The following is a 121,896-nucleotide window of genomic DNA, read 5'->3' on the forward strand; positions in this document are numbered from 1 at the left end:
AAGCCGACACCGAAAACTAACCTGAGCCGTGTTTACGCTCAGGTTGATGATAACCTGATAAAGACAACGCAGCCGGTTGCTACTGTCGTCTCAGTCTCAGCAAACACTCTCAGGTTCACCTTTCATTAGTGGTGCGAGTTGGGGTTTGATCCCAGGCTGATCTGAACACAGATTCCTGCAGATCAAATAATCGGACTACAGGCACAAACAGGTCTTCCATCTCTCCTTCCATCTGTCTAAGCAGCTGACTTGAGCACATTTTAATCAGAGACGTTGACTTTTTACCTGCCAACACAGCATTTCTCCTGCCATCACATATTTTCCTGGAGAGTTTTCCAAAATGAAATGTAAAACACATAGTTGACCTTGTTTTCTCGTTTTGTTTTGCTCACACAGGAAGCACGCCTCTCACTGTGATGTTAAATGAATGCCGGCGTAACATGTCACATATGGTCGACTTTGAAGCCTCCGAGGAGGGTTCAGCTATGCGGTGGATCATCTGTGATCCATTTTGAGCTCGTATTTTCCATGTGAAGCACCTTTTAAATCTTAAGAGCTGCGTGACGGCCGTATCATCCGCCTCTCACGTCTCCCTCTGACCCGCATTTTGATGAATGAATGTTAAGCGTTTGGCTGCGCATCTGGGAGGAGGTGCGGAAGATGTCAGCCAAACATACCAACAACAAGCAAGAGGTATAAGATATCTACATTAGAACAAGGGTCAGAGGTCACTGCAATACTGTGATGGAAGAAGTGTTCAAATACTTTACAAGAATGAAGTATCCAGGTACGAACTCAGACATTATTTAGGCCAAGAAGACAAGATTTAGCAGTAAAAAGAAAGAAACAAACAGAGGCAGAAACTCTCCTTAAAAACAGCTGTGGGTTCAATTAAGTCACTCTGCACAAGCAAATGTGATGCCTGAATAACCTGAGGTGACCTTTTCTATCCAAACCTACAGGGTTGGTAGTAGAAAGGAGCGAGCACAGCTGAGATCAGCCTGATCCTTTCTGTCACCGCCTCGTCTCGTGACATGTTCACTGCAGCGGCGGGGGTACAGAACATTTGTACTTCCTCTTGCGGTCACACCTGATCTCCGAACAAAATGTTCTTTAAACAGTTTTTTTTTTTATTCTGTTAAAACTGCACGTCTGAGTCTGTTAATGCGAGTCACAGCCAGGTCACAAAATGCAGATCCTCTGTTCACCAACGCCTAAAATAGTCTACGTGTTGGGCACCATGACAAACACATGACATATTTGATTTCAGGGCTCGAGACTGTTGAAGTTGTTTTATTTCTCTTTCCTTATCTACCTCTCCCTGCCCAGGCTACTTAGATATCACAAGCTTTCCCAAGCGCACGGAACAGCTGAGTTTATATTCACAGAACCTGAGATAGAGCTCATAAACACAAAGGTCGCTCAATGAGGCTTCACAGAAAATATACAGCTGAGTGAAAATGTACAAAGGTCCACAAGAGGCCTTCAAATGATCTATCTATCTATCTACCCATCCATCTATCTATGCTGACCTTGCTAACATTGTTAAGATGCGTTCACTTACTCATAAGCAAACTTGACACTGGAATCAGGTGAGGGGGTTTCTGTGACTGATCTACACAGTGTACAGTAGGTGCCAAGGAATAAAGAGGAGAAGGAAATGCAGTCAAATTAGAGTGTTCAACCGGACATTATGTATTCAGTTTGATTATTATGTTATTGAGACATTTAGAGTGTTAAACATTACCCAATGTAATCACTGACAGGGACATTATCACTGGCTGTGGTTCATCCTTTGCCATCTCCACATCTTTTCTTCTTTGTTATCCTCTGATTTTCTCCGGGTACTTCAGCTCTGACAGCAGCAGACTGGGGAAACATTTGATTACTGAGTGAATGAAGCGGTAGCAGCTTTGTCAGCAGTGTGAACAGGCCGACACGTGAATACGCTGAACTTCCCATAACTTCTCTGCGCACTGTAAACAGTCAGAGTGGCTAGACTGACGTTTACTCAGGCGCCCTTTCTGGCCAGCGCTCTGCTCCACGTGCAGACGTAAGTAGTCAGCCGTGAGTCAGGGATACAAGAGATCCTCCCATCTCACCCCACACAGGGTCCAGCCTCCTGAAGCTCCAGTCTGTGGTCAGATAGCACTTCTTTTCTACATACCTTATGATTATGAATAAGCGATATTTTGTATTTGAGGTTTAGGAGGTTCATGCGATATTTACATTTTGCCTCATCAGATGCTGCAATGGCTTCAGGTCCGATTCCGAATATTTAAAGCTTCTTCTTCTAGATACTCAGATTTCTACAGCTGCTTTATCAAAACTGAAGAAATCTGCTTTGTCGTGTCAGCAAAACACACAACTGTCCGTGTCAGCTATGATTTTGAGGTGTGTTTCACTGGGTTGTGACTCATATGTTTGCCTGACTAAACCAAAAAGTTTCAAGGTTTCAACATCCTTTAATACAAGGTAACGCAGCCTTAAGACGAGAGGAGACCAGGTCTCTCTGAAAAGTGGAGAGACAAATGGACAAGTAAGTCCTCTCGTAGGAAGAAATTATAGGAATTATTCACTCCTTAAGCACAGATTTGGGGGGAAACAAGAGTGGGCAGCAGAGGCCACATTTAACATCAGCCTGCATGTCAAAGTCAAATAAATCACCCACTTGTAGCAAAGAGCAAAGAGCCAAGACCATCAATGGAGTGGGAGACAATTTGCCTCCAATTTGGGGGTTTGGTGCATAATATTTTAAAAAGATAGTGGAAAAATCTAGACTAAATTGAACTGAACTATAATAATAATAGATGTTCAGATTTGACCAGTTTCTTTAAGCTTTTAGACGCCGCTGTCCCAAATAGGGTTTCTGTGGGAAAGGACACAGTAAGAAGACACAGGGGACGACTGCACTTGAGATTATAACTACTGTGTAGAAGCCACATATTATGATACACTTGGGGCCAACACATTTGTTTACACTTCTCTTGATCGGCTCATCTTGGTGTAAATGTGTGACGTGAAACATTCATTAAATTTAATGAAAAATCATCCCCGTCTCCGAGTATTTGTTGGTTTGTCTGCATGACAGAGGAGCTTAGGCTGTCATATGATAACACTCCAACTCATTTATTCATCTGTTATAAATGTTACAGATTAACTTCAGATTACTTCATTGTTCAATCATTGTTATCAGGCTGCTTAAACTCAACTGAACCAGGAAGAAGAATAAACACAGGGGATCAGTTCCAGTACAGTTGATTCAAGATAGAGATTTTAATGGATTAACCTGTAAAGTGATTAACAGGTGTAATAGTCAGATCCAAAAGTTGTGCTTGTTATGGCACGTTTGCAGTTGCATGATGTCATCCACAATGACGAATGTGATGTTTTTATCTAAGTCACAAAACTATATTTTGTTGGGCCGTTTAAGTCTTTAATGTAACTTCTGACGGGGAATAAAGCTGTGCTAATGGGAGAAATACAATACAACACTGTCATTACATTTAATTTTCTCACATTCCCATCCCTCTTACTTTCCCAAAGTGGCACACTTGACCTAAGTCCGCTTTTGTCTCTGCGTCTAAATCTTATAGACGTTGACAACAACTCTGTTTATATGGTGCTCTTCCCTCGATTAGCGTGTGTTTACTTACCCATAATGCCTGACGTCAGAACCCCGGATAGCTTTTCCTCCCCTGGGACGACAGTAGGAGGCAGAGTTCTGAGAACTGAACATTATTAAAAACACACAGAGATACACATTTGTTAGATGTGTTACATAAGTCTGTAAGACTGACACGATAACAAAACAAAGGTGACCATATATTGACCCCTGTGGGACACCATTGTTGTTCTGATCAACATGATGATCTGATAGTCTGCCAAAGTCCATGTGATAAAAGAAAAACAGACAGACAGACACAGACAGACAGAGATACACACACCCTTTGTTGTTTGCCTCTCCTGAGGCATGACAGCCCCTCACAGCCAGTAAACAAAACATAAAGTGAAATCTTACATCAGAGACTTTCCCATCACATAGTTTTTCTCAGAGAAAAGTCAGCTGATTGTTTGTGTTGCTGTCCCTCTAACAAACAGAAATCAGCTGTTTAACTCGTTTGCAGTAAATAATAGAAACCGTGTGTTATTGCACACTGTGGTTTTTTTCCTTCCTTGTTGACTGTCTCGCAGGGCAGCTTAACACCGACCTCTAATGTCTCCACCACCCCCCCATCCAGCTTCTTTCCCTGCAGGGAGTTCCAGCTCCCCTCAGCAGATCTGATCGCTCCAAACAAGGAGTCTCTCATGTCAGGGCAACAACAAGCCGTAGACAGGCCCAATCCAATTACTCTCACAATAACATTTACATTTTAGGCATTTAACCGACACTCTTATCCAGAGCTGTCAACACTGGGTGCAGTAAGCCCATCAAAACTACAACAAACCAACAGAAAGAGATCAAAGGTCGGAGAGATAATCTGATGATGAGGATCTGGGAAATGGATTTGAAGAGGGAATTTCTGTAAAAAATAATAGTTCAGGTGCATGGGGACAGATTTTCAGCCTCCAAGGCAACTGCACTGCTTCAAGTTTGTATCAGTATACTATCAGTGTAGGACGCCGCTTGTTTTCATCTGCTTTACTCTTTGTAAATGGGCAGAATTTCATTTTAATTTCAGTGTTTGTTCATTGTGTTTTTTCTCTATTTTAGCTTGAACTTTTCCCGACTTCTTGCATTTCCCTGCCTGTCGTACCTAATGTTCCGCAGACTGCTCTGACCATAGCAGCAAGGAAGCGTGACAATAAAGACCAAATCCATATGTTTTGTGTGATTATGTAACAGTTACATACAGAAACTTTGCTGATCCAGTTTTCGGGTTTTGTTTTTCTGCAGAATCAGAAATAAACCCTCAAGTACTGCACAGTAGTTTTCATAGAGAATTCAACAAGCTGATACAAGCGCTGCAAAATCCCAATGCTCGTGTCTGACACACAAAAATAACTGGATCCTTTACTGCAATCTGGCTGATCCTGATCCTGATCCAGTAGAAAAAATCATAAAAAATGTGTCGGTAAAACTCCTTTATTAAACTCCTGCCCTGTTCCATCACTACTGATGAGAGATGATAGTGTTTTAGTGAACAACAGGTCCTCTGTGAGTGTAGTCACGCCTGACTTTGTCTCCCTTCTCCTGCGTCAGTACATTACAGCAGCGTCATCCAGGTTATCCGACACCCCTCTGCACTGCGCCTCCTCTTTCTGGTTTGTGGGGTTCCTTTACATCTGAGTTGTTGACTTCTTATGCCTGTGTGTAGTCATGGGACATACTGTTCTTTTTCCCTGCGAGGCAAGATTATTGGGCAATACATTGGGAGTAAAAACGTGCGTGTCTCTTCTTTGCTCTCACTATTGTTTTTGTCCTCTGCAGCTCTGAGAAAGCCGTGTGTGCTAATCTCACCTTCATTCCACGAAAAATACATTCCTCACTGCTGCTTTCAAGTTTGTCACATTCTGCAGGAGAGAGTTTCTCCCTGCAGACCTGGAGGGCAGCCAGCTCTCCCGACCAAACAGCCCGGCCACGTGCATGGGAGGGGAAATAACTTGCATATGCCGTCTGCGCATTTAACACAGGGGGAATACATTTGCACTATTTGGCCAACCACACTGTACGTTTAACAAGCAGCCACAGCCTGAGTCGACCCACTTTGTCCTGGGCCACGGAAAAGAGTTCTGAATTCACTGGAAGGCCAACTGTGAAAGCTGAAAATTAGTATGAGGGTTGATTGATAAATTCCTAGCCTGACACTAAATGTTGACAACATTTGTTCTGTTGCAGATTATTTTTTTCACTGTGAAGTTGGATGGTGAGAATTTATAAATATCAGGATACAACAAGAAATTTGGGTTAGGGTTTTTCTATACTGCGACCAAAGTTTATCAATCAACCCCTGTGAGGAGTAATGTTTTCCCCGGACACTCAACATATATGGGCACTCCTAATGATTAATCAATTTAATTAAAACGTCAAAGTTTTGTTCTATGGACTTTGTTTCTATCACTGTTGGCTTGCCTCTCCTTTGTCAAGACACTCCTCACAGGTGTAGCCAATCAAGATGCTGATCACCACACAGGTGTTCCTTATTAATGGGGTGATCATCAAGCAATTAGAGAACATTTTGATCTCTGATGGGCCACTATTAAAGTTGATTATAAAGGCTGTATATAATCAATAAACGAGTATGATATCTCCTGACAACAACGAACATGACAGCCCTGTAAAGAATCTAAACTGTATTAAAAAAATGTAAAATGTGTAAATTAAACAAATACAAGGCAAATACAAGATAATCAAATTAAAACTTCACTAACTGTTCTCCTCAGACAGAGTGAGAGTGCTACAATTTTAAAATCTACACAACACAGAGTCAAAAATAAAGACCTTAACTAAGAGAGATGTCTTTTCTATCTTCTTAAATCAATCAGTGCGTTGTGGTGATGGCACCCTGAGACACTTTTGTTATATTTGTTAAAATTCATCGTCCGTCTCTGATGTCATGTGTTTTGGTCTGTGTGTGTGGAGCCTCCATTGTACTGAGGAAGATTCATGGACAAAGAGCGTCGCAGAACCCCAAAACAAAGAGAGGCAGCTGATAAGCAGCACAAAACAACAAGCTGTTTTGATGCCCTGACACAAACGGGTGAAACAAAACTGCTCTCTTCATTTGGGGGGTGTTGCCGTTTCTCCCTTCCAGAATATTCCGGGTATTGAGCCGCGCGAAGTTACACAGAATTCCATGAAATCCTCGGACAGGGAGAGGAGACTCAAATGGATCTCCCCCCACCCACTCTGTCCCAAGTCTTTAAGTCAACCAGCGCCGGTCTGAGTGTGGGCCGGCATCTTTGCGTCATGATGCCCACATTGGGACAGGACGGCGAAGGCATGCGGGCGTGACGGCCAATAGAAACGCTCCATTGGTTATAGAGCAGCTCTGTCACCACATCAAAGGATTAATTAATGATACACAGACTTATGAATGCTCTGATTTAGCACTTTGTGAGGACATTTGTTGTGATATTACACAGCACTGTTACCGTAACCATGACGGCACAGGAAAAACAAGGCACGTCTTGATCAACTATGTATAAATTGACAACTGCCTTTAGGAAAACATCTCTGTCTACGACCCAAGAACAAAGTTGATATCTAACAGACCAGAATACAGGGAAGTATTTAGAGCACACACACACACACACACACACACACACACACACACACACACACACACACACACACACACACACACACACACACACACACAAACACACAGTCTAATGAACTGAAATTGGTGTGCAAAATGTGTTGGGTCTCACTTTTTTCTCATCTAAGCATTCCTGTAATGCACAAACAAGATCAAGGCTGCATCCAAACAGAAACCCTTTTGGAACAATATGTCATCATCACTCTGCACTTGAGGAGGAGTCCAGCCATTCTGTCACTGCAGCTTTGACCTTTAATTAGCTGGATCGTTCACTTTTAACAACACAAAGCTGCTTTGTTTTCACTGGGTCCATTTTTTTGTTGTTGCTCCGTCTGATGCGAGGCGAAACCCTCAGACAGGCAAAGACAGGACAGAGCCGGAGGTCTGCTCTCCCACCCTGAAGCCAAAACATTTTTTTGGCCATGGATGAATCTGAACACTCAAAAAGTCCCAGCAACCTCCCAGCATTCCGCATTCAACACAACACATAACAAAGACTTGTGATGTCTTTCAAAACGTCCTCCCAGACACCTCAGAGGTGGATGACAAACGGCTTTGGTTTGTCTTCCCGTCAGTATTGTTGTGATCTAATTGGAATGCAGGTCAGCGCTGATTTTTAAACGTGAAAAAGGAAGAAAAAAAAACAGACGACTGACTTCCTCCCAGCAACCTTGACTGGTTTGGCGAGCGACGTGTGCCCAGACATGTCCTGATTGGCTGTGTTTTGTGTCCATTTTATTAATCTACAGGAGATACAGGCCGCGGCGACGCCAAACATCCTGATAAGTCTGACTGGTGCCGCTTCAACACATTGTGGGCAGCTAAAACAGGAAGTCTTGCACAAAGAGTCCTCGGTGTGGACTGGTGGATATTTGCCAACACTGTCTCAACAAAAACTCTCATGCTACATCTAATAAACAGGACGAGCAAAGAACATTGGAGACACTCTGGGGTTTAATTATAAGCATAGAAAAACAGCTGGTCTAACAGATTAATCTTTCACGTTCTGTGCCTTTTGAAGAGTTATTCTGCAAATGTTGTCTCTTCAAAACAAAAGCTTCTTGCCTGTCATTGTGTTTCAGATTTATGCTCTCTCACCTGTCACTGCTCTTTAAATAATAACATTTCTAAGACTGATTTTTCACTTGCTGACGCAGGTGAGGTGAGCAACTGTGAGGAAATGGATTGGTTGACAATGCTGGTGCTGCTGCCGTGTGATCGGACGGTGTTTAGGAGGGTGGAGTCAGAACTGGCCATGAGGTTTTGACAGCCAGAGCCAGCAAACAATTATCCAAAGCTCAAACAACTGCACGCATTTAGTGTCTTTGTTTGTATAAAGTTAGTACCAGACAACCACCTCTCAATTTGATGCTACTCACTGTACCTATTCTAACTTGTCCAGAACATTTTGTGAAGAAAAAGCTTTGTCTGTATTTGAATCAGTTCCTCCAATTATTCTTAATGCAGTTCGACAAACAGGGGGAAGATTTCTGGGATCTAAGTTCTCTCAGCTGTATTTTTCTTTTCTTTGTATATTTTCTCTATATTTTAATTAGATTCTTTAAACTCCTTTGTGGCATGTTCCGTGTACTTTATCTGCTCTGACGTCATTCAGAAAAACTTGCGTGTTCTCATCCCAAAATGAAATTCCCCTCTCTCTCCCCCTCTTACTTACAAAAACAACTTATTGCTTAATCTGACGACAATGTGCAACCAGTTGTTCGTGCCCAACTTCAATCTGGGCCCCCAAACACCCAGAGGCAAGACTGCAGGGTTGTTATGCAGGTCACACTGTGCTGCAGAGTGTCAGCACTTAAAGAGTTTCCCTCCAAAATAACCTCGACCCACTGAGCACTGTGACAATACCTAAACCTCACCTCTGCTTTATGACCTCTGCTCCATGACCTCTGTGCATAACTACAGTCTGTGACGCATGAAAACGTCAGACTGTAATTCGTTTTTTGCGTCAGAGTTCTTTGACTGAACTCAGCCTGTGGCACTTATATTTTTGACTCACTTGGACATGATGTTCCATTCCAGTGGCACACAGTGTGCTGAACTGCATACTCCACGTTTTCCCTTGCAAAGCCCCTCGGTTAGAAACCAGTTTGTCAAGGTTGGAGGGAAAACACGGACACAAGCATTCATTTTGATTCTTTTATTACAAAAACCATTACAAAAAACTTTGGCAGGTTTGGTAAATCAACAATTGCATTTGTATAAAAATACATTCATTTGTTTCAGTGCGGGCCATCAAAGTCTCACCTCTGACCCTGAAGGCTTCTTTCATAGTCCTTAAGTTTTGTGGAAGTGAGGAGAAAACATAATCCTCCAGTCCATTTTTGGAATGTTCTTTGTCCATACATATCTAAGTGGCATCTCCAGCTCGAAGCCCGACTTAAACACTGAGCAGTGTGTTCTCCCTAAGCACCCTGCACCACCGAGGCATCTGGGTCCCATCAAAAGCTCAGACCACATGGCTCAGAGGTCTCCTCCTCCTTTTGTTTTAGCAGCGTGGAGAGCTAATCTACCATCGTTTTGTATCTCCGTGCACAAACTGCTCGTCCTACTTTAATCACTGTGCAACAGCCAACAACCGGAGCTATCTGACACTTTGGTGCCATCGGCCTTGCATTAACACAAAATCAACCACTTCTCTTGGAATTCGTCCACATCCAAACAATCCAACAGGTTTTGTATTGTTTCACTTTTCAGGATCCTTTCAGCTCCACTCTGAGGAGAGAACGCTTCCCTGAATCTCTCATGCAATCAACTCTTCAACTGCAGATAATTAAGGCAGATAATTAAGGCGTAGGTATTTTCCCTTTTACATATTGTTTACCTGCATGCATAAAATATCTACATTTGATCACTTGACATGTCTGCTCATGATCATTGACAGCTCAGATACAGTATGTGCTTGAGTAACAGTAGAAATCATCATTGGCATAAAACAAAGCAAGGTAGCTTTTGTCAAATCTACTGTGTTTCCCAGGCAGAGGCGTGTGGGGCACTAGACAATCGGGCATTTCTCTCTTTAACCCATTGAAACATGACCACGTGCTCACTGGCACACCAGTCAGCTTTTCCAAACATCTGAAGTCCAAGTGTAAGTCCAAGTCCTCACCCGATTAAAAAGAAAATCAAGTGACCTGCGCCCCCGGACTCCTTTACACTCAAAAATCACTTTGCAGGAGGGACTAAGTTGATTGGGAGGTATCTGAGGCTCGTCCCGTCACCAGCCAGAATCACTTGAGGACAGGAAGTGATGGGGGAACGTGACTTCCTTCACATCTTTGAACACGAAGTCCCTCTTTATTTAATAGATTTTTGAAAAAAATAGTTAAGGGGCCTCCACCAGCATCGCGCTCCTGTGAGCTCCTCCGTCTCCTCCTCCCACCTCTCAGTGGCGCTCCAGTCTCTCTCCACTACACTGGGTGGGACCGGGGGCCGTTTGGCAGAGAGGAGTAATCCAGGAGAAGACAAATCTCTTGATAAGACAAATCGCTTGATTTGTTTCATTCATTGAAGTTGACACTCAGGCAGGATTCATGGTTCAACACGTCATGCAGCGAGGTCTCATGTTGATGGGCTGAGGGTTGGGATCAATCTGGAAGAGAAGAAAAGGACGATGAGGATTGAGACAAAAGCAGGTAGATTATCTGACATATTCTCAGCTAAACAAACAGAGCTCCTGATTGTCGTTCTACATTTTTAATGCAATGCAAGGAATCGGCAGGCGTCTGCTCACCTCGCTGTAAACAGGCGGCGGTCGGAAGCGAAACTCCTGGACGAAAGCCATGAGGGGTCGCTCCAGGATCCCACTCAGGTCGTCCGCGGGTTGTGGAACCACGGCGTTTTGCTGCTCGGCCTCCTCCTCGGTCACAACAGAGCTGTAGTCTGGAGGAGCTGCAGGGGGAAAGCACAGGTGCCATTAGTCAACCAGCCTGACTCAGGTGGAGAACAGGTGCAATAACTCAAACTGCTGAGTCATCACTTCAATGAAATGTCCTTAAAAAACCACAGAACAAGGCAATCTGTTTGTTTGGTTGGTTGTGTTTGCAGCTCATAGGGCAGCAGATTGGCCCCAATTCAGAACCACACCAGCAATTTAGTCACCTAACAAACTATAATCATTGACGTAGAGTGGAATGGAACGCTCTGGTGCTGCAGCCATTGTCAGCATTCACTTTAGTGTGTTGGATCTATTATGTGACACATTTCTTCCCATCTGTTCCTTTAGGCGTGAGACACTTACGCTCAGGCTGCTCGGGGATGGCCATGCGCAGCCACTCCAGGTTGACGCTGTACTGGCTGCTGACGCTGGAGGTGCGGCTGCCGAAGGGATGAAGGGGGATGGTGCCTATGACCAGCGGGAGCTCCAGACACAACTTAGATGTCCCAGGGACATCAACACAAACCTGGCGTGAGGGGAAAAGGTCAGCTGTTAGTGACTTCTTAACAAACTAGTTTCCTTTAAGAGTAACTACATGTTGCTGTGTCATTGCCACTTTGCAGAGACTGGACTCACCTTGAGCAAGTATTCTACTTTGATGATGCGGCACTGCAGGATGGAGGGACCCACGGGTGGGATCTTGATGGCGCGGCCGTGCCAGGTCTCGCGGCATCTGGCGCCAACGAAGTCGCCGCTCAGCGTGGCCACCACCGATCGCTTCTGCTTCATGGTGCCGCGAGCGATGAAGGTCTGCGTCTGCGTGATGTAAGCTTTGGGCACAATCGATCGGTTGGTAGAGTTGTCAAACTCCGCAAAGACGGGTATCACCTCGCCTGGGGGGAAGAGGAAGAGGAAGAAGTGTTACCCACTGCAGATAGTCAACAGGGCCTTTCAACGATCTAATAATGTATCTGCACAATTGTAAAATAAAAGTGCACTAAACTCTCACCTGGTGTGTAGCCTTTGCGGTCAATCTTTGCAGTGACAGACACCTGTCCAAAGTTGCGGTACCACGCCCGTGCCATCTTATCCTTTGTTCCAGCCTGTGGCGCCTGGATGAATGAAGAAAGCAAACGCTAAGTACACACAGTCATAAGATGAGATGCGTGCAAAATGTGTGAATCCTGGGCCGACATGCTCACCAGCAGGGTTGGCGTGTTGATATCAATGGGCTCAATGACTGTAAACTCCTTTTTGATCTTCTTGACGGTAGCCCAAGGCCGGTGCAGCTTCACTTTCACCCAGTAGCGGATGCTGCCATGTTTCCCTTCAAAGGAGGTGACCAGCGTCTCCTCGGGGAGCTGGAAGCTGAAGGGAAACTCGTGTCTGCCAGCAGGAAGGACGGTCACTTCACCATTGTCTGAAGGGGAGAAAAAAAACAAACAAAAACACTTTTTAACTCATAGTTTATTCCGTTGTTCCTTTGTTTGTGGATTTAGTCGAGCACAACTCCAGAATTGACTTCTTGGAAGATCGGCAACTACACAGCCAACACACAGTGACTGTAAACTCGGTGCGCGGTGCCTTCATGTCTGCGACCAGTCTCTCTGCTGAAGTTGCTTTGTTGGAGCCGACATCTTTACAATGAATACTACAGAGATGATCTGAAATGTCTCTCCCTCCAATCACAAGCCTGCTGCAGGCTCAGAGGGGAGGTTCCTGCTCCACTCTGCTAACTGAGAACATGTTTTCCTCCAGCTGCATCACACAGGCTGCCCCAACTTTTCTTCTCTTTTTTTCCTCCCTCTCTCTCTCTCTTCAGCCTCTTAGCACACATGTCCACGTGTTTGCGTTGAACAGCCTCATGCCTTTCTGTAATTTCAATAACAATACTGCCAAAGCCTCTTAACCGCTCAAGAGGTCTGAGTTGTTTTGTTTCAAGCACACCTGTAAACAAATCAACGTGCACACGAGTCTAGACTCATTCAACATAAGGCGTGGTTTGTATTTATAAAAGGATATTGTCGTAAAAGACATTTATTGGGAAAAGCTACAAGTTCAAGACGACAACAAATTGCTTAGAAACTACAAAACAATTCAGGATGTCACTGCTTGCTCCTTCACCGGATGTGTTCGCAGCGAGGAAGGCGTAAGAAGACAGCTGCTGCGTGGATGTTTTTCAATCGCCACTGACCATATTAGGCTGCTTCAAACTTCTACAAATCTAAATTCCACGTCTACACATTAAGATACACAGAAGGACTGAATGAGAATTGACAACATGACATCTTAAAACAATACATAAGAGCTAGATGTGACCATACTTGAACAAAGAAAGGCTGTGCATGTACGGAAGCCTGGAAATATCATTTAGTAATGGCAGAGGAGCAGGAACACGTTGATCACTATGTTGATTTGTTCGATAAAACTAATAGTTTGAGCCTTTCGACCTTAAGATGCACAACTCCTTCTAGTTAACTAGAATTTCGCTACGTTTATAAGACCTTGAGATGATTATTTATATGATTTTTGTTATAATTATCCAGGGAGCACATGGATCGATATTGCGCGTCCTTCACATGTTCGAATGACATTTGAATGAAAGTTAAACTAAAACCAAAGTCTGATCATCCATCTGTGAGTTGATCGAGTTTGTCTTTAATTTTGTTTCATTCGCTTAGCAGGAGTAGAATGTTCACCATCACTCTGCACCCACAGTACTAATGATTAAATGAAAGAAAAATTTAACTAAATCGAAAACACTTTCAAGTTACGCTTTCATTTCAGGTACGTAGAAAACACACTGTTCCTAAATTGACCTCAAATTCAAAATAAATTGAGTATAATTTCAATTCTGGACAGCTGAACTTTCCTCGGTTCCGTTCAGAGAAATTGAAAAGTGAAGTTTGGATTAAAGTAATAAGGCGTGTTTCCTCGGGTCTATTTGTAGCAGCCAGAGGCGCATTCATGCTCTTATAAGTCCCCTCTCTGCCCCTCACTGACCTGCCTGCAGCAGCACCTCTCTCCGGTTCAGGTACTCCACCTCGTCGCTGTAGTTCTGCGTGTACGCGGTGCTGGAGCCCGCGGACCGGGACTCGGTCCAGTGCACTTTGGCGAAGCCCTCGGCGTGCAGCTTCACGGAGTCCACCCGGCTCTCCGTCGCCAGCTCCAGCACCACCCGGCCCGACACTACGTCCCCGCTGCTGAACACCGGAGGACTGTCCACCTCCGGAGAGTCGAAGACGATGTCAAACTTTTTCAACTTGTCGAAAATCATGGCGTAGTTTGTGGCGCTGCTTTCCCTTAGAAACAAATAAACTCGAAGTGCGTCCTCCACTCAAGTGATGTTCGTACAAGTGTTCCTCCGAGATCTTTGGTCGTCTTGTTATAGCTCAGACTGTTGTTGTTCGCGGAGGCTGCAGCGCTTTTTGCAGGCTCATGAAGTGGGCGGCCGCTCGACATTTATTATGTAAGGCCTCAGGAGAGGGCTAGTGCTGCCTTCAGGACCTCCTCCTTGGCACGGACTTCCCACAACTCCGCTTGTAAAGATGACATCTCGGTGCTACTGAGCGATTTAGGTCGAAACCGACTTTGCCTCTCTTATTCACTTTCGCACAAAGTAGGCGAACTGTTTTATTTACAATTTTGTTTAACGTAAATTTGTGCTTGATTCAGACTCACACACTTTTCTTTGTGATCGGAAGACTGGCCATAATTGAAATTATAGGTCTATCTGACATGTGTAAATTCACCAAAGGCGTCATTACATCTTTAATATCTTAGATTTAGTTTTCGTGTAGTGTCACTAGGTTTATATTAAACTACTTGTATATCCTTTTATGAATGATATCATATGGCAGTCCAGTGTTTTTGAATGGGGGAGCGATACGATTGGATTTAGATCTCTTGCTTCAATTGTACCATTTAACACATTTGTGTGTCTACATAGGTACTCCATCTGCACAACTTAAATGTCGCATAAAATTGCAATTTCCTTTGTCCCATTTCACACCTCGTTGTGTTGGTGTTGCTCAGTCCTGCTCACAGGAATCATATTTCCGTGCAGACAATGAACGCAGCATAATAAACATGTGGCCTGTATGGGTGTGGAAGCAGCAGAGAGGAAAACAGGGCCTGGTGATTGATGGTTACAGGTTCTTAGACAAAAACAGGCTTACTGAGCATGCCTCAGTCTGGCAGAGAGCCTCCCTGCCCTGCTCAGAGAAAAACAGATTCCCTCAGAACTAAAGCTGTTTACTCCACTACACACATGTCGCTTTGAACATTTTGTCTCGCTGACCGTCGTGCACATGAAAAGACACAACTTCTCACAAAAGCATGAAACTTGTGTCACCAAATCCCCCTATGCAACAAAACTACAGTTACTATAAATGCAAAAATAGATACTGATCAGGGAAGATTCAAGTTCATGTGTAGAAATAACCAGAATGCCATAAAGATCCTAACACACACAGTTTTTGCAGCAGCTTGATCGTTTGTGTGAAGCATTCCCCTCTCTGCATTTTGATCATATCAAACTCACTCCATCCTATGCAAACAAAGCCAACTCTGAGCAGATTGGATTTTCCTCCGCTCTGGTCAACACACTAATCAAACACTACTTTATACCAAAGCATCATTAGTGAACTTTTTTTTTTGCTTCATCAATCCTTTCACTGCAAAAAGACAACCACCAAGTTTGCTCTGAGAAAAACAAAGTTGTTTACTCCTTTGTTCCCTAGGATGAGGAAGTAACCCTCTACTGCCACCATTGGACGGTCTAGAGGAATTGTGCAGAGCTGCAAAACTACCAGGATGCTTTTAGGCAGCCTGACAGAATAAGACAGCCAGGCGCTACAGTGTGTGTGTGTGTGAGCCTTGGGCAGTGTAAACACATTGACAGCTATGAAACTCTCAGTAGACTGTCTGCTTAGATCAGTAGAAAAGTATGAGCATAAGTGTATCATTCAGTCCTTAACGAGCCTGCACAGCCTCTACTGACTGATGTTATCGGCTTAATGTCAACTTAATTCATTTATTTATGTATTTTTCTCCCTGTCAGTTATCACAAAGCAGGCATGCACAGAGGATTTCACTCTGTACAACAACTGTTTTTTTCTTGGAATACACTCTTCTAAGAAACTCTGGGAATAAATGCAGCTCAGCACGCCACCTGCTGGTGACCAGGAGCATAGGTTATTACTCAATGTGAAACCTAAACTATAACAAACTAAACTAAAAGTGCAAGTTAGAGACAAATTAAACTGAAATGAAAATAACACACTCCTAAAATAACTGAAATAAAATAAAAGAGTGGAAATGACAAGTATAATGTCAAGAGACTATGAAATTAAGGAATTGATTAAGAAATTTAAATTTAAATGTATTGTTATGGCTGTACGTTGTTAAAATTAAACTGCTGTTAGTGTCTTTATGTGCATTTCTTCCTTTCCTCTTCTTCATAGCTTGAAACTTAATACTTGGTAGTAAATAGACAAACACGATAAAATGATGGAAGTCACCAAACTAAAATACAAACAGTCAAACATTCATCAAAACAAACTGAAGCTAAAATGATCTTGGACTCCTGATCAGATGAACATGTGGCCTCGGCACGGAATGATCCGCCTGATTCAAACTGCAGCTCTGTAAATGAACCTGCATGATAATGATCCAAAGCACTGGTTACTGTTGCTAAGTCGTAAACAATTTTTTTCCAAACATTTTAGTCATACTTGGCTCTTTTAAAACACCCATGGGTACAAAGTCAAACCAGCACTAACATTGACGCCCTCTGTATAGCAGCCTACTTCGTTCTTCTGTAAAACTGAACTGAAGGATAATCAGTCTCTTACCTAAATTTTCACTTTATGGGATTTAAGCAATGAAGCAGCGTTATGGGAGGTTGAACCAGGGATAAACGGCCAGTTGGACACAAAAAAGTATTATTTCTTATCAATGCAGGAACAGCACAGTCCACAAATCTCTACACTGAAAATGGACTAGGTGACATTCCTGCCCTAAGAAGTCAAATTCAATTCAAACCCTCTAAAGACAGAAGTGCCATGCAAACCCAAAATGCACATAACAAAGTTTGAAAAAGCATGAAGGAGAAGAGTCACGGTGCTGCTCAGAGCACGTTGAAGGAACCGGCTGCACGGTGGAGGAGGAGGGGCGGAGCTACAGTGGGCACGTGTTGTTTTCGTGGTAGCCACAGCAACAGAGGCTGCATTTTTTAACATGCCCCCCCCTCCACCCCTTCCTCCTTCCTTCTTTCCCCCTGTCTTTCACTTTATCCTTGTCCCTTGCTGCTGTTTACTCAAGTTGATACAACGGCAACAGCTGGACTTTGAAATAATGAATCTCACCGTCTGGCAGAAGAATATGAGAATGGCTTTGCTTCCTCGTTTCTATTTATCAATAATAACCTCCTACAAAATCCCTCTATTTGATAACTTATTTAGACATTAAAAAAATGACTATGACCCTGAAAAAATGTGCAGGTTTGGAAATGATTGAAACAAAAGTTGCAAAAGGAATCAGCACTGGAATCTCTTAGGGCAGACTTTGCAGATTTGGTCACACTGGTCTGTACCAAAAGCAGCAGACAAAGTAATCTACACTTCGGATCAGTCGAGGGTTTACTGGAGCTCGGCCTGTCTAATTACCAGTTTAGAAGAAAGGGGAAGAAGAAGTTACGTGCATTTCATGATCCAGAATCTGTCAGTGTATGAGAATGACAGGTGCTCTCACTTCCTTTCATGCTGCGTCTTTATCACCGCTGTATTCTCTCACGACAGGACAAACATGCTCCGTGTCCCTCTTTGCCTCGTAACACATTGGTGTTGTTGTTGCCAATACAATGATGCAATTTTCATGACTGCACCATTACATCATACTGTGACTTCAAGAAACAACTCCCATCATTTCCAACAAACTTCCCAAATTAAACGTGGAATATTAACTAACCTTTACAAAATAGAATCTGTGTTTTCTTTCCTTTCCTGCCTCCTCCCATTGCCCAAAATGACACACAAGTAAGACGGGCGCAGTTAACTGCGCGAGGTGAAAGGAGCCGAGTGTGTGTGTGTGTGTGTGTGTGTGTGTGTGTGTGTGTGTCCTGGGAGAGGAAACAGCTTGAATCACTATTATTAAGACATCCTGTGCAGTGGCATCAGTCGCACAACCCATGATGCTTGAAAAAAGGCAAAACTCATCTCAACGCATCTTTCTATCTCTTATCCTCCTCTCTCTCTCTCTCTCTCTGTGCTGCCCAGGTTTAGTTTACCACTGTGGGTTCCACACTTTTCCTCAGTCACTTCCCTTGTGGAGGATTTCCCACCAGGGGCCAAACCAAAACCTATTGTGTAACAAAACAAGGCTGAAACAACTTGTTGATGAAGAGAAAATAGCTTCCTCGTCTCCATCTCATGTCAGTGAATCGATATTTTGGGTTTGTTTGACTGCTGATTAGACTATTTTGCTTTTTTAAAGAACTCAACTTTGCCTCTGGTAAACTGTGACGGTTCAAATTGTGACCTCAATCTGGCATCTTGGTCAAAAAGTAGATAAGCACATAAACCTAGTCAGTGACAGATGCTCTATATTCTTCTATGGTTGTGGGTTTAATATTTCAACAAGTCAGTTTAGGAAAAGAGGTCAGCAAGCCACAGAGGCCCTGAATCTCAAAATGGGTCAGTGAGCAGATTGAACCTCATGATCCTAAGATCACGAAATGTCAACTGATGACTAAATTGATAATGTGAGCAGTGGCCCTAAGGCACCACAGCACAGTTAATAGGTAATGTGACAGATGGAGCCCAGGTTCATGATTTAATGTATAGCCTAACTGGCCTCTAACCACAAACTGTGAAGCTGCAGAGCAAATCAATGACAAATGAGTCGCTGCAGAAAAACACACCGATATTTCAGATTAAACTCATTTGTAGTCTGTCTGGGTGTTGTGTTAAGTGTCAAATGACAAATAAAACATCTCTGATTTCATCTAAGTCTGTGGCGCCGGTGCAGCTTAACTGTACTCTGCCTGTTTGCTCCCTCCATTTCTACCCAATCATGCCCGTCCTCTCACTGACTGACTTTGGAGAGTCAAACAGTGATTCCAATGAAACATTAACCACTGGCAACTATTTATTTACCCTCGCCTCGTATGGCCTGTATTTCTCCCTGTCTGACTGTAAAAAAGAAAAAAGATCTGGGGTCGTGCACTTCATGTTCTGCACAACACATCACTTGGTAAATCAGTGCTGTTTATTTGGACTGAGCCCTAATGGATTTGTGTTTAATGTTAGGGTTATGTTATCTGGCTGACGTATCTGAACTGGCCCCCGTCTCGCCCCGTCTCGCCTCCTCTCCCAGGTTTCCATGCAACCCCTTTGGCCCACGTGGCTTCATTTTGCAAACTGCAGGGACTTACAGACGGAGCAGCTACCAGCTGGCACACAACACGGCAGTTCAGCAGTTTTTAGAGGAGAGAACGTTTTCATCCACCAGCTGCAATACACGGCGTCATACATTTTAGTGTTACTATACTTAATGCAGCAAACCTAGAGAGCCCAAATGATATCTTATGAGAATATTGTGTGAAAGAAATAAACCACAGAAAGGTACAAGAGCCGTTTTTACTATTTTACCTGCATATTTCTTGAAACTAACATGTTGAATTGTGATGGCGGCGAAAATACAATGACCTGATACAGAGGCAGCTTCGTTGTCCTTGCAGGGCAAAGGTCAATTAGCAACTTTTAGGCCAATAGATGATCCATGTTTCAACGGAAACCCTGCAACTATTCGATAGTTCTCTTATTGTAGTTTATAGGCATCAATTAAATCATTAAAAGCCTCTTCACTTTTATGACAAGGATAATTAGTAAGCTTGTTTGTCTGGGTGTATATGAGGAAATTAAAGCTACAGAATGTACTGTAGCTTTTAGGCACAGGCTTGACTAACATGGACTGGCACAGCTGGTGTTACTGACCTCGGATCAAATGCTGCCTCTTCCTGAAGTATGTGATCTTGGAGGTGTAGTCGTTGTAGACGGAGTTCATGCCACGGTTCTCCAGCCAGTGTGCCGTGGCGACACCCCTGCCCTGCACCTTCATGGAGTGGACTCTAGTGTCCCTGCGGAGCTCCAGGACCACCAGGCCCGACACCACCTCCCCTCCTGTGAATGCTGCGTCCACCGGCCTGTCCAGCTCCAGCCTGAAGCTCTTTATGGTGCTCAGAGTCATTTCTGGTGGGGATAATGAATTGACTGGTTATTATGGGTAAGATTCTGTAGTTTCCTAAAATATTCCTAGCCACTGCAAACACAACAAATACCTCAATTTGTATTAAAATACAATTTACACTTATAAATCTCATAGATGTTGTTTATCATATCTATTCAATGCAAAGATACACTAGCCCTTGGATACAACTAAGCAGAACAAAAATGAAAAAGATCACTGTTGCTTATATTTGCACAATACAGAAACGATTTCATTCAATAAACGCTATAGAACTTTATATTTTTCAGTGTATTAATATTCAAACTTAAATAGCAGTAAACAACAGCACGTTGAGTCCCTACCAAACATCAATGATTTAATATTACTGTAATAATAACTTACTGTGATGATTCCTCCACGGGTTCAAGTAGTTCTCTTACAGCAGTGCCGTGTTATTGTAGTAATATTGAAATACTCCGAAATGCAGCTGGCGTGTTTGTGTGACTTTCTGTTTCTGTTATACAGCGCGTCTGAGCCAATCAGCGTTGGAAACCGGGACTATGTTTGATCAAATCGTCAAGAAACGCTTGAAAAATATTCTAATCTGCTAACCTACTGTGAGGCGATCATGTTGTGTTGTTAACAAAGACCGAAGACAAAGTGTTTATCTGATCTTCGCTGTGACATCTAAATGATCACGTCTTGTTTGTAAGCGCTGCTGCTTTTATAAACGCCCCGAACACAGCGGCTCCGCTCTCCGCCAATGGGCGCGTGCACATGCGCGTCGCCCCGCCCACTTTAGCACGCGGGGGGTTGGAGGAGGACAGGAGAGACTGCATTGCAGCCTCAAAGACTAATGGATGGTTTCCGGTTTAGATTTCAACATAAAAGCCGATTTTGTTTACCTGCCCCCCATAAACAGGCGCCATTGAAGGAAGAGGTGATCGAACCTATACATATACACGTATACAAGCTCAGTGAAAATGGCTAAACAATTTCTACATAAAATCACATGACCTGTTTACCATATATTATAAAGTAGCATGTGACTTATCCTCCTAAGCAGTAATAGATGAATACTGGAGATTGCAGTTGGTCTTCTCAGTGGCAAATAATAGAGAATGTGGTTGTACTGGTCGTCATCAGCCGTGAAGGTCTTTAAGCATAACCAGAATGTAGCAATGTTTCAAACTGCTGACACGGTGAACCACCAGATCCTTCTCTCTACCCTGGAGGGAATGGGTGTCTCTGACTGTGGGCTCTCCATGTTCCCATCCTACCTGACAGGTCGCTCCTACCAGGTAACACTGAGAGGTTCTGTCCGTCCTACCTGACAGGTCGCTCCTACCAGGTAACACTGAGAGGTTCTGTTTCGAAGCCACGTAGGCTCACCACTGGGGTTCCGCAAGGTTTGGTCTTGGGCCCTCTTCTTTTCTCCCTCTATACAACATCTCTTGGTTCTGTTATCCACTCCCATAACTTCTCCTACCACTGCTATGCTGATGACACCCAGCTGATTCTGTCATTTCCTCCTTCTGACACCCAAATGGAGACGCGCATCGCTGCTTGCCTGGCAGACATCTCGGGGTGGATGTCAAGGCACCACCTGAAGCTCAACCTGGACAAGACAGAGATGGTGTATCTCCTAGGGAAGGGCTGCCCGCACCAAACCTGGCCATCACCATAGATGACTCCGTGGTGACGTCTACTCGGACTGCGAGGAATCTGGGTGTGACCCTGGACGACCAACTGTCGTTCTCGGCAAACATCGCTTCGGTGACGCGTTCCTGCAGATTCCTCCTCCACAGTATCCTGAGGATTCGTCCCTTCCTCACCGACAAGGCAGCGCAGGTGCTGATCCAGGCTCTTGTCATCTCCCGCCTGGACTACTGCAACTCCCTCCTTGCTGGCGCCCCGGCTTCCGCCATCAGACCTCTGGAGCTCGTCCAGAAAGCTGCTGCTCGTCTGGTGTTCAACCTCCCCAAGTTCTCCCACACAACTTGCCTTCTCCGTTCTCTACACTGGCTCCCTGTAGCTGCTCGCATCCAGTTTAAGACTCTGGTGCTAGCCTACAGGGCAGTGAAAGGAACAGCTCCTTCAAACCTCCAGGCTATGGTCGAGCCCTACACCCCCGGCCGACCACTTCGCTCTGCTGCCTCCAGGCGGCTGGCTGCCCCGGCACTCAGCGGCCCCTGCGCCTGATCGACGCGGTCACGGCTTTTCACTGTTCTGGCACCTCAGTGGTGGAATGATCTCCCGACTGATGTCAGGACAGCGGAGTCGCTGCCCATCTTTCGCCGCAGGCTGAAACCCCATCTCTTCAGGAAACACTACCCGGATCATCCTTCTTAGGACATCATTCTGTCCTAGCTCTTCTGATGCTCTTGTCTTCTAATCCGTCATTTCTAATTTGTCCTTTTTTCTCATTCATCAGAGTACCTAACTTATTGCACTTCTACTCTAGCTCTAGTTATGCTCTTAGCTGTTGGTTTTGGAAGGAAATGCGCTTACGATTTCTTGTGACCTGAAGTTCTTTTATCTACCTTTGTTGAACGCACTTATTGTAAGTCGCTTTGGATAAAAGCGTCTGCTAAATGACCGTAATGTAATGTAATGTAATGTAGCAATTAAGTCAAAACAACTCATCGTAAGCGCACGTGTTTGTGCTTTTATTTAGAAATCAATGTCCTTTCAGTTAAGGCATTGCCATGCTTAATTTTGTCTAGCTTACTGTTGCTGTCATGGCAGCCAGAAATGAAAAACACTGAGGTCATGACCTGAAGCCCCCCACCCCCCAAAAAAACCCAAAAACAAAAACAAACCACAAACACACACACACACACACACACAGTTGATTTTAAAAAATGTGTTCTCTTTCTGCATTCTAACACAACAATAATCAATGATGAGGCTAAAAATGTTTATATCAGCTAAAAAACAACTTGCACTGTGTAACTTTGACACAAATACCCAAAGGAAACACAAAGGACATGACCTCATTCTCCTTAATGGCTGGTGTAGCCCAGGAAACAGGAGGCCACTATTTTTTTTAATCACACTTTCCACAGTTGGTGTTAATGAGATCACCTCACAGTTAACATTGTTTTTCTGCTCAAGCCTTTGTCATCACGTGCCTCAGCTGTTGAAAGGGTAAATCGTGTGATCAGCCTGTGACATTCAGACAGGAACCTCAGTGGCGTGACTGCATAAAAGAAGAAGTAGTATTGAACTAAAGACTGAGCTGTGAGTTTTTTCTGTGTATTCTGCTCATATTTCTCCCTTAAGTAAGCCTGAAGCTGAACAAGGAACCCACTAACTTCTCCAGTCTTCGGGTGCATTACACAGACATGGAGTTGGATGTCAATTTAATGTAGTTCTCATCTATTCTTTTGGGCAATTAAATAACATTTTCTTTCTCAAAATTAACTTATTCTTGGTGTCTGATATAGTACAACACGTATAAAATCAAACTAAAGCTTTAAAAAGCTGTCTAAGTGTTACTATTATTAGCCTGACATTTATTTTAGGATTAAAATGTAATGCAACAGAACCTGGGCTCTCAGGTCAGCTGACAGCCACCGGCATGCCAGGCTGATGAACTCTGCGTTCAGTTTATTTACATCTGCTCGCGTGCCAACTTCATAATCAGCTGCAGCATGACCTACATCTGAGGGTCAAGGCCATGTTATTGCTAAAACACAGATTGGCTTGTTCTTACGCAGCTATGGGCTTGTTCCTGCTGCTTGAAGGAGGCGAGAGAGTCGGGTAATCATGCGTCAAATTCAATGCCAACATTCTTCTGAGGGTTTAGCAACGACAGTGTGAAAAGGTTGAAGTGCGACAGTAAAAATGAAGTCTGCTTTCCCCACATGGCCTAAATATGAAAGGCCAGGATCTGGGTTTATGTTTAAGCCACCTAACTGCTAAGGTTGCACTTGCACATTACTTCAACATTTCACACCATAGTGTTTTCTGCAGCCATCTTTTACACAGTTTTTTTATTCAAAAGCACAGAATATTATCAGCATGGCTCTACAGTGAGTGTAAAATTTGGCTTAAAAAATAAACTCCACCCTGAAGTCATTGTAAGGGTATTTTTCTCTGGCTTCATGTAATTGTTTGGTGTAATTTTGTTGTTCTGGCAGCTTGACTTGCCAAGTGGGGCACTGATGACGTGACTTCACATCCAGGTATTTGCAGTAGCAACAATGGATGTCTGATAACGAAAATGTTAAAAACAGTAAAAAACATCACCAATAAATGTGAACTAGGTTTGAGGGTCAGCTTGTCAGAACTGTTTTAAAGGGGAAATGCGTTCGAGACTCACTTTTTACAACAGAGTTAATAAAAACTAGACCAGAATGCAAAGCAGCTACAGGTTAAGTATGCCTCTGCTCATTTGCAACGAAAGAATGGAACAACGTCGTCCAGTTTACCAGGGGTTGTCATGTTCTTGGCCATTAGGAAATATTTAAGATTAAGATTAAGATACTTTATTAATAGTCATTTTGCATGCAATTCACAGCAAATCGCATGCAATTGAAATTTATCTTGCACCCCCTCATATCACACACAAACACATGCATCACAGAGGGGGTGCAGGGCAGCCATTATACGGCGCCCGTGGAGCAGTGTTAGGGGTGCGGTGCCTTGCTCAAGGGCACCTCGGCAGTGCCCTGGAGGCAAACTAGCAACTCTCCAGCTGTCAGTCCACTTTCTTGGTCCATACGGGACTTGAACCGGCGACCCTCCGCTTCCCAAGCTGAATCCCCTATGGACTGAGCCACTGTTATATGTAACCATAACATAAATTGTTACCTTTAAAAAATTTAATTTCAACACCTCATTCGTCACTCATAACTTGTGCTTTGAGTTGAATTGTAGAGACACAGGAGCATGAGCAGAGGGATCAAAGCAGAGGGAGAGAATTTAGAATATGTGCAGATTGTACTGAAAACACACTGAAGATACAGGAAGTCATCGCACAGAGATTCCAGTTTGCGCTCATCATTCAGAGCATCAACATAAAACTCTTTTTCCACATAGCTGCCAGGTTTCCAATGAAATGTGAAAGGCTGGGTTTTTGTTTGTTTTTTTATGCACTTGCAAGAGCTAAAATAGAGCATTGTGACAAAGCCAACAGTCCAAACAAACAAACAGGAGCAGAGGAATAACACTTGTGTTGAGCATATTTAGCAGAGAAAGGCTGTTATCTTCAGATTTCTGATCTTATTTAGAGGTCTTGTAATAATAATCTACAGCTATGAAAAAAATAATCAGCAGCAAATTGAGTTTTAAAAGCCAGAAATGTAAGCAGCAGATAACAGATGAAACGCTGTCCTTTCCTGCTTCAGGCCAGAGAAATGTGATTTGTTGCTCCTTTCGTTTACAAAGCCCACACCGCTTTAGAGTTCAAGTTCTGGTGGAATCTGAAAAACATTAAGCACCTGCGTCACTGCAAAGTAATCTGTAAATGATTGTCTCACAGTGGTGTGTTAATGTCTTTTAATGTGTAATATGTAAGTGACTGAGTAATATCCAGAGCAATCATCTCAATTAAACAAAGGTAAGACAAAATGTAATAATATTCAGCACACATTCTTACTTATTAAAAGTCCTCTGTTAAGCTAAGGTAAGCTAAGCTTTCCTACTTGGGCCTTAGCTCACATGTGACTCAGGCCAGTGGTAAACTGTACTTCAGAATTCCCTATTGGCTGTTTGTTCAGTGTTGGAAAATTCAAGGATCAAATCTCAGTGGAAAACTGTCACCAACTGACATAGACATGAAAACAACATACCCATCTCTGCTACAGGACGCCACTCAGTGTTGGGCAGAGGCAATATTGTCTCTGTGGTAAGTAAATCTACAATATAATAGAATTAATATCCTTCCCTCACTGAAGGAAATTATGGGCAATATCAATTTTCAGATAGTGGTGCTGCATATATTTGAACACAAAGCAAATCAAATGTACTTACACATATTACGTTTAAAGAAATTGTACTGAGGGTGATGAACATGGCATCTGTCACCTAATAAAGTGAACATTTAGAGCTCATAAGGAGTGAACGGAGGATACCACTGTTTGATTTTACTTTACTTTTGTACAGTATATATAGACTAATTCTTATCATAATCTGTTGTTGAGCTGTGTGTTGAGCTCACAAAAGGACCGTTATGATTTACGTTCACTTCCATTATTTGACCAGAGGGTGGCACTCAATCGTTACTTCGGCGTAGGAGTTAAGAACCAGACAACTATCAAAATATGGACATTTACCCGCATGTTAACCCACGTCTCGGCATCTTTTCAGAGTTTTTGGAAAATCTTAATGCGGCGTGTAAATTGTCTCTGAAGCGGAAAACATTTTAATAATTTGTCAAGTTTAAAATGGTTTAGCTGCAATGCTGTCTGAGATAATTGTATAATTAAAAAAATAATAAGTTAAAACTGCATAGCATGTACGGTTGCATCAAACTCTCAAATGAACTTAATTCAAACAACAATATTGTGCCAGTCCCGTTTGTTTTCCAACCATGTCAGAATAATTCAGTCAGTAATATTTGATTAAAATAACGTTAAAACAAAGTAATTACATTCCATTGATATATATACCCTTTTCGAACAAATAATTAGTGAGTTTCGATCAATGATATGAAGTTAAAATTAATCAATTAGTTAAAAACACCAAGTAGCTCTGGGCAGGAAGTGATGTAACTGGACTCCGTCTTCTTCCGTCCTCTTTTCGTTGAGGCTCAGCTAGCGGCCGGGTGGGTACACGCTTCGTTCTTTAGTTAGTTATCGGTTTCTAAGTGAATTCCTGAACATTTGACTCGATCGAAACAACATTTTATTACTCTTTAGTAGGTTATAACACGGGTTTGAGAGCTATAAGTGCAGCTATCAGGCGGAAAGTACTTATAAACGTGATAAATATCCACGCTAACGTTGCACATGTGGCCAGGCCCCGCATAGCCCAAGCCGTTGCTAACACAAGCTAAGTCGGTAACGCCACAAAACATGTTAGTTAATATATTGGTACACAAACGGAGGATACATCGTTTCAAATGTCCAATAAATTATCACCTTTTAATACTAGGAAATGAGCGGACTTGAGAGTGAATTATTGACCGGTCGCCGTTTGGTCAGCGAGTTAGCCCACTTAGCCACATTTGAGCGACACATCAGCTAACGCGAGTTTTCTCCCTACAGCCTGCAAACATGCAGATCTTCGTGAAGACGTTGACGGGGAAGACCATCACCCTTGAGGTTGAGCCCAGCGACACCATCGAAAATGTCAAAGCAAAGATCCAGGATAAGGAAGGTGAGCTGTCATGTTAGTCTGTGCTCAGCTTGGCAGGAACTCAAATCTGTTCTGACATTTTGTTATCATTTCCCCGGAGTTCTCTGCTAAAATTATCCAGAGGTCTTGGTAGAGAATAACACCAGGCAACTATGCTGACTTGTAGACTAAAGCAGGCTGTACCCCCTCCCCCTGCTCATCAGTGTAGTTATTAAACAAGTATGTAAATGCACATTTGGCTGATTGTAAGTGTTGCTTGCAGGAATCCCTCCTGATCAGCAGCGTCTGATCTTCGCTGGAAAGCAGCTGGAGGATGGACGCACACTGTCCGACTACAACATCCAGAAAGGTAATCTATTCAAATGTCTTTAGAATTCAGGCTCTTCTAACTTCTTCCCACCCTAAGGCAGAGAAACCATTCAAACATTTTTTTGCCTCTGACGCCCATTCTGTGTTTCCATTTTCAAGATTGTTCAGATAATGCGAGTTTAAGCCTGCCGTGTGTGTATTACGTCAATTTCTAAAATGTTTTCAGCCTTTAGCTGTCAGAATTTATGACACTTCACTAACAATACAAACATAGACGTGTAGGTATATTTGTCCTCTTTTAGCATACGACACCTGTTTAACTATAAAGCTGAGAAAATGATAAAGTAAGTATGTATGAGTCGGTTGTTATGCTGTTGGTTTTGGTTTGTTGTGATTTTAGAGGGGCATTGTGTCGAGCAACATAGTACATGTTCAATGCTTAGATTGGAAGAACACTCCTAGTTGTGTAAGATGACATTTTGGAGAGAAGGCTGTGCTCTGTTAGTGTGTGAGCGATCCTGTGACTCACATTGTGTTTCTTCACCAGAGTCCACTCTGCATCTGGTCCTGCGTCTGCGTGGTGGCATCATCGAGCCTTCTCTCAGACAACTGGCCCAGAAGTACAACTGCGACAAAATGATCTGCCGCAAGTAAGAATACAACTGAAATCCATCTATTAAATTTAGTTAAGTAACAGCTCTAGTGTTGCCATTGGCTCAGGTGAAGTGGTGGGTTTGTACCTTTTGAATAGTTCTACAGGCAGTTGGGGTCTGAGATGCTTTGGGGTTGTTGTTTAACTGTATTATAATTTGTGTTGAGGAAAGTGACTTAAAAATCTTCTGGTGTCATAAAGACCAAATTAAACAGTTTCAATAAAACACGTTGCTTATGGTTGACCTGTAATCTCGTGTTTTAGGTGCTACGCCCGTCTGCACCCCCGTGCCGTCAATTGCCGCAAGAAGAAGTGTGGACACACCAACAACCTTCGCCCCAAGAAGAAGCTGAAGTAGACATTCAGACTGATGGTTTATGCCATTTTGTGTTCAAATAAATGGAAGAAAAGTTCACTTTGTCTCTTTTGCATTATTCACTTCAACTCTGACCAGATGAATGAATCATTTAAGTTCAAAGTGACCCCTTAGTCAACACTTGAACTGTAGAGTGAGCTTATCACACACATTCCATTATGTCATCCTGTTAAGGTGTGTGAGCCTGTGCTGTTGACACCCAAATAAGACCTAATTACATACAGTATGTATGTTACAAGCAACATTGTTGTAACAAAGGAAATGTGAAGCGTTCTTGGATGACATGCAACTATATAACACAAGAACAGGGACACGGGTTTGCATGACAGTTTTAATGTTAAACAGTTGTATATAAATATAAGGAACTTGTCTTCCGTTTGTCAAAGCCTGTACAAATACTTCTCCAATCCAGGGAGTCTTCATTTAAAATCAAACATGACCTTGAAATGAACAAACACTCCCACTGCTCTACAGATTCTCTTTTCTATCGCTGCAGCGCTTCAATAATCAGCCATACTTAAGGGAAAACATGTTTTAAAACAAATCTGAACTGTTGTAAGGTTTTCTCTGAGGTACCGGCAGTTCCAAACAATACCGATGATCGATGGAGAGAATGAACTGCATCGTACAAAAGCTGTGTGTGCTTGTTCCAGGCGAGGTGAGCTCAGCGTTAAGTGGTGCATCTTTGGTACATGTGCATGCTGTTTTATCTTGCAACGGATACTTTGCAGAGGCCTTATTCAAGTATATTAAAGAGGAGCAGATCCAATTAAGGTGATATCCCATATTTCCCCAAATGCATTATTCTGTCCTGAAATAAACATTTTCATAAAAGTGATCGGTTGTAACTGGCTTTGTTTTTTACTCAAATGCAATAACAGGCATTTTCAAATACTTTCAAATGTGACCTCATATAATCTATGAGTGGGCAGAAAGAACACAAAGAGCTGTGAGAGAAACACAACCACAAACAAGGTAGAGATCTCCATTAATCCATATCAAGTCATAAACAACACAGCAAGCCTCTCTTTGTACACAGAAGCTAAGCAGTCAGCATTAACATCATGTCTGTATAATATACTGGAACAAGGCCGTCAGTTTAACATGAACCGTGAGAAATCAGCGCCGTCAGTCTGCTGCCTCTCTGCTTTCTCCTTGCCACTGTTCTTAAAATGGACGGCAGACTTTGGAGAGATCTCACAAATGATCTTACATCTCACCTTTACCATGTTCAGACATCCACGATAGTGATTTAGTTTATTGCTGATTGGATACGGCTCGCTTGTAGCGGCTGGTGTCAGAGTTGCAAGATGATGTAATCTCACTGAACTGAAAATGTATTCAAACCTCCAAACAGATCATGTAACCGCATCACAACAATATTACACATTACAGGATTTGAGTTAACCCTTTCATGGTCAAATGGACTAATAAGAAGGAGTAATTGAAGCTATAACATTGATTAGTACAACAATTCCACCATATTCATCTGGGATTTGACCTATTTCTGTTATATTTTGGAAGTTGCTGCACCATTCCTTCCTATTCTACAATTGCACCTAAGTTACTGTCATGAGAATAAATCAATAACTCGTCAGGCAAAAACAAAAAGGGAAATGAAGTACCTATTTACTAAAACTACCGCAGTTGTGCTTTTTAACTGGAGCAGTGCGAGGACGTATGCTGCTTAGTATTGCGCACACACACACACACATACACAATCACACACACACGCACGCACACACACAGATTCCCATTCCTTGGCAGGTATGGAGTCTGCAGAGCTCATGCAGGGCTCTCTCTACTCTCCGTTGAGCCTCTCTATACACTTTATTATTAATACGGTGGTAAATGTAGTGTTGCGTAACACAAAGAAAGAACACAAAAGTATATAACTTGACCATTTTTGTTAACACTCACAAAACGTAAACAATGTCATAAATTGGCACATCAACAGCTGTAATCCTCCGCACACATCTGGCACAGCAGCAGCAGCAGCAGCAGCAGATGGGAGATACCAAAGTGGCTGAGGTGGCGTGGACGCACTCACAACCAACCAACCGCCGCTGGTATTCAGCAACATTTTTGGCAGGGAGTTGATTTCCCATCCTGACTGTAAGTAAGAGTAGAGATGAATAATAGAGTATGTGGTGAAAAGAGTAAGAGCGTTCCTCATGAAACATGGATTCCAGTCTAGTACGGCGAGGATCCTCAGAGCAGAGCCTAGAGCGGGGCAGGCTGCTGATCTCCTGGCTGGTGTGAGGCTGCTGATGGTGAACTCAAAGTGTAATTGCCTCCGTTTGCCCTTTCGACCCTGAACAAACTCCCACTGGGTGCATCTCTCCGGGGTTACACTCAGGGTGCCACCTAATCTGACACAAAGGTTCCTTGGTGCAAAAGCAGGAAGCGGGAATTATTAGGTGAGGACTTTGGAACACTAATAACAACGAATCGTCAGTTGTTATGAACGAAGCAGAGTTCTGTTGGGACAAATCGAGCCAGAGGCCTCAACACTGTCCAAGAATTACCTCTGTAATCTCTCTTTATCTCAGTAAGGAGAATAATAAATAAATTGGAGAGATAATAAAGAGAGAGGATGAGAGGATTAGAAAGAAGCAGAGAAATGGAACGCATCTGTTGGACGAGTCTATTTTTAAAGATCAGCAAGCTAAGAACTCATTTACTGAGACTGCTCCCGTAAAAAGCAAGAATCAACAAATTAATCATAAAAACAAATGCACTTGGATCCTAATCTACCGGCTTTTGGGGGAAATCTGCTGGACTGCTTTAAGACAGGAAAACAGACAGGGGGCGCTGTTCCCTCAAAGTGAGCAAATGGTGGTCAAGGTGTGAAAAACGACTTTGTGGTGGTGAGTGTGGTTCACACTGTGGATTATTTGTGATGATTTCACAAACGTGTAATAACCTCACAGAGATTCTTTGTGCGACATTTCACTTCTACTCCCTCCTGCGTGGATCTGAGAGGCAGATCCGTCGAGCTAAACTCTGCTGTTACATCTGTAAAAAGACAAATCTAAGCCAAATGGAAGAAACCGCCGGTGACTGTGGAGATGCGAACCTTTTTGACGCAGCGGCGGTTATTTGTCTATGAGCTTTGCCAGGCTGAGTCTCAGGTCGTTCAGGTCCCCGATTTTGACGTCCAGGACTTCGATTATTTGACGGACCTCGACAACCGCCTGCTCCCGCTCATCCTGGCTGGAGGCCAGTGTCTTCTCAGCATTCTGAACCCGATCCTCCAGCTCGGTGTTCCGCGTCTCCAACTCCTGCAGACGCACACAAAAACAGTTTTCTGATCTGATTAGAATTTGGTCTTACCTGTTTTAATAGATTAACCTCAGTAATGTAATTGTGCTTTCCAACTGATATATTTCTCAGTTTTTGGCAAGAAAGATCCCAGGTAGATATTGGATATTGGATATTACTGAGATATTGTATACAAATGTTCACTACATCGTCTGCAAACTGAATTAACTGACCAGAACAGCAGCAGATTATTGCAGGTTGTGTACAGGCCTAAAATATTTATGGTATTCTGTGTTATTGTCAACACGAACACACTGCAGCAGCTCTGGAGCAGAACAGGCAACTACAAACCATTCAGCTCTTTGTGAATGCTTGTAAATTCTCTCTTCTTCTGCGTGCGGCAGCTACTGAGAGGCTTCTCTAATGGTTATCTACTTGAAATCAATTACCCACTGGTTTAAATGTGCCCCCCGAGGTCATTGTGTCTAGCCGGTGCACCGATAAACAGTTGTTGATCACCAGGACACCAAAGGTCAAATACTAATATACATAATTCATAACTCCAATGCATGATAAATTGCTTAGTAATGCATCAGGTCGCCTGCATTAGCATGGATATGCAATACAAATTGTTTTCTCCTTCAAGTTCTCCTGTTGTGCTCCTGTTGTGCTCCTGCTGCTGTTACAGAGAGAGAGAGAGAGAGAGAGAGAGAGAGAGAGAGAGAGAGAGAGAGAGAGAGAATCTGCTTACCTGGAGCCTCTCTATGGCCTCCTCCCTCTCCTTCTCCAGCTCTCCCACGTCTGTTTTCTTGCTCTGCAGATTGTGAATTTCCTACAAACGCCGGGGGAAAATAAGCCTGTCACAATCATTTTGCCTCAACCGCACCGACACAGTGTCAGAAAATGAGAGCGTCGTCGCCAATGCTGCCAACGCTCTCTGACGGTTCCTCCCGTCCCAGTCCCCACACTCCTACAAGAAGCCCGCGTCACGTATCAAACGCTGAGACGCTGCGGCTCCACAGGTCATTGATAAGACGTGGGACGCCACTGACTTTGGCGCAGTGGAAGAGGGGGTGAGGGGGGAACGGGGGGGGGTGGGAGATGGGCCCACAGGGAGAATGTGGTCGTGACCTTGCGCGGCTGCTGTTTGCCAAAAGTGGAGCTGTTGGTTATGATAATGAGGCGAGGAGCTGCTATCAAGGAATATTTCACTTTTAATATCCTTCCGATTCACTGAGGAGAAAATGGCTTTTGCCGAGCGTGTCCAGCATACATTAGACGGATGGCAACTCTCCCCTGAAAATATGATATTACAGCACTGGAAGAGTTCATACTACAACAGGTTTGGAATCAGTCCTAAACGTAGATCAGAGAGATATGCAGATGGCTACACACACATATTTTGGTGCAGTTTGTGAGGCTGTGTCTTATCAAAGCCCCCCTCCAGCCACGGCTAAAGAAATGAATCAAAGAGGAAACTAGAGGAGCAATCATTATGTGCCATCTGCTGGGGGAGCAGCACTCCAGCCAAGGATAAAGACGGACTGAACAGAGCCCTCGGGAAACCTGGGCTACATGGAGACATTCTGGACGGCGGAGAAGGAATTTGCCTTTGAAAATTAGACACATCTTCACTTCTCCACCGGCTGAACCATCCACTAGTTTAGGTTGTGGGTGTGTACTTGATATTAACTCCACAAACTGGACCAAATCATTGCAGTTAACAGTCTGGAGGACATAAATATTATTTCCACCAGATGGCACTAAACACCTTAAACACTACATCTGATTTCACACAAAGATGGGGACAAACGAACAAGATCTTATTTAACATTTCCATCTTTTACAGCAGGAATCAGCCTCTTAAAGGTTCCATGTAGGTTCTATTCAACAATCTGTCAGTGGAAGGAGACGTGACAGTCACACACACGTTGTGAGCTAGGCTGGGTGTCTCACCTGGTCTTTGACGTTCAGCAGAGCCTCCAGCTCCTCCAGTGACTTACTCAGCTCCTCTCCACCTGTTTGAGCAGCAGCAGGATGTCCAAGCTGGGTCTCTAGCTCTGCCACCTGGAACACACACACACACACACACACACAAAAAATGATTTTTCAGTTTAAATCGAGAACTTTCCTCAGGAACGTTGTCTCAGGTTTGTGCGTAGAGCGGCAAATGTCAAAGAATAATTGGATGAGGTAAAAAATCTAATATATCGTTTTATAATTAGAATTGCAGACTGGGATTCCATTTAATCCAATTAGTTTTGAAAGCTTTTCATACACAGATCAGCTGGATGAAATACATAGTGGAACTAATTAACAAATGTGATCACACATCTAGACACTGTGCACACACACACAGACACACACACACACACACACAGACATTTACCCACACATGTTAGCAATACTACTGATGGAAAAGCAGAACTCACAAAGAGTCGCTGTCTAGCAACCCACCCACATCGCTTATCCATTCACACACACACACAAGCACACACACACACACACAGGCAGAGCTAGTGAAGTGATTATCACAGTTGATAAAAGCCCATTTAGTCAGAGCTCAACCAGAGTGTTTTTTATCAGCATCCATCGCTGCTGCTGATGCTGCTGCTGCTGCTGCGCAATCTGAGACCGACTCAAGGACGTCTACTTTCCTGGAGTGTTTCCCTCCAACGCATACACACATACACACACTCTTACCAAATACGACTTTGATCCCAGAGGTCACAGCAGCAGCAGCAGCTCCCAACTTGTAAACTCCCTTTTAATTGAAGGAACCTTTTGTGAAAAACTACGAAAGAATGTATTTTTTCCTGATGCGACCCCTTTTATGTGTTCAGCACATCAATGGAGAAGCTAAACACGGGCAGGAGCAAACAGAATATTCAGCCTTTGAAACTCGAGCTTCAGTTCAATCAGCTCTGCTATCTGAGGTTTCACAGCGAAGCAGCAACTGTGACAGGATCATAGGTTCAGTTCCCATGCATGGTATATGTGTGTGTTTATATGCATTGAGAGTAATCAGTTTGAGACAATCTGATTAAGTCCCAAGCCTTTCTTAATACCTGTGTCTTTACATTGAAACATTAATATAGGCACTGACTGCACTTTTCTATTTATGATAGAGATTCAACATCGGCTCTGACATGATTATATAACTAATGATCAGAAATCTGTGTGGTAATCAAGTTGGGATTAATCAGTGTGTATTACCCACATTAGGTCAGTGTGAGCAGCTGGATCTGTGCCTTAATCGAGTTTAATCAAATCAGCCTGATGCTGCGAAATGTGATACAAATGTGAATGTGAACAACAACAACAACAACAACAACAACACAACTCTGTCAACTTCTACAAGAGCCACTTCTGTCTCTACACAGCATGATCACAGTCTGGTACAGTCCCTCAGACACACACGGGACAGAAACTACAGAGTGTAGGTGTTTACCTCTCTCTGTTGTTCTTGTGCCGTGTTAATGGTTGGAAGTGAACCTGTAACTGCTACTAAGTATCTGTGTCTGATTGTTCATTATTTAACATTTTACTGCTATAGTCTCTGTATCCTCTTTACTGCACAAGAGATTGCAGTTCATCCTGTGTAACCGTGTCTGCTGTGGTTATGAAATATTAGTGTAAGTGTGTGTGTGTGAGCAAGGCATTCCCTCCTCCTCCTCCTCACATCTTTACATATCCCTTTCCCCCACTTTCACATTGCCTCTTCATTTTCACAGGCAATTTTCAAAGTGGGTTCTTCAGAATCAACACTAAGCTACACCGCACGACATCCAAGTCGAGGCTCAGAACGCTACCGGCTGGAAAGAAGAGAGGGGGGGCGGGGGGGAATGGAGTCCACACGCTCCCACAGGACTCAACCCCATCCTATCCGCTCGGCAATGTGACAGCTCGTGTCCCCAGAGGCTGGAAGATACCACTAACACTCCAACTCTGTGAACTCTACACAAAAGTATACACCAGGAAGAAAAAAGGTCTGAATCTTCATATTGACAGCAGATGACTTATTAATGGTTCGACACATACTGTACATCTACAAGCAGAGAGATGAAGATGATGTTATCCATGCAGAAAAACAGAGCTCCGTTGTGTCTGATCACTTCTATATTCTCTCTGTTCTTCTCACGGAACCCTCAGAAGTTGAGAGTTTTAATGATTTTTAGCGTTATTCCTTGCTCACAACATGTGGAGATATGTGGACAAAAGTCTTCCTCACTTAAAAAACAGAGACACGGCTGCAATTCTTCAGATTCTTGACTTTAAATTGGGTTCTGGCATCCTACAATGGCAAAGATGAGAGATCGATGAGCAAACCTAGTTTTTGTATAGATTGAAAAAGCTGTTTAAAGTCTTAACACACACTCCAGAATATCTAATATATCTCCCGATGCCTTTTAACAGCACAACGGTCTTTTGCATTGTGGCGTTGAACAATGACTTCAGAAAGATCAAGATGTACAAGCAGACCAAAGCTAAACAACAGAAATCCAATATGCTGCATCCACCCTGAGTAACCGGCAACAACAACAAATGTATAGTGTTGCCTGCCAGGTCTCGTTTAAAAAAAATGAAACAAGAATCAGCACCAGCCCAGGAAACAAAAGTCTTTTTTTTCTTCTTGTGTGGACTAACACAATAACAAGATTGTGACAAGAGAGAAAATGCCAGCCAACCTCTGTCCTTCTCCTCCTGCGGTGATTTATCTTTCTCACTAACTGGGTCAGACTCAGGGAGGAGGGTGGGCAGTATAGGGTGTCCTTTCCCCTGGAAAAAAAGGAAAGAAAAACCTCCCTGCCCCTCAATACGTCGCTGCCAAACCCTGGGGGCCTGCTCTACTTCCAGCCACCTGGTTGACTTTGCTGTGGTGTGTGTGTATGTGAGTGTGTGTATGTAAAAGACATTAACCTTTACCTTTACCTCTAGAAATGGATGAAATGATAATGGATCATGGTTTCACTGTATGCTGCTCTTAACTGTGTGGCATTCAGAGAAGAAGCCTCATTAAGATTGACCAAAGGCGTCATTTTGTCCGCCTAAATTAAAGATGAAGATGTTTGTGTTTGGGCCCTGCGATCACCACGGGAGCCTGTCAACAGAAATATCCCAGGGAGGCCAGGATGAAAAATGTATCTGCAGTTTGGAGCGTACCAAGTCTGTGCGGGGGACTTTGGCGTGACATTTCCGGGACGAATTAATAAAACAAAACATTGTCTAGTTGTTGTGCGTAGTCAGGGAACGTCCTGAAAAGGTTGCCAAAGCATTTCTGTGACATCTGAGAGGACAGACATGAGTTGGTGTTTTTCCTTCGAGGTCATCAGTTTAAATTAACAAAATCCTGCAAAAACTAACCTGAGATTAGTGATGTAATGTTTTTGTATTTTCAATGTCAAGATTATTTTTTTTCACGATTATTTTTCCTATTTATACATTTACATTTTCTGGAGGAGTAAAGTCTAAAATAGCTCAACAGTGCCCCCTAAAGGCGAGACAGACCAGAACATTCAAACAAAAAGCTGGCAAACAAAAAGACAAAATGCACAGTTACTATATTTTGTCCCACTTCGACTTTTTTTAAAAAAGTATTTGGTAATTGTGGTTGTCGTGGTTAGAATCAGGGAGTAAACGAGAAACGTCAGACTCTAATGCGCCCCTAGTGGTGACTGTGCTTACAGGTGATTTACAGGAGGCCGACCATAGCTTAATACTGCACTTACATAAAAACACTCAACATTCAACTCTCCATGTGGAGTGTTATTACGGGTTATATGGGATCTCTAATAAAGCACAAATGCTCTCATGAGTCACTTATTGAGCCGTCTCTGTCTTTGCTGGTTGATTTACAGCAGTCTGAACAGCTGGGGCACTGCGCGCAAACACAGCTTATGAGATGAGAGAGGACGGCAGAATCAAACATCCAGATTTTTTCCTTTTTTTAGATCCCTGCGTGACATAAATGGGCCGTTTAGACACTAAACCATCAGTAGCTTTACGAGCATGTAAACATCCATGCTGCCGTCGTTCACCTGGTCTCGCAGGCGGTCGGTCTCCTCCTGGTACTCGGCCAGCTGTTTCTTCCACTGCTCCACGCTGCCGTTGGCCTCCTGCAGCGCCGCCACCAGCTTGGCATTGCTGTCCTGCAGAGTGAAGAGCTCGGCCTCCAAGTTCATCTCACACACTGACCTGACACACACAGAGAGAGAGAGAGAGAGGGGGGGATGATTCAGAGCAGCGTATGTTGGTCACAGACTTAAATAATCACACCAGACTAAAATGATTATACAGTAGCCGGTTGATTGATGGAGGAGCGCGGAACTAAGCGACGTCCCATCAGATTATGAGGTAAACATTTATATTCTGAGGTGATTTACTGTCAAAAAACCTAAAACAGGGCAAAGTGGTTGCATCAGACGCTCATCATCGTCAAATGACTGGGATGCTGTTGGTTGCAGTCGGATGTGTAAAGAGTGTCAGCTGTGAGGTGTGAGGGGAGGCAGCTGTACGGGTGAGAACGCGCCTACTGCTGTCATGATAGAGAGCTTTGGCAGAAAAGAAAGCAAACATTGTAATTAAGTGTCAGCGGCCCGAACCGACTAAAATCATATTTTCTTTGCCGAATTGAAGAGTTTACAAAAATAGACATCACATAAGAGAAGTAAGACAACACAAACAGTGATGTACAGCGTGATTGACATTTCCTGGAGTGCACAATAACAAATATTGCTGTTTCCTTGCAATTAAATTGTGTAGTGATGGACTGATAGAAACATGTATGACTGTGTAAAGGAAGTGAGCGACAGATAAGCACAAAAGAGATCAATGCAGCGGAGTCAAAAGTACAATATGAAGGAAGAAGTACACACAGAAATAGAAAACACTCAAGTGAAGTACCACTACCTCCTAAAAACACACACTTGTGTAAACGTATTTAGTTACCTTCCACCTCTGCCTGTCACTATGAGTCAGGAGGAAGGATGTTTGCCGGAGCCTTGTGCCGTCATTTTCGAGATCTTGAGTGTGATTGAGCTCAGCATCCTGCCTGTTCTAATCAGCCTGATTTCTGAACAAGATCCGGAGCTCTAACACCACTGCAACATAACACTTCCCACATGACAAACACTCCAGAACAGCACTAATACCCCGTCAAACCTGTGGAAGTGGAGAGTCTGACTGCGAATTGGAAATGTGTGCCGCTCGCTTTATTTGGGAAAATGCATCCCAGGCACAAGCAGGCGTGCAAAAAAAAAAAACATGTTTCGTTTTGATCCAAGCCTTACACCGGGAAAGACAGCAAGCACTCGTGAGGGAAAATGGTGAAATGTCCTTTAATAATAACGCCTGGGACAGTGGAGATCAGGTCTGCTTGTAAATGTCAGGATTCAGGAGTGATATTTAATAAACCGCAGAGCTTTCAACACACAGGAGAGAGTTTAGGAAGGGGTGTCTTTCCCATGGCAACCAAATCAACAGCTTGGCAACCGTAAACCCACTCACCATGGCAACGGGAGGGAAAAAGAACTCACATTGACTTTTAATAATCATAAAACAAATCCAGTGAAATAATCGGTCGTAAAAGCAACTGGAGATGTTTTCCTGCTTCCTGCTCGTTGACAGAGGGCTGCCTGATCTATAACGGCCGCCAAAAAGACGGTAATTACAAGCTGAGAGGCGGTGGGAGACGGTATGGACACACACAAACCCCCCCCCCCACACACACACACACACACACTGAGTGAAAGAGGGAGAGATTAAAACAGCAAGAAGATATAAAGCCTTGGGTTATGAATATGATTTTTTTGTTGTGTACTCTAGACAGATCTCTCTCACACACTCACACTTACACACACACACACACACACACACACACACTGAGGTAAAGACTGAGCTTCTCCTGCTGTCTGCCTTTAGAACACAGCACATATAACTACAGTATATGCAGTCGATAAATAAGCCATAAGTCAAATCCGAGTACGCCTCCCACAAACGGAGCAGCACTCTGTAATCATTCAAATAAAAAGTAATTCATTGCAAACTCTCAGAGAAGGCAATTATTCATACATCAACTCGCATCTGCTACTAACACTGGTAGGGGTCAAGGTCTAGCAGAGAGTATTGATTGCATTCAATATTGGCTTGATTTCTACTTGTATAGTATCTTTACTTTGTCAGTACAAAACTTTTCTTTCTGTAAGCTCAGGATGCGAATTAAACAGAATTCACTACAGCTAACATCTGACAACATCTTCCCCAAAACACCCAAAAACATCAGAAGGCAGACCGGCGGCAGATTGGTTTGTTTACACCCTTATTTATTTCAGTGGATGTGCACCTTCATACACAATTCTGCCTCTTTCTTGTTGTAGCATATTTCTTTTCAAATCAATTCTAAGTTCGCCACTGCATTTCTAACAGGCCATGTTAGGACCTTGCTGTTGTGTGTATCAAATAAGGATTCCAAAATAAATGATTGACTGTAGAAAGTTCTCCATCTTACATTTGATTCTGCAAAATTGTGATTACGCCTCATACGTGGACATCAAAAGGACGCCCTGCTCTCCTCGCATACGTGACATGGTGTGCAGTATGAGGCCAGCCTGCCCAATGAGCTAACGCGTGTGCAGGCGGCACACATGCCTGAATAAATCGATTTTACAATTGCATAATCTAGGTCTGTTACTCGGGCGCATACTTCAATTTGTGCCCATTTCCATCCCATTACAGCGGCCCTGGGATCACAGTGTAACCAAAGTTACAAAGTGCACGTCAAACTACTGATTAAAACAGAAAGAGTGAGTTTCATTCCAAGAAGATGAAATACTGCATCAAACTGAGGGTCGATGATGAAGGGCGAAATGAGGAGCGCCTGCAATGAAACTCTGAGTCATACATTCAAAATGAGATTTATAGGGAATTTATAGAGATTCGGAATATCTCATAACAGCTTGTATAACGATAGTGGAGGAAAGCTCTGAGGGAATCATATTCAGGGCACATCTAGGCAACCTCGCTCCTAATTTAGGTTGTGAAGACCCCCTTGTGGGTGCGAACCCTGGACCCTCAAACTGTGTCCGGCTGTTATACTAGAATGCTAAGAATGGCACAAGACATCAGCTGGAAGGAGCAAAACACCCATGCTGCTCTCTGACGCGCCCCGGGCCAGCGGCGGCCTGAACTCTGCCCCAACAACGACGTGTTGAGGGAGACGAAACCTGGGAGGCTTCATGAAGGAAGCGGTCACATGATGAGGCTGAAGCTGGGATTATTCATGCGGGGGTTCGGAGGAGCGGAGGACTCGCCGTGCAGCTGTCAAAAAAACCTGAATCCATCAGCATGAGGAGAAATGAACAGCGTGATGAATTTGGCCTTCCATGGGTGCGGCGCTTGTTCACATTTTTTTTTCCAAAGTAAAGTTTTATGTCTATGCTGTGCGTCTGTTCTTTCTACTTTTAAAAACAGAGAGAAAAATGCATTTTTCATTTTCTACTGCCAGACGTCATTTCAGAGAGAAGACCCTCAGCTGTGTGTGTGTGTGTGTGTGTGTGTGTGTGTGTGTGTGTGTGTGTGTGTGTGAGAGAGTGTGAGTGTGCCAGCTCGGCTGCCTGGTTTGATGACAGGTGGAATTGTTTGTATACCAAAGCCGGCCTGCAGTCTCGTGTTCTGAGCTAATCCCAAGCGCTCGTGGAGCGGCCGGGCAATTTGGGGTTCAGCGGCCTGCTTCAGGTTCATCAGCACATTGTTGCAGTATAACAAAGTGCTGCGGGCGTTTGCTGCTGCTCATCCTCTGCCGAGCTGGGAGTCGAGTCTGGATCACGACCCAAAGCGGTAAATCTTCAAAACGGTCATGGATAGAAATTTCCATCAATTCATTTTTTCTCCGTCCGCTCTCGCAGCTCGACCAGATGCAGTGACACAATAAAAATAGCAGCAGAGTGTTGAGAGTGATAATGGGTGTAGATCTAAAAGTAACAAAACTCATTTACTCAAGGACTCTACTCCCGTTTCTGGCCATTTAACGCTCCCTGTGCTTTACTTGAGCATTGTGTGTGTGTTTGTGCGTTCACTCCACTGCAGTTTAGACGCTGCAGGTCACTCTTTAATCTGCTGCATTCATCTGATAACCGCAGTTACTTTGCAGATAACGATTTAAAAATTCAAACTCAAGGCAGCTTCAGCGGAACACTGCGACGATATCTACAGATAGATGTCGAGAACGTGAAACTTCTCCCCTGGCTGCAGGAAATGAAAGCGTGTGTAGAATGTACGGCGAAAGAAACAGCGACCTTACCCCTCTGACAACATCTTCTTGACCCTCTCCTTCTCCACCGTCAGCTCCACGTCGGCACTTTTACTGCGGAACAGCTTTTCATCCCCCGGGCCGTTGACGGTCAGCAGCGGCGGCGGCGAATGACGCTCCTCTGACAGCTCCTGGATCGGACGACACAGGCGGAACAACAGGAACAACAACACAATTACTCAACAACACAAGTTCTCCTTTTGATTTCGGCAGCAGCTTTATTATACGCTGACTGGCTCAACTCTAAAATCCTGGAGGAGTGCAACAACTCAGGTTTTTTCCAATTTAAACAGTCTAATTCTTTTCCTCTGCACTGCTTTCTTGATTGTACCACTACAGAGGAAAAGTCAGATAAGCTTTTTATCATCCCAACAATCAGTGTAAACACGTTCCTGAGCAGGGAATACTTAGACTTATTACAGATATGTCAGTACTGTTACAGTCAATATCACATCACAGGGATTTCTCAAAGGCCGCTCAGGTCTTGAGTCTGGGCTCCCCAAGAACAAACTCATCCTCAACTGATGATTGGTTATATTGATCTAAGAGGAGGAGTAAGTTCTGATACCAAGCTGTCTCTCTCTTGGCAGTGTTGGGCTGCAGCCTAATCAAACACCTTCAGTTTCCTGAGTCCACTGCAGAGGATGGACTACTGCAAGATGGGAAATCTGTTATTAGGACATGGAGCTACAAGTGGCTACATGTAACGCTAATTTCCTTATTAATTCTATATGTTTCTTTCTTTCAAATTCTTTGACTTCCTGTGACCCCGCGTCCTCATATGTGGACATTACATTTCTCCTTCCCTTCACCTTATACGTCATTGTGCTTAACGCAGACCTAATGTCCTCATGTCTGGACATTTTCCGCTGCATATACAGTACATAAACATATACATATACATATTTATTAGGTCCCACTAATCCCAAACAGCGAGGGGAAATCAAAAATGCATACAAAATAAATGTCTGGGTCTCAGGAGGTTAATTAAAGCAGACTTGCCAGTTTCTGCAGTTTTCTTGCACCATGTGTTCCAAAACAACATCAAATCCTCCAATATATTATTATTAATTTTGAAACTGCAGATACAAGGCTCTGCACTAATTAAATAAAAGGGGCCAGGACTGAAACTGCTGACAGACCTGCCCTTACACCCAGAGTCCTCTCTGTGACCAAACACGAGTCAGAGGTCAACCCGCCACACCTGTAATGTTCCGTCTGAGCGGGGAGGGCGGCCATGAGAGGAGCCCCGGCTGACAGCGAGAGCGACGGGAGTGAACTCAGCGGGAGACGGCTGGGGTTCTACCCGTCGCTGCAGTGAGTAGTTTTGTGATGGCTTCATGAAGACATTTACCTGCAGTGTATTCGTATTAAAACATGGCATTAATAGAATTCCATCTTTGTCTCCGTCAAGGTCTGTTACTCCTCGTGCACCAGCCTCTCTTTATGTTGCTTTCAATGACCTTTAGGATGTTACTTAGTGAGCAGATGTAGTTGCTTTGTGCTGCAGTTTTTGCTATTGTCCAGTCGGCTACTTTATAATGACATTACCTTCCCGGGCAGATTCTTTTTTTGCTCCTCATTAAGTGCACCGTGTAAAATAAAGGTTAAAAAGCTCGGATGCTGATACAATTCATTTAATCTCATGTAGAGAATGTGAAAGTTAAATTTCACCTTGACATACAACTTGCTTTCCTCCGTGCCGTCTTCTCTTCTACGCCCTCAAAGGAGCTCAGGCTTGTTTTTGACTGTTTTGCGAACCAGTCGACACAATCTGACTCTCCCTTTTAAGTGTGTAGATATGAGTTGGCATATCTCTGCACCCCCTTTCATCTTTCTGTAAGAGAAAATCCTTTAAATCTGATCCTGTCGAGCACCAACTGCCTCACTGAAGCTCAACAACCCTGCGTTTACTATAGGAGAACCTCGCATTGTTCATTTGAGCCAGCTTGTCCGTGTTTCCCTGAGGTCCATGATTTATTCACTATTGCTCAGCCGCTCTCTCTCTGCTTGTCCTTGCGTGGAAAACTGGGAATAAAACGTGCAGCCGACTCCATGTGCGAAAGCATTAAGGACGCACGGGGAAGGGACCCAAGAGGAGATGAGAAAATCAAAGCTAAGACAACTTCAGTCCAGCCCTGAAGTCGACGCCTTCGCTGAATAATTCAAACTGCGGATCATGTTTAAGTCATCAATAGGATTACAGTAGTTTCCCCTTAACTTGTTAACCAGCAGAACAAGCCTGCAAATAACCAACAACTAATTAATCTTTAATTATCTGCAAGGAGTTCCTGCGTTTAAAGGGCATGTGTGTGTGTGTGTGTGTGTGTGTGTTTCATGATGCTGCAAACACACGCTGAGCTCTGAAGTCAACTTTGATCGCACTGCTGACAAACTATCGAGTGCAACAGTCCATGCAACAATACAATGGCAAGAGTTGGGTGGAATGTGTGTGTGTGTGTGTGTAGAGGGAGGGTTCACACACCTGAGAGAGCTGATAGATGTCCCACGATACAGCAGGAGGAGGGAGAGTAAAAGGGATAAAGAAGAGAAAGAGGAGGAAATAGTTATTACCACATTAAATCATCATTTAATCACATTAAACATCAAATTGTTCGAAAATGTCCTCACACTGATTTTGTCTTTTTTCTTCAATACATTTCTGTGATTTTGGAGATGCTGTCAGTTCTGTTAACACTGTTTGATTGACAGGTAAACTCAGGGAAGTGCAGCGCAGGAACGCAACGGAGACGCAACAAAGACGACGACGGAATTAGAGACGCTGCTTTAATTACCAAGGGGAAACGCTCACACACACACATTACAATCTGTCAAATCCACTGTATGTGTGTGTGTGTGCGTGTGTGTGATTCAACCATTTCCATTAAATGCAGAAAAATACCAAAGAAGCAACATAAAATAAATGTTATGACCTCCTGAGAAGAGCTGCACTTTGTAATCAAATCAAATTCCAAAAACACCCACTTTAAATATTAAAACTGGTTTCTCTGCACCGTCGTTCATCCACACTGTTTACTTATTTATCAGAGCGTCGGTCCATTTGCTCTCAGCTTGGTAAAGCTTCTGTTTCTACGCACAGAGATCCAAAACTGCGTCATTTATTCATGTCTCCACGCAGCAGAGGAACACGCTCAGGCTTCCGCTGATGCACTCACACCACCTCAGCTTGTTGTTCACTCGGCTTTAAAAAAAGGTGACCGGCGGTATGAAATATTGACGGTACAGATCGCTGTTGTACAAGTTTGAAGGGATTTTCCCAAAAAGTATTCAGAACAAAGATAGGAAGTGGTTTTGTTACCATTAAGTAAAGAGATTTAGAGGATTGGATGAATGAATTTGCCTCCTCTGTTCTCACACACACACACACACACACACACACACACACACACACACACACACACACACACACACACACACACACACACACACACACACACACACACACACACACACACACACACACACACACACACACACACACACACACGACGTGGATCAGTTAGAGATGAAGGTCACTGTTAATGGAAAAAAATCCATTCCTGTCCGGTTTTATTCAATATTTTTATCAATAATTTCCGCTTCAGTCAAGGATAAAGACTTTTTTCCTGCAATGTAAGATTTCTATTTCAGAAGAGTATGGCTTTTCCACTTAAATATAAAGATGAGTGTTTACATAAAGAATTCATCGCACAGGCCTCAGATGTTTTCACGCTCTATTTATTGTCCTATTTATTATTTGTCATTTTTAGCTCACTAAATTTCACTATCACCTCCCCCTCCTCTTCCTCCTCCTCCTTCTCCTCTTCCTCCTCATCCTCCTCCTCCTAGCCTGGAGCTCTGCAAATAAGCCTGGAAGCTGGAGCTTAGCATCCAGATCCCCTGCTGCCTTCTGCATATGCGGGCAGCAGAATCAGCCTGCAGAGCCTCGGGTTACTAAAGCCAGAACTCTCTGCTCTCTACTGACCGGTGCCGAGCCCCGACTCGCTGCGGCGGCGGCGGCGATGTAAACCCCCTTAGATACACAGAGACGAGTGCAAAACAGAACACAACATTTCATCACAGCGTCCCTTTTCGAAAGAACTCCATTTTGGACTCGTGTGTGTAAAAGCAAATCTACAGCAAACAGCTTGTGCGGTGCCTGTCAGCCTGTTGACGTTGTGGCGGCTCAGCTGTCTCCGCTGCTGCTGCACGTTCTCAGCTTGATGCTTCATTATAGCTTCCTCTCCTCATACTTTTTGACTTCCTCTCTGGGCTTAAATCCAACATTTGTGCGCCTGAAACACTCTGTTGTCCTTTGGTTCTGCTCAGTAGGTTTTCACTGAAGCACTGCAGATATCTGTGCTTTCAGAGCGATGTTTGTAGAGGAAGTTGTTTGTACACGTAAAGATCCAGCATCCTGGACTAGTTTAGAGTCATTCTTGTTATTGTTAACCTCAGCCTGTGACTAATGATTATTGTTGAGCCGTACAAGCAGACAGCGTACGTTATGGCCGCACTTCACACGGCTCCATCATGCGCCGCGGTCGTGAAAGCCTCCTCCTCTCAGGTCACATCAACGTCACACAGGTTCTACCGCCTCATTTCAAAGAGCGCAGCCGCGGCTTTACAGATCAAAGAGGCGATAATGACGACAAAACTCTTCAACGGCTCTGTGTCCAAACTCTTTACCGCGAAAATCAATGGCTGCTGTCTTATCTGAAATCTGCCTGCCTGCATCTGACAGCAGCTTTAACCAGGTGATGCTGCTCTATGTGTGTGTGTGTGTGTGTGTGTATAACAGTGCTGGCAAACCGATTGATTTAGTATGAGTATGCATGGCCATGAGTACAAGTGGATCGATGTGTCTCTATGTATGTGTGTGTGTGTGTGTGTGTGTGGACAAAGGATGTTTTTCGCAGATCTGTGCTGTCAGGGCTCCAGTTGCCATGGTGACACTGCAACACCTCCTGCTGTGGTGTAGCTGACCCTGACCTCAGACCTCTGAGTGGAGTTGGACCACAGTTGATAGCGACTCACAGTATCATTCATTGTTTTTGTCATTTCGTCACTCATTGTTTGTCCAAGACGTGTGCAGAATAAAATACAATGAAAACGTGAACGAAAACGATCAATGGCACTGATTGAGCTTCATTTCTGCAGTCTTTACTACTAACACAGAGAGGACACGTCTCAAACTCTCTCATGTTGTTGTTGTTCTATGCAGATTAGATACACTGCATATGAATTCAATGAGTAAAATTAAGATCCCTGCTTTAATTCCAGCATTAGGAAATGTAGCTACGTTTGGCGGTAAAGGAAGCATAATTGAATACGCCGACCTTTGACCTTTCAGTCGCAGACCTGCTTCTTCAATCCATCGCCACTATTCAACAAATACATCGACTTCTTTTATCTTTTCCGTTCTTCTTTCATTATTCAGTATAAAATGTCAGCTTGATGAAATATTATTGGACCTGCGCCTGGAGTTTATTGAGCCTTTGGTATTCACGCTCTCTTGTTGCGTTTCCTCTAAATCTCATGGATTAACTGGACAGCAAACACAGTAACCGTCAGACGGCGGCGTCGGAGCTGAGGTCCGGGCTGACAGCGTGACTCACGACTGCAGACCTGTAGAATGCCTCTTTGTTCTGGTCTATGCAGAAACAAACACACACACACACACACACACACACACACACACACACACACACACACACACACACACACACACACACACACACACACACACACACACACACACACACACACACACACACACACACACACACCTTATTCTGTTTGCAATCCATGTTGCTACAACAACCAAACAGACTCTTGTTGCTACCCGTTGGCAGGATCCACTGTCATACGCGTCCAGCTGAGCATCGCACCGCTTCCTTAACTCCTCCCTTGGCCTTGAGTCTTAACGCGTGCGGCGCGGCCATGTAGCTCCCGCCGAAGCCAATAGCACATAAACCTCATCTGTTATGTCACTGTTAGATAGAAGTAGCCAAAGCAGCTTATGTGAGGGGAGAAAAACTTCCTCAGCTGAACCTGCGAGTCAACACGTTTGCCAAGGAATCCCAGATGCTGGCAGGATAAAAGCCGGCCCCCCTGCAGCCCCCCGACCGCTTCAATTATACATGATCCAGCTTCCCTCCATACGTCTCATCCCTCTTTCTTCTCTCTCCCGGTCCCGGCCATTACCCGCCTCACACCGAACACCTTCAGAGCCACCCGTCTCCATTTTTCATGCGTGAAATATTTTAATGGAGTTAAGTAATGGGGGGAAATAATGGAGTGGCCAGATGAGGATCCGTCCAATCCTGCAGGGTTCTATATATTTTTTAAAGCAGGAGTGACAGGTGATGCTGCTGCTGCTGTGTAAAGCTTCTCTCCAGGCTTACAGGGAGCATCCTGTCATGTGGAGGTCACAGGGTTTTTAATTATATAGCAGAAAACACATACTATCACAACACAACCTCTGAAACACACTCTGTCCTATCCTGAACTTTCACCACAGGAAAGAAAAGGAGGATATCGGTCATCGAATGAGACAAAATCTCCTGAGCTTATTTTCTATCCGTGCTGGGATGAATGATAAACCAGGGATACACACACACACAGGGGCCTTATTGTCAGTTGCGATGAAATGTCAGTCTTGCTGTGTGTGAACCAGACGGACTGAGATGTGAGACAGGCAGTGCCTTCGGTCAATAGGAGCTCAAGCCAGAGACAAATGAAAGACAGACGTTGTTTGTCTTAAAGCTCTCCGAAGATTAAACCTCACAAAACACATTTTAGAGTGTAAGAGGGATTGTCACATCTCTTCTTTAACATGGAGAGATGAAATCCTCAGTGGTCACACAGTGTGAAGCGAGGTCTTCGGTGAGTGTGTGCCGACGTGCCTTTGAGCAAAATGCTGTAAGTAAACGCCGATGTTTGTTGGCATCCACAAGTAAATATTGTGTTTCAATTAATCATGTTGTGTGTGATGCTGTCTTCAGATACCTAATAATATGCTGATATGTGTGTGTGTGTGTGTGTGATTCCTGATTACACTTAATGAAACCACAATCACTTGGTTTAAGTGGGTGTTTCTGCTGTTAAACACACATTAAAGTGCTAATCCGTGTCATCCTCGCTCCTTTTTTGTCTCCGTTCATTGATCGTTCTTTGCCGTCACGTCACGAGCCATCGCCTGTCAATCACCAAGCGCATCTTGTGTGGTTTAGGGTTGAATGGTGACTCTTCAGTCTTCCTCCATTTAGTGCAAAGTGTGTAGCCTAAGGACGTTCAGATCACGCTGACAATGAAGTGACTATGTTGGATCCACCAAGTGATCCACCAAGAACACGCGTGTGCTTTACCTGAGGGGCGGCGATGTTGAGCGCAGGATTGGACAGCTCAAACCTCTCCTGGGATTTCTCCCGGGCCAGACGAGCCGCCTCCCTCACCTCCTTAAACTGATCCGCAAACTGCAGGAGAGGGGGAGAAGAAACAGCAGAGTCACGCATCTTCACCTTCACCTGCAGATTCATTCACGGTGTCAGAGGAAGTATTTGTCCTATCTAATCAATCTGATGCCGTGACCTCCGAGACCTTTCTATTGTTTACATCTAATGTCAGACATGCAGAGAGTGCAGTCGCTCTCCTCCCTCTGGATAAACGCTTCGGCTGACTGGGGAGAAATTGAAGAAATGTGTGACACAGATGTTCCCTCACAGCAGAACAATGAGAGAAATAAATACCACAAGACGTGAGCCAACATCTGCGTCATGGAAAAGATGAATGAGATGTCACATCAGGGTGTGTGAGGGGGAGATTTGTTCTTACAGACCAGCTGCATCACATCCAGACACAAAACATATCCTGTAACAATCGATAGTCCCTCTTCATCCTCCTCTCTCCCCAGGCTCTTTGATTTGATTTTAACAGCCTTTTCCCACAAATCAACCATTTGAAAACGGATTATGAAGCCGCTTTCTCGTTTTATATCTGCAAGCACACAAACGCTTTTGAGTTTTGAACTGCGAGACGCTACATCCACTGAGGCCTGATTTAAATATGATCCTAAAGGCAAGGAAAGCTCAGAAAACGCTTCCATTAATAGAAAATGTACAGATAAGTGATTTATAATTCAATATTCAACTCTGTTAACGCTGCTTTACACAAAAATATACACACAAACTAATTGGAAAATAATTGGCTCCAATTGTATCCAACAAATGATGATGACACCTTCATCTCTAGGTGTGTGTGTGTGTCTGTGTGTGTGAGCGCTGCTGACCTGCTGCAGTTGCAGTTCTGTGGAGAAGCCCAGGCCGTACACGGTGTTGGCCCGGCTGTCGGCCCACTGGCCAAACTTCTGGGAGGTTTTGGTGAAGCTCATGTTGGGGGTGACGGTGCTGTTGATGATGGCCTGAGAGAACAGAGAGTTGGGTCAAGGAGAGAGATGAAGGAGAAGGAGAAGGTAAGATAAATGATGGCAGGGAGCAGACTGGGGAGCCGCTGTGGTGCGTAACAGGATTCAGAATAGAAGTAAAGGGCATGAATAACAACGGAGGATATTAAATATGAAGTAAGGGATTAAAGATCAAGCAAAATCTAGGGGAGGAATCCATCATAACGCAGACAATTTCGCATTTCCTAAAGGTAATACAGCACAGAATTACATCCAACAAAAACAAGGAAGAACATGAAGAATCCCTGTCTGAATGCATTACAAAGCTCAATCTCAATTCCATTTCCTTCACAACATATTTGGCGAGTACGTGCGCCCCGACGTTCCTCGGATCATTATCTGCCCCGTCACTGTTCCCCACCTTAGTCCCGCCCACGCTGATGATGCGGTACACGCTGCGGCTGACATCGTAGAAGAAGGACACGGTGACGGCATGTTTGCTGGCCGGCAGCCAGTTGCGTTTGGTGTCCGGGTCGATCTGGAAGACGTGAGCTCTGGCACTGAAGATGGGCTGCTCCCTGCAAAAGAAACACACATTTTCCCACATTCAACCAAAGCAGTTCAAGTACTTGTCAAGTGTCTGATGTGGGCCTTACACTGAACTTGACACACGATTGATCTGGACCAATAGAACCTAAACGAAAATCACTACCGCGGCACCGTGCGATCAATGGTTTGATGGTAACAGGAGTGGCTCGCCTCGCCTCGGGTCAATATGTCACTCCTCAGGAAGTCGCTCAGCCGTGTTTTGCTGAGAGCGAGGCGGGCGTGAGCGAGGTCAGGTGCTTCAGGAGACACCAATCTGTCTGCAGCCAACACACACTCACTCACTGAGCCTGAACCTGGGCCAGGAAACCAAACCCAGAAGACAACTTTGGACCCTTATACCAAGCTGAACGCAGACCCTACACATCACCATAACACAAACACCCCCATGATGTTACACAACCTTCTGTTTGATATTGCTTAATTTCTTTATTAAATTTTAACGAGCTGGCTGCCTTTAATCTTTAATGGAGCCGGTGGATTCTTCCCATTATCCCAGCTGACGCTTGCTTTGTTCCTGTTTACTGTACATTATGCATATGAATCTACAGTGGGTATTATTTCTGGATGCAATCTCTCTGGAACACCGATACGATTGCGGCGATGAATTGCATTGGCTCTGATGTTTGTGTTTTCTTTATGGACTATCAGTGTTTAGGGAAGCCCTTCCTGCCTCTGAATGTACAGTGATGATGAATAAAGCCATTAGCGTCCACATAGATAACAACAGATTAGATTGTTCAAGGACCTCTGGGTCATTGGGGGAATCTGCGTGTGTGTGATGAGCCCGTTGATGGAAATGAAACTCAAAATGAGAAACGATACACAAAATACGGACACAGAGGATCAGCAGCATTTGTCGATAAGGAAGGATTCCATAGGCGTCCCATGAACGCAGCATTACACCGCCAATATAGAGAGAGCACAGGGTTAACGTGAGCACGGCGTCGTTCCCATTACAGGTCAATTAGATATACTGACACTAATGATGTTAATATGTGCTGGGAGGAGGCGTCGCTCTTTATTTGTATAAGAGGAAATAATATAGGTCAGCGCCGCCTGTATGTGTTGTTGTTGGTGAATTCGTTAGCCATTATATCTGCATGTGAACAATAGTCCTTATTGTTTGGGCAGAGATTACTGGAGCCTGCAGGAGACAATGGAGCAGAGGCAGCAGCAGCCCGGCCAAGAGAGCCGCTTTAGGTGCAGTTTGGCGTGAGGCGACAGCTTCGAGATGCACGGAGATCATTAACGGCGAGTACAAGTACTGATGTGACTCATTACTTTGCCTGAGACATGTGGAGTCACACGCCATTAAGTTGAGACGAAAGCCATTTAACAAAGGAGCGACCTCACACTCGTCTGTTCCATAGAGAGGAGCACATCCAGACATTGATTTCCATTTCACCACTTTGGTCCTCGTCCGTGTCGTCTGTAGTTTCCCTTTTAGTTTTGCTTTCTCAAACGTTTCTCTAAGCCCAAAATTGCCCAGCAAGCAAAAAGTAACTAATTGGATGTTAAACTTCAATAAGTGGCGCCGAAGAATCGTTTTGCTTCAATTCCCCTGCCAAAACTGTCAAACACCAACGGCCCCGAGGCAAACTCTCACCAAGTGCAAAACAAGCCTTACCCCAGGAGACGCAACCGGGTCCTGAGACAACCGGCAATTAATGCATGAAGATAAGAGGACTGAGCCTGAGCCGCCTTAGGACCAGCAGGACCACTGGCAAAGAAAGAGGAAGACTTCCCAGCATAGTGGCTGCTTCCCCAAAACTGGCAGATACAGGTCGATTAAGACCAGCAGCAAAGGGGGTCGCAAACAATCTGGGGCTGGACCTGATCGTGTGGTGAACCTCGCATGGGATGGGGCGGCGTTGGGAGGCAGCAGGTTGGTTGAAAGCGCACGAAGGAGCAAGAAGGAGGTGAACTGCAGAGAAGGGAGCTAACACATATCTCAGACTTCTTCAAATTAAGTCTTCCCACCGATTGCAACCCCAAGCTGTGCAGATTTGTTTGCCAAATGCTGTGGGACTCCCCGTATTAATGTGCTCTCTAGATTTGTTGCCAGTCTCCGCTGTGAAATAATATGAGGTCGGTAAATCACTAAATCTAACAACAAAGATGTGAAGTGGGCAACAAATTGGGACTTGGCCGGAAAAACCCTGCGGGTGATTGGTTCAGCTCGTTTTGGCTTCGGCTCGAGCATTTAGATGATTTCTGCCGTCAATGCAGCTGCGCCTCCGAGGGCCGTTTGTCAAACTAGTCCCACCCGCCTCCTGACGTTAAAGGCTGCTTGCACGTGAAGAGAGATCTGCGTGTCGGGCGGCCTCAGGTGTTTTGTCACATTTTGCACCGATGTATCCGAGTCGCAGGAGGAGGAGCTTCTCTGTTCTCACATTGCCGTGAAACATGGCGACCCATCCTTGTGGAAACATCAGAAAATCAATGGAACACATGGAGCACGCTGCAAAGTAAATACATTTCACCAAAACCTATTATCTGCCTGCACAATTTCACAACTAGACCCATAGAGGCAAAGTTCCAAAATAAATATGATTTAACAGCAAAGGCAACTGAGCTTCTGTCATGATTATGTCACACGCTGAGTCTAACGAGAAGAAATGAGCGATTCCTCATCAGCGGCAGCCGTCACGCCGGATCACACACTAATTAATGTCCCATCATTCATTTGGAAGGCCTGTCGAGACGATCGGCTCACAGACAGGACGGATTTCGTCAAACCTAACAGGGATAGATTCCTCCCGAGGTGAGGAAGACTGGCAGAAGGAAGCGAGGCAGCTTAACGAGCCCGGTGTTTCTAGACAACAGTGGCGTAGTTGAGTCCTGTACTGTGTACTGTAGTGCAGTGCTCGTCTCTTGCTTCGGCTTCTACCTCCCTAATCACAGCGCTGCATATTTCCCATCTGTCCCTGCTCTCGTCACGCCGGATGAGCTAAATCAGGAGTGTTTCGCTGACGAAGAGTTGGTGCCTCTCCAGATCTGGATTGGTTAAACACACCTGATTTAGCTCGTTACTTGCACGAGTCGAGGAGAGAGACGAAAGCGAGGGCCGGGATGGAGAACTATTAGTAAGTTATACCTGTGCTCGTCCTCGTACTACACCTATTAGGCCAAGCAGGTACTGTGTAATGGAACCAGCGCGTGATAAGCTGCATTCCCCACATGACAAATGTGTTTTCGAAGCCTTTAGCAGCTCATCTTTACCCGGTCAAAGGAAGGTAAACAGAGCTCGTCGGCCCTCAGGCTTGGAAGCGCTCGTTGTACAAAAAGCAGCGACTGCGCTTCATTAAGTAAGAAGCCAAACACTGTGTTTTAAGCCAAATATCAGAGTGATAATTTGGCCAAATCCTCCATACTTGAAGCCTTAGGTAATACACGTGCAAAATGCCAGGTGTAATGGAGCAGAACGTGTCGCAATCAGTGTTTACAGCTGCACATAGGGCTGTAACGCTGCTGTTTCCCCAGGCAGCTGTTCACAATCTAAACACTGTGATGAGTTGACTGTACGCCGTTATTCGCGCAGGGGACGATCGCCACCACCACAGAGCATCAAACCAGCTAAACACACTGATATTTTGTGTTGTTTGAGTATTGATATATATTAATATCTGCTCACATGTTCATATTCAACTAAACCGGATTTATTCAAAGCTTTTCCTCTGAGTTAGTGCTTTGGTGCTGCTGTCAAATGTTTAGGACTGAGGATAACGGCTTCCTTTTACAATTTAAAAGCTTCATTTAAAAGCCTTGTTTAAAGCTTCGATTTCAGCGAGGTCATTAAGTCCTTCACACCCCGAAAGGAGCCTCCACTCAGTATGAATGTGGACGCTTTGTTGGACATTTGGTGCATAAATTGATCAAATCTTTAAGGGGTTAAAGAGACCAGATCCTCTCAACAGAATATCAAATCAATTTAAATGAACACTACAGTCAAATCAAAGTCAATGAGAGCCAAAATGTAATATAAGCTCCTTTCATTTCCCTGCTGGTCAACATAGGTGTGCATGCATTTGTGTGTGTGTCTGTGTGTGTGTGTCGGTTCGGGGTTTAATGACACAGCTGTCAGAGCTCAAACAAGTCTCCAGCGGTGATGGGATGGATGCCCACGCTTGAGAGGGGCCGTCCGTCCGCCCAGACAGCAGGCTGGACCTCCACAACACAACAGCGGGACCTCCATCCAGCCGGGGGTCCACTTGATTGATTATTATTCTATCTATTCCAGGTCATGCACACATCCGCCCATCCCCCCCCCCTCCCTTCCTGCACACACAATTAGCCACGCATGACATGTTGGAGAACTCTGCTCCACATACAGTTCATTAAATCACAAGGCCAGCGACGCAATACTACTTCCTGCTTTCGCTACAATTCGCTCTCTTTTTCTTGGGGCGAATGTTTGGGGATCTGTGCAGCAGCAAAGAGGAAGTGGTTCCACTGGGCGGTGACATGCCAGCACTTACAAGGCGGTGATGGCAGGAAGGGTGAGAGGAACATGTCATGGTTGATTCATCAGTGCAGACTACGTGTTAAATCTGGTTCACTGATTTAAAGTCAAAGCTACTGGAGAGTGTAGATCAGAACAAAGCCTATAGAAGTCTCTTTTCATCTGAAGGAGTTGGTGGAATCAACACGAGACGTTCTTCCATTCGTATTCAGGGTCAGTGTGGAGAAGACGACGGCAGAAAGACACGTGAGCGAGAGGAAACTCTTGCTGGGTTCTCGACCCATGTCAGCGGGGAAACAGCGCGGGGGCCTTTCTTTCTTTGTGTTTCTGGCATATCCCTGTATTTGTATTCCACTGTGGCAGTCTGTCGCATGGTGCTGCTGCCACCACTGAGATGATTTTCAAGCTCAGAGTATTCTTAAAAAGTCTGTCCAAAAACACACAGTTTGATATTCTGTCTTTGTCTGAGGAGGAGAGAGTCTAAACTAATGACTGAAGCTTCGAATTCATAATAAAGCATCATCTAACCGTCCTCTGCGTTCACCATGAAAGCACCGCAGACAGAGGGAAACACAGTGGTGATGAATTCATTCCGAGAAGCATTCAGATTTGAAGCTACGGGGCTGAATATGGGATGAGAGAGCAGATGAAATGCAAAGCGAAGGAAGCCGGGTCTGAAGCCAAACAAACCGTTTCCCTACGACGTTTTTTGTCTCTCACGGGAAGGATTTTGCTGAGTATGCAGCATATCTCGGCTCCGCCCGGACTCACGTTCACGCAGCTGAAATAATTCCTCTCAGGGGCGGTAAAATATTACAACAGGGGTTTGGCTGCCGGCTGCAGTTTGGACCATAAAAATCAGGAGTGCTAAGATCGCTCCATTTAGAAGAGCTGGAAGACACGAAGAAGTCTGAGTTTACTACGCAGGCCGTAACTGCACAAAGAGCCTTCAGAGCATTAGAGCCTCTGACCATCAACGTGGCTGCACACACACACACAACCTGCTGCTCATAGCTCTTTAATAATGATCTGTTAACTCCTCCAATGGTGATCATCCCCTGAAGTTATGTGGAAAAGGACACGAGCAGAATGTGACAGGAACAACACAAGCAGGGCTGCAGCTCTTTCTCTTATTTTTTCAATTAATTTCTTAACCTCAGACAGTCAGTGTTTAAAGTGAGTTACTAACAAAGAAAAGCAGCAAACTGGAACCATTTTCACTTGATAAATGACTAAAGTGATTGTTTGTATTTGTTTGTCAGTGTTACTTTAACTACAATTAACCTTGAGACGATGATTCATTGGTCGATGTTTTCATCCTGTTTGAGTATAAAATGATAAACATCTCATTACTAATAAAAGTGTGTTGCATTCAGTCACGTGGGGGGAATCCATATTTGTCAGAATATATATTCAGTTAAATGTGAGTTAAAATATTCCTGGAGCTCTAAAGTCATACTGTATGTGCATTTCAATGGCTGGAACCAATATGCAGTGAGCGTCCTGTCATTTCCTCTTCCTTTCAAAGCACACACACACACACACACACACACACACACACACACACACACACACACACACACACACACACACACACACACACACACACACACACACACACACACACACACACACAAAGCCTGAATAAAATCTGAAGGAAGTGTGGCCGGGGGGTCAAAGGTCAAAACAAAAAGCAATTGAACCTATTGTATGACACTTTCTTGTATTTTCAAATCCAGGCACTGACTCCAAAATCAAACACTTTTCTGCTACAATGACAGTATCCAGTTGTAAAATACCTGCAATATTCTCTCAGCAGATTAAAGCACAAACATACGGACATGATGGAACTAAGGGGGTCTAAAACTCTCTAAATTCAAACATTGTGTAAATATGAATCACCAGAACATCGATCTGCACCATGTGGGGAATAAGATGCTGCACAGCTGGAACTCTGCCGTGATCTTACAGACGCAGGCTTTTAGGTGAATTGTTGTTTCACCCATTTTTGCTCTGGAGAATTCTACGTTTTTCTCCTTTAAGACTCCGGTTTCTTTGACCTCTGAGCCCACAGCCTCGCGTCCGCATTCCCCAGCCGTCGAAAGTGTCTGGTCAGAGCAGCAACATGACACTGCACAACTAAATACCAAAATAGCACACAGTAAGGGGAAACACCAAGCCGTAGCTGCACGACAAGTCAACGCAACACTGCGCACTCTCCGACATTCTGAACTGGAGGATTTGTCGTCCAGCTCATCAAACATCTCTTTGCCTATAAGAATAAACAAAAACGGTTTAGCCCACGAGTCTTTAACCTGTAGAGACGGCACCGGTGCCCAAAACTCGGGGCCTCGGCGTGTGTCCAATGAGTCACTCATGTGAAGGTCAGGCCTCTGAAGTGTTACACTGATAAGCTCCTGCTGTCAGGAACTGTGAGGGTGACACAGATTGAGAAAGTCTGTGCAAGTTAGGAATGAAGATCATGGAGCCAGACAAAAGCAAAAAACAGAAACGCTGCTACTTAACGCTTATTCTCCAAAACAGCAGTAAAGATCTTTAACACGCCGACCAGCCGAGGCCCCAAACACACCGAGGGGACGAAAGCTGAAGTTCCCTCTGCGGCCCAGTTTACCCAGCAGCCTCTTTGCTGAGCTGCGATCACACGTTTCTTAAGATTTCCACAGGAACTGAAGAGGATAGGGTGAGAACATCATCCTCCTTGCATATGACTTCACGGTAATTAAGTTGCTTCACAAGGACGACACAGATACTTTGCAGTTTTCACACTTTAAAGAGTGAGGACGTCTGATCTTTACGTCTGCGGCGCCAGGATTTTAATCAAGTTTTTCTTTCAGTTGTCAAATTGCATCTTGGCTGAAGAAAATGAGGACGTTCAATTTCCACGGACATTTTTCATGGAGGAAACGAGGCGGCGGGCATGTGGAGCCTCGGTCTGAGTGGAGATGTAAAGCTGCAGGGGGGAGGAGGGGAGGAGGGGTTGAGCTGCGACGGAGCGACTGACAGGACGGCGGTTTTGACGGGAGAGACACGGGACTGACAGCCAGAGGACGAGACGGAGACGGAGACGAGCATGAGATGGAGATGAGTGTGGCGAACGGTTTGTGGAGAGGTGGATAAAGGCTCAGGATGGGCTGATCAATCCCCAAAGAATCAATACTACTCATCCATTTTTAGGAGTATTAACACAAATATCAGAGGTATTGATACATAAAAAGGCTTTTCTCAGTTATGGGATGTTTGGTTGACTTTTCCATTCAAAGTTGCCTTGCATTCATTTGACTAAATCTCCTTTATTAACATTACTGGCCTTGTGAAGCTTGTTTTGTATCAATCGTGCCAATTAAAGTATGAAGGGCAACGGTCCCATGCAGGCCCTGTAGCAGCTTCTAATGGTGCCATCAGACTTTGCGGTATCTAACCCATCCCTGCCTCACAGAGCCATGATACACGAAAGGCGGCGTGTTTGTGTGTTTGTGTGTTTGTACCTCTCTCGGTGTAGCGGGTACATTTTACAGCTGGCAGTAAACTCCTCTGCAGCAGGGAAAGAAGGAGGGGGAGGGATCCAAGTTATAAAGTAAAACAGGTATTATTCAGGGACACCTCATCAAGATTTCATCGCCTTTCCATGAGAATATGTGCTGGTTTGAAGGTTTGAAGGTTTCTCCAAAAAAAGCAGCGGAGAAGTGACATAATAATCACTTTGCATTTGGTGCGTTCAAGTGCTTCCCGTTCACACCATAAGTCATAAAAAACATTTTAATCTAGCATGTTGTTGGCCCGATGTTTGTTTGTTTAACATCACAACTCTCTCTCATACAGATCACGAAGCTGCCAAGACTAGAAGGCAACATGAGCTCTGGTCCCTGTGTGCTTCATCTCCATCTCTTCTCTGAGCAGCTTTAGTCTCTTCAGGCCTTCACAAGCTCAAGGCCACAATGCAAAGGTACAACATGGCTTCAAAAATATGTGCTTCTTTTTGGGTGTTTGTGCAAGAAGGGAGACACAAAAAGAGAGAACAGCAAAACACAAATATATCTCAGTATATTTCAAAATCAAACCTTCATCATAATAACAGAGAGACACTGATTAACAAGTCATCATACACCTGTAAAGTTTTAAGGGAAACGTCACACCTGTGGTCAATATTTAGTGAGTGGAGGAGGATGAAAGTGTGTTTGAACAGAGCTGGAGGCTTGTATCTAACAATCCAATACACACACAAACACACACAGCTAATGATTCTGTCTGAGCACAGTGTGACACCACCAGCTTCTAGAGGCAAACACACCCAGGATCCACTGCACAACACAGTCTGGAGGTGGCCCAAGCAGCTGTGTGTGTGTGTGTGTGTGTGTGTGTGTGTGTGTGTGTGTGTGTGTGTGTGTGTGTGTGTGTGTGTGTGTGTGTGTGTGTGTGATCAGCTCTGCAACAACGCAGCCAGCCTCCATGAATTTGCATTCGACCTTCTTGCGGTCACAAATGTCATTAAAGTGTAAATGGAGCTGATAACTGCGGCTGATGAAAGTGGGTCAAGCGCTGCAGCTGACAAACAAATGAAACAGCACAGTGTGACCCGTCAACTCCCATTAATAACAACCATCGACTCCTCCTAATGGGTTTATGGGACAGATACGGCGCTGCTCAACACGATCGGACAGAAGTCTGCTCTGGAAAAGCACCTAACTCACTGCAAAGTTCACTTTTGCAACATTTCGTCATCTGCGGAAATCGTCCCCAGACATCGGGAGTGTGTCTGTGTGTGTGTGTGTGTAACTTACCCCATGCTCCGAGTATATTTGGGACAGATTCCACTCAGTAACTCCACGGACTCTTACTCCTCCAAAACGCGTTCAAATCCCCGATATCCTGGGCAGAAGTCACATTTCTGTGGGGGGGAAACACTGACAAACCACTTCCGACTCCAGATTCCCCAGTTCCCCCTCCAACAGCACTCCTCTCCTCCCCTCAGTTGTTGGACTCCAGTCTCTTCTTTCTTTGTCCGCGGCTTCCACAGCAAACCACGCCGGGGGGGGGGGGGTTGATCTGTCGTCTCCGTGCGTAATTACGCACCGGTAACACTTTGGCTCCGCGCTGCGGGACGGACGCAGAAGAATGTCGATAAGAGCCTGGACGACAGAGTGCTTTAGCCGAGCAGTGAGCACCTCCTCCGGGACATGCGCCGAGCTCCCTCCCTCCCTGCCCACACTGGGATCCCCTCGCTCGACGGGACTGTGGAGGTGTTTGGCGCCATCTGGTGGTCGCATTATGCCAGAATGTGAAATATGATATGTTTGGAATTTCTTTGCTTTGAGGGACAGTATCGAGAGTTAAACCACCATCTTCCTTCCTTATGACATGTAAACACAATGTACCATCATATCGCACACAGCAGACCTCAGTTATAATATTAAAGATAAGGTTATTATAGTAAATTAACTAGTAAGTTAGTGTTCTTAGGATAAGGGTGATGTAAGTAAGGTTAGTAAACATTATAGACGGTTGACAGGTGGGGGTCAGTAACATTAGTTAATAAGTAAGTATATGTAAGTCTATTCTTTCTTATTAATTTGTTGTGTCAATTCTGAAGCCTGCTGTATCTTTTGTCGTAATAGAACATAACATAACGATCATTTGGCAGACGCTTTTATCCAAAGTGACTTACATTGCATTACACTACCACCCTTCACAGAGGGGGGCGCAATTGAGGGTTCGGTGCCTTGCTCAGGGGCACCTCGGCAGGGACTCGAACCGGTGACCCTCCGGTTCCCAAGCGGAAGCTCTACAGACTGAGCTACTGCCTCCCCCTACACAAATAAACTAAATTTGATTGATTGAATCCTTAACTTAAATCATTTTCTTATCTCTTCGTAAACCTTTCTTTACACATGCTAATCTCAGTGGGAGCAAAATTGACGATATATGATTGTGATGCTTTATTACAATAACGCAGTCTGAAGATGGGGTTTAGGCAATTCAAAACTCTACATTTGTTCTTCTTACAAAATTTAAATATTCCTTCAAAAAGGCCAAAAGTGCTGCTGTAACATAGTTGGAAGGAAACTGCCCCCACTTGTCAGTCAGCAGTCACTGCAGATTTACACTAAACCGTTTATTTTTATGATTACGGGCTTAACATCGTACAAAAATATCGGAGTTGCTCCCTGTGCACCAATCATGCAGTTCAGTGACCTGTTACAGTGATCCAGCTGACTGCTCCTCTGTGCTGCAGGGATGCAGCAGGACTTCAGATCTCTGCCTCACATTCATTCGTTCGTGTAGAAAGATGCTTGTCAGCTGGTCTGAGGCAGTTTGCTGCACAGCTGGACAGCCTGAGCTGGATGGAGCAGAATTTCCAGGTCTCTGTCTCAACACAGAGGGGCTTAATCACCTCCGGCAGCACACACAGATGAGTGTCCTTACTGAACGCGTCTTTCTTCCAAGTCAAACAGCAGCAGTGCCAAACTCACAGCTTCTTCTTCACACTTTGGTAAAGACACAATCCCACGGCAAATATTTCTGCTGTCAAGATTTCCATGATGGCAGCAGCTGTCACGTTCTGACTCAATTTCAGTCCTTCTGGAAGTGAATAAATCTTTAACAGAGTGAGAGTTTGAATGTTTTCATTGCCTTATCTTTGTTTATGGGATTTTAGCTGTATAGGCAACTTGATGGCCAGAAAATACAAATCATTTAAAAAAAGCTGTGGCCTGTGCATCCTCTATTTGTGGGGGGTTAGAGTCTTGCATGTAAAGAGAAATGTCAGTGCTAGAATCTAGACATTAATCACTGGTGTGGCACAGTGGTAATTACCTTGGGAGACGTGATGGAGTTCTGAGCATTTACATTTCATCATCATTCCTCGGATCTGTCATGTAGGCCAGGTAGAATTTCTGACGTTTTCTTGTATCTCCTCATACAAATGTAGAATGTCTGGACCAATCCGGACAAATGTGTACCTGTGCTTTTCTGATGAATGAATTAGTCTTGGTAGGTATTATGCAAAAATCGTCATCAATCAAATAGCAATCGACTTGATGGTGGCACTGTAGCAAAAGTTTAATTTTGTCGGTAACTTTGGAAACGGTAGAATGAAACGTTTGTTGATTTGTCAGCGGGGGGAGGATCGTTGCAATACGTCATAACTGGAGTTTCTAGTTCCCTCTTAGTATACAAGCAGAGCTACTGTCCGTGTCGTTAATATAAATGACCACTAGAGGGAGCTAAGTCATTGTGCCGTTATCAGGAAGTGACATACGCTCATTGCCCTACGTCATCACGTCTTACGCACGGGGCAGCAAAGAGGAGCGATTGTATTTGTGTCTGGCAGGCAGAAGGAGCCGTCAGCTGCTGAACTCTAAATCCCCCCCTCAGAAGTCGGAATAAAGACCAAATAAAGTGACGGACCTTTTTGCAACAGGACCGAAGATGGATAACAGTAAACGGACTGTTATTGTGACAGGTTTGTCTCATTTCTTCAGCTTTTTTCGTCTCCGTGGACAGACTGAATGTCGGGGTTGAAGTGGACGAAAACTTGTGGAGGTGACAGCTCCTCTAATGGCGATTTAGGCTGCTGCCGCTTCACCCTACAGCGGCTTTCTGGGGGAGTTTTGACAGTTGGACGACTCGTTTTGAACTGTTTCCGTCAGTAACAATACACCAGTAGTACTCGCGTATCTCTTGTGTAACTAAAGCCAAGTGACAGGCTAGCTGTGACGAGTTTAAACGACTAAAGGGGTCAACAATGGTTGACGAATTCCTGCTGCATTTTTGCTTTGTTAAAGTGAACAACAACAACAACAACACAACAGAAACAAGCAGCGGAGGAAGAGCAACAAGGTGATGTTCATCTGGGGGAATCTGTGTTAGCAATGGTTTCCACTTCTTTAACTAAGAGGACAGCTTTTCTTCACGTGTTCTCATTACAAAAGTGGAGGAAATGAACAAAAAAAAATCAACGCCTCAATAACCGGATGATTGTGTTCAAGTGCGCCTCGTACGTCACAGAATCGGTTAAAAGTGCTAAGATAATAACAAGAACAACAACAACAATCCGTGAAAGGGATATTATTGTGTTATTAAGTGCTGATTTTCCATTTTTCTACCAATACCATGACTCCGTCTTCTCAGCTATATACACTTTTAAGTAGACAAACTACAGTGTGGAAATATCATCTGGAGGGAATAATGGAGGCGCTGGTTTGACGCTTTCAGACACAAAGGCGTGAAGGAGCTTGAGGTCTCAGCTGATAGAATATGTGTCCATGGCCTGGGAACGGGCTCTGCACAATAGTGGTCCGGCTGGCAGCTGCCGACCCCTCTGTGCTCCTTTTCAGCAGCCTGTCAGACAGACAGATCCCCTCCACCCAACCCCCAGGGACCCCCGGGGACCCCGCTGACCTGCAGGATCGGTGCAGGGTTAGAGAGAGGGGGGGGGGGGGGGGGGGGGGGGGGGGGGGTGTAGCAGTTATAGAGTGGATATCCATAAGCTGCTGCTGCTGTTTTTGTCGATCACTTGGAATGCTTTTTTTTAAAAACAATGCTGATATATTTTAAATGGAATGATATAAGAAGAACAGAGTGCTGCACGGCTCAGAACTTTTCAGTCAAGCCCGAAGCAAAATTGTCCTCCCACAACTGCATGATATCAACTGCAAGTTAGAAAATATAGTAACAAGATTTATCCAAACATTTCCATGGTGATATACATGTACATGTGTTCTTCCACAGCTGATGATCTGCGTTTGCCACGTTTACCTGCTTGCTTGTGAGAATTGTGAACTTAACAGAGCAAACACAATAACTGACATGTTTTGCAGGTTTTGAGCCATTTGGAGAGCACACAGTCAACGCAAGCTGGGTCGCAGTACAGGTATGACACAATAACACACAGTGTGGAACTTTACAGTAGACATGTTAACACACTTGGGGGGGGGGGATCTTAATCTTGATTTGTCTCTCCTAATTGGTGAAGATCTTTATTTCTCCTCCGTTCATGCATGGATGGCAGATGGTTACACGACGCTGTGATAGCTGCCGGTCAGCTCCGCTCTGTGCTCCGTGGATCCCATTGGGGAAAGTGCATGTGGGGCATGGCAGCAGTTGTCAGGGTGTCTAGACGGACTTGATAAGGATATTAAAGGCAAACAAAAGGCGGCTTTGTGGCAGGGTCACAGACGTGGTCAAACAAGCCTCCTTTCAATAAATGATGGGGGAGGAGGGGCACTGGTGTCCGGAGCCATTTGTCCAGCAGAGACGTGAGGGAAGGTATTAGGGAACAATGCCACATATTTGACGTCTTTTAAAAAATGTGGTATTTGGGAACTGTAAAGTAAATTTAACCGACCTGAGTAATGTTACAAATTGATCGCAAATTACGTAAAAATCTCATAGAAACACGTCTGAATTTGTTCTGACTGCCTCGCTGATTTATTAACATTTACGATATGTTTATTATATTGTTACATTGTTCGTCCTGATAGGAACTGAAGAAACTGGGACTGGGGAGTGAGGTGGACTTGCACGTATACGAGGTTCCTGTCGAGTACCAGAAAGTCCAGAGTTTGGTTCCTTCATTATGGAAGCAGTATCATCCACTGGTAAGAGGAGATTGCAGTGTTTTGTCCAGTGAATCTCATTTAAACATGTTAATATTCCACTTTCAAAGGTGTAGTGCAGCAGTAATAAGAATTCCGCAGTTTTTGTGTTGTTCCAAAGCTCTGACAGTAATAATAGCACCATTGGCAGTGTAAGGAAATTATGATAGAACAATTATTACTGTAAGATGATGCTGATAACTGAAGATCTAAAAAGACAAAATCGGCTGCTGACAGAACTCAGCTGAACTCCTAGCAGTGGCTTAGTTTTGCTTCGAGTTGTATTTTGATGTTGTGCTTCATTCTGTCTTTGCCAGTTGGTGGTTCACGTAGGCGTTTCGGGCATGGCCACCACCGTCACGTTGGAGAAGTGCGGTAGGAATCATGGCTACAAGGGCCTGGACAACAACAGCTTCTGCCCTGATTCGCAGTGTTGCATAGTAGGAGGACCAGACTGTATCGACTCCGTTGTTGATATGGAGTCGGTCTGCAAAAGAGTGACGGCATCGGGGCTGGGAGTAGCTGTGTCCGTCTCCAAAGATGCTGGAAGGTAATGTGTCCTCTTTGGGTCAGAATCAGCCCTGGGTCATAATATAGAATACATATCACACACACATACACCACACCCCATGTGAATGAAAGGCCTCGTTGTCCTCCCTCCTAGGTATCTCTGTGACTTCACCTATTACACGTCACTGTACCTGAGCCACGGCCGCTCCGCCTTCATTCACGTGCCTCCTCTCGGAAAGCCTTACAGTGGGGAAGACCTGGGCCGGGCGCTGCAGGCCCTCGTACGGGAGATGCTGGAGCTCCTGGACCAGGCCGAGGAGATCCACTGCCAGCAGCACTTCCACTAAGTGACCTTCAGATGGCGCCCACGCCCAAGCCCTCAGCACAGGAGAGAAATTGCACTTAACCTCAAGTAGCCAAACTTCATATTCTTTTTTTTTTTCAATGTTTTGTTAAGTTTGAACTAAAATCTTCATTTGGAGCATTGGATATTTTAGTGTCGTTTTTTTCTCTCTGTCTTCTTTTGTAATTGCTTGACCTGAGTCAGTTGTGGTTTTCGATCTCCCAATGGTGAGAAGATGGAATGGGAGCGTCAAGGTGTGTACCGTGTGTAGGTGTGAAGCTTTTGTATTACTCCCAAGCCTCAAACATCCTGATGTGGGAGCTCGATCTATAGAAATAATCAGATTTTGTTTTCCACTTGTATTTGTAAAGCAGAGATGCAGAGAGATTATATGTAGCCAGATATTACAACCTATTACCCCAAATATGACTCCTATTATGGCACCTTATAGGGTTAGGGTTAGTGAAATGATTATAGAAGTCACATTTGTGGAAGCTGTTGTATGAACTAAACATTATTTGACTTTTGTAACAGTTTATCCTCACAGGTTTGGTGATCCAGATGCTTGTTTAGCCTGTAGGATTCCCTAACCAAGACTCCAGAGATTAACCTGTGACGGCTGTTGATGCTTAGGTGTAAATTGTGTTGTGTTAAATTTCAGTTTCCTTCTGTTGCTTTTTACTTCTTCCCAAAAACCCTAACTATGCTTTTTTTTTCTTTTCATATTTGATGTTTAATTGTTTCTCGAGTCCCCTTTTCTTTATAAGAAGTTGTAATTTTGCCTTCTTTTACAAAGGTGACTTAAATCAGGGAACGGGTTGGTTCCAGCTCATATTCCCCACAGTCTTTCAGCCCAATTCTGACTAAAACCCCAAGTCCACCACAATGAGATCTGGCTCTGAGCTGTGCAATGTTACTTTGCGGATCTCATTCTCTGGTTTCTAAAACTAAGACTATTATTATTACTACTGTCCTTCCACATGAAAGCTTTCTGTATGTTTTCTTCATTGAATCAGGTGTAGCTGCTTATCTTACTTTGACGGTTTGATTTGATGAAGTTGGATACTCGGTCGAGTCAGAATTGGGTCTGGAATTTTACTCCTGTAGCACTTTCTTTTTATTTGTTTTCATCTGCATCTTTAAACAGCATTTTTGTTGAGCTATGTAAATGCTACTACCTATTTCATGTTCAGTCACTTTAGCCTGAAAGTGCTGTATGCTTTATTTTTCTGAGCTTTGGTTTATGTTACCTGTTAACAAACTGTAGCAGATTTGTGGCGTCGCCGTAAATATTCTAATTTGTTTTCCTTCTTTTGGATTCAATTTCAGTGGAATATTTTGCATTCTTCAGAAAACAAGTGTGTCCCCCGCAGACATTTGGGGGACGTGGTTGCCCGTATGTAGTTTTAGAAAACAAACTGAACACAGTCAGCTGAGTGTGGCAGCAGTGGGCTTCAGAACTTTCCTTAAGTTTTCATTTAAAGTTCTTGTTTTTCCACTTGAGTTACAGCAGTTACTTTGAGTAAATGTTCAGTGACTGTAACTGTGCATGGCATTTTAATAGCAGGAGCTTTACCACAGCAGAACTTACTGGAGCACAGAATTGGACTTACTTGGACTTGCATTGTGGTTCTGTGGTGTATAGAACTATTATAGAGATGGAAGGCAGTGCTAGTTCTGGTATTACATGTCCTGATGTTTTAGAGTCCATGGCATCATGACTGCTGAGATGTGAAACGTTAAATTGTGGAGGAGCGCTCAGTTGCTCCCAAAAGCCTCTTTGTCAAGTTTACCTATGAGGTGACTTCTGACCTGGACTCTGACCTGTGCCTTGCTGATGTTTATGTGTGTTACGAAAAGGCCTTAAACTCGTCCAGTGGGTCAGTACGACTGACACTGTCCAGTCAGTTGTGTTGCTACCTCATAATACTTTTTAAAATCTCATTTGATGTTCTGTTGTATGGTTTCATTATGGCTCTGTGATTTATTGTGAGTTCCTCTGTATCATACAGAAGGTGTCTTCCTTTGCTTCTGATATTAGCAAAGAACTGTTACAAGAACTAATTTTGGCTATGTGAAAAATAAAGGCTTTGAAATAAAGAGATGAATGAAAACTTTACAAATTAACGGTGTTTGATTTAATATGCATGTTCCCACATTTATTCTGACATATTCCCAATGTCAATTAACTGCATACTTAATATGAAAGTTGGACACAGGAAAGTACAATGAAGTATTATTAGGCCTACCATAAGAAATAGTATTTTGTATGGCTTGCAGTGGCAGTTTTGACCAATGTTTTGAACAATCTATCCTCACCACGAATTCACACCAAATAAAGAATCAATGAAAAAGCCAAACCCTGCATCACAGACAATAATATATTCGGGGATATTTAGGAATTCACAATTAACGTTTAGCTTTTATTGCAGCGTGCATAAAGATCATCTCAAGATCCTTCACCCACTGACTGAATGATCTGGCACATATTCAAGGTACGCAGTTATTCTATTTAAATACATATGGTTATATTGTACATACGCCACTCTCCATATCAAATTCATATGCTCTTTATTTTTATTCTATATAGTACTGTAAAATAATTGTGATTTATTTATTTATTTATTTATGTATGTATTTAATATTTAGTTTTCTCTCAATATCTTTATGGCATCAACTACTTGGTAATAAAAACGATTCTGATTCTTATCCATAGCGAACTTAACAAACATAAACACATCATGTGTTCACAAACCTTCCAGATGCCGTAAAGCACCAGAGGGCGTGTAAGTGACAGGTTTGCTCCCCATAATGAAGCGCTTGTTTGCGGTGCAGAGTGACGCCTCCCCGCGGTGATCGCCTCTCTACCGCTCACTGTAAACGTCACGCGTTATCGGCGCTGGAAGTTCGTCACTGTTCGCCATCGGTTGGACCTACTGGATAAATCGAGGTTCTGTTAGGTTGCGTTTTCATTTGGCCTCCGATTTCTGCACCGAAATTTCTTTATTTAAAATCGGCGGTCTGGTGCGCGCAAACCTTGAAGGACTTTTATCCTCAAAGTGTCAGAAAGCGTTCAGGGAAAAAAGGAAAGTTTAGCCGCCGCCGCGATGAGTGTGGAGGCGTACGGGCCGAGCTCCCAGACCCTCACCTTCCTGGACACCGAGGAAGCGGAATTACTCGGCGCAGACACCCAGGGATCCGAATATGACTTCACCGACTTCACCCTGCCGAGCCAGACCCAGACCCAAGGCCAGACCCAGAGCCAGCTGGACGGCCAGGTCCGTAGCTTCCGCCGCTAGCAGGAGTTAGCTAGCTTGTTGCACCCCCGCCTGCTAGCGCGCTAACACTGGCTATAGCCGAGTTAGCTCGATGTTAGCCAGCTGTTGTCGTTTGCTAGCATAGGGTAGCACAGCCCTGTAATTCCTAACATTAGCTACTATATTATAGCCTTAATTGTTCGCCGCAAACTTTATTTACTAAAGGTGACACACGGCGGGCTTTGACACTCAGAAATAAACATTCTTACATTCCTGGCGCTCGCTGCAATGTATCTTCCTAGTTAGCTGCTAGCTGTTAGCATATACAGTTTGTGGAAACGCATGTGTTGTGCTGCTGCAGGTAAACGGTCCTGATGAAGGTCTCCTCAACGGAGGAGTGGAGGACTCTGTGGCCAAGGCCAGCCAGCTGCTCGCCGAGCTTAACTTTGAGGAGGATGAAGAGGACACGTACTACACCAAAGACCTCCCCGTACACGCTTGCAGGTAACGTAAAGCTACAATGTCTGCTGAGTTCATCCTGCATCTTGGACACGAAGCCGGCAGATATCGTTGCTTTCCCTCATCATCACACATTTACTGTATTCATGTTGACTCCTGCGTGGCCCTTGATTTACAGTAATATTATCAGTAGTTCCTTTGGTACCTGTGGCATCAACAGATTCCATATCATCATTTTAAACACAACAATAACACTGCTTATCAACCTAACTTCTTGGAATTGATTATTTGGTCAACATAACCAAACCTTTTCAGAGATTTTTTATTATTTAAATGTTGTTCAACTGCTCACTTTCTGTGGAGCCAGATTTATGTTGGATGATGCGAAACACCTACGCACACGTGCGCTGTCTGCAGAACTTCAACGTTTGACCTCCATATTGTGTCTATTTATGCTGTCGTACCCAATGTTGTGTTTTTCTTACAGTGACTCAGATTGTGTTTGTGTTGTAGCTATTGTGGTATCCATGACCCGGCGTGTGTCGTGTACTGCAACACCAGCAAGAAGTGGTTCTGCAACGGACGTGGCAACACATCTGGCAGGTGTGTAGTCAAATTATTGTATTGGTTTCTTTCAGTTTGTAGACCATGTAAATACAAAGCGGCTGTAGTTTTGTTTCCTCTCAGCCGTGGTTATTTGAAAATTTAAAAAACGACGTGATTTTCTGACTTGTAGCCACATTGTGAATCACCTGGTGAGGGCCAAATGCAAGGAGGTGACGCTCCATAAAGATGGACCGCTGGGGGAGACGGTGCTGGAGTGTTACAACTGTGGCTGCCGTAACGTCTTCCTGCTGGGCTTCATCCCAGCCAAAGCTGACTCTGTGGTGGTGCTGCTCTGCAGGTACGCTGAGGGAAAACACCTTTATTTTCCATAACGTGTTTTGTTTTAGATCATTATTTATTAACTTTTCTCTGGAATTGAATATCAAAAAGCCAATTAAATGAACATGTAGAAAATTACCAGTTCCACTTTTCAATTAGCTGTTATTATCGGTCCGCCCTGACTGCTGAGACTTGTGTCTGTTCGTCTGGACTTTGTTTCTCTACGTAGGCAGCCCTGTGCCAGCCAGAGCAGCCTGAAGGACATCAACTGGGACAGCTCCCAGTGGCAGCCGCTGATCCAGGACCGCTGCTTTCTGTCTTGGCTGGTGAAGATCCCGTCAGAGCAGGAGCAGCTCAGAGCCCGTCAGATCACCGCCCAGCAGATCAACAAGCTAGAGGAGCTCTGGAAGGTAAACTGGCAGGTCGAGACGAGTTACGAGTCAGGAGCTGGTTTGTGACTTACGTGGCCCCATCAAATCTGCATGCTCAGATTATATAAACAATCGGGTGCGCTCAAGTTATTCACGGAACTCTCTGGTCAAAAGTTTAATGACTTGTGGTTGTGCTGAACTAGTGTTTTCAAGTTTCCCTGCTGTGTTGAACCCAATCCATGACCTCAGAGCCACACAGTGCATATTGGACCATATGAGAATCCAAATCCTCTATGAAGACTTCCTGTGGTTGGTGGCCTTTTACATTGTTAACGTCAGCTGTGACTTGGTTCTCTCCTAGGACAACCCCAGCGCCACTTTGGAAGACCTGGAGAAGCCCGGCGTGGACGAGGAGCCCCAGCATGTGCTGCTGCGTTACGAGGATGCCTACCAGTACCAAAATATCTTTGGCCCCTTGGTCAAACTGGAGGCCGATTATGACAAGAAGCTGAAAGAATCCCAGGTATCAAAACGCTCTTTCCTGTTGGGAAAGCACCACACAAACACACACAGACTTAGAGTGAACTTTGTGTTGCAGTTTTATCAGGGCGCTGTGATGTCATACAATTGGCCTCTGTTTTACGCCTGCGTTTGTGTTTGTCCTTTCTACCTTTGTAGACCCAAGACAATATAACGGTCAGATGGGACCTGGGATTGAATAAAAAGCGGATTGCCTATTTTACACTTCCCAAGACGGACTCAGGTGGTAAATCTCTCGGTTTCACTCTTCCCCCCTGTTGCTTCTGTGACACGTATAGAAAGTCAAGCCATTCCCCCTCCCAGCAACGACCACTGCAACCCCACTATCACATCTTCATTGGTTTGGTGTGATCATTTGTTTTTTTTATGTTGTCGTCGTTGTTTTTGTGTTGTTTGAGTTTTGTATAGGCTTGTGTGCTGTTTGGTGTGTGCATGGTATCATATCAGCTCCAGTTTGGTCCTTCTTAGCCGAGTGGTTGACTTGTTTTCTTTCGCCGATTTCAGATATGCGGCTGATGCAAGGTGACGAGATCTGCCTGCGGTATAAGGGGGACCTGGCTCCACCGTGGAAAGGCATCGGCCATGTCATCAAAGTGCCAGATAGTATCCTTTTTTGCCTTGGCACTCGCATGTCGGTCAACCGGTGGCTTCTAAAGCGGCTCTGATCCCGTACGGCAGGGTTTGTTTTACTGTACTGTAGTATCAGATGAATGCACGCAACCTAACCCCACCTGTCAACAAAACAAATGTTTACGTTAGATTGCCATAACGGCTTTTCTTTAAAGACTACGGGGATGAAATAGCCATTGAGTTGAGGAGCAGTGTTGGTGCACCGGTGGAAATCCCGCACAACTTCCAGGTGGATTTTGTCTGGAAGTCTACGTCCTTTGACAGGTTAGTGTGTAACCTTCCAACTCTGTCTGATGAGGACACATGATGGAAGTGTGTAATAGCAGTACTACTACTACTCCAGCTGTTTGTTCCTCATCAGACACTTGTGGTGTTTGTGGCTTTGCACTGACTTGTATCAGTCCCTTTTAATAACTCGGGCTTGTTTTCCGGGGGTTGCAGGATGCAAAGCGCCCTTAAGACATTTGCAGTGGATGAGACTTCAGTTTCCGGCTACATTTACCACAAACTGTTGGGCCACGAGGTGGAAGATGTCATAATCAAGTGCCAGCTGCCCAAACGCTTCACTGCGCCAGGCCTACCTGACCTCAACCACTCTCAGGTCAGACCTCACTGAACGCTGCATCTTATTCCGAATCCCGTTGTTGGATCGATCCACCTTCCCCTCTAGTTGCTCCCATGTGATTCATTTGCTGTCAGTCAATTATAAGAATGAACATTTAATTTGTAGCTGCACTTCTGTTATTTAAGAGAATTGGAGGGAAAGTGAAGACATGGAGCTTAAATTTAAATATTTTGCATTTGCATTGTACCTGACATCAAGGTTGCAAAGCAGAAGTGAATCGTATTTCCATTTGCACCTTGGTTGTTATTTCAGATGGTTAACAAATGCTTTCTACTTCAGACAGGCCTAAAACTTAACTTTAAGTTTTTAAGGCTGTCCTTAATTTACTTTAATGTGTGTGTGTGTGTGTTTAGGTATATGCTGTGAAGACTGTGCTCCAGAGGCCTCTCAGCCTGATCCAGGGTCCTCCTGGCACCGGGAAGACTGTCACCTCTGCCACCATTGTTTACCACCTGTCCAGGCAGGGCAATGGGTAAGTGTGTGTGTGTGTGTGTGTGTGTGTGTGTGTGTGTGTGTGTGGGAAGGCTCGGATTACCAGCTTGACCACAAATGCATTATACAGGTTTGTTCCTGTTTGTTTAAACAATTACTTCCCCGCTGCTATACTGTTCATGCCTAACCCTCTTTGTGGTTGCGTTTGTGTGTCCTGCAGACCGGTTCTGGTGTGCGCACCCAGTAACATTGCTGTGGACCAGCTGACTGAGAAGATCCACCAGACCCAATTGAAAGTGGTCAGGCTCTGCGCCAAAAGCCGGGAGGCCATCGACTCACCCGTCTCCTTCCTGGCCCTGCATAACCAGATCAGCAACATGGACAGGTCAGATGCTCCTCACATTAGTGATGACATTTACAACAGATCAGGCTGGAATGTTGTTCACTGGGGGCTACGAATACATTTTAGATCTCAGTCCAGTGCTAACTAATCAAATCATCATCTGGTAGCTTAGAGTGACCACTGCTGCTGATGACTGTTGGTGAGACATGCTGATAACCTGGGTCCTTCAAAAGAGAGGAACCTGTAATGCTGCAGCCAAACTAAACACTAGATCATTTCCCCTAAACACAGTTAAACATGGTTGTGTTTTACTCTCGTTTGGTTTGTGAGTGTTTGTTTGTGTGTGTGTGTGTGTCTGTACTCACTCTTCTTTCTCTGTCTCCCTTAGCATGCCGGAGCTCCAGAAACTTCAGCAGCTGAAGGATGAGACAGGCGAGCTGTCATCTGCTGATGAGAAGCGCTACAGGGCGTTGAAACGCACTGCTGAGAGGGAGCTGCTGATGGTGAGGAGGAGCTTCAATGTGTTTACACTTTCAGCTCCAAGTTGACATCCAGATGTTTCCATTCGATACGGAGTGGATTCACCAACAAGAAGTGGTGTACGCGGAAGCTTCAGTCAAGCAGACAAAAACACTTTCACTGTGCTGACTATCCCTGTGTACATTCTCTCTGTTGTTGTGTTTAAAGTTGTTTCTGCTAAAAGTTGTTACTGCAAAATGATGGAAACACAATCATAGTAACTGAAGTTGTTGTTGTCGTCGTCCAGAACGCAGACGTGATCTGCTGTACCTGCGTGGGAGCCGGGGACCCTCGTCTGGCAAAGATGCAGTTCCGCTCCATCCTGATCGACGAGAGCACCCAGGCCACCGAGCCAGAGTGCATGGTGCCTGTGGTGCTGGGAGCCAAGCAGGTACATGCGCCAACAGCTCATCATATCCCTGCGGGCTTCATACACACTTCTTATCCAAGCTTCAAGTGGTGGACTTGTCGGGTTGTTCACCGCATTATGCCTGTGTGATTTTGTGCTAGTTCCTGCGGGTGCTCTGGTTTCCTCCCAAACTCTTAAAGAAACGCAACATTTCTTGATTTTCCATGGAGTTAATCAACAAGGTGTCAGGAAACCCAACATTCTAAGCTTTTCAGTGATGATATTTATTGCAGTGCTGCAGTATTGGATTATGTTTTACAGAAGGATATCAAATGGCCACTGAGTTTACATTTACACGATGCAGCAGAGTACAACAACAATATGTTACATTGGCAGGTTGATGCCATTAATGATAATACTATTCCATTTATTTAAAAGTTGAACAGAAGCCTCAAGAATCATGTCAGCTGGGCCCTTTTTCTGTTGGTTAGTCGCACTACAAGAAGGGTCAGAAAAAACCTTTAGTTTTGATTTATTGTGTCAAGTAAAATGTGAAGAAATGGTGACGGAAATATAAACGACATGTGGCCGTGCAAAGTTCACATCAAGACGTAAACGTGTCTCACTTTCCTCCCTCCTGTTGCCTTTCCCAGCTTATATTGGTGGGTGACCACTGCCAGTTGGGTCCTGTGGTGATGTGCAAGAAGGCAGCCAAGGCCGGTCTGTCCCAGTCCCTGTTTGAGCGCCTGGTGGTTCTGGGCATTCGACCCATCCGCCTGCAGGTCCAGTACCGTATGCATCCAGCTCTCAGCGCCTTCCCGTCCAACATCTTCTACGAGGGCTCCCTACAGAACGGTGTCACTGCAGGTTTGTCAGATCCAAAGCTTATCCATCTGCTTCAGCCTGAGCCTCTGGACGCACAGTGTTGTGAAGTCAGGGAGGCTATTTCACACTCTTGACACATTTTAGCTGCACTTTAAGACTCTTTTTCTGTAATATAGTTGTTGCACCGAACATGGCTCAGATTTGAACAATGTTTACAAACGCATCCGTGCAGTATTAGAATGAATTCCTGCTCTTCTTCCCTAGGTGACCGCATCAAGAAGGGATTTGACTTCCAGTGGCCACAGCCAGACAAGCCAATGATGTTCTATGTGACTCAGGGTCAAGAGGAGATCGCCAGCTCTGGAACCTCCTACCTCAACAGGTAGCCTGACACACTGCTGTAATCAAACATTTCTACGGTTAATTGGTCATTGTTATGAGTTGTATCATCATGTTCTTCTTGATCCTATGTGCACCTAACACAAATGGTGCTATCCTTGCTTGTTTTCAAGTTATGTCTTTGCATCTGTAGCGGTAAAGTTTAGTTGCACCAATCTGACAAAACACTTTTTGTGCGTCTTGAGGGAGTGAAGTCATTCTGAGTCAACAGCCCTTGCAAAATTGAGGCAGTTTAGACGGGACTGTGCACATTTCAGCCAGAAAGGCCGCGCTCCTGTCCCAACCTGTCTCAGCTCAGTACTGAAGTGATGCCTGTGTGTTTCAGGACGGAGGCTGCCAACGTGGAGAAGATCACCACCAGGCTGCTCAAGGCTGGAGCCAAGCCCAACCAGATTGGCATCATTACCCCATACGAGGGTCAGCGCTCTTACCTGGTCCAGTACATGCAGTTCAGTGGCTCCCTCCACACCAAACTCTATCAGGTACAAGACACACAAGCCTGAGCTTTAATCATTCTTGTGGGAGATTTTCATGTTCTTGTGTCCAAGCATTCTGTGATTTGTGAATGTTACACACATCAGCATGAGCATCAGGTGTAACTCTTACTTTTGGGCAGTTCAAACATTTTTCCGAAGGCTTCCCTTGACCCCAAGATAACAAATCATTTGCATGTGAGCAGGTGAAGAAAGGTGACATAGCCTAACACGAGGCCTTTTGTCGTTCTTCCACACCCTGATCTCCCTCTCCTTGTGTCCTGTCACACTGTAGGAAGTAGAGATTGCCAGCGTCGATGCTTTCCAGGGCAGAGAAAAAGATTTCATCATCCTGTCTTGTGTGCGTGCCAACGAGCACCAGGGCATTGGCTTCCTGAATGACCCTCGCCGTCTCAACGTGGCGCTGACCAGAGCCAAGTAAGAACCTGACAGACAGCCACAGACTTTAGTCATCCAAGTGTTCCTTCAGAAATATTCAACTTTTCTTTATGGGTCAAGTCTACTTCCACCCGTGGTCAGTGCTTGTGTGCCTCTCTGCTCTATGAAGGTATGGTGTCATCATTGTGGGGAACCCAAAGGCCCTGTCCAAGCAGCCGCTGTGGAACAACCTGCTCAACAACTACAAGGAGCAGAAGGTCCTGGTGGAGGGACCCCTCAACAACCTGCGGGAGAGCCTCATGCAGTTCAGCAAACCTCGCAAGCTGGTCAACACTATAAACCCAGTGAGTATAAGAAACAAGAATGGGGAAACTAGGTTACACAGCCATAATGAAATGGCAGGTGTCGTGTAATGTAAAGACTAAAATACAGTGTGGGTCTGTGTCTCTGCTCTAACTAGTGAGTGTTTGATGTTTTCCAGGGAGGACGTTTCATGAGCACAGCTATGTACGACGCCCGAGAGGCCCTGATCCCAGGCTCCGCCTACGACCGCAGCACTGCTGGTAGGCTCAACGACCAGCTGACATTTTTTACAAGCCAATGTAGTTTGAGTTTGGGCACGTTGTCCTACAGGATGAGATGAGTTTTAAAGGTAAATCTGCCATAGTCCACACTAACATGCCATGGCCTCTGTCCTGTTTCAGCCGGACGTCCTTCCAACATGTACTTTCAAACTCATGACCAGATTGGGATGATTGGCGCAGGACCCGGCCACATGGCTGCCATGAACCTCCCCATACCCTTCAACCTAGTGATGCCACCCATGCCTCCACCCAGCTACCTGGGCCAGACCAACGGCCCCGCTGCAGGTAGAACACTATGGAAACGACTCTCATTATACAGAGACAACAATTAGAGAAAGACATAAGTCATCCTGGTGAAGCTATGGGGGACTGATAAGGCCTTGATTGTCCACTAGCTTCAGTTACAGCAGCTGTTCTGTCATGTGGTTTAATGACCCAGTTCGACCTACGGATGATGGTTTATCCCCTGACACGATGTAGTGAACGAGATAGACTTCCTAATGTTTGCCTGGTTCTGATTCTGATCCCTCACCCAGGTCGCGGAGGTATGAAGAGTAAGCCCGGACGAGGTGGGCGACAGAGGGCCCGTGGCACAGCCAACCAGGGTGCCAGTCAGGGTAACGGACCCTGCAGCCAGGTCAGCCAAGACGGAGCCTCCCAGTCCTTCTCCCAGGGCCCGCTGACCCAAGGCTACATCTCCATGAGCCAGCCGTCTCAGATGAGCCAGCCTGGCCTCTCCCAGCCAGAGCTGTCACAGGTAACCAGCACCTGCAACTGGATGAGCTTATCCATCCACGCTCATGTTTATATGTCCATACACTGCAAGTTATATATTTATCTTCTTTATTTATAATGTACAGGTGGTTGTGAACTGACATACTTTGTTTAATTTACAGTCTTTTAACTCTCTTTGGGGATGGGACACAATTTGAAATAAAGGTTGCCGCAGTGATACCGTGTGTGTGTGTGTTCTAATGCTGTTTCTGCCTTCCCGTCTTCCAGGACAGCTACCTAGGTGATGAGTTCAAGTCCCAGATTGACGTGGCTTTGTCCCAGGACTCGACATACCAGGGCGAGCGTGCGTACCAGCATGGTGGGGTGACTGGCCTGTCACAGTACTAGAGCGTAAGTTCTTCAGACATGAATACATGGTCGTTCACATATGATGGATGCCTGTGATATGTAGGGGCCGGTTTTTAATGTATCTATCCAGATATTTGTGTTCTTACTGTGGTGATTGTGTAGATTTAATTTTGGCTTACTGTGGGCAGGGCAGCAGCTTTGAATCATCAACCTTAAAAATGGACTTTGGTCTCATTATAAAAGCTCTAGAGGACTTTGAAGATTCAGAGTCATTTCTTTCATTTGTACAACACAGGGTGGTAGTCCAACTTTAAGGTGGAATTGCTCATCTTCTTAATCATCATTGTGTTCTGCATACAAAAAGAAGTAATGGGACCTCTCTTGTGTCTTGCAGGTTGCTGGAAGAAGGGAGCTAGGCTTGAGCTGAGCTTAGTTCATCAGCTTTTTAATCTGGGTAATAATAAAAACATAAAATGGATACCTGTTTTCCTCTGCTACAACCGAAGCACCACTGAGTGAAAGCAACGGGATAGCGAAACCAAACCAATCACGAGCGAGAGAGAAAAATAAGAGGATAGAAGAACAGTGCGAACAGACGGGCAGGGAGATGGCGAGAGAGGCCGAGTGAACAAGCGAGAGGGAGGGACTGATGCCCGCACAAAGTGAGGAGAGAGAGAGAGAGATCACCAAGAAGGCGGTCGTGTGGTCGAGCTGCCAAGGGACACGGAGGAGAGATCTCTGTGGTCTCTCGTGGCGGAAACCAAACGAGGCTCAAATCCCAATAAAATAATCCCACCAACCATCTCCACCCAGAATTCCTCATTCCAAACAACCTACAGCCTCCAGGAAAGCTGTCGCTGTTCCAAGAACCTGCGTTTCTTGAGATGGGGGAGTGGAGAGAAGTCTCCGGCTGAAATTGGAAGAAGTCCTTCTCCAAAGTGGCTGGGGCCGTGTGTTCAGACAGCCGTCGTACAGGCAACACAAGACCCCTATCCTGAAAGGCGGTCGGTTGCTCGTCCTGTGTGACGGCCTGAGCGAAATTCAATTCGGTTTCTGACGGGAGAGGAGCGGCGCCAACAATCTTCTACCGACACCTCTGAACGGGCGCAGCAGTCGACGCACCTTCTCGTCGTTAAAACTCTTGCAGCCAGAGGAAATGAGAACAGGGTTTCTGCGTTTCCTGGGTCCGATACGAAAAAGAGCCTCGCATTGAAGCGCCTTTGCTCAGCCTTGGGGACCACTGGCTCGTTCAAGAGGTCTCTGACCGGGGGGGCTGGTTTTGACCACGTGTCGGTGGTGAAAGTGGCACAGGGATTTCAGACTGTTTCTCAAGGCGTAACGCGTGAATCCCACTGACTCCACGATCATCACTGGACAGTTGTTTTTGTTTTTTTCCCGCTGGAGTACCTTTCCTATTGCAGAGCACAAGAAACATAGATCACCTGAACTATCAACTATGACCTGCATTGAATATTGAAGTCAATGTCATTTGATGTTTCGGCGAAGGCTTTTCCTTGTTTTACTCTTTTGAAAGGAGGGATGGACGTCTCACTGTACTTGGTGGCCAGATGTCTTTCTTTTTCTTTTTTCTTTTTAAACGCTCTATGCTTATTGGCAAACGAACAGAAGGAGGGCTTTGCTTTTCCTTAAGGGGGATTGAAGACTCTTCATCACGCAAATCCCTACCTGAGGTTTAAAAAAAGGAAGGAAGAAAAAAAAAAAAATAGAGAGAGGGAATGGAGGAAGACTTGTCTAAGCTTACAGGCTGTCATGGCAATCAAGTCCACCACAGGTAAAGGGTAGAAAAGGAAGGTGGCCGGGGGCGGGGGGTAGGATTCCTATATCTGGATAACCATTTGAGTTTTGAAACATTTTTAAGAAATTAGTCAGTGCACCGTTCTGTCCCAATATACGACCATGTGTGTAGATGTGGACCAGGTGTCCTAATCCACACGCCAACTGTGATTTCCTATACGGCGGCCACCGGAAATCTAAAGCCGTCAGGATGTGTGTAGACATTTATACGGGGAAACGGATCCTTTTGGCTTTGTATGAACATTTGCACATAGGAGTTTGTTACCATTGTATACCAGATACACAAAGTGGAAACGCCACCGGTGCATGCCTGAATCAGTGCCTCCTTGAGCGTGAAATCCAAACTACCAGCAGATATACACCTTCTAGCCACCAGGGGCCCCCCCAAGAACTCAGCTGAAACAGACTTTTAATGTTTTGGTACCTTTTCTTTCTGTTGTTTTTTTAAAGATCTACATCGAGTCTGCAACACAGGTCAGAGTGGCTGCTGGGCTTTAGTGGGACATGAAGCCACCTTCCTTCTCTGAGGAGTAAAGTGTAAATGGGGAGGGAGGTAGATTTTGTTGTTTTTGTTTTCCTTCTGTGGACATTTTTACGATGTGCATTACTTTGGATAGTTTCTCTAGATTAGAACCGTGAGCCGGGTTATCGAATCAGAACCTCGAGTTGATCTAACTTTGCTTTGGCAAACAAGTGGCTTCTTTACAGGCTTTATTTTGCTCAGTCGTGTGTTAAGGGTTTCTTTTTGTCTGTTTTTACCGTCTTAGTTGTTGCGAGTAGATGCATGGGGAATGCGGCGGAAGCTTTCACGTCGCTGTCCTTTTCCTCTTCCTCTCTGTCGGAGGAATCGTAGTTTCGACAGTCTGGACATGGCTTTTTTTTCCTTTTTTTTTTTTTAACGGTAAGAATGTACTTTGCTGTCGTTTACCACCTGCTCATCACTTCAACAGTCACGTGACAATCATTTTGCCAGTGGATGTGCTTACTGTGTTTTGAGTAGAGCTACTTAATTCCTTGACGTCGTGCAGTGGATTAGTTTGACACGTCGGCTCGTTTCACCTTAATCCTAGTGTGTAATGATGGCTTTAAAAAAAGAAACTGTACGGCCGCGTCCCTGTGTCGCAACGAGTGATTCAGTTGTAGATTTAACATTTGCAGCCTTTGTCTCTCTGTAGGTCGGAGGCGGAAATGAAATTCATGGACGAGGCATCAATGTGATGTAAATACACATTAGGAATGATGAGTCTTATTTGCAGTGAAATTTAGTCACAACTTCTGATTCCTTTGTAAACTGAATCCATTAATAAAAGGCTGGCAATTGAGCGTTTTTGGTTTTTATTTGCATGAAAATAATTAATAGAAAATGAGAGGATATTGCACAGGAATGAGAGTTGATGAATGTGTTTCACGTTGCGGCCTGTTCTGCCTTCTTCCTCTGAATGTTTTTCCTCTTCATCACTTTCTTTCTCAGTTGTCCTCGCTTCTGTTTCTCAATGCTCTCCTGGATTCTCTCCTTAAACTTCTTCTTGTTTCTCCTGATCTTTTCCAGCTCGGCCTTCCTTTTGGCCTCCAGCTCTGGGTCCTGAAACGGTGAGACACAAGTTGGTGATAAGCAGAAACTTTTCACCGGGGCGCTTTAAGCTTTCGTTAGATTGAGTGGTGATGAAACCTTTGTGCTGAGGAATGAGTGTCAGTTACCTTCCCCTCCAGGATCATCTGCTTCCTCTTGTTGATCTCCTTTTTCTCGTCGAAGTCCGACGCCTCAAGTTTCTACAAAACAAAGGATTACGACGTTTTAGCACTGAAGGTCAGAGTTCACAAAACAAGGATTTGGCAAAAAGGGCGTCTGATCTAGTGGGTTAAAGGTAAAACACCTGACTAAGTCGTTGCTGTCAAGGGGCGACAACAGGCAGTGTCTTTCAACTATACACCAGTAAAGAAAAGTGATGGGAAAGCAGCGTTCTTACTATTTCACACTGCCGCCGGGTCACGTTGACCTGGGTGAGGATCTGCAGGACTTCCTTCTCCTCCACAGGATATTCCTTTAGCTTTGTCTCTGTAGAGAAAAAGCACAAAAATGTTGTTACCCATGATCTTGTGATTTCTATACCATGCTTTGTCCTTCATGAGACTCAGATGTCTTGTTTGTACAAATGTTCAATACATTGGAGAATGATGCATTTTTGTTCTGTTTGGATCTCGCACAGTAACTTACGGGTCTGTTCTTCAATGGCGTGGACCAGGTGGATGTCGTACTGCGTCACCAGCGTAATGGAGACTCCGTTCCTCCCTGCAGAGAAATGAAACGTCACGACATGTATCAAGCATTCGGGTGTGTCTTGTCGTTCTGAATCTGCCGGCGGGTTTGTTGGTACCTGCTCTCGCAGTCCGGCCGACCCTGTGGATGTAGATCTTGGGCAGGCCGGGCGTGTTGTGGTTGATAACGACTTGGACAGTTGGAATATCCAAACCCCTGCAGGTCCAAAAACACAGGAAGGTGTTAATTGGTCGTTTTGAGGATAATGCACTATTATGGCATGTAAACTGATACAAATGACAAACTGTACAAGTGTGATGTTCATGTGTATCTAAACCAAACTTTGCTACTCCTGTAACATCACCCTACTCAAGTTCTGACAGAAGGAAGGATTACATTAGGGGAACAATTATGAATTTGGATGGACTCGATTCAAGCACTGAAGTCTCCTGAATGTGATGAACTCAACATAATTCCTACCTGGCAGCAACGTCTGTGGCAATCATGATTTTGTAGACGCTGGCCTTGAACTTGGCGAGGTTTGCAAATCGTTGTCTCTAGAGAGGACAGAGAGACGTTAGCTATTCTGCACTTATGTAACATTTGGCCGCAAACCCTCTCAGGCTTGACGACTCCACACCGTCTGTCTGCACGGGCTGAACGTGGCGAGGAAGAGGAGGCGGCTTGCGACTCACCTGCTTCATCATGGAGTGCAGAGAGATGGTCGGAAAGTCAAACTGCCGCAGCATCATGGTGAGGATTTGGCAGTTCCTGAGGGTGACGAAGACGAGCAAATGTGAGAAACGTTGTACAGTTTGGTTTTTAACTTGTCACGTGTCACCTCAGCATTTCTCGCCTCCTTACTTGCACGTGTTCGTGAAGATGATGATGGACCAGTCGTGGTGTTCGTCGGTGAAGGTCTGGATCAGGTGGACCAGGTACGCGTCCTTCACCTTCTCTGGAGTCAGGATGTACCTCTGGTCCAGCTCCTCCACCGTGCGCGTCCTGACAACGACAGACACATCTGACACAGCTGCCTTGACACCGGGACACAGATATCGCTCTTTTCTAAACCAATAGGAGCCGGTCTTACATTCATCGTGTATACCATCTCCACAGGTCACTCACTCTGATTTGCTCTCCCAGAAGAAAGGCTCGTTCATGGCGATGTTCTTGAGCTCCTGCAGGGTGTCAGTGAGCGTGGCGCTGAACAGCAGCGTCTGCCGTTTGGCTGGCAAAACCCCCAGGATCACCTCCAAGTCTTTGGTGAAGTCAGTGCAGCCCTGCTCCAACAGCCGGTCGGCCTCGTCTAGGATCTGACACACACACGCTCAGACTTATGACGACTTGAAAATGTCACTCTCGGTGGTCGGGTGTGGTGAAGCCTGTCCTTCCATGAACTCACCAGGAACTGGATCCTTCTCAGGCTGAAGGTGTTGGAGCTGCGGATGTGATCGGCCAGCCGCCCCGGCGTTGCTACGACCACGTGGGGCTGGTTAGAGAGCTCCTGCGCCTGGCTCACCATGTCTGCCAACAACACAGCACAGTCAAGCCATCTGACGACAGCGTTACACACCAGCACATCACCCACATGAAGCACAAACCAAAGGGAGAGAGTGAGGGCGCCCTCACTAATGGAGGCGTGGCTTCTGTTACATGCATGACAGACAAATCAAAAGGTATTTACCCATTCCTCCAACAACAATGCAGTCTCGCAGACCCAGGGGCTTCCCCAGGACTCTGAACTGCTCTGCGATCTGATAAGCCAGCTCCCTGCATGACATCACATGAACAATTCCATCACAGTTGTCAAATAGAGAAACAGCTGAAACGTTATAGAGGAGCTCTGCACAGGAAGTGTGTGTGTGCGTGTGCGTGCGTGCGCGCGTGTGTGTGTGTGTGTGTGTCATCTTGCTGTCTGACCTGGTGGGGCTGAGCACCAGGCAGAAGATGCCGTACGGGTCCTCAGACAGCTTCTGCAGCACTGGAAGCACGAAAGCAGCTGTCTTCCCACTGCCTGTCTTTGCACAGCCCATACAGTCCCGACCTGAGCAGGGAAGACAGAAAGAAAGAGATCAACCAATCAACACGTGACCTGTGGTGACATCATCCGGGTCCTTATGCATTCACTCCCTCAGCGCGACAAACTCCAAATAGCCTGCTATTTACATAATGACCCAAATGTGTAAACCTTGGAATTCGTCTGTATCGAGTAGAAACGATGAACGCTGAGGAAGATGAACGGGCCTGCGAGTGTGTCGAAGCCTTCGCCCGGAGGTTTGCCCACAGTTGTAAGTACAGAAAGCAGAGCTGAGGTGACGATGTGACAACTGGTCAGAGGTTACAGGTGAGTTAGCGCAGTTAGCATTTACCTTGTAGGATGGCGGGCATACAGTTTTCCTGAACGGGAGTTGGTTTGTCGATGCCGAGTTGTTTACACTGTCTGACCAGCCAGTCCGACAGCCCCAGCGACGCGAAGTCGACCATTTTGGTTTCGTTTCTTTCTCCGTGGAAGACGAGAACTGGTTTATATGAACAATAATCAAACACTAAGTCGCTTTCATGGCAATTCCTCGTGTGGCGTCCACCGTCGCTATTCGATTACGTCATAGCCCTTTTCTTCTTCTTCTCCTTTTTTTCTTTACGATACGGAGTGGCCTCTACAGCGCCCTCTATGCGGAATGACACCCTGTCGCCCCCTCTTCTCTGTTCGGCTTTTGAGGTGCAGCTTTTCTCTCTACTCTTTAACTTTAATTGCGAGATAACACATACAAAGTTGGTTTGTCAAATTTAATGGAAAATGTCAGACACGTGTTTCACTTGACAGACCCTTCTCTAACTCATAACCTCAACAAATATTGGGACAATGAACTGATTATTTTCTGTGACCCCATACTGCCACCCTTAGGTAGGCTTGTGTAATAGCGCGCCATACATATGTACATCAATTTCGTAGAATTAGTATATCCAACATTAAAGTTAACGTTAATAACTATAATTTAATCCTAAAAGACCGCAACAGAAGAGGAAATATTTGTGTTTTAATACATAAGATATTTATTTGAATTAGCTTGACACAAATGATAAATCTGTAAACTTAACAACAAAGCCTGGTGAGGGTATGTTATTGACTGCCCAATCTAAACTGTTTTTAAAATCCTCATTATATCTTGATTGGAATCCATACATTCAGTGCTCCATGCAATCGTAGCGCCTCCTCTTCTTCTTTGAGATACTGTCTGCTGTAACTCTATGTCCCACCCATACCCATTGAACACACACACAATAATCATGTTGATTATATTCTTGTGATTTATTGTTACAGTTAGAGAGATTTGTATTGAAACATGAAGTTAAACTTTTTTTGGTCTAGATTTTCAGCTTCAAATATTGCATTGATAACATTTCATAATTGTTTTAAAAAGAGAGACTTTTTTTTTTATTTGCCTTTTTTGTAATAAATGAATGGAAACACACTTTATTACAGGTTCATCCATGTGCCCATTATAGATAGATAGATAGATGCCTAGATAGATAGATAGATAGATAGATAGATAGATAGATAGAGTAAAAAACTTAAATGAATGATCTTTTTCTTTCAGAAGTTTACTAGATGCTCACAAGATTTTTAATTAAATAAGAGAACAAATGTTTGCATCTTGTTGCTACGTGGAGCTTTTCTTCTGTGGTGTCACAGCGTCATCCTTTTGGGTTTCCCACTTACGCAATTCTGAAACAGACATACACAATTCATGTTCATCAGAAGCATCTAGAACAGGCTTTGAATGGATCCTGGGAGGTACAGTAGGTATTCATCAATCTGAAACACGGTAGTAAATAAGCCAATGGTTGAAATCATTAACTATTCATTATAATAAATAAATAATCATTAATTAGTTCAGCACTGGAAATCAGTAATCCAAAACTACAATTGTGCTTCACTGCATTCAAGAGGGAAACTATACAGATAAACTCATAACTTACTGTGATTGTTCCTGTTTGGTAATCAGAAAGTATTTCCAGGTCGCCACAATCTGGGACAGCAGGACATTTTCTGGGAACGTGTCCACGTAAGCAGGAACCGCCACATCTTTATCGTCCATGTATATCATGACAGTGTCTTTCACACTAAACGGAGAGAAAAACATGAATCTGAACACTCAACTTCACTGATTGAAGAAATATTCATATGTAGAAATACTTTATACTTTAATTGTGGGGGGTGGGGCATCTTATACAATTGCTTAGCAGGCTTACCTCAAGAATGGCTTGGAATCTAGTGGTGCTCGTGAGCTGCCCAGCTTCAACAGGAGGAACTCGTGAATCTCAAGGAACCAACTGTCCACGTTCCTTCCAGAGACAAAACGTTTGACCTGCGTCTTCTCTGACTCTGTCAGTAGAGCCTGGTACTCGACTGGATAGTCAGAAAATGGCTCCTTGTTCAAAAACATACAGTGAGCTATTAAACAAGAGTAGTACGCTCAAAACCAATGTGATGTGCACTTCCTGTAATAGACACTAGATGCGATACTCCAAGACGCATAACTCTGGACCCAATGAAGTAAATAACAAGGCCTACCCTGTTGAGATGCAGCATCCTCTCTGATTTGAGGGATGAGAGCAGTTGCCACAGATTAACACAATGTTTAAGAGTGCATCTTCCCAGAGCCTGCAGAGGGATCACAGAAGAATAAACACATCTAAACTTTATCCAGACTCATTTAGGAAATGATGAGAACAACACAGGCTGCAGAGGTCCTGACCTGTAAGATGTAAGTGTTGGTAATGGCCATCTTCAGTGTATCCTGCAGGTAAGCGACCAGAGGCATTGTGGGATCGCCACCAGTCATAGAGAGGAATTCCAGCAGCAGCTCCACAAGCTTTAGGGCATCACACACCTCACTGCAGGAGACCAGCACTCTGTCTATGGAGTTTCGGAGCAGAGAGTTCAGAGGCTCCTGAGGGGGAAAAGAAACCATATGTAAGCGTGTTTACCCGGATTATACAGTATTACAGCAATCGATTTAACATCTTTAAAAACACAATTCCTTTTGTAACCCTTGCACAAATTTCTTTTCAATTCTGTCCTGTTAACATGGCAGTCAAAAATAGACATACCACCCAATTATTATTAATTAATTATTAATCATCAAAGCAGCACATGGTGACTTTTTAAACCCCCTGGTGGTAGATAATTGTACTTGCATTCATTTCGTCAGCGTTTCTCCCTCTGTGTGTGCGTGTGCGTGTGCGTGTGTGTGCGTTTGTTCAGACCAGACCAATCTGACATAGTGCAGTTTGTATTTACCTGAGGAACTCTTCCTTTAACAGCTCTGAAAATGGCTTCATAGTTTGCTTCATGTGTGTTGATCAGCGTGGGAACTCCCTAGAATAAAGCAGAGAGTTTTAGTGATGAAGGAAAGTCCAGACCCCTTTTATTAATTTGATAAAGCAGCAGGAGGATGAGAAGCTGGAACACGTGTACTTTCCTCAAGTTTCAATTATTTTGATACTATTACACTTAGTAGTAACAAAATGACCATTTCTCAACTGATTCTTTAATTCCTTTCATAATGCAAGGGACTCTGGTAGACTGAGCATGTGAACAATGGTGTCGTTGCCAGTTTGTGGGGACTCACTATGCGTTGGATGTAGGGTTTTCCTTGCAGGAAGCGGGTTAGGATCTGTCGCTGGATCCTGGGTAGGTCATATTCTGATATGGTCTCATGGCCACGTTCCAAGCTGTACTGGCAGTTGGATAAAACCAGAGGGAGCAAGTCCTTCTCCAAGTCATATTGAATGACATGCTGCTCCATCAGCATCGCCACACTGACCTTATAACCACTGTAGAAGGACACATATAAAGCTATAACATAGCAAACCAGAGAGCAAATAAATCAATTAACAAGGTTCCTTTTCTGCTTTGTACCTGCTGTCCTCTCCAGTGTGGTTGTCCACTGCGTCCACTAGCTGGTTGTGTAGTGTCACCAGGTAGCTGACGAGCGCTGTGGCGCACAGGCCTGGACCCTTCCGCTGGGGCAGCAGGTACTGCAGGCCACTGCTCAGGTCTAAATCTGCACTACAAAACTCTGTTGGGATTTCCATCTCACCTGGTGGATTGAAATGACATCGGAATTATTGCTGTTTGCAATATTATTCAATGTGATTTTTATATCCATTTAGCACATTCAACACTTGAACACTATAAAGGCATATATGTGGTTTTACAGCAGCCTTGGCCTTCACAATAACACAGATGTAACTGAACTGTTTGACACTTAAGTTAATGAGGCTTTGCAGACCAGAGAACTGCAGTCATATTAGGAGGTATTCATTATTTTTACTCACTGTTGGTTACAGACACTCTCAGCATGTTCCAGGTTTTCAGGAAATTATGAATATGTACCTCATACCACGATCTCATTTCTGTAACAAAAATATTTGAAAACATACTGAAACATATTGGAAAATATGTTGACTTGTTTCGGTTTGAACGAGGAAAAGAAATTGGCAAAGTAGTAACACAGTAGTTCTATACTGTAGTTCTGTACCTGATTGACTTTCAATGAACTCTCCGATGGAGCCTGATATCTGGTCAGTTGCATTCTGGAACTTTCTCACCAAATGCCTTTGCAAGGTCAGAATCTCTGGAAGGAGCTTAATTTGGCGAAATTCTCTCTCCTTTAGAGGGCAAACACAGTAAATAACTAATAAGCATGACATTCGTGCAAAATGATCATAATACATCTGTGGACTACTCATTACAACATTAGAGGTGTTAATTGAATCTACCAAATGAAAGTGAGACTGTTCACCTTGTGCAAGAATCTCCAGAGAAGAGGCAGCTTCTCCTTTAGCTCATTGTTTTCCATGGTGCATGTGAGGCTGAGCAGAGAAAGCCTGTGCCTACAGCTCCACACCGCTGAGCTGTGAACCGGAGTGTTCTGCGGCAGTGAGGCCAGGAAAGTGCAGTCATTTGTGAAGGTCACCCTCATGATGAAGTTGGAAGACACACGGGAGTCATTCCTGATGGCGGCATTTGCTTCTTGAAGGAGTTGGTCACATTGCTAGACATTTACATAAGAATTAGAACAATCCAGTGAAGCACTTGGAGAGCAGTAGACATTTTTACATTCAAAAATGTAAAAAAAACTATCCAAAAACATGTAACTAATGACATGATGGCATGCACGCTTTCAGTTATATTTCTGATGCTGTAGAAGACCAACTAAGTATCTTGTGACAAACTATAATGTGACCTCTTCTCTTAAACAGGCAGTGACTCGTAAACCTGCATTTCGACTCCACAGACCTCTGTACTGTTCACATTTTCAACCTTCTCAGCATTAGTTAGGGCAGCTGGGATATGGTTGGGGGCTTGACACCGGCAAGCTTTTCTGCCCACTGCTGGTCCCCCAAGTCAACAAGGACCTGGTTTGTCTGTCTCTGTGTGTGTAAGGTGGTGTGGGCGTGGCTCCCTCCTGATCACCACTCATTCAGCTCACCTGCCTCCCTTCAACTATACCACTACGCCTTGACTGTGTGAAGGTTGCCTCAACCTGCTTGATAATGTTTTGTGCGACTTCCTCCTTCTATCACTAGGATCAAAAACCCTTTTTCTTCCCCTGATCTCACTGGCTACCACACAAAACAATGTGAGTATGGGAACATGGATGAATAATGTAAATATGTACTGAAAAAAGGCAAATGTTACTACCATCAGCAGAGGTGTCATGAGTTCTGATGCTACAGTTGTCTCCCAAGTGTTTCTGGACTCTTTGGTTGTTAAGAAGGGATCCAGGACAGCTAGAAGGTGAAACAGGAAACCCTTTTATCAAATACAGCCTATATGTATACACTGCAAATATATGAAACAAATACTGTGAAAAAAACAATATTTTGAACGTAAAAAAATACGTCATCATTACTATTTATTACTCTGAACAACTTCAACAAATGTAACACAGTTCTAAAGTATTTGAATTGGTGATGGGCTTACGGTGATCGGTTGGCATTGGCTCTGGCAGGGATTTCAGCACTAAGTGGATGGTTGAAAAGAAGTCATCAGCTCCTTTACCCAAAGACTGGGAGAGCTGATCCAGATCCTTCAGTAAGTGACGGGTGAGGAACAAACATACATCCTGGACAGGTGGACGGATGATCTGCCCGACGGACTAAAGGAACAGAGAATGGGGAAAAATGTCAGTGATGGATTCGAAGACCTAATATTGGGCTGAACAAGCTACATTTTTGTTACAGCTGAGAAGAGTTATAAATTATGATTGGGACAACAACTTTACTCCTATAGGAGGATGGTTCTATAAGAAAGTTGTCTTTTTGTCATCAAAGGAATTACTTTTATAAATTACCCTTTCAAAAATGCTGCTGATAAAGATAATGTGGGTAATTCGTGAAACACAGAGCCAGATTTAATTAAAAGCAAATTATGTCATTCAACCATGTCCCCCATTCAAAGCCCAATCATAAATGTTTGCCCCATGTTTGTGTAGCCATATGGGGATTTGGTGTATTTTTCAATGTGTATTTGTATTTTTATTCTGTTTTTTTTTGTTTTGAAATGTGAAATTAATACTGTTAAAAACGTTAATTAACGTTTACATCCCTAAAATACCGTATAGGTTAAAACACAGGTAGCGGGAGGTGAGCCAATCAGAAGTCGGGGTGAGAGGTCAAGGGGAACGTGAGGGGTAACGTTAGAAAGTGCGGGAAAAGAGAAAGAGGAGGTCGGGTGGAGAAGGAGGACGTGCGGGTCTGCGGGAAGAGTGAGGAGAAGGGATGACATGTCTGAATGGAGGGAGATGGGCAACGGGTGATTCCATAGTGGACAGATGTGTTGGTGGTTCACCACTACCGGCTTAACTGTGGATTTTATTGTCATTGAGCAAAGTACAGGTACAAGCCAATGAAATGCAGTTAGCATCCAACCAGAAGTGTAAAAATGTACTATAATATATACAGAATAAACTATTTATGCCTCATAAGAATATTATTTATTTTGACCTTTGTCACAGCCACATTGTACAAATTGGTACTAGAACTCTCACATATGAACAACTCTCCTATATGGGGCAGTCCCTCTTACACCCACCGAGCTGCTGTTCTTATATGTTGGTTTAAATATGTTGTTTTATATGTTTGTTGTTGTCTTTTTTTTATATGTTATACTTTCGCACCTAGGACCAGTGCAAATTCCTCTTAAGTATAAACTTAATTGGCAAATAAAGCGATTCTGATTCTGAGCATGTTTACACGCATGCATGCACGCACACAGTTTTAGAACCACTGCCTTAGATAGTTTAGTTATATATGCCGGCTTAGATATAGGGTTATACTTGCACATTTTATATGTTGTGTCTATATTTAAATTTCTACTGTTTTGCTACTCTTTGTTCAAGTAAATTGTTAAAAGCACTTCATTGTTCACCTCTGCATTGATAACCATCATTAGTTTAAAATTCGGGCAGCGCATTCCTACTAAATAGCCAGGGCGGCTAAAGTGCGCTACATTTGTTATTATTATCATTAGTAGTAGTAGTAGAATTTGCTGGGGAAATGTTGGGGAAGCTATTCATAAATACAGTCGTGCAACATTGAGACCTGTTTCACTCTAACAGCTGATATTTTAAACTGAATTTGACTGAAATGTGTTGGGGATCAAATTATCTGATATCTTAGACCACTCAGTTGATTAATACATTCATCTCATCTGTTTTTGCACACACTGAGCCTCTTCCTCAAGCATTAAGCCCTGCTTCTCTGCCTCTCTCTCTCTTACAGCGTTTCACTTTGGAAAGTAACCCCCCTCCTCTCACCTCCATGTTCTCCGAGGTTCCCAGCAGCATGGCTAAATGTGTGACCAGCCTAATCAGAGTGAACGAGGTAAGCGTCATGTTTTTGTTATCCGGGGTCTCCAGGTTGTCTCTTTTCTCAGGATCTCCCAAGATGTGTCCAGGTTTAGTGTCATCCCTAAAACAGATAATGGTAGATTATGGTATAGTAACACATTCGCCTGCACTGTACTACAAGGCATTTTTGAGACGCGAGTGTTGAGGCTGTCACAAGTATGTGAGGTTGTGTTTTTTCAGGCTCTGCCACACAAATATCACATAACATACAAACATATCAACACCAGTTTTAGAAATATATGGAAATAAAAACTCCTAATCAATAAATCTGTCAGAGATTTCTGAGATATCAAACAAAATTGCCTATCTGTTACCCCATGGACACCATGGACTTACTGGTGATGGTCTCTTTTTTTGAATCCAGGCACAGCTTTATGACGCAGCCCGCCAATCACTTCTTTACACACCGGACATTTGCCTTCCTCCGTTGGCATGCCGCACTGCAGTACAACACACACACATCACTTTGTACAGTGTTTTATATTTATCTACTGTGTTTTTAACGTCGTTTTGGCATTTCATCACAGCATAAATTAAGAAATGGAATGGCAACAACTTTTTTAGTAGTTTATCAAAAAGATGCATCAACATACCTGATCAACAAAGCATGGGTGACCATTTGAACACTCTGAGAGAAGGGGAAGCCATGTCAAATAAGCCACATAAAATAAACCAAACATTGATTTAGCAGATGTTTAAATATTCTGTTGTATGCATTCTGTACAAGCTTAAAGTTACATATTTTAGCATTTGACAGTGACTGAGACTTGTATTATAGAAGGAAATGCTCACATGCAAATAATGCGTATATTACATTTCCTTCAAGAGAAGCAGAATTGATACTTACCATACCAAGTTAGGCGTGATCCGGCTTCCTTCATGACTGCCTCGACCACAGCAAACATGTCATCAGGCATTGTGGGTAAAAAACTTTTCTGTGGGATCAATAAAATTGCAAATAATTTCAGGAGCAACTGAAGGAAGTGCAAAAAAAAGAAACAAAATAAATAGCCAGGCCTTACACACTCATGAAAATAAGTTCCATTTTACAATTTGTATCTTCACCTGCATGTTTTGAGGAGACAGTCCGAGCTGCTTCAGCGGCTCCAGCAGGTTGTTGATCCCAGTGAGCAGCACAGCGGCCATGTGGACAGCCAGCTCTATGACAGTGTGGTCCGTAACACTGAGATCAGAGTGGACTTTGAGGACAGTCGAGCTGTTTTGCACCACGGCCAAGGCAAAATCTCTCACTTGTTTGTCAGGTAGATAACTCGACCCTTCGATCAACTCTGCAAATTGTTGGCATCTCTAAAAGAAAGACATACATACAGAGGTAATGTGCTATGTTTTTATAGCTTCATTTAGTGCACTACTCTGCACACTGAGCTACTCCAAGCCTCTAATGTATTGCAACTAGGAATTATACTCATGGTGCTAACTCTGGACCCCACACTGGCTTATATGATAGTGACGTCCATCTTTGGTTCCCAGCACCTGTTTGGTAACAGGGTAAGCAGGGTTGTGGAATGTTGAGCCTTTCCTTGCCTTAACTTGCTGATTCAAAGATGTTGTTCAGCTGTTCTAACTGTACACTAAGTTTTCGTGACTGCCGACTCCCTTTGTATTAAGGTTTTACTTTCCATACCTCTGCGGTGGGGTGAAGGCCGGTGTTTGCAGATCTGTACAGAGTTGTAACCTCTCTGTAAAGAGCCAGGAGGATGAACATTGTCCGTTTCCTTGGTGGAGCAGTGCATTTCTACAGCAATAAACAATAAATTAATACAATTACAGGGTAAGCAGCTGTTTTCCATCATTTCAACTATATACAACCAACAATGAACAACCAACAATCTCAGGATCCTGAGCTCAGTGGGCGGGCTGGGGGAAACAGTAATGAATTACGGTTAAAATCACAGTAAGATGAAGTGAGGTCATAGAAAGAGAAAAAGGGAAACTACTTAAAACTGCGCAAATCTTAAGAAAATTAATTAAGATACCTCACAGACGTCTTCTATCATCTCAATACTGCCATCCACTACTGCCTTGGCCACAGCATCTCGCACTGCTCTATATTCGTCTCCATACACAAGATACTTGTCCATCTGGCCTCCATCTTCATTCTGAATTTCCCAGGAATGGAAAAATGTATCCTTAATACAGATGATAAAAGCTTTTTCATAGTTTTGTTAGTAGAAGGCGTATGAATGGCAGTGTACCTGCTGTTGGATCTCTGCAGGGAAGAGCCAGCTGAACTGAGGGTCTTTCACCAGTGTCTGGACTTTCTCGACACCCTGCCTATCACCGAGTTTACGGATCAGGTAAACACGGTACCAGTCATTCCCACTCTGCTCACAAAGTTCAGTCAGGGCGTTCAGGAATTGTTGGGCTGCATCTGGAATGTTGTTCTCTGCCACAACAATGGACTCCAGTCTTAACTTGTTTTTCCTCAAAATCCTATAAACACCTTCTTTGATTCTGTGAAATTCCACTTATTAATACCACAAGCAGATGCTGCTGCAGCTGTCGGGTAAAACTGGCTCGTAAACATATTCAAGCAATGCTTCTTGTAAGTAAATATTGTCTAGTGCTGAGAGTCGTGTAATGGCTCGTAAACGCACCATGACGGTGGTAAGGAATCTAAATTGTAAGCAAAGCAAGTTGTAGCTTGTACCTGTATTTTGCATATTGCATATTTTGTGAATCAAAAGTTCATGAGGTAGATGAAACATACCACATGTTATCAAAGTGCATTTTACACAACACTTGATAGCACTTTATAACAATATTAAAAAATTCAAACAAATATTCCATCAATGCTGAAGGTGTGTGAACAGTAGATCACACTATGTAACCCTGCTGTGTAACCCTGCTGCTCTTCTCACCATAAACACCGTCACAGATCAGCTGGGAGGCCATGGTCAGGGACACACGCAGTCTTGCCACACACTGCAGATGTTGAATAGACTCTGTTGCAGGAACACTGGTGACTGCAGTCAAAAAGTGCTGCAGGAAGCCTGTTTCATTGCTCAAAAATGGCAGCAACACTTCAGCCTTACTGTTTTCTTGAGGCAATTTCTCCCACATGGAGTCCTGCACAGAAAACACGTGTATCTGATAACGGCAGGTAGTAAAACAACATTAATACATTTCTCACTTTGCATCCCTTCCAGCCATTCAGCTACGTGGTGTAGCTGTAAGGACGGATTCTTTAGTTGGCTACAAAATTGACTTTATAAAGATAAGAACAGTAAAGACAACAACAAGCCGTGTTTCAGAACTCATGACAAAGGGTCAGGAGGACTGGCTAGAGTAGACTGCCATTACCACACTACAGAATAGGAAGAAGTACATTTTCATACTATCAAAAAAAAATCTTATCAACATTTTAAGTAAAGAAACCAGTCATTGATGATAATTTTTACCTCCAGACAGTTGATGTATAAGGCATAAAGCTCTGCTTTATCCGTGTCATCCACAAAGCTGCTGCTTTCCACTGATGACAAATGCCGCTGCAAATATTCTTTGACTTGATCAAAACTGAAACATAGTTAAGTTCAGATGTTGAACATATGAGATCACAGTACAGTAAACATTACACACACATTCATTTTACAAGCTCAAAATTGAGCAAATTCTCTCAAGATCAAATTTGACTTGACAGTGAAACATGTTAAATGGATTGCATGAACAACCACAACAAACCAGGCAAAAAAGCACAGTCACAGTTTTTACCTGAACTTCAGCAGAAGCTTGAGAATCACAGATCGCACCACTGGGTTTTTATCAAGGGAATCATCAAAGGGTGACAGAGCCTTTGTTTGAGTCTGCTGATTATCTCCTGTAAAAGCATTGTCAAAAAGTACAACAAGAATAAATGCTGGAATAACATTCTCCTTATGACACAAAGTAATGCATTGTACGTTTTGCAAGTGTGCTCACTGTGAGAACCAAGTGTGATCAGATAACAAGTCTCTTCTAGCCAGATAGAGTTATTGATTTTCTGACAAAATGCTAAGATTTTCAAACTCTAGTCTCTTGACTTGAGGGTCTCTTGACTCGCGACGACTTTTCAAATTGCTGTGGAAAAACAGCACCCCCTCCCATTTCCTTGTGTAATGCAATTGAATTGAACAACAACAATGTGAAATGTGATTTTGTCCTCAACGGTCTAATTTTTTCCTTGTGATTATTATGAACTGATAGCAATGACTGGATGATCACCTGTTTCAATCTTCAGATATGATAGCAGGTGGGTGATAACGTCTCCTGTTGGTGGGGCGTTGTCCTTGAAGCACACAGTGGAGAGCAGATCAATGAAGAAACCATTGCAACGCCGCCTGAATTCCGCATTTCTCTTGAGGGAAGCCCTGAAGAGAAAACAAATGACACGAACATTGTTTTTAGGCCTCATTACACTCTTTTATTACTTTATTATTGTTTCTAACAGTTACTTTTCTCTCTTCCTTACAGTTTGGACTGGTGGTTTGTCATGAGTGAGGTGAAAATGGGTGCAGTGATTAATTTTAAGTTAGTGTTTTTTGTAATCTCGTACTAAATCTTTGAAATGTTAATTTTGAAGGATGGAAACATTGTAAAAATTCACATCGACCCTAAAATATCAACAGCGAACATTTTTAACGAGAATACAGGAATAATTGTGGTGAAATTATAGAGGCACTGTGAGGCTCAGAGGTTGTTCTGTAGCTGCTGGTTAAAGAGGAAAAACATCACCTTAAGAGAAGCGAAGGTGTTTTACTCATTTACATAAAATAATCTTACCTCATTGATTCAGATACATGAGGGCTAAAGTCATTCGGTAACTGTTGTCTGCAGTTGGGACAGGAAGCGGGTCCTGCATCAAGGACTTCTTTCATGCATGTTAAGCAGCAGATGTGAAGACAAGGCATTTGCACAGGATCTTGAGGTTCTGCCATGCACACCGTGCACTGAAGTCCAAATCTTTATTGAAACGTCAAAGAGAAGAGAAGAAATTCAACTTGAAATGGTATTGTTCATTCAATTTAATTGAAATAGATGGATTGCATTCACATAAAATGTAAAATAAACAGGACTTACTTCCAAATCAGATCACTTGCTCCCTGCATGCAGGACTTCAGTTCTTCAATCACGGCTTGAAAAGCTCTCCAGGATTTCACATCAGAGTTTCCAGACAGAACCTTAGTTAAAGAGCAAAAACATAGATTTAAGTAAAATAATATAAAATAGACATAAGATTTTTTAAATAGGATATTTCTTTCAATAGTATAAAATATATCTAAATACTGTTATATACAAACATACAGTACAATTTAAGTACGTAAGAATGTAAGTAAATACAATAAATGTCCTTTAGTAAAGAGGTTTTATGCATTATAACTAAAGCACAGTGAATTTATTTTCTACAACATTTAAAGAGATGGAAGTTTATTATCAATAATTGCATTTTAAATATTTTATTTTAGTATTTTAATTATTTTAGGGATAACAAATGTCAGATTGAGTGTTTGGCCTTCTCTATTTCTGTGAGAGAGGAAAAGTCTCTGAAAAAGCATCGCTACACACTCAGAAACCTGATCAATGAAACAGTTTTAAGTTGAGATTCCATTGAAGGTTTACTGCATGACACTCTAAAAATATATAGATAATAGATATAGACAAAAAAAGAAGGAACCTCTATCAAACTGGAAAAGAACAGGCTTGACTGGGCTGTAGTAAAATATAGTGTTCACATAGAAGTGTACGCAGCATTAAAACTCACTCTGCTTAAGGTGTGACTGCTATTCTGGACCAGAGTCCTCAGTTCCTTCTCCTCATTCTGGAATCCAAGAAGCATGTGCTCCACAAACAATGAGAGGATGTGGATGCACTTCCATCCATTGCTATAAAATAGTAAAGAGCTTTGTTACTCAGTGAGAGATTTGGCACAGACAAAAATATTTGAGAATTGTGGTGGTTAAAGAGAGAAAACCATCAACTTTCCTGACTGATCTGCTGCTGCTGATGCAGATAGATCATTTTGCCACACTTAAGTCATTTCTATAGTTACAGAGAGGCTTTGTCTACTCATGTTAATCAGCACCACTCATAGTTAATAAGAATGTTGTTTTTGACGCGTAGCATCTTACCGGATATCACTCAGTCTTTCTTTGCATCTGTGTCCATACAGTTTAGTGTTCTTTCGGGAGTAAATCATCTCCATGGACCCCTGTAACCTCTTCACCTGCTTCAGCCAGTCCTGGCAGGCGGAATCCGTATCTAATGTAGGCTCCAAGGATTCAACACATGCCATGGCTGCATGAACATCCAGCACCTGCAGGACAGCAATAGAGGTTTGCTGTGTTTCTATATTTTTTACAGTATTGAACATGTAAGTAGTGTAAATTGGCAAAATAATGGTCTCTAAGAGTGGACAAGATCAGAAATGTGGCCGTAATGGGATTTGGTATGTGAGACCTGAGTTGACTTCAATTTGTTGTGCAACTCTGTTGAAGACCATACGACATGATAAACGGAAAGTTATTGTTTGACCTTGAAGCGTCTCTCTTGAATGAAAGAATGAAAGAAGCCAAATTACTCTGAGTTTGACCGTCGTTCCCATGTATCGTGTGAGTCTTGATGTGATAAATTAAGCTTGATTTGACACAGAAGTTATATTAACATTAGCTACCTTCTCCTGAATCTTAAAAGAAGAACAGTGTTGTTTACCATCTCTGGACTGTCTCTGATTTGCTGATTCTTTAGCAAAGGAGAAACTATTTGAGGTAGAAGGGAAATCATCCGCAAGAGGTTCTGGAGACGCCCTTTGTAGACCTGGTAGGCGCTGTGGATTTGAAGAAGTGATGGCCGATCGTCTCTTTTCCGTCTCCACACTTCATTAACACAGCTGGTCAGGGCATGATGCAAAACCTGAGGAGATTTACAGTATGAGGTCTGAAATCAATGATTGTGTTTGTTCTTTCACATTGATTTATAAATTACTTGACACCCACACCCCACACGACAACTCAGCCTCAAAATCGATGCGATAAATTTATAGTGGTACTGCAGCAGGCATTGATGGGCATAATAAATACTTAATTTACACATACCTGTAATTCCTCTTGTGTGGCCACTTTCATGGTCATCGAGACAAAATCCTGCAGGTATCTTTGAAAAAATTCTTCCATTGTTTTGTCATTCAATTTTGCCATGTAAGCACCTAGTGGGGTATTCAGAAACAGCTCTTCCAAATGATCTGCATGGAAAGGTTGACAGTGTCACTACATGTTAAGGGTTCAGAGAAGCACAACTTTCTGTTACATACTTCATAAATATAACAGACATATAACAGACAATTCCAACATAGAAATCATGTAAATGTCCAGACACTCATTTACTTTCTTGTCTGGATGTTCGCATCATCAGAACATCCAGGAAGTCTTTGATCCACCAGCTGAAAGGCATGACACAGCGCATGGTGTTGTCAGCTGTGATATGGCTTTGCACCACGAAGACCTCGGACCTGGATGAGAGGCAAGAACTAAGAAGTAAGAACTCTGGATATGATGTACCAGTAACCTAGAATAAATGTAATCAAGTAGGCAATGTAAGGCACTTGTATTTACTTGTATCTGACAACAAATATGTCAGATTGTAAGAAGATGGCTTAAAACAGCAATGACAAACAAATATACATATATACACAAATGAAGCACCATGAGTTACTCACTTGCTCTCCATCTTCACATAAGGCACATCAAGCATCTCTTTGCAGCCAAATATCTCAAGCCATAGGTTCCTGACGTTGTCATCAATGTAAATATCCAGCAGGAGATCCAAATTGCAATCCCGGTCAATGACTGATATCACATTTGCAAGAAGTGGAGTAACAACTGTTTGGATTTTCTTCCACAATGTGTGTCTGTGAGAAATATATACATATATATTTGAATAATCAATTCTTAATATCAGTGTTAGCCAAGCAGTGAGAACACTATGGTATATGAGCTGAAGCCATTTTGTAGTTTCTGCAACTGCAACTAAACAGTTAACTTTTTCATTTCAAATCATTGGGAAATGTACAGGATTTGTCAATCAAACTGTTGCTTTAGGTCAACACTGTAATGCATGTGCAAGATTGCTGTGAAGCAATGGATATCGAGAAAAAAACCTACACAAACGTTCCTCCTTCTTGAAGAGATTTGACATTAGATGCCTCATGTAGAACCCAGTTTTTTGGAAAGGGGAGGTTGGCTTCATAGCTTTCCAACAGCACATGTAGACGTTTCCTCACAATGTTCTCAAAGACACCTTAAAACAAAATTAATTTACAATACTTGTTTTTGGTCAAATGTATCTTTGGACATTGAACGTTTATAAAGATGAACAGTGCTGATATAAAAGTATGATTTTGGAATAACCACGTTTCAGACCTTCTGTCTCATTTGCATGTAGAAGTGTGAGCAGGTTCTCAACTCTCTTGGCACTGCGCACTCCACTGTCGACTTCATCTCTGAGCATGCTCACTGCACTCTGCACACAACTTCTCACCAGATCGTTTGTATTGAACACCTCGGCCAAAACCTGAAAATATTACAGTCCAATCATGGCCCTGATAGATCACTAAATGAAAACTGACAAAAGTATCTTAACTACATATCAGGATAAGGACAAATATCATGGAAGCAAAACTCTAGATCGTTATACTTACATTTTGCTCTTCGACCTCAATGTCATCTATTTCCATGTCGTAAAAAAGAAGTAAGATTACAATGGACAATTTACTTAAATAGTTATTGCGGGAGAATTCCATAGAAGTTACGATTCCTTACCCTGAGGTGGATCTTGAAAAAGTTCACTAATGCATAGATCTTTCAAGGAATGAACATCAGACACAAACTCTTTTGATCTTCTGAGATCGTCTATGTGAACAGACCTCCAAGGACCTGAATAAAGACACAAGAAAAGAGATGATCTGTATTATATGTCAATTACTAAAAAAAATCTTGATAAATAAAAACAATGAGGAGTTAAATGTGCTTTGTATTATATTTAGGTTGGTTATCTGATTGTCTGTAGCTGGTATTCTACATAGTTGTATGTTGTGTTTTTTTCAATGCTACCTTCTTGACCACACCTTTTAGAAAGGATAGAAGTACAATGGGAATGAACTGAAGAACATTAAAAATGTATATATCAGTTTGTTATTTTTAGCATGTGGTGTATAACATCTTCAACAGCAGGACATACCGCCTGGAAATCCCACATAGGAGGTTCCACCCACAATTCGTGGAAGTTTGGTGACAAAGTACACAAATATCTTTGTGCTGTCCGTAGTGGTCCACTTGCGTATTTCATTGATGCAGGAGTACCTGGTGTAAGTAAAAGGAAAAAAAAGTGTGTGTGAATCTCGGACACAAAGAAATTGATTTATGAGGTGATCTTCACACTCACTTGGCTGATGAAAGAATATTCCCGCTGTGTGAGTCTTCATCATAGTCCATTTGGAAAAAGAGGATTTTGTCGGCATGTGTTGAGCCAAGACACTCCCTGTTATCAAGACACAAGCATGATAATGCAGCTTTGAATACATTATAAAAATTACAATAGAATTTTACAGAATTATGCATACTTAATCAGTATTAGTACTCAGTATTATACAAGTTTTACAGTGGCCATGAAGTGGCAAACAGAAAGTGCAAAAACATTAAGAAAATACAACACAACAACACTTAATGTGTTGTTTTTTCTTAAAATGTTCTAGCTTTGTTAATGTTTTGTGTTTTCTTAATGTGTTTTCTTAATAATGTTGTGTAGTATTTTCTTAATGTTTTGTTTGGCAATTCAGGGCCACCGTAACAAAGAGATGTAACCTCAAGGTAAAGAAAAAGACCTTAGTATGAAACACAATGTGTGTGATACACCTACGCACCTGATTTTCTTAAGGAAGGAGTACTCTGTGTCAAATTGATGCAGTGATAGTATCTTGATATCATCAAGTTTGATTACATCCTGCAGTTCTTGAGTGTCAGCAGCTGTCAATAGTCTAGAAAATGTTGTGACCTTTAAAATAAAAAATAAAACCAGTTTAGAATGACAAAATATTTTCTAATGAACATATTTCTAAAGGTGAAAAAAATCACCTTCACACACTTTTTCAGACTTTTACATGTCACCACTCTGTTGTGTTTAGTGCATACCAAATGCTTGTTCCCAAAATGATAGAAGAGGAATTGAATGAAAAATATGTTTATAAACTTATGATCTGGGATGAAAATAAAAGCTGAGTGTATCTTTAGTTTGCTGCATCCAGTTAAATGGACTGTACTTATATGGAGCTTTTATCCAAAGCGCTTTACAATGACCTCACCCTTATCCATTCATACACTGATTTTCTGTCTTAATTTTTAGCTTTACTTAGACTGTAGTAGAACTTACCTCAGTGAAATAGCACTGGGACTGTTCCACCGTCTGTGTGTGATAGGCAATGTAGTCACCCAGGGATCTGTGCATCCCCTCTTTGGCATATTCTGTCATTAACTGTACTCTTTCTTCTTCTGGCAATATGGACTTATCCAATCGAACAACTGCATCTGGAGTTGCACAGTTGAGCAGAATCCTCTTGGCTTTGTCCAGAACACATGGAGCATCTGCTTCATCATTCTGATTCTTCATGACTTGCAGAACCACAGAGGAGCATGTGTCTGAGTGATAGCCAATGAAGACATCACTTGGAACATACTGCTTTGTTGTGTGGTCTGAACTTGTGCAGATAAAGTCATCAACCCATGTCTTTAGACCTTCAGCAATATCCTTCTGTTCATTTCTGAGAACAGTGTTGATGTCAAGGTAGTGTTTCTCCAACCTGTTAATCAGTGGGATTGGAAAGTGCTTGTAGACCACCTCTTTCTCCTCAATGACAATGAGCTTGAAGTTTTTGTGAACTCTGCATTTCACACGATGGGTTCCTAGTCCAAGATCCACATACTTTTGACCCCCTAGGGTCACATAGTACTGGTTGAGAGCATCATACAGACTTTCATACAGATTCTGTAGGTTCAGAAGCACAACTGTCTGTCCAGTCTCCATACAGATCTTCACACGATTAATGTTCCTGCAAATCTGAGTGTACTCCTGATCCTTTGGGAAACTGGACCCAAAGATGATCTCCGGCTGGATTTGGATTTGTGGGTTTTCTGGAGAGAAAAACGTCTGTTGGAGAATCTGAAGAGCTGCGTAGTTTTTTGTAAGGATCAGAAGGTATCGACTTTCGTCTGTTTGGCAGTGAACTGGAGAGATGCTTTGCGCTACCAAATCAATGGCACAGATGTTGGCATCTGTGAAGCCATCTGGAAGTTGTTCACGGAATATACCAATAACATCAACATCATCCCTTCCACTGAAGTTTCTCAGGACTGCGTGAGTGATTTCATATGGGGTAGGGCACTCATCCCTAGCTTTGGCAAATGAAAACAACATCTTTATCAGACTGTAGAAGTCACGAAGACCAAAGAACCCACTGCCTTTCTCGCATATTCTCATATATGCTTGCGCAAATGGCTTAAAGAAGGTTTTGATCTTTTCAAGTACCTTCACTTCAGACGAACATATTCCCTCTGCACTTTTGATGAGCTCTTTCTCGTTTGGATCTCCACGGGACACAAATATTCCACGATTCATCTTTGCAGGATCCAGTGCCCAATTGGAAATGCCAATGAATCCGACTCTTTTATGAGGTTTTGGTTCATCATCGATGCAGCCCTCCTCTAGCAATGGATGCAGGGTTTTCAGGGGCATTTTAGGGGAATCTTCAGCCAGTCCAATCTCATCAAGAACAACTATTGAGACATATTCATTTAAGTTTTTGCTTTCCTGAAAGCGAGCACACTGTTTGAATGTGCCAATGATTCCTTTCGGAGTAGAGTGAGGGCTGCACTGGAAAGACACCAGATGTATCTGCTTCAGCTTCTGGAAAAGTTCTGAATGAGAGGCTGGGCCCTGCATTGCTTCTGCAACAAGTGTTTTGGACAGGGATTTGGAGCTCCCTGGTTTTCCAACAATGAACAAGGGAATTTTCAGCTCAATGCAGATCACCATCATGAAGAAGTTCTCCTTCAACGCCTCATTTTTGGCTATTGCCTTGCCTAATCGTACACCACTTAGAAGAAGGTCATGCATGAGCTGGATTTCATTCCTCACCCTCAGGGGTGTGTATTCACCTGGAAGAATTTTACAGATTTCATTCTGATATGTGTGTTTGTCCTCTAAGCTGGATTGATAGCACACTCCAGTGGCCATCAACAGAGACCAGATAACTCTGTCACTAGCAGGTGGAAATGAGGGTGGTTTTCTGCTTTTCCGGAGAAATGCTTCCAGTTTCTCAGCAAACATGGGGTGTTTCTCATGGAACCACACAAACACTTGCATGCAACGTTCAACATCCCTAAGACTGACAAAGCTGCATTCATCTTTCCTTGCCCTCATGAAGTTCTGTGATGAGGACAATACCTTAGTTACAGTTGGCATGTAACACTTTTCAATCATGTGGGCATTTGACCGTCTTTCCACTATTTGTTGAATGTACATTTGCTCTGTTGAATTGTTGAGCTGTCCAAAGTCCCAAACAAGTGGAATCATGCTGGGAGGTAACGCATGAACACGATACACCAGCTGGCGGAGAGGGACTGACCCAAGTTTATCTTCAGTCTCCTCAGCTCTGACCCTGTAGCCCAGGCCAGATGCCTCTAGTCTCTCAATCATCTTCTCTGTATGCTTCCTGTAGGGGTTGCATGCAGCAATGATTTGAAGTCCTGTCTGAGAGCCAAGCTCTTGTCCCTGCACAGTGTTGTCACAAATGATCTCCTTGATGCTGCTTATGGCTTCTGTAGTGTTTGCCTCATCGATGAAAAGCACAGAGTCACAGTTATGATTCTTTATATTTTCCTTTGCAAGAGTCTCTGCTTCTTTCACTTTCTGATGAATCATTTCTGAAGTCGTGCCTCCATGAACCTTGACCAGTTTCATGTTTTCTGCGTTTGCTCCACACTTCCCCAACTCACACAAGAACTTGATGAGCCTCGTCTTTCCACATCCAGTTTCACCCATTATAATGACAGGGATGCCACACCTGAATCTCATGTGGATCGCCATCATTTTGAGTATATTATCAATGGTGAGTTCATATGTTTCATCTGGATCTGTTTGCCCAGTGGTACCAAGCACACTGCACAGACGCTTCAGCTTTTCAGCTCGAGAGAGCCTCTCAAAATCCTCATTAAAAGGGACTCTCTGATGAAGTAAGCCAGTGTAAAGCTGTCGAGACATTATGTTTTCCTTGATCACTTGTCTTGTTGAAGGATTTATCGCATCGATACCATTCCGCCCATTGGGCTGCAGGTGAAACCCAATGAAAGTCATGGATTCGTGGTCATTATTAAAGAAGATGTAGGGGTGTGGTTCAGATTCCCACCTTTTTCTTATGAGAAATGGGGCCAAGTCTTTTTCATCACACCCACTAAGATCTATTAGTTGCTTTCCTGGGCTCTGATCAGTCATACAGAGTGATGGGGTGGCAAAGTCTTTGGACATCAAAATCATGAATTCAACCACAAAGTTTTTGAACCCATGTAGAGTGTCTCCAACCAAATCAAAATTGCAGAAGACTGACTTTTCACAGTCAAGCAACTGAAGATTTAGGAACCAGACAAAGTTACGCAGCTCTGCCCATGATGGGTCAATAATGCCACAGTAGAACAAGAAGATTTGAAGGCACTCTGCATGGGTCCCTTCAGTGCCCTTGTATGTGAATTTGTCAAGATTCTCATGATTGTAAACACGTTTTAGGTACTGGTATGGTCTTTGAAATGCTTCACTCTTGAAACACTTGTCATCCATGAGGGGGAGGTCACTCTCTGCCTCAGTGTTGTCTTCTCTACTCTTTTCAAGTGTCATAACCTCCTTTGGTGGTCGACACAGTATTTTGGGAAATACATCCGAGAAAGCAATGGTTTCCTTTTGTCCCTGAAAATACACACATATAAAAAGACTGAAGTAAGTTCAGAAAAAAACTATATGAATCAATAACGTCTAGGATAAAAAAAAACAGAAAATAGAACGACTTATTTTAGAAGACTGTAAAATATTGTGCTTACAGTTCTGGAGGTACAAGTGGGTTGATCATGCGTGGATTCTAGTAACTCCACGATATACAAATGTTTGTGGTTACAGTGCCACACCATTCCTTCTGAGTCCATCAGGTACTGTAGAAAAAAAATCTTGTAAAGGAATTCATTCAAGCCTTTCTGCACCTAGATAAAGGAAAAATTGAAAAGAAAAAGCCATTTCAATGCCATTAAATATATCACCAAAATTTGTCCTCTCCACATCACACATTGTTTTAAGGACATAATGATTTTCCCCATGGTGGTTACATAAAGACTGCTTACCGAGGAGGTGACATCAATGTGAAACACCTTGAGATCTTTGTCTTTTGGTGTATCATACAAAGACTGGAGAACCTTGTGCTCATCAATCTTGTGCTCAGTTAGTCGTATGCACTTTTTAAATGCAGTTCCTCCATCAACACTTCCCTCCAGCCTTTCATACAATCTTTGCACATACAAGGACTTGCCTGTAATAGCGGAACACACAACAAAGTTTTACTAAGTAAATATCATTGATAGATTTTACATTATTGTAAAAAAGGTGTGCTCTGTGCCTAGATTCTTCCTAGTGTCTTCTGAATTGTATTGAAGTCTAACTACTAAAATGAAAATGTAAATACAGACAAACATCAAATTAGAGGCTGACTTGACTCATTTAATTAACACAATATTTTGGGGTATAATGCTAGTCGGCTAACCCAATATGTGACGAGATAATAGGCAACAAAATCCTCTCTGGGTCTCTAGAAGATATCACCTAGTCATTGGTTAACTCATTTGCATGTAAGCAAAGCACATTATGTGGTTCTAGCTATATAATTTCATCACAATATGTAACTTTAGGGGCGAAGGAAAGCACATTAACATAAGACTCACCAACTCCTGCACGTCTAGAAGAAACAATGCCAACAGATTGTCCACCTTTGAACCTTTGAGCGTTGCTGTCATCCGAAGGGACATTGTAATTTCTGGACAAGTACTTCTGAATCTTTTCCAGTGGTTCTTGTGGCACAAAATCTCTTTTGTATTGACTGAATGCTGTTGGAACGTAAGTGTGCTCTCTGTTAGAACTGCAAAAGATCACAAGCATGTATTTGTGCTCACAGTTGGAAGTCAGTCTCTGAAAACACCGCTCCATTGCATAGCTGACATCATAGTTGAGGAGGTCTGCCCAAAGCATTGTGTACATCTTCTGGCCAGGATAGCCTTGTGTGAGACATCTCCTCATGAAAAGCTCTACTTGTTCATATGTTGTTGAAGGGGTACACATGAGAACTTCGTCATAGCTGGGCAGTGGCTTGTCCTCACTGTGCATGTACAAGCAGATACTTGATGTCAGGATTTCGTCTTGTGGGCAGATTAAAAGATTGGGTCGATTCAAGGAGAGAGCTTTCGGGATATTTCTGCTGATTGATGTATCTCTTGTGTGTAACGGCACTGGCTCCTCCAAGTCATCTTCAATTTGGTTTTCTGAGCTGCTTATCATCTCTAATAAGCTTCCTAAACTTCTTATGTCCAGAAAGTCATGGAAAAAGATTCCCTTGTTGTTCATGTAGCCATTCCACAACTCTTCCAGTTCTGTCAAACCAACTGTCTGGTTGACAGTGTCTGCTGGATTGTCAGTTGTGGACATGTGTCTGTCGTCATGCTGAGTAAAGAGACTTTGAAAGTGAATATGATCATTTTTCCTCTTGCCAGGTTCAAATTGGTTGTGAAACCTTGCCCATGACTTCCACAAATCTGATGCAGTGTAGTTTGGTTGGATGAAAGAAAGCATCATCAAAGCTTTGTCCTCTATCTCTGAATTCACATTGGCCGGAGTTAAAACACTGCACAGGTAGACTATCTGTTCCGCTGTGAAGAAGTTCAGATAGCAGTGATCAGATCTCTGCTCGTCTATGAATTTTCTCCAGTCATCAAGAAACAACTCCATTTTTGTGGACAGTGCTGTGAGTTGCTCAACCAGATGTCCACAAACTTTGATGAGATGTTGGGTCTCGCAAAAGTTGAGTTCCATAGTGATACAGGGGTCACTCTGTTTACAATAGATTTTAGCTTCCCAACACCTGAAGAGAGGGTTCCCTGCAGCATAAAGGGTTACAAATGTCTTGGCAAGTCTTTGGACGTTGTCAAAAACCTAAATATGTGGAAGAAAGAGGGAGAATACATAAATATTAATAAAAATCTAAATTTTCATTTTAATGGCATTAAATAGCTAACTCGTTACAGTTTTACATAAAGTACAGCTCTTTTTAAAAACAATTTTGACACATGTAATCAAGATACTCTACCTCAGCAAACTGGTCTACTTCGCTGTGATTTTGTTCTCCTCTACCAGACATAAGCATGAGTTTATTTTGCAGCTCTTTCAGGTCCTCTAATTCATACGTGTCTTTCATGGTTTTTTCACGTCCGCCCTGAAGTTGTAGGATCAGGGAAGTCTCTACAGTGAGCTATAGAGGAAAACATTGATATGAAGCACATTAGCATGCAAAATGGGAATTTCTATCAAGTGAATCTGCATAATATTATAATAACATATCATAACAATAATATAAGAAAAAATTTATTTGAGTAATGGCTGAATACATTATTTAATATATACAGTATACTCAAAAAACATGTTTATAGTTATTACAACTATTTAAACCCATTTAGTTAATTGTTTTGATAGAGGTTACATTTAATTATTTGTGTAGTCATTTCTTGTAATAATCTGGTGCAGAGGCTGTACCTTTACCTTTTTATTGTTTTGTGGCTTGATGATGTACATCCCTCTCTCGTTGATGGATGTGGCCAGAGACAGAGATGAAAGTTCAACGGATCCATGGCTTTCCTTGACATGCTTTAACCAATCGAGATGGCGTGCCGTGTCACCCTGAAATTACAAAGTAACAAAGTCCCTTGTGATCCTCTTGGTGAAGTATAAAATCCGCTCTGTTAACTTTCTAAAAAAGGCTAATAAAATCTTTGGTTTAGCCTGCATGGCAATCTAGGAAGCTTTGTCTTTTTGTGGATTAAATACATCAAGATGGTCCTTGGTTTCATCAAAAACACCTGATAAATATACATTTCATGGCACAAAACTCACAAAATCCTCTGCATTACACTCTACGCCAGATAGAGGTAGATTAATTAAGGAAAAGCTTTCTTTCTTATTATCATAGATTGGGCCCTTGCAAAAAACTGTAATATGAATAGAATCTTACCAGCTTTATTGGTAGAGCCTTGTCATTTTGAAGTGCTTTCCACAATTTTGTCATTGACTCCTTGAAGGCCTCATAATCAGAGTTTGGCTCCAGTCCATATAACATGGAGGAGTAACCAAGGACAGCATCATGAAAACAGGCCACTCGATCGACATCCAGGTCATTTTCTCCAGCAGAGATAGAAGCAAGGTCAACAAACACCTTCAGCTCGTTGATGCCTGCAAAGCAATATTTACATTAGTTGATGTAAAGCTTGTGTTTAACTCTTGGCAACCAAAAATTACCCTTACCTTTAAGTTCTCCTTTAACCCACAAGATAAAGTTTTGTCTGAGGCTGAGTTCCTTAAGACAGTGCCTGTGATCAACTGTAATGCCTTCCAGAACCCTTTTGACTTCCATGAAGTTGTCATCAATATCATTCAGGCAGTTTTGCTTAAACTCAGCTTCATTCTGGAAAAATAAATAAGTAAAATAAAAGTATTATATTGTATTATATCCCCTGAATCCAATAATCTCTGTATTTCATTTCATTTATCATATATTTTAAAATATTCCATTGTTCCAATTAAATACCCAACAGATGTGTCTTTCAGTACATATTATCTGAGTAAAACACTATATTCTGTCAGTTGAACTGGTGGCAAAGGCTTGTTTGTTGGTACTGGTAGTTGTTCAAATGAACGATCTCCTACTGAGTATCTAACAACTCACCATTTGTAGCAGTCTTTCCAGCCCTGTGAAGTCTCCTTGTGGACACAAGATGTTTCTGATATCTTTGATTATCTTTGCAGATTCCACTGCAAGAGATAGATCACGGTACTGTTTAATCTGTTCAATCCTTTTTTTGACCCATTGTCTGTCATCGGATGGATTTGTTCTGCACAACATCTCCAAATCCTTCTCCAGGTCATTGTTTTCTCCTTTGTAGTCCTCAAAGAAGCTGTCTATTTCCACCAGGGACATCTTCCCACTGCTCAAACTGGCATAGAGCTCTTTGTACTTGCGGTAGCAGCTCTGAAATATTTTGCTCCAGATCAGCTCTAGAGTGTAGATCTCTTCACATGGTTCTGTGTCATCTTTATTAGCATGGTCTGTGTTCAACTCTTCCACTTTGTTAGTCCAGTACATTGTGAAGATTAAGCTGTCTTTAATGGCAAGCAGATCATCTGCCATCTGTCGGGTGCTGTCACTAATGGTGAAATATGTGACCTTCCCAGTTGAAGAAGACATCTGTCCATCAAGTGTGTGAACCTCCATGAATTCATTCAGTCTCATCATCTCGGTGTTATGCTGAAGCTTATTGTCCAACCCCATGAAGTCAACTGTGGATTAAAGAATTATCAAGAATACATGTAAATAAACAATCCTTGCAAGTTCTCAGATGAAGATGTCAGGACATATTAACCACCAGTCTACTGTAGTGCAAAGGTCAGTGTTTCCACACTCCTGCTTATGCTTTTCACCCTAAGCTTTCCCATGCAAGGAGGTAAGAGTTGGCTGTGAGATCTAATTGCAATGATGATCTGAATATCTTTGCAGCATTGAAAGGATATCTCTCTGCCCATTTGATACGTATTGCAATTCTTGACGGAATCTTGGTGAGATTCTGAAGAATTGCGTTTCAATATTATGCTACTCAGCTCATTCTGACATAAAACATAAGATTTAGAGATATGCTTAACAGAATGCTTGTGGTTTTTGTCTGAAAGTAGTGACTGTTCAGAATAACAATGTACATTAACACATGCATTTGACACATTCTATGTATTTTATCACATCACAGTGTCCAATTATATGGTTTTAAACATAATTTGTATTCTTATTGAGGTCCAATATTATTTACCTTTGACATGCTGAGGAACTGTCATGCAGGTCTGTAGAAGGCTCTTGGCCAGCTCTTTTTCATTTGAGACAGCCTCTGCTTCGGCTCTTCTGTGTTTTAGAAGGTTGCTCATGTTTCTTTGATCCTTACAACGACCGTCATCGCACAGGCCATCTATGACCACATGAAAATGATTACTGTGATGATCATTTGGTAAAGCACATAACCAATGTTAGGAAGTAAAGTATGTAAAATGTGAAGAGAGGAAGCAGAGGTTAGCAGTGTGGGTAGAACCAGTATGGCTCATGGTCGTCAATCACAGCCCCTTCAAGTTATATCATCTACTCCAGGGGTGCTCAACTTCAGAGGCCAAGAGGGCCACATTTAATTATTCGCTGTATTTACTACTGCTGTTCAATATGCTCTTAATATGATCTTGCTAGTCATTTTTAATGCATTCCAAATCATCATGGAATATTTAACAAATATTCTCAATTTGAGTAACAAATGTAGTGTAGCGACTGCGAAGTGTTGGTCAAGCTGATGTTTTATTAACTATGGAGTGAATAGCTTTGCATTGATGACATTGATAAAGTTTGCAATTGCTACTTATTCGTAGTAAGAGCTCTGAGTCTGCATTTCACAAATTCTAATAACAATAACAATATAACAAACAGTTGTTACCTATTCCTAGTGAGAGCTCTGAGTCTGCATTCTTTTCACAAGTACTTTCAGATCTGGTTGCTGCTCAGTTGTAGCTGCTCTGAGATTGTCTGCGAAATGTCTGTCAGTTACACAGGAACGCTGCTTTGATTTTATTATTCCTAACGTCTTAACGTCCAACTTAACGTCCGCGAACCGGGAGGAAAACTCCTCTTTCAATTCCGTGAGGTAGGCACAGTAAGGGGTGGGATAATAAGAGAATCAAATTGACTGTTCTTGTCACAGAGTCCATTGTCACTTTGAGCTCTCCACCTTTCAGCTTGCTGCACAATTGCTCTCCATGCAAAATGCAGTGATATGAGAAGAAGTCTGGCGTTTCAGGATCTATTCTGAGCAAAGCAATTAATCCTTTCTCCTTTCCTACCATGGAAGGAGTCCCATCAGTAGTCACAGAAACCAGCTTTTTTAAGTTAATGTTTTTGCCTGGTCCGTGAAAAAAGCTCATCATTGCAGAATAAATGTCCTCTCCCTGTGTTTGCTCTGTTAGCGGTAGCAAAGCCAGCATGTCCTCGGCAAATGTGTCCCCTTTGAGAAAGCGCACCCAGACTAAAAGCTGTGCGATGTCTGTGTGGTCGGTGGATTCATCCAATGCTAGGTTAAAGTACTCGGCACGTTCAATGTCTTTTAGCAACTGTGATAAAAGATCGTCGGAAATTACTTCCACTCTCCTGGTGGTTGAATCAGACAACTGCAGCTGGAACTTAAATTAAAGGCGAACTGCCCAATTTTCACACGATTTTGGTTGGCTAATTAAAATTATTATGCATTCATAACTAGGCATGTCGGGGGCCACAAAATAAGCGTCCCGCCTGTTGAGTAAGTCTGATCTACACTGTATATGATATAACTTGAAGGGGCATAGCTTTACTAACCAGTTTACATACTGTAGATTCTACAGTATGTAAACTGGTTATTAAAGCTATGCCAGGAAAAATATATAGTATTATTAATTTGACCAATGTGATAAAGATATTCAACAAACTTAAATACCTCCATGCTTGTTTCAGAGTTGTTGCAAAGGTGTTAATTGTGTTGCATATTGTGGCAACGTTAACACTTGCAAATATACAGTATATGTCAGTATAAATATCCAATCTTATTCACCTATCTTCAGCAAGTCCACAAAGACATGTTCATTTTGAAGGATTTGTTTCAAAGTTTTGATTTGGATGTCCCCGCTGAGAAAACCAGCTGACACACGTCGGAACACTGAAGATGCCAAAGATTTCTTCCGTTTAGCTTCAGTCGTCATCTTGACATCTGGAAATCAGTTCAAGGGCAAAAATGAGCCACAACACATTTCTGTATCAGACAGAAGCACAGTAAAATGGAACTGATTGCCGATGTGTTTGCATGAAAAATCAAACAATGGGAGCAAGTGTGCATTTGCATTCTGTTAGAGGGTGAGTGTGGCATTGTATTACTTCAAATGCATTGAAATGATCAAAGCATTGTCCCTGATGTCTACAATGGATGCCAGTAACAGTGCCTCTATTGTCACATCCTGTTGAGCCACTCTCAACACAGTACCCCAGATATAAAAGAAGGCTCATATACAGCATATTGTACAGTGTATGTGGAAGTATTTACCTTCTATTTGGAAAACAGTTTTGGTCATGGGCCAGTTCAGAAGGTAATCAAACACAGACTCTTCATCTTCAATGTGTTCTCTCTTGGTATTAGTGGGCCATGCCGTGAGCACAATAGAAGACAAGAGCTTCCCAAACTTTTTGATATCCTGTCTCGCCAGCAAATCAGAAAGAGCTCGACCAGATTTATGCTGAACAGGAAAAATCAGAAAACGTTTACAGTTACACAGGCTCCAACTGAATCCTCCAAGAGACTAAAAAAAATATTTTGCATGTAAGTCAAGACTATATTCACCAAAAAACAAAAGTAAACATGAAACATTCATTCATTTATTTCTTAGATTTAGCAAATGCAGGACATCCAAAGACCAAATATATTGTTGACTGAGAATGACATGGGGAGTCCACCAGTTTGTTTGTGCTCTATGGTAGTTCTTGGGATTGTTTAATAGTTACTCAAGATAAAGTGTTATAAAACCTTTTATTGTTTACATCATTTAGATTAGAATATTACAATTTCGTAAAGAAATAAAGACTGTATTCATAAACATTTACTCTATATACACTATATCATATAGTTTCTTATTTATACATAACTCAAATATCATACCTGACAAGCTGAAACTGCCTCCAAGGCACAATTTTCCATTGTGTTCCATAGCAATGGATTTGTCTTGCTCAGTTCTTCCATTTTGTTACAGTAGATTCCAATTTGATCCACTGGTTCTTCCTGTTACACGAGAATCCTCCATTTTGTTGCAGTATGCAAGTGTGTATGTGAAACTTAACTTAAACTCAAAAATCATCCTTACCTGTTTTAGTTTGTGTTCAAAATCCTTTTGGAAGCAGGTTTGCCAGTGGGAGGTATGATCCTTATGACCGAAGGAGAGAGACATTAATCTATTCCATACCTTGAAATTGAGAGAAGAGATGGATTTAAATGTTCTAATGGGCAACATTGTTTATGTAAAACCCTGAGGAAAGACACAATACTTCATGACTGCTTACATCAATTTCTTGTGGTACATTAAACTTGGCACGGTCCCGCTCGTTCAGCAGTTTGGTTTGGAAAACTTTCCTCTGCCATTCTCTCATTATTTTCAATGTGTCCTCAATTGACACCTTGTGGATCCCCTGTTTGGACTGGAATAATAGTGATCAGTTTATATGAATATTGGAACATTTTAAATATATAATTAATTTAAAAAGCTGCTTTGAGATATTTTGTTTGCATTGCTCCAAAGCCCCTAAAGAAAGGGGATGGGTGAGTCTCACCTGGGAATCATTACAGTCATAGGCCTTTGCAATCAGACTGACCAGATGAAGGAAGTCAAGAGGAATTTCATGCTGACGTGTCTGTGTCATGCGACAGCAGATAGAGCCGAGGAGTGTGACTGCAGTTTTCAGGCAACACTCTCCATATTTGTCATCATAACTATGGGAAGAAAAACATGCTATGTCAATACTGTGTGTGCATAAAGATACAGTAACTATTTTTTTAATGATATTGGTATACAGACGATGGCAATGAGATATAGATGTTGTATATTATTCGTAACCTGTTTTCCTGATTGTTTACTCTTTGGATGAGATGCCCTGCCAGCTTCCTCAAGGCCTATCATCACATTAACACAGGATGTGGAATTTGTTGACAAAGCAGTGGTGAGGTCAAATAAAACAATGTAACACAATGTAGAAGATGTGACTATGAGGATACATACCTCTTCGTTTTTGGAATTACTCTGCTTCCAAGATTTGACCCTGAACTGCATGTAACAAAGAATGTCCAAGAGCTCAACGTCTACAAAAGACATGAACTCAAACAGATCTTCCAAAGCCAACAGGGACATCCAAGAGCGCCCAAGAAGACCATCCATCTCTGCCAGGTATGCATGGTTTCTCATGACAGAGAGCAGATTCCTGATTCAAAGACAAAGACAGTCCCTGACTTGACCCAGTTGGTAAATACTTACTAGAAATATACTATGAATGTACAAATATGGGCATAAATGAAAATAACAACATTATAAGTCATGTTTGCACAACTCTTAATACCATTGCTCTTTGCTGTTCTTCTTCTTTGAGTCATACTCTGGATGTAATACAGGTGGCACTGGTTCATATGGCTTGCTTTGTCCACTCAGTAGATGAATTGCCGGAGTGGCCAAGATCCAGTCCTGAATGTGTTTCTCTCTGGCATGCTGGCAAAGGTTCTCAACAAGTTTTGCAACACTAGAAGAGCAAGAAATCAGTCTTTGACTTCATCAGTTTAAGATGCGATTTACATTGACATTTAGTAACTTGGCAGACGCTTTTGTCCAAACTGATTCATGTGAGATATGAATACAACACAAGCAAAAGCTAGTTCCAGGAAGTGAAGTTCTTGCCAAACAACAGGACAAAGGTGCCAAGAGTCAAAGCCCAGAGGACGTAAAGACGGAGGTAGTTGTTGTTTTTTTTAAACAGACATTATGTATGAAGGTGTTGGGACAAATAGGAACTCACAATAATATTATAAGTATTAAATAATGTACTTTGGTCGTATACTTGGTCGTGTTCTAATTCATTCAATTGTTTGTTTGATACTTGTTAAGCATTAGTTGTTTTTCTTGGTCGTAAGCATTGTAAAGTGCAAGAGATAAAGACAATTATCAACCTTAAATATGGTTTTACTCACAACACAGATCACTTACTCTTTTTGGTCTGGTAAAGCTTGAGTGAAATCTTTCCAAGCAGCAAGGAACTCGTCTTTGGGCATCAGAGGCAGGCACAGAAGGTTACACAGACCAGCCACATCTTCGATGTCGTTTCCCAGATAATTGCGGGAAACAATTAAGCCAATAACTCCTACACGGAAGGGGTGTAAAGGGGATTCAGGTTTTTCCTTTCGCTGTCCAGGTTTGAGATTTAGGTTTGCCTTGAGGACGGCTTTAAGCAGACATTTCACCTGGAAAAGGAATAAGAAGAAGTTGGGTCACATCCAATCCTTTTATGAACATTTCCACTGTATAAGAATGAAACAGTTTGGCTTACGCTTTCTTTGTTATATGGTAATCCCCATGGTTGTGCCATGCCAGCGTGAAGTTGAGGATAGCTGTACGTATGAAAAAACTGTTGCAGCAGGAAAAAGAAGTTCTCCACATTTGGTTTGTTCCAGGTTGTGAGGAGATCAAAGATGCTTTGCAGCATCACCCCACCAGCTTTGTCTCTGCCTTCCACAACATAGGCTTTGGTTGTGTCCCATGCCCAACCTTTCTTAATCTCTGGATAAATCATATCATCGTATTGGTGCCACTCCCCTAAAATGTTAAAACAGTTTTAGAAAATGATTGAGGGTACATACAAGGTACACAATTAAAATGTATTTTATGTAACTATTTAATATCTCTGCACATTGCACATCTGGCTGTGTTCACACTAATCATGTTCTGAGCATGCTGTCTCTTAGCTAAACTAATATATGATGAACAATTTTGAAAACACCAAAACCAACTACAGACAGGAGAAAAAAAGACGTAGTTCATATGATTCACTGTGGTACAGGACACTAACAGAAGTGTGGTTGCACCAGACAAAACAACCTACAGAAAAATCTGCCTTGATTCATCTGTTAACATAACGATTGAATTGTGAGAAGAGAGAACTGAGAGTAAAATACCTTCAGGTGTTAGAAGGTCCTGTTTGATTGACAGGCATCTGTTGAGATTTTTTGGGTAGATGAATTCCGACATGCCGTTAGGGCAAGTTCCATTGTGTATGTAAACAAAGTATTTGTAGGGTATGCCCTCATTAATTTTGTCTCTTGGAATCTTGATGTGTCCTAGAACAAGGAATCCTTCGTCAACTGGAAAGCTGTGCAACACAAGCAGTAATTAGAGAAGACTATACAGAGCTGTGCAAACCAGGAAGTACAAAGTAAACTATGTTTGACTGTATTGTGGTCAAAGTGAAAGCAAACAATAACATCAGAAAGAAATTTACCAAAGTCTGAATTCCAAACATTGTCTTGTAATTTTTGATCTATTGTTCAAAGAAAATAGATTTTTAAAAGACATACTTGGAGAAGGACATTTGTAGGCCATCAGTTTCCGAGCTTCCAAAAATTTTTTCTGATCTAAGAAAAATGAAGTCCCGCCGTGGATCCAAATGGAAATCTTTGGAAGTGACAGCATGGAAATACACAGACACAAATTCACTGAGAGAGAGAGACAGAGAGAGAGCGAGAGAAGGGGGGAGAGCGTTAAATTGACAAACTCCTACGAAATCGCATACTTACCTGTGTCTTTAAGATAAATCCACAACAGACCAATGGTGTTTAAAAATGCAACTTAACTAACAAGATATATGAAATATAAAGGCAGACCACTTAAATGTGCTAAATACATTTCTTGCCATTCATTTGATCAAACTTACTCCTGTGGTGTTGAGATAGGTGCTGCCCTTAGACTGTTTGGATCCACGTTGCTATGGTGAGCAGTATTGGAGCGCTTTGGTGATCTACCAGGGTCTCCATCACTGGTACCAGGCAGGTTCATGTGTGCTTTATCACCTGATTTGGTGTTAGCAGCCTGTGAACAAGTAAACTGTTAAGAATGGAACAAGGACCCTGGTCAGTGATATGCTGGAAAATATATTAACTGGACCTTTGATTCCAGAAGTAAATCCCACTTAACAGGCCAAAAGCAATGTTCTTCCTCACCATAAAATCTTAACGGTGTAATAATGTAATTTTCCACGGCTGTCAAATCTCACATTGTAGTGTTTTTAGTATCTTTCACATTACACACACATTACTTTTTCTGAAATAACTTTAGGTTACATCGATATTGAGAAATTTACTTCAGGAACCAGAGTCTATCTCCTATTTGACTGAACACTACCTTGGTGGCTGTCTCCTTGGTAGCTGAACTTTGGTGGTCACAAAACTCTTTTTCTGTGGACCTTGGCTCGTCTGAGTGAAGTGGTTTATCTGTCGCAGGTTGGGCTTCCCTGTCAGTTTCTGGGCTGAATGAATCTGATTCTTCTGATTGGGCTTGATTCACATTTTTCGACTCGTCTCCTGACCTCCTTTCAGCCCTGTGCTTTGTGTGTGTATCACCTTGCTCAGGTATTTGCTCTGACAGCTCAGGTGCATCAGTTTCTTTATCTGATGGTAATGCAGAGATAGACGACAACGGCTCAGACTTCCTGTGCTCTTCTACACGGCAGTCATCTGTGCTGACATTTGATTGGGCCTTGATTTGTTGCCCGGTCAGGTTATCTGATCCACAGGCTGCCTCAATGCATGACTGAGGGTCTCTGTGTAGAGCACATGTTTCAGGAAACTCCTTTTCTTCCTTCTGACTCTGTTCATCTTGTGAACTCCTGGTGGTCTGGTCATCTGACAGCATCTGGTCAAGGGATGATGATGTGGTACTGGTTTCCACTGTGACTGTGGCAGCCGTGTTATCTGATGAGACATTGTCTGGCGTTGCGTCATTGCACTGCCCCTGAGAAGAGTTAATAGTTAATGTTTAAAGAATCATAAAGCCTTTCTGAGGGAAGAACCGACTGTACTGAGCTTTTCACAGCTAAGCCAGCATGTAGGTTGATCCTTGGCAATCAGCATTTCTGCCTTCATAATAGCAGTCAAAGGTTTGTAATAGTGAAACTTAGATCTGACTCACATACTGCCGGAGCAGAAACTGGTTCCCTTGTCTTTATCAACTGGCCTAGATAACTTGATAGACACAAACTAGTATGCAATACAACATCTTAAAATAAAGCAATAAAGTGGTTAAAAGTCATCTGCTTACCATTATGATTCTGAAATAAAGTTAAACTTTTACATTTACTTTAGTAATAAAACAGCTTTTTTTTACAATTTACCTTTTTCTTGGCAGTGTTTTCTGGTTGCTCTTGACAGTCTACGTGCAATGAACCCTTGTCTTCATTCTCCAGGTGGTGTTCCTCTGCACCGGTGGCAGAGAGTGGATGTGCTGTTTCTGTCACATCTGATGGATAATAGTTTATGTGTCAAACACACAATGCTTGTGAGAAAATGACTGAAAAGGTTCTTTGAAATAACTTCTACAGCTTGTGCAAGTCGAAATCTTTGAGTTTGTTTATTCTTATCTAGTTTCTTCAGTTCTTGTGTTATTTTTCCTTCAAGTTAGAGTTAGATTTAGTTTTTGTGTGCTTTCAAAGCTATAATGAGTTTGTTTCCTCCTTGTGGATAATGTGGATCAAGTGACGCATAAAAGACACAGCCTTAAGCAAATACCGGAATTTCCAGTATCAATGCTTAAAATATTAGATATATTGAATTAAAATGACCTTGACACTGAAAATCTAAGACAATGACACATCGGTCACAAAGTATAAAAGAGTTCATGCATTTACTTTCATTTCTATTTCCCGTAAATGGGTGTGGTTGCATGCATATTTCCTGCTTGTTGAGTCGTGAAGTAAGGACTTTGTCAGTGAGTTAGGTTACATTTCTTCATTTCACTCCAATCAACTTTATTTCCTTCAGCGGCTGAATTGTCTGATTTTAGTTTTTAATCCCAATTCAGCTGAGATATACAGAATGAAACATTATGGTGTGACGTAATATTGATGCAACAAACGATCGTGCTATCCAAAAATTACCAGATCAGTAACTGATAATAAATAAATAACATGGCTACATGCTGACATACAAATTGCTGAATCACTTACCTTGGTTCTCAGTCTGGGACAAGGCAGATAGATTGTTGCCACATTCAGGGCAGAAACGAAATGAACTCTGCACTTTATTACCACATTTAGTGCAAAACATGATGTGTCTGTTTAATTCAAAAGAAAACATTTAAAATGGTTAAAATGCATTGATATACTAATTTAAAACATCACATAACATAAACTGTGTTTATGTTACATCCAGCCATCGATATGCCATCGTGATTTTATTCTCCTATTCTATTCCTCTAGTTCTTTTGAATGTAATTTTTTTGGTCCCTTTCAACTTTTTCCAAATGTAGAAAAAAATGCTATGACTGCAAAGAAGCGGAATGGAAGTTGTTATTGCAATTATTACAAGACAGTTCATTTTGTTTCCTACCTTGTCTGCTTGTCTTTTCACCATCGTGTGCAGAGAGAAAGTTTGTGACACATCCGTTATAGTGTTTCTGTTTTTACTTTCATTTTCACCTAACAAAACAGGTGTGGCTGCATTCCGCCCAGCACACGCATCTTCCATTTGTCACCACCAGGGGGCACTACTGCTCTAAACAACTGTCTCTTTAGTAATAAAACTCTCTCAGGTGCTTTTGCATTTCAGCTGCATTCATTTAAGCTCAGTGATTTAAATACATATTATAATACTGTATATATTTGTATATATAATACCCAAGAGTTTCTGTGAGTAGTTTGTATGACTTGATTGATTGATTGGTTAATTGATTTTTACTTTGTTTTGTCTGTAGAATACTGCCCGGCTCAGCAAATCACGACGTCACCTCATATGGAAGAATCTGTGTAGACTTGATGATGTCAGTAGTTGCAGTCTGCAGGTCTTAGACTGCATGTTATCTTACATCTGCTTCTCATTATTTTATAAATTCTGCTACAGCCGATGACCCTGTGTAGCAAATCTCCATCATCACCCGCTGAACCTCTGACGGCAATGTTGTCTGGGGTTACTCCACTTCTCCTGCTTGCAGCAAATGTTTTGTTTTGTAGC

The 121,896-nt window shown here is 43.1% G+C and overlaps 7 protein-coding genes across 10 annotated transcripts; 3 read left to right on the forward strand and 4 right to left on the reverse strand.

Moving 5' to 3' along the window:
- Positions 1 to 9,405: 9,405 nt before the first annotated feature.
- Positions 9,406 to 21,082, reverse strand: arrdc2 (arrestin domain containing 2). 2 transcript variants are annotated; one of them, XM_076153008.1, is made up of 8 exons: positions 20,788 to 21,082; positions 20,154 to 20,408; positions 12,360 to 12,577; positions 12,167 to 12,269; positions 11,794 to 12,050; positions 11,521 to 11,683; positions 11,014 to 11,171; positions 9,406 to 10,872 (listed from the first exon to the last, which is right to left on the reverse strand). In XM_076153008.1, exons 2-8 carry the CDS (start codon positions 20,404 to 20,406, stop codon positions 10,819 to 10,821), a joined length of 1,206 nt encoding a protein of 401 aa, XP_076009123.1. In that variant the 5' UTR covers positions 20,407 to 20,408; positions 20,788 to 21,082; the 3' UTR covers positions 9,406 to 10,818. The 2 variants fall into 2 exon arrangements, with proteins under 2 accessions (XP_076009123.1, XP_076009122.1); XM_076153007.1 differs by lacking the exons at positions 20,154 to 20,408; positions 20,788 to 21,082 and adding an exon at positions 14,161 to 14,747.
- Positions 21,083 to 27,082: 6,000 nt separating this feature from the next.
- On the forward strand, positions 27,083 to 29,066 carry LOC143002670 (ubiquitin-ribosomal protein eL40 fusion protein). Its single transcript, XM_076152936.1, has 5 exons — positions 27,083 to 27,157; positions 27,600 to 27,711; positions 27,953 to 28,039; positions 28,547 to 28,649; positions 28,916 to 29,066. Exons 2-5 carry the CDS (start codon positions 27,609 to 27,611, stop codon positions 29,007 to 29,009), a joined length of 387 nt encoding a protein of 128 aa, XP_076009051.1. The 5' UTR covers positions 27,083 to 27,157; positions 27,600 to 27,608; the 3' UTR covers positions 29,010 to 29,066.
- Positions 29,067 to 29,344: 278 nt separating this feature from the next.
- Positions 29,345 to 59,619, reverse strand: LOC143002671 (homer protein homolog 3-like). The gene is made up of 10 exons (XM_076152937.1): positions 59,579 to 59,619; positions 51,423 to 51,579; positions 50,888 to 51,019; positions 49,968 to 50,075; positions 45,083 to 45,091; positions 42,589 to 42,728; positions 38,330 to 38,486; positions 34,248 to 34,358; positions 33,043 to 33,123; positions 29,345 to 32,311 (listed from the first exon to the last, which is right to left on the reverse strand). The coding sequence occupies exons 1-10, from the start codon at positions 59,599 to 59,601 to the stop codon at positions 32,126 to 32,128; spliced, it is 1,104 nt and encodes a 367-aa protein (XP_076009052.1). The 5' UTR covers positions 59,602 to 59,619; the 3' UTR covers positions 29,345 to 32,125.
- A 3,764-nt stretch (positions 59,620 to 63,383) lies between these two features.
- Positions 63,384 to 68,605, forward strand: LOC143002957 (pyroglutamyl-peptidase 1-like). The gene is made up of 5 exons (XM_076153388.1): positions 63,384 to 63,552; positions 64,910 to 64,962; positions 65,573 to 65,689; positions 66,004 to 66,236; positions 66,351 to 68,605. Exons 1-5 carry the CDS (start codon positions 63,519 to 63,521, stop codon positions 66,541 to 66,543), a joined length of 630 nt encoding a protein of 209 aa, XP_076009503.1. The 5' UTR covers positions 63,384 to 63,518; the 3' UTR covers positions 66,544 to 68,605.
- A 798-nt stretch (positions 68,606 to 69,403) lies between these two features.
- Positions 69,404 to 81,849, forward strand: LOC143002668 (regulator of nonsense transcripts 1-like). The gene is made up of 24 exons (XM_076152934.1): positions 69,404 to 69,817; positions 70,158 to 70,300; positions 70,769 to 70,858; positions 70,992 to 71,159; positions 71,370 to 71,550; positions 71,873 to 72,034; positions 72,190 to 72,277; positions 72,556 to 72,654; positions 72,837 to 72,945; positions 73,123 to 73,282; positions 73,660 to 73,778; positions 73,959 to 74,123; positions 74,470 to 74,584; positions 74,848 to 74,991; positions 75,603 to 75,816; positions 76,039 to 76,156; positions 76,499 to 76,655; positions 76,942 to 77,084; positions 77,215 to 77,389; positions 77,527 to 77,608; positions 77,750 to 77,914; positions 78,166 to 78,386; positions 78,632 to 78,754; positions 79,107 to 81,849. The coding sequence occupies exons 1-23, from the start codon at positions 69,647 to 69,649 to the stop codon at positions 78,749 to 78,751; spliced, it is 3,309 nt and encodes a 1,102-aa protein (XP_076009049.1). The 5' UTR covers positions 69,404 to 69,646; the 3' UTR covers positions 78,752 to 78,754; positions 79,107 to 81,849.
- ddx49 (DEAD (Asp-Glu-Ala-Asp) box polypeptide 49) lies at positions 81,846 to 85,406 on the reverse strand. The gene is made up of 13 exons (XM_076152935.1): positions 85,157 to 85,406; positions 84,708 to 84,831; positions 84,472 to 84,557; positions 84,190 to 84,311; positions 83,913 to 84,100; positions 83,649 to 83,789; positions 83,480 to 83,555; positions 83,265 to 83,341; positions 82,903 to 83,000; positions 82,743 to 82,817; positions 82,495 to 82,583; positions 82,226 to 82,297; positions 81,846 to 82,109 (listed from the first exon to the last, which is right to left on the reverse strand). The coding sequence occupies exons 1-13, from the start codon at positions 85,269 to 85,271 to the stop codon at positions 81,933 to 81,935; spliced, it is 1,440 nt and encodes a 479-aa protein (XP_076009050.1). The 5' UTR covers positions 85,272 to 85,406; the 3' UTR covers positions 81,846 to 81,932.
- Positions 85,407 to 86,249: 843 nt separating this feature from the next.
- LOC143002667 (E3 ubiquitin-protein ligase rnf213-alpha-like) lies at positions 86,250 to 121,345 on the reverse strand. 3 transcript variants are annotated; one of them, XM_076152933.1, is made up of 68 exons: positions 121,276 to 121,345; positions 120,894 to 121,000; positions 120,063 to 120,187; positions 119,075 to 119,683; positions 118,608 to 118,777; positions 118,252 to 118,389; positions 117,853 to 118,046; positions 117,228 to 117,493; positions 116,888 to 117,141; positions 116,250 to 116,426; positions 115,916 to 116,114; positions 115,754 to 115,809; positions 115,470 to 115,629; positions 115,203 to 115,337; positions 115,007 to 115,105; positions 114,805 to 114,924; positions 114,196 to 114,385; positions 113,710 to 113,865; positions 111,904 to 112,056; positions 110,772 to 111,382; positions 110,351 to 110,510; positions 110,061 to 110,278; positions 109,592 to 109,729; positions 109,143 to 109,304; positions 107,728 to 108,988; positions 107,134 to 107,318; positions 106,840 to 106,995; positions 103,127 to 106,708; positions 102,621 to 102,751; positions 102,143 to 102,238; positions 101,939 to 102,060; positions 101,521 to 101,634; positions 101,400 to 101,425; positions 101,122 to 101,272; positions 100,864 to 100,999; positions 100,419 to 100,610; positions 100,087 to 100,211; positions 99,799 to 99,944; positions 99,416 to 99,616; positions 98,836 to 99,020; positions 98,469 to 98,589; positions 97,787 to 97,887; positions 97,490 to 97,669; positions 96,932 to 97,077; positions 96,443 to 96,548; positions 96,133 to 96,247; positions 95,593 to 95,800; positions 94,927 to 95,117; positions 94,708 to 94,830; positions 94,356 to 94,466; positions 93,776 to 94,018; positions 93,558 to 93,645; positions 93,304 to 93,338; positions 93,047 to 93,150; positions 92,618 to 92,771; positions 90,784 to 90,958; positions 90,502 to 90,590; positions 89,600 to 89,851; positions 89,336 to 89,465; positions 89,133 to 89,210; positions 88,714 to 88,894; positions 88,424 to 88,628; positions 88,093 to 88,170; positions 87,548 to 87,742; positions 87,364 to 87,453; positions 87,042 to 87,220; positions 86,769 to 86,912; positions 86,250 to 86,514 (listed from the first exon to the last, which is right to left on the reverse strand). In XM_076152933.1, the coding sequence occupies exons 2-68, from the start codon at positions 120,991 to 120,993 to the stop codon at positions 86,505 to 86,507; spliced, it is 15,231 nt and encodes a 5,076-aa protein (XP_076009048.1). In that variant the 5' UTR covers positions 120,994 to 121,000; positions 121,276 to 121,345; the 3' UTR covers positions 86,250 to 86,504. The 3 variants fall into 3 exon arrangements, with proteins under 3 accessions (XP_076009048.1, XP_076009047.1, XP_076009044.1); XM_076152932.1 differs by lacking the exon at positions 86,250 to 86,514 and adding an exon at positions 86,515 to 86,604 and having other exon boundaries at positions 118,608 to 118,762; XM_076152929.1 differs by lacking the exon at positions 86,250 to 86,514 and adding an exon at positions 86,515 to 86,604.
- Positions 121,346 to 121,896: the final 551 nt, after the last annotated feature.

This window comes from Genypterus blacodes, unplaced genomic scaffold, assembly GCF_046128005.1.
Source record: "Genypterus blacodes isolate CSIRO-AG114 ecotype Tasmania unplaced genomic scaffold, CSIRO-AGI_Gbla_v1 ptg000058l_1, whole genome shotgun sequence".
NCBI classification, from domain to species: domain Eukaryota; kingdom Metazoa; phylum Chordata; class Actinopteri; order Ophidiiformes; family Ophidiidae; genus Genypterus; species Genypterus blacodes.

What these genes read in the sequence shown, in the direction of transcription:
- LOC143002670 (XM_076152936.1), top strand. Translation starts at nt 27,609, where the DNA reads ATGCAGATCTTCGTGAAGACGTTGACGGGGAAGACCATCACCCTTGAG. An exon ending in CGACTACAACATCCAGAAAG is followed by an intron (nt 28,040 to 28,546) that starts GTAATCTATTCA and finishes TTTCTTCACCAG; the next exon opens with AGTCCACTCTGCATCTGGTC. An exon ending in GACAAAATGATCTGCCGCAA is followed by an intron (nt 28,650 to 28,915) that starts GTAAGAATACAA and finishes CTCGTGTTTTAG; the next exon opens with GTGCTACGCCCGTCTGCACC.
- LOC143002671 (XM_076152937.1), bottom strand. Translation starts at nt 59,601, where the DNA reads ATGTACCCGCTACACCGAGAGAG. An exon ending in TCAGCGTGGGCGGGACTAAG is followed by an intron (nt 51,020 to 51,422) that starts GTGGGGAACAGT and finishes CTGTTCTCTCAG; the next exon opens with GCCATCATCAACAGCACCGT. An exon ending in TGCTGAACGTCAAAGACCAG is followed by an intron (nt 33,124 to 34,247) that starts GTGAGACACCCA and finishes CGGCGTTTGTAG; the next exon opens with GAAATTCACAATCTGCAGAG.
- ddx49 (XM_076152935.1), bottom strand. Translation starts at nt 85,271, where the DNA reads ATGGTCGACTTCGCGTCGCTGGGGCTGTCGGACTGGCTGGTCAGACAG. An exon ending in CATTGTTGTTGGAGGAATGG is followed by an intron (nt 84,312 to 84,471) that starts GTAAATACCTTT and finishes TGTTGTTGGCAG; the next exon opens with ACATGGTGAGCCAGGCGCAG. An exon ending in CGGCCGGACTGCGAGAGCAG is followed by an intron (nt 82,818 to 82,902) that starts GTACCAACAAAC and finishes ATTTCTCTGCAG; the next exon opens with GGAGGAACGGAGTCTCCATT.
- arrdc2 (XM_076153007.1), bottom strand. Translation starts at nt 14,434, where the DNA reads ATGATTTTCGACAAGTTGAAAAAGTTTGACATCGTCTTCGACTCTCCG. An exon ending in AAGTAGAATACTTGCTCAAG is followed by an intron (nt 11,684 to 11,793) that starts GTGAGTCCAGTC and finishes CCCTCACGCCAG; the next exon opens with GTTTGTGTTGATGTCCCTGG. An exon ending in CGCCGCCTGTTTACAGCGAG is followed by an intron (nt 10,873 to 11,013) that starts GTGAGCAGACGC and finishes CTTCTCTTCCAG; the next exon opens with ATTGATCCCAACCCTCAGCC.
- LOC143002667 (XM_076152929.1), bottom strand. Translation starts at nt 120,993, where the DNA reads ATGTTTTGCACTAAATGTGGTAATAAAGTGCAGAGTTCATTTCGTTTC. An exon ending in ATGTACCACAAGAAATTGAT is followed by an intron (nt 115,106 to 115,202) that starts GTAAGCAGTCAT and finishes CTCAATTTCAAG; the next exon opens with GTATGGAATAGATTAATGTC. An exon ending in GCCTTCACCCCACCGCAGAG is followed by an intron (nt 94,019 to 94,355) that starts GTATGGAAAGTA and finishes TCTTTCTTTTAG; the next exon opens with AGATGCCAACAATTTGCAGA.
- LOC143002668 (XM_076152934.1), top strand. Translation starts at nt 69,647, where the DNA reads ATGAGTGTGGAGGCGTACGGGCCGAGCTCCCAGACCCTCACCTTCCTG. An exon ending in CTCCCCGTACACGCTTGCAG is followed by an intron (nt 70,301 to 70,768) that starts GTAACGTAAAGC and finishes TTTGTGTTGTAG; the next exon opens with CTATTGTGGTATCCATGACC. An exon ending in AGAAGCTGAAAGAATCCCAG is followed by an intron (nt 72,035 to 72,189) that starts GTATCAAAACGC and finishes CTACCTTTGTAG; the next exon opens with ACCCAAGACAATATAACGGT.
- LOC143002957 (XM_076153388.1), top strand. Translation starts at nt 63,519, where the DNA reads ATGGATAACAGTAAACGGACTGTTATTGTGACAG. An exon ending in ACGGACTGTTATTGTGACAG is followed by an intron (nt 63,553 to 64,909) that starts GTTTGTCTCATT and finishes CATGTTTTGCAG; the next exon opens with GTTTTGAGCCATTTGGAGAG. An exon ending in CAAGCTGGGTCGCAGTACAG is followed by an intron (nt 64,963 to 65,572) that starts GTATGACACAAT and finishes TCGTCCTGATAG; the next exon opens with GAACTGAAGAAACTGGGACT.